The sequence below is a fragment of the Scyliorhinus torazame genome, chromosome 22 (genome assembly GCF_047496885.1).
Source record: "Scyliorhinus torazame isolate Kashiwa2021f chromosome 22, sScyTor2.1, whole genome shotgun sequence".
Lineage (NCBI taxonomy): Eukaryota > Metazoa > Chordata > Chondrichthyes > Carcharhiniformes > Scyliorhinidae > Scyliorhinus > Scyliorhinus torazame.
The window spans coordinates 83,030,194-83,174,372 of NC_092728.1; the positions used below are offsets into that span (position 1 = coordinate 83,030,194).

Here is a 144,179-nt window from a genome sequence, read left to right on the forward strand (position 1 = left end):
GTGTCCCTGAACAGTAATTGACTGCAGGGCGTTTCAACTGTGGACAGTATTTCACAGTTGTGTCTTCCTCAACATTAAAATACAGATGGGAGCAGGTGGGAGGTTTGAATTAAACACCATTCAGGAGCAGGAACTGCAAAAATAGTATCCCTTCATTAACTAAAGAGCATCAAGATCTACTGTCACAGTTACTATCAGCCAACTCAGTCCAATCGTGAGTAGAATTTGTGACCTAGTTCTTCTGCACAACAGTTTCTTTGTCCACTAAATCATCAGGAGAGAGAAAAAGAGATCAATGTTATATTACTGACACTTCAGTTACATTTCATCAACCCCCGAGGTACTAATCCAGAGGTTCATTACACATCAGTTACAGTTCAACTCCCAAGATGTCTAATGCTGAGGTTCCATTGATTTTTTGTAATTATACATCCTGAAGAGTGAAACATTTCACATAAATGAAAAATTATATTTCACCAAACAGAACTTTTAAATACAATAGCTACTTTAAGATTACTTATGCTGGTATTAACTGTCAATTAATTGTAAACATTTCAAGAAAGATCCTTTCAAAATAAATTCTACTTTGAAGTTTGTGGCTAAAGTTCCGATTGGGGAGGGTGAAACTATAAAAGGAGAATCGCATTTATATTAGAAATAAAATCATAAAAACTAGAAACACTTAGCTGATTAATCTGAAGTGATGAAGAATATACATTTCAAATGTTATAATTATCTGTTCTCTCAACTGCATGTTGTTCACATTTGTTTCTCCAGTTTCCTCATACTTTTTACATTAGATTGCATTCATCAAGATACACAAGGAACCAATGTCAAGCTCTATTAGGGTTTTTCCCCGTGTCTGCGTGTGTTTCACCCCACAACCCAAAGATATGCAGGTTAGGTGAATTGGCCAAGTTAAATTGCCCCTTAATTGGAAATAAAATAATTGGGTATACTCTAAATTTATAAAACAAAAAGCTCTAGAGTCCATCAAACACCAAATGAATGCCGCACATCTCTTAAAAGTACATTAAACACTGATATGACATTAATTCAGCTGTCCAACAATGCCCTAGAAGATCCAGGAGGCCATGTGGGGAGAGTCCGATGTATTGCCGTTGGCTTCCCTGATTGCCCGGAGACAGATTTAGTTGTGTTGGGACTCAGAGCCAGGCAGGGGTGAGTGAGTAACCTGGCAAAATTCCTGTGGTTGGAGATGGTCAAGTTCACTTTGCGGGGTCGGTAGAAAGGTTCACCCGGAGGTGGAAACCATTCCTTTATTTCTTCAAGGAATATTGAGGGGTCAACGGCGGAGGGAGGCAGAATAAGGGGGTAAAATTTGGGAAGGCAGGATGTGGTGTGTTGGTATCGGGAGAGATCAGGGATTTGTGGTTGGTGGTTTGGGTTGCTGTTTTAGTCTTCTGATATTTTGTGTATATATGTAAAACGCATTAAATAAACATTTTTAAAAATAAATTTTCAAATAAAGATTGGCAGTTAGCGGTCAGTCACCATTCTCCATGGCGATGCCTCTACTAATCAGAGACCAATTGACAACCAATCAGCACTCTTCTCATACATTATAAAAATGTTGTTTTCCATAGAAAAAAAAAATCCCTGACATTGGTATTCTTGAGATTGTCCTGTTGAGTGCAAGATGAAAAGCTTTGTCAAAATGGGTTTTTTTCAGCAATAATCAAGCTCTGAACAGCCAACCGACTAACTCTTGGGATGTATTCAAATCAAAGACAATACTAGCCATGGTTACTGACGGTTATTTTCCAGTAAGGAAAGTGCATAAATTACTCTTAAATACACTTTCCTCACTGCCCAAGTTCAATTTTTTTTTGCACACTTTGTTGGTACAATTAAATACGTTAAAATTATTCATACATTAGAAATGAAATGTACAGTTTACAATGGCTCACTCAATTCTCCATAAAACAAGTTCAGATTATTTTCTGGGAGAAAACACAGGAAGAGGAAGTGTTTCCATTTAAAAATTATACTTTTCAATACTGTAAAAGAGTTATATATTTAAACAAATGTAACTGTGATCAAATGAACAAGGATTTTAAAACAGTTAACTTTTGTGGAAATCAGTTATATAATTCTGATCATCTGCTGAGAATTATGATTCTTCAAAACTAACAAATTGTCAAAACTCTTTACACTTGCCACAGGAAATTATTGTTCAATACACCAAAATCCATACCTATGCAATTATAGCTGAGAATCAGCTAAAAGGTCATCCGCCACATTGGAGATGCGTAATAATGCTGTATAAATCGTCATAGCAGGAATCAAAATATCCAATCTTTGAGACCAGTATAGCATTGCCTTCAGATATTTTAATTCAATTGAAAATAATAGGAATACCTTTCTGAGCATTTATCATTCAAAAATCAGAAAAAATCTTGGCAATAACAATGCCAAAGTCACACTTGCAACATCAGCGCATGTGAAAAAATAGAGATGCCCTAACCCTGGATGAGAAAATGGAAAATGATTGTCTGAACCTAATTTCTGCAATGTAGCACAATGTTCAACATGGAAATCAAAGTCACTGCAAAGGGCAACGGGGTAGGGTGGGTGAAGTAAGTGGACAGAGTGGCAGCATAAGTAGGGTGGGCGGGGCGATGAGTAAAGTGGTGGGAGCTGGTCAGGTCATGTCAGGGAGGTCCATGTGAGTGATTGGTGTATCAGTTTATAGTTACCCAGGACTTAAACTAGGATTTTTCTGTCTAACATTACCTGGGTAACTTTCCAGGTAAGTAAGTTGAAACCATCTGAAGTCTTCAACTCTTAACTCAGTTGGAGGCTTTTTGGAGCATCCTGAGGAGCATGGGAATTGTCCAGCAGAAGTTCAAACTTCCTGGGCAATTTCCATGGAGACCTTGTATTGAAACATCTGAGGAGTCCCATAACACATTCTATGATCAACCATTTAAAAGATAGAGGAATACCCTCACTACTTGGCCATTACTACCGCATAATTGTCTCATTTGCTCAACTCTTCCAATTACACATACAGCAGTGACTGGAAACCATCTTTAGAAAGAAACACAATACATATTCACATCTGATGCACCCAAACAGGTTTCCTGAACTCCTCCCTATTCCAAAGTAGTCTCACCTTACCCATTCTATCTCAAAAAAACAGCTACAGCCATCCTTATGATTTCTCCCCACAGTGACAGTCTGACCACTGGGATCCATCACAAAAATACCAATCTAGCTTGTATTCATTGTTCACACACAGCAATCAGAGCAGGGAGCTTTGCTGAATTTCATTTAGGAGACGTGGTTTCCAGTAACAGGTGAATCAATAAACAAAGACGACAAATTTAAGACAACTTGCAAAGTACCATAAAGGAGAATGAGGGATTTTTTATTTTTTTTTTTAAATAAAAAGAGTTACGATAATTTGGAACACATGGCGTGAAAGGGTGGTGGAAGAAAATTTAATAGTATCTTTCAAATAGCAACTGGATATCTATCTGGACAAAGGGTTGGGGAGTAAGACAAATGAATGGCTCTTTCAAAGAGCTGTCCAAAGCATGATGGGCTATGTTTCTGCACCACAGGATTACATGACCTTATGTAGGAATATGTCATTGCTGAATATACACTTCAAGTACTTCAGAAAGTGTGTTCACTGTGTGGTAATAAAAAAAAGATTTGCATTTATACAGTGCCTTTTGTGACCACACAACATCCCAAGTTTTTTTTTTTACAGCCAATGAAGTACTTCTGCAGCCCTCGTTGTAAAGTAGAAAGCACATCAGCTAGTTTGTGCACAACATAACATAACGGAGCAGAAAAGAATTGCATTTATATATTGTCGTTCTTGACCTCCGCATCCCAAAGCACTTTGCAATCAATGAAGTACTTTTCAAATGATTGTCAAGGAAACACAGCAGCTAATGTCTGCAGAGCAAGGTCCCACAAACAGTAATGTGATAATAACCTCCAAGATGTAGACAGAGGGATAAATATTCACCAGTGATAACTCCTACCCTTCCATTAAATACTGCCATTGGTCGTTAGATGAATTGGACATTCTGAATTCTCCCTCAGTGTACCCGAACAGACGCCGTTGGCGACAGGGGATTTTCACAGTAACTTCAGTGTTAATGTAAGCCTACTTGTGACAATAATAAAGATTACTTTATAGTCACAAGTAGGGCTATAATGTATTTTACATACATTTGAAAGAGCAGACAGGACATTGGTTTAACATCTCATCTGAAAGGCTGCACCTCTCTATGTAATGCAATTGAGGGACGCTCAGTTAAGAATTGGAGTGTCAGTCTTGAGTTTTGTGCTCCAGTCCTCCTCTCAGGTACAGGCGGCAACTGTGCTCCACAACCTTGTGACTCAGAGACAACAGTACCATCAACGGACCCACTGCTGAACTCATCATCGAGTTCATGAGGAACTGCCAGCTGCTGCTTTTTTTTTTTTTAATGAAAGTCACTGAAAACTAGAAAATGAGAAACGACATTAATTCTCAGCAATCTCGCTGTTCTTCCTCAAGTTAAATATTGGAAATTTTATGACCATGGCGGGGGGTCATAAAGAAAAGCCTACATTCATTTCATCTGACATCACAGGTCTACATCTGATCTCTCACAACATACAATTAATTACTTTCATTGCTCCCAGCAGCAGAGTTGCTGAAGCAAAGACAAGATTTATGTACACAACAACTTGTATTTACAATACAAATTTAACACAGTAAAATAACCCAAGACGCTTCCAAGAGCTGTTCTGAAAATCAGATACTGTGCCACAGGAGATATTAGAACAGTTGACCAAATGCTTGGTCAGAGGTAGGCTTTAAAGGAGAATCTTTAAAATTTTTTTTAATGTGTACCCAATTCATTTTTTTCCAATTAAGGGGCAATTTAGCGTGTTCAATCCACCTAACCTGCACATCTTTGGGTTGTGGGGACGAAACTCACGCAAACACGGGGAGAATGTGCAAACTCCACACGGACAGCGACCCAGAGACTAGATCGAACCTGGGACCTCGGGACTGTGAGGCAGCAGGGCTAACCCACTGCGCCACCGTGCTGTCCTTTAAAAGGAGAATCATAAAAGGAACGTGAAGCAGAGACGCAGTGTGAGAATAATATGTCTAGCCCCTAAATCAAAAGTTCCTCCCGAGTTCGAGCCCCACTCCAGAGGCTTGCACAAATAACCCAGGCTAGGAGCCCCCGAGACAGTAAACCAGGGACCCATTTGCTTGTTCATGGGAGGCGCAAGAGATCCTTTGACACTAACCAAAGCAGCGCAGGGGTTTTCTCCTCATGTCCAGGTCAACATTTCAAACTCCAACCAATGTTAAATGTCATTCATCACCTCTGAGACTTTGCTGTGCAGAAATTGGCGACTGCGTTTCGCTGCATTACAGCAGGGATGCAAAAATTTAACTGGCTGCAAAGGGCTTTGGAACGGCGTGAGGTCGAGAAAGGAGACATATAAATTTGAGTAACCATCAGTCTACGGTGATCCTCAACGACCCGCAAACAGGCGACTGGGTGACCCCCCCCCCCCCCCCGAATCTCTCCGTCTTTTGCGGTCCATCAAGAAAACGAGGCGCCACGAGCAGCTCCAAAATTATGATCTGGTTCTTTTGTCATATGCGAACAATCTATCACGTTAGAATTATTGCAACTCTGACTATTTAAGGATAGCAGAAAATTGCTCGAGCCTACCCAAGAACGCCCCCCAAAACCACTCTTTGGGTATAGGTTGAACTTAGCGTAATAATTTGTTCCCTGCTTTCTTAGGACATGTAGAATTCCGCGCGCACACACACACAATGGGATGACTGGAAGGGAATAAGCGGCCGTTCTGCCGCAGACTGAAAGCTGCCCCTTTGCTGAGGTAGCTCACACGGCCAACATGTCCACCTGCTGTCAGCCGGCTCGGGCTCGCGCACACACACCCTCCCCCCCCCCGCATACATCAGTCAACCGCCATCGCCGGGCTTACCTTCTCCCTTTCCGCTGTCGATCCTCCGGGAGACACGGCCTAACTCGGAAGGGGGCGGCCGAGCCTTTTGAAAACAGTAAGCCTCTCGGGCCGACCGCCGTCACCCCTCCCGGGAACCTCACGCCGACCACCCCCCACCTCTTTTTTTGTGCCCTGGCCGCTCGGTCCCACACTCTTCCCGGGTTTTTTTCCCCCTCGCCCTGCCTCTTTTCCCCCGACCGCTACCGATCGCGGGGAACCGCCGCCCGTTTATTTCGTTTCGATCCTCACCGCCATCGGCGGCCGCCCGCACCTGAGAGGAGTAACTGTCATCCGCTCAAAGACAGCCCCCGCCCCGCCGCCTTTTACTACGCGCGGCTCACACTCGCTTCCAGGCGCCGCGCGCGGACTGGGCCCCGCCTCCTGGCGGCCCGCGAGCCCATTGGTTCGATCCCTCCGGCGGTCCCCGCCCACCCTCCCCTCTCATTGGGTCCGACCGACGTCCGTCGCGTGATGTCACAGAGGGTGGGCGGGGCGAGGGCCCAGCGGGTTTGGTTGGCCCGCAGTTTACGGCGAGGGTGCAGGGTGCTTGGGAACCCTCGGCCAATCAGCGGCGCGCCTGGCGGTGCAGCGCCATCGAGTGAGGGGCGATCGCTGATGCGTCGTTCACAAAACGTTACAATCAGCCCTTAATTTATTTATTGCTCTCAGTCTTTTTCGGCACGTAAAGCGTTGCAAAGATAAAGGGAAAAAAATGAGTCTTCCACCGAGGGCTTTGGAATTGCAGCGTGACGAACCCAGAGAGTAATTGTATCCATCATCATGGATGAATGAACAACTTCATTCTGCTCCCCTCCCCCCAGTCTACACCCAACCTGAAATTCCCTGCTCTCTCCAACACCACACTGGTAGCGTAAAAACAACTGGCACCTATCCAAGTTATCATTTTCCCAACTAAGAGAAAGAAAGGGAGACAAAATTCCGGTCACATTCACAAGGGTTTTTTTTTTAAAAGTCCTCCCATTTGTGTCAGCCATGGGCGAGTTGGTCGCACTCTCACCTCTGAATTCGGAGATTGTAGGTCCAAATCTCAGTCCAGAGGCTTGAGCACAACATCGAGGCTGACACTCCAGTTCCATTGCTGAGGGAGTCTTTTGGATCAGGCGCTGAAACTGAGACCCTGAGTCCTCTCAAGTAAAAGATTCAGCAGCACTGTTTCAAAGAGCCAGGGGTGTTATCCCGTTATCCTGGCCAATGTCAGTCAAGATGTGGAGATGCCGGCGTTGGACTGGAGTGAGCACAGTAAGAAGTCTGACAACACCAGGTTAAGGTCCAACAGATTTGTTTCGATGTCACTAGCTTTCGGAGCGCTGCTCCTTCCTCAGGTGAATGAAGAGATATGTTCCAGAAACATATATATAGACAGATTCAAAGATGCCAGACAATGCTTGGAATGCGAGCATTAGCAGGTGATTAAATCTTTACAGATCCAGAGATGGGGTAACCCCAGGTTAAAGAGGTGTGAATTGTGCCAAGCTAGGACAGTTGGTCGGATTTCGCAGGCCAGATGGTGGGGGACGAATGTAATGCGACATGAATCCCAGGTCCCGGTTGAGGCCTGGAAACAGGAAAGGATGTACCGAAGCGTGGTACATTGGTGAGACCATGCAGACGCTGCGACAACGAATGAACGGACATCGCGCGACAATCACCAGGCAGGAATGTTCCCTTCCAGTCAGGGAACACTTCAGCAGTCAAGGACATTCAGCCTCTGATCTCCGGGTAAACGTTCTCCAAGGCGGCCTTCAGGACGCACGACAACGCAGAAACCTATAGCCAAGTTCCGCACACGAGTGCGGCCTCAACCGGGACCTGGGATTCATGTCGCATTACATTCATCCCCCACCATCTGACCTGCAAAATCCTACCAACTGTCCTGGCTTGACACAATTCACACCTCTTTAACCTGCGGTTACCCCATCTCTGGATCTGTAAAGATTTAATCACCTGCTAATGCTCGCATTCCAAGCATTGTCTGGCATCTTTGAATCTGTCTATATATATGTTTCTGGAACATACCTCTTCATTCACCTGAGGAAGGAGCAGCGCTCCGAAAGCTAGTGACATCAAAACAAACCTGTTGGACTTTAACCTGGTGTAAGACTTCTTACAATACAGGATGAAGACGGGGAGCAGTTTGCCTGGCTGTTCTCATCAGATTTGTAATCATCCCCTCTACTGGGGTACCTAAAGGAGGGGGACATTTGGAAGATAAATCAAAACAAATGATAATAAAGAGTGCTTGGAGCCTGATCTGACAGTAAACTGTTCTTGATTTTAAAAACTCTTTGAATGGAATTCTAGATATATTCTGATTTTTTTTGTTTTTTATCATGTACAGCTGGAGGTGTCATCTTTTGGATGAGATGTTAAACTTGGGCCCTGTCAGCTGTCTCAGGTGGGCATAAAATATTCTACAGCACTGTTTTGAAGGGCAGCGTTATTATTCCTGATGTCCCGATCAATATTTATATAACATCTATAAAATATAGATTTTGTAATAATGACCACTTTCTTGCTTGTGGGAATTAGCTGTGTGCAAATTGGCTGCAGAATTTTCTATATTACAATAGAAACTACTCTTCAAAAGTACTACATTAGCTGTAAAGTACTCTGGGATATCGAACGGTTGCAAAAGCTATATAAATACAAATCTTTTTATTTCTTTACATATTAAATAGTGCATTAATTTCCTTTCTAATAAGGGATGGGGTACTTTGAACATTACACAGAATTATTCCGGCACAAAAGGAAGATATGTGGCCCATTGTGTCTGCACCATCTCTCCGATTGCAAAGCTCAGTTAGTTCCATTTCCTCACCTTCTCCCCATAATCCTGAACATTATTCCTTTTCAGATAACAGTCTAATTTCTTTTTGAATGCTTCAATTGGACCTGCCTCCACCACACACTCAGACAGTGCATTGCAGACCCCAACCATCTGCTGCATGAACAAGCTTTTATTCACTTCACTTTTGCTCCTTTTACCAATTTCTTTAAATGTGTGCCTGTTCATTCTTAATCCTTTCACGAATCAACTAAAACTAGTGGAATTGTGTATGTCTTTAAAATGGCCTTGCAACGCCATTATTCTAAACAATCTTTCAAACTAGGAATGTCAGTATCACATTTTCAATATGCATCATTTATTCTGAGGGTGATTCATATTGTGTTTTTGTGATTCTCTAAGAGACAATTTACCAATGATTCACTGCAGTTAAGGAGCACATATTACTCATGCTGATCAAATGAGATGTAACATTTTACACGGATTGACTGCACTAATGCCAATATCATAAGAAACAACAGACAGCACCGCAATGACAGCCCATAGTAGAAAAGTACAATTTCTCCTGCATACCTAGTGGAGGCAAAGAATAATTACATTTAGAGTGGAGATGTACTGTACATAAAATGGATGGATAATTAAAAAGTGAATCATTATGCTGCTTTGGACTTACATTCTTTTGTATGCATTAAAGTTCTAACTTGAGGTGGCAACTGTTCTATATAATTTTCTGAGGATGTTGATGTGATATTTTTCAGCCCAGAAGGCAGACAGACTCTTCCAGATCAGGTCTAAATATAATTTTTGGGACTTCCGGGTGCGGCGATGACCAGCTGAGTCGCACGTTTCGGCAGCTCCCTGTGAAACGGACTTTTGGGCTCTTGATAGGAGCCCCAACGGCAATTTTAACGGCTGAAAACACCGTGCGGTAAACCAGAAGGGTGTTCCCCCTGGACACGGATGGAAAAAGGAGAGGAAAGTGGCCGGATTGCAGCGGATCCTTTGGAACAACGGCAAGGAAGGCAAGCAGAAACCAAGATGGCGTTGGAAGGTGGCAGTTTCATATGGGGCCCTGAACAACAAGAGTTTTTGAAACGCTGCGTGGAGGAGATAAAAAAGGAAATGAAGAAAGAGTTGTTGGCCCCGATATTACAGGCGATTGAAGGGCTGAAAGAGGAACAAAAGACCCAGGAGCAGGAGCTTCGGGTCGTGAAGGCGAAAGCAGCAGAGAATGAAAACGACATACAGGGCCTGGTGGTGAAGTCGGAGATACAGGAGGCACACCAGAAACGATCTGTGGAGAGGTTGGAGGCACTGGAAAATAACGCGAGGAGGAACAACTTGAGGATTCTTGGCCTTCCTGAAGGTGTGGAGGGGGCGGACGTCGGGGTATATGTGAGCACGATGCTGCACTCGTTAATGGGAGTGGAGGCCCCGACGGGTCCGTTGGAGGTGCAGGGAGCATACCGAGTTATGGTGCGAGGACCGAGAGCAGGAGAAGCTCCCAGAGCCATAGTGGTGAGATTTCTCCGTTTTAAGGATAGAGAAATGGTCCTTAGATGGGCGAAGAAAACTCGGTGTAGTAAATGGGAGAACGCGGTGATCCGCGTCTATCAAGATTGGAGTGCGGAGGTGGCGAGAAGGAGGGCGAGCTTTAATCGGGCCAAAGCGGTACTTCACAAAAAAAAGATAAAGTTTGGAATGCTGCAACCGGCAAGACTGTGGGTTACATATCAAGGGAGGCACCACTACTTTGAGACGGCGGATGAAGCGTGGACTTTTGTTGTAGAAGAAAAATTGGAATGATTGGACTACGAAAATGAACGTTTGGACAAAGTGGTGGGACGAGTGGGGGGGGGGGGGGGGGGGCGAAGAGGGATTGTATGATTAATCCTGCGGTATGGTAACTTTTCTTTCTCCCACAGGTGGTGATGGGGGGAGGTGGGGAGGGAGAGGAGATGGGGCGTTGGCCATGGGAGGCGGGGCCGAGGGAGAGGCGCGGGCTTGGTTCCCGCGCTATGATAATTATGGCGGGAATAGAGAAGCAGGAAGGAGGGGGCGCCGCACGGGGCGAGCCGTGATCACGGGGGGAAGCCGAGGTCAGCCAGAGTTTGCTGACTTCTGGGAGCAACATGGGGGGAGTAATTACGCTAGCGGGGGGTCTAGCGGGGGGGGGGGAGGGGGGAATTACGGGGTTGCTGCTGCTGGGGAAAGGGGGGAGTGGGTGCGGGAAAGGATGGGCGGGGGGGCACCGTCTGGGAGAAATACAGCCGCGTGGGAACTGGGCGAGAAGCTGGAAAAAGATGATGGCTAACCGGCAAGCGGGGGGGGGTGGGAAGCCCCCCAACCCGGCTGATCACGTGGAACGTGAGGGGGCTTAACGGGCCGATAAAGAGGGCACGAGTACTCGCACACCTTAAGAAACTTAAAGCAGATGTGGTCATGTTACAGGAAACGCACCTGAAACTGATAGATCAGGTTAGGCTGCGCAAAGGATGGGTAGGGCAGGTGTTCCATTCGGGGCTGGATGCGAAAAACAGGGGGGTGGCTATATTAGTGGGGAAGCGGGTAATGTTCGAGGCAAAGACTATAGTGGCGGATAACGGGGGCAGATACGTGATGGTGAGTGGCAAATTACAGGGAGAGATGGTGGTGTTGGTAAACGTGTATGCCCCGAATTGGGACGATGCCAATTTTATGAGGCGAATGCTAGGACGCATTCCAGACCTAGAGACCGGAAAGCTGATAATGGGGGGAGACTTTAACACGGTGTTGGAACCAAGGCTGGATAGGTCGAAGTCCAGGACTGGTAGGAGGCCGGCAGCAGCCAAGGTGCTTAAGGATTTTATGGAGCAGATGGGAGGGGTGGACCCGTGGAGATTCAGTAGACCTAGGAGTAAGGAGTTCTCGTTTTTCTCCTATGTCCATAAAGTCTATTCACGCATAGACTTTTTTGTGTTGGGTAGGGCATTGATCCCGAGGGTGAGGGGAACGGAATATACGGCTATAGCCATTTCGGATCATGCCCCACACTGGGTAGACTTGGAGATAGGGGAGGAAACAAGAGGGCGTCCACCCTGGAGAATGGATATGGGACTAATGGCGGATGAGGGTGTGTGCTTAAGGGTGAGGGGATGCATTGAAAAGTACTTGGAACTTAATGACAATGGGGAGGTTCAGGTGGGAGTGGTCTGGGAGGCGTTGAAGGCGGTGGTTAGGGGGGAGCTGATATCAATAAGGACACATAAAGGGAAGCAGGAGAGTAAGGAACGGGAGCGGTTGTTGCAAGAACTTTTGAGGGTGGACAGACAGTATGCGGAAGCACCGGAGGAGGGACTGTATAGGGAAAGGCAAAGGCTGCATGTGGAATTTGACTTGCTGACCACAGGCACTGCAGAGGCACAATGGAGGAAGGCGCAGGGTGTACAGTATGAATATGGAGAGAAGGCGAGCAGATTGCTGGCACACCAATTGAGGAAAAGGGGAGCAGCGAGGGAAATAGGGGGGGTGAGAGACGAAGATGGAGAGACGGAGCGGGGAGCGGAGAGAGTGAATGAAGTGTTTAAGACATTTTATAAAAAATTGTATGAAGCTCAACCCCCGGATGGGAGGGAGAGAATGATGGAGTTTTTGGATCGGCTGGAAATTCCCAAGGTGGAAGAGCAGGAAAGAATGGGATTGGGAGCACAGATCGCGGTAGAAGAAGTGGTGAAAGGAATTAGGAACATGCAGACGGGAAAGGCCCCGGGACCGGACGGATTCCCAGTTGAATTTTACAGAAAATATTTGGACTTGCTCGCCCCGCTACTGACGAGGACCTTCAACGAGGCAAAGGAAAGGGGACAACTGCCCCCGACTATGTCAGAAGCAACGATATCGCTTCTTTTAAAGAAGGAAAAGGATCCGCTACAATGCGGGTCCTACAGACCAATCTCCCTCCTCAATGTAGATGCCAAGGTCTTGGCCAAGGTAATGGCAATGAGAATAGAGGAATGTGTCCCGGGGGTGGTTCATGAGGACCAAACTGGGTTTGTGAAGGGGAGACAGCTGAACACGAACATACGGAGGTTGTTAGGGGTAATGATGATGGCCCCACCAGAGGGTGAAACGGAGATAGTAGTGGCGATGGATGCCGAGAAAGCATTTGATAGAGTGGAGTGGGATTATCTGTGGGAGGTGTTGAGGAGATTTGGGTTCGGAGAGGGGTATGTTAGATGGGTGCAGCTGTTGTATAGGGCCCCAGTGGCGAGTGTGGTCACAAATGGACGGGGATCGGCATATTTTCGGCTCCATAGAGGGACAAGGCAGGGATGTCATCTGTCCCCATTACTGTTTGCACTGGCGATTGAGCCCCTGGCGATAGCGCTGAGAGGTTCCAAGGGATGGAGGGGAATACTTAGGGGAGGAGAACACCGGGTATCTTTATATGCGGATGATCTGCTACTATATGTGGCGGATCCAGCGGAGGGGATGCCAGAAATAATGCGGATACTTGGGGAGTTTGGGGATTTTTCAGGGTATAAATTGAACATGGGAAAGAGTGAGCTGTTTGTGGTGCATCCAGGGGAGCAGAGTAGAGAAATAGAAGACCTACCGTTGAGGAAGGTAACAAGAGACTTTCGTTACCTGGGGATCCAGATAGCTAAGAATTGGGGCACATTGCACAGGCTAAATTTGACGCGGTTGGTGGAACAGATGGAGGAAGATTTCAAGAGATGGGATATGGTAGCATTGTCAATGGCAGGGAGGGTGCTGGCAGTTAAGATGGTGGTCCTCCCGAGATTCCTTTTTGTGTTTCAGTGTCTCCCGGTGGTGATCACGAAGGCTTTTTTCAAAAGGATAGAAAAGAGTATCATGGGTTTTGTTTGGGCCGGGAAGACTCCGAGAGTGAGGAAGGGATTCTTACAGCGTAGTAGGGATAGGGGGGGGCTGGCACTACCGAGCCTAAGTGAGTATTATTGGGCCGCTAATATTTCAATGGTGAGTAAGTGGATGGGAGAGGAGGAAGGAGCGGCGTGGAAGAGATTAGAGAGGGCGTCCTGTAGGGGGACCAGCCTGCAGGCTATGGTGACAGCCCCATTGCCGTTCTCACCAAGGAACTATACCACGAGTCCGGTGGTGGTAGCTACACTGAAGATTTGGGGACAGTGGAGACGGCATAGGGGAAAGACCGGAGCACTGGGGGGGTCCCCGATAAGAAACAACCATAGGTTTGCCCCGGTGGGAATGGATGGGGGATATGGAATGTGGCAAAGAGCAGGTATAACGCAATTGAAAGATCTATTTGTGGATGGGAAGTTTGCGAGTCTGGGAGCGCTGACCGAGAAATATGGGTTGCCCCAAGGGAATACATGCAATTGAGGGCTTTTGCGAGGCAGCAGGTGAGGGAATTCCCGCAGCTCCCGACACAAGAGGTGCAGGACAGAGTCAACTCAAAGAAATGGGTGGGGGACGGTAAGGTGTCGGATATATATAGGGAAATGAGAGACGAAGGGGAGACTATGATGGACGAACTAAAAGGGAAATGGGAAGAAGAGCTAGGGGAGGAGATTGAGGAGGGGATGTGGGCAGATGCCCTAAACAGGGTAAACTCGTCGTCCTCGTGCGCCAGGCTAAGCCTGATTCAGTTTAAGGTATTACACAGGGCACATATGACTGGAACACGGCTCAGTAAATTTTTTGGGGTGGAGGATAGGTGTGCGAGGTGCTCGAGAAGCCCAGCGAATCATACCCATATGTTTTGGTCATGCCCGGCACTACAGGGGTTTTGGATGGGGGTGACAAAGGTGCTTTCGAAAGTAGTAGGAGTCCGGGTCGAACCAAGCTGGGGGTTGGCTATATTTGGGGTTGCACAAGAGCCGGGAGTGCAGGAGGCGAAAGAGGCCGATGTTTTGGCCTTTGCGTCCCTAGTAGCCCGGCGCAGAATATTGCTAATGTGGAAAGAAGCCAAGCCCCCGGGGGTGGAGACCTGGATAAATGATATGGCGGGGTTCATAAAGTTAGAGCGGATTAAGTTCGTCCTAAGGGGGTCGGCTCAAGGGTTTACTAGGCGGTGGCAACCGTTCGTCGAATATCTTGCGGAAAGATAGATAGGGGAGAACAAAGAAGGCAGCAGCAGCGGCCCAGGACTTGGGGGGGGGGGGGGGGTAGGGATGGGGGGGGATGGGGGGGGGGGTGTGTGGCCTGAGACAAGGCAGTTGCCAATTAGGGCTAGTTTTTATTTTTTGTTATTTAATATTTATTTATTTGTTGTTGTTTTTGTTTAAATTTAAAAAAGGTCATTATTATCTGTATTGTTACAATGTTGTGTAAAGGATGCACAATGTACTGTGTTGGTTGACCAAAAATTTTCAATAAAATATTATTTAAAAAAAAAAATAAATATAATTTTTGAATAGGCTCCTATCAACAGTGCAGGAATGGTACATTATGGACCCAAACCCTCTGCCTTCTCAATTGAGATCAGGAACTCACTGCAACATTTCAAGATGGAACGAGCAGAGTTATAAGCCAAATCACTCAATAGGAGCAGTAGAACATCAAAATAAAAAGCATGTTGCGGTAGTTAGCACTGCTACCTCACGGCACTGAGAACCCAAGTTTGATCCCAGGTCCGGGTCACTGTCCGTGTGGAATTTGCACATTCTCCCGTGTCTGCGTGAGTCTCACCCCAACCCGAAAACGTGCAGGGTAGGTGAATTGGCCACACTAAATTGTCCCTTAATTGGAACAAACTATGAGTACTCTAAATTTATTTTTTAAATTAAAAATAAATAAAAAGCATTTTGTAACCACAAACCCCAGAATGTACTCATTGGGTCTCATAGAAAGCATGATTGTGTACAACATTTTATTGACCTAATTTCGCTATTCATTCTTTTAAAAAAAATATCCAATTAAGGGGCAATTTCACGTGGCTAATCCACCTACCCTGAACATCTTTGGGTTGTCGGGGGGATGAGACCCATCCAGACACGGGGAGAATATGCAAACTCCTCACTATCAGTGACCCAGGGCCGGGATTGAACCTGGATCCTCGGCGCTGTGAGTCATAGAGTCATAGAATTTATAGTGCAGAAGGAGGCCATTCGGCCCATCGAGTCTGCACCAGCCTTGGAAAGAGCAGCCTATATATGCCCACACCTCCACCCTCTCCCCGTAACCTCTTGGATACTAAGGGGCAATTGAGCATGGCAAATCCACCTAACCTGCACACCTTTGGTCTGTAGAAGGAACCCGGAGGAAACCCACGCAGACATGGGGAGAAAGTGCAAACTCCACACAAACAGTCAACTGTGGTAGGAATTAGGACCCTGGAGTGGTGAGGCAGCAGGGATAACTACTGTGCCACCATGCCACCCTTGAGCAGCAGTGCTAACCACTGCACCACCGTGCTGCCAAGTCCCAAACCATTCTTAATGAAGAAATCTGAAGTTTTGTCCTCTTAATGGTTGTGCAAATTTTAAAACCTAACAAAATAAAGTCATGTCCTGCTTTGTTTGTGGAATAAACAAGATGGCTGCTCCTATGATACTTTCCTTTGGTTTTATTTAAGAGTATGAAATCAATTAATTGTTAAAAGAATTTGTTGTCTTGAATGTAGTTAGCACAATTATCACTTTGGAATCTAAATTATTTCTCTGTTAATTTTTGAATGATATAACAGCCATATGATATTATGTTATTGTGGGGGGGGGGGAAGAGGGGGGGGGAGAGGGAGGGGGGGGAGAGAGGGAAGAGGGGGGGGAAGAGGGGGGGGAGGAGGGGGGGAAGAGAGGGAAGAGGGGGAGGAGGGGGGGAGAGAGGGAAGAGGGGGAGGGGGGAGAGGAGGGGAGGAGGGGAGGGGGAGAGGGGGGGAGGGGAGGGGGAGAGGAGGGGAGGGGGAGAGGAGGGGAGGGGAGGGGGAGAGGAGGGGAGGGGAGGGGGAGAGGAGGGGAGGGGAGGGGGAGAGGAGGGGAGGGGAGGGGGAGAGGAGGGGAGGGGGAGAGGAGGGGAGGGGAGGGGGAGTGGGGGAGAGGAGGGGAGGGAGGGGGGAGAGGAGGGGAGGGAGGGGGGAGAGGAGGGGAGGGAGGGGGGGAAGAGGAGGGGAGGGAGGGGGGGGAAGAGGAGGGGAGGGGGGAAGAGGAGGGGAGAGGAGGGGAGGGAGGGGGGAAGAGGTGGGGAGGGAGGGGGAGGGGAGGAGGAGGAGGGGAGGAGGAGAGGAGGAGAGGAGGGGAGGAGGAGAGGAGGAGAGGAGGGGAGGAGGAGGGGGAGGGGAGGGGGGAGAGGAGGGGAGGGGGGAGAGGGAGAGGGAGGGGGGAGGGGAGGGGGGAGAGGGAGGGGGGATGGGGAGGGGAGGGGGGGGAGAGGAGGGGTGGAGAGGCAGGGGTAGAACGGGTGGAGGGGGAGAGGAGGACGGAGGGGGAGAGGAAGAGTGGAGAGGAGGGGTGGGAGGGAGGGGGGAGAGGAGCGAAGAGGGAGGAGGGGGCGGAGAGGGGGAGTGGGGAGTGGGGGGAGGGGGAGGGGGGAGAGGAGGGGAGGGGGGGAAGAGGAGGGGAGGGAGGGGGAGAGGAGGGGAGGGAGGGGGAGAGGTGGGGAGGGAGGGGGGAGGGGAAGACGGGGAGGGGGGAGGAGAGGAGGGGAGCGGGAGGGAGGGGGAGCGGGAGGGAGGAGGGGAGGGGGAGGGGGGAGAGGAGGGGAGGGGGAGAGGAGGGGGGAGAGGGGGGGGAGGGGGGGAGGAGGGGTGGAGAGGCAGGGGTAGAACGGGTGGAGGGGGGAGAGGAGGACGGAGGGGGAGAGGAAGAGTGGGAGAGGAGGGAGGGTGGAGAGGAGCGAAGAGGGGGAGGAGAGGAGCGAAGGGGGGAGGAGAGGGCGGAGAGGGCGGAGGAGAGGGCGGAGAGGGGGAGGAGAGGGTGGAGAGGGGGAGGAGAGGGCGGAGAGGGGGAGGAGAGGGCGGAGAGGGGGAGGAGAGGGCGGAGGGGGGAGGAGAGGGCGGAGGGGGGAGGAGAGGGCGGAGGGGGGGGAGGAGTGGGCGGAGGGGGGGGAGGAGTGGGCGGAGGGGGGAGGAGTGGGCGGAGGGGGGGGGTGGGGAGAGGAGGGGGAGGAGAAGAGGGAGGAACGAGAGGAGGGAGGAGGGGGAGGAGGGGGGTAGAGGAGGGGGGAAAGAGGAGGGGGGAGGAGGGTGGAGAGGCGAGGGGAGACGAGAGGAGGGAGGGACAGGAGGGGGGAGAAGCGGGGGGAGAGGAGGGAGGGAGGGGAAGGGAGTGAGAGAGGAAGGGGAGGGAGGGAGAAAAAAAATAAAAGAGGAAGCCAGGGAGGATCTTGAGGTGCACTTGACGTTGGTGGTGAATGTTCAAGTTGTGAAAATGAATATTCTGCCGAGGTTCTTGTTTATTTTTCAGGTTCTCACGATCTTTAGCCCAAAGGCCTTTTCGGAAATTGGACATGATCATTTCAGACTTTGTATGGGCGGGGAAGGTGTCGAGGGTTGGGAGGACCCTGCCTCAGAGGCAGCAGAGGTGGTTGGCGTTGCCGACCATGCTTCATTTTTATTGGGCGTATGAATATGGACAAGGTGTGGCATTGGTTGGAAGGAGAATGGGTGGAGTGGGTTAAGATGATGGTGGAGGAATTTTGTCAGGGGTTTAGTTTGAAGGCTATGGTGACGGCAGCGTTGCCAATGGCTCCGAGTATGTATTCAGGCAGCCCGGTGATGCAGTCCACAGTGAAGATATGGAATCAGTTGAGGAGGCATTTTAGGGTAGAAGGGATGTCCGTTAACGCTGCTGTGCGAGAATCATAGGATCATAGGTGTGAGCTGGGGGGGGGGGGGGGGGGGGGGGGTGTGGATAGTGTATACAGGAGGTGGAGGGAAGTGGGGCTGGTGAAGGTGAGAAATCTGTATTTGGAGGAAGGGCTCGCCAGTCTGGAGGAGCTAAGGAGCTGCCGAGGGGGAGTGAGTTCAGGTATTTTCAGGTTAAGGGCTTTGCACAAAAGGTCTGGAAGGCGTTCCCTAGCTTGCTGGGACCTTGCTGGAGTGACTGCTGCTTCCGGATGCGGAAGGGGAGGGAAGAATTGGGGATGTATACAAGTGGCTGGGGGAACAGGGAGGCGAGCGGGTTGTGAAGATCAAGGAGAAATGGGAAGCGGAATTGGGAGGAGAGATCAATTTGGGAGTACGGAGTGAGGCACTGCGTAGGGTAAACGGGACCTCCGTTGTATGAGCCTGATGCAGTCGGCATCGCCACTGGGGGTAGCGGCATGGTTTGGTGACCTGTACAACTTCTTGCAGTTGGAGAAGATAATATATGACTTAAGGAGCTCTGCAGAGGGGAGGGGTTTGAGAAAAGTTGGTGGATGTTTGTGACCGTGTTTAAGGAGCTGTTCGTCACCGGGGGGGGGGGGGGGGGGGGGGGGGGGAGGAGCGGCGGCGGTGAAAAAGGGACAAAAATTGCACAGACTGTATAGTTGATTGCTGGGAAGTTTGTTTCCTGTGGTGTTTAATTGCTGTAACCTGTTTTGATACAGGTTTGCAATCAAATATTTTTTTTTTTTTTTTTTTTTTAAAAAGTGGACCCGTGGTCAATCACGGCCTCGGTTCACTCTCTGGGTCTGCGTGGGTCTCACCTCTATGGGGAGATGCATATAGATTAGTGTATATAGTTATCTATACAACCACTGACTAGCAGGTGGTGATATAGATACACCGTGTGGTGCTAGAGCTACAGCAGTTAGTAGTAAGTCGTACTAGAGGACAGTCGCATTAGAAGTAGCTCCAGTAGAATGCACTTATTTGTTACTGTTTGTATTACAGTTCATTAGTTATCTTTCCATGTGCTCACTTTGTTAATAAACTACATTACTAGTCAAAGAAATAGATGTTCTCTGTGCATCTTTACCACAACACAACACCGAACATAACCCCCACACCCAAAGATGTGCAGGATAGAAGGCAGCACAGTGGCTAGCATTGCTGCCTCATGGCGCCGAGGTCCCAGGTTCGATCCCAGCTCTGGGTCACTGTCCGTGTGGAGTTTGCACATTCTCCCAGTGTTTGCGTGGGTTTCGCCCCCACAACCCAAAGATGTGCAGGTTAGGTAGATTGGCCACGCTAAATTGCCCCTTGATTGGAATATATGAATTGGCTACACTAAAGTTATATTTTAAAAATGATGTGCAGGGTAGGTAAATTGGCCACGTTAAATTGCCCCTTAATTGGATGGAATTGGGCACTTTAAATTTAAAAAGGAAAAAGAAAATTATGTTATTGTAATTTTAAAAATATATACATCAAAATGTTGTACCATTAAAAAAAAAATGTTCATATGATGCCACATGCTTGTATAATTCACTGAAAGGTAGACGGTAAGCTTCATTTGCCAAAAGGTCATACAAATTTTCAGTGTGACCATTGTGTTTGTCAACAATTTCATTTATCTGACATGAAAGGGGATTTTATACAAGGTAGATCAACTTGATGATCTATTGAATTCTGAAAAAAGACAAAGATATTGCAGGAGTTTGGGGAAAACATATTTTTAAACCTCCAAAATTATTTTGACGGAAGCGAATAGTGAAGCAAGTTTGCATGTTAATACATCTTTATTATACATATCAGAATGTTGCTCTGTTCTTTGAATATTTATTTTTAAATAGTTGCAATTTTTAAAAAAATTGACAAGTTGATCTCCCATGGTGTGGCACAGAGGGCAATTTTCAGGTCAAGGTTGTTAGGCAAGAGGATAATTGAACCAAGCAGGGAAGGAGAAGATGATAGATTAGGGAGGGTAGAGGTGAAAGGAAGGACAGATTTGGGAGTAAGGGGAAGAAAGGAGGTAAGAATGTGGAGGGAAAAATTGGTAGTATAAAATGGATAAGTAAGGAGGAAGGCAGGAAGAAGAGAGAAAAGGTGAAGATGAAAAGTTTGAGGCAAAGGCGTTAGGAGGGAGAGGAGGGGAGGGGCAGGAGGAAGAGTGGAACAAAGAGTAAGTAGTGGAGGGGATGAGATGGGTTGAGGAGAGAAGGAGATGAGAGGAGAGGGTGAGAGGTGAAGACGCAAAGGTACAAATGGAGGAATTTGTTTCAACAGGGATGAGGACTTTGGCTCCATCATTTCACTTACAAGGTGGCAGAGGAGTGGGAGCAGGAATGAGTTGTGCCTCAGGATGTATCTGGTCACCTGCTTGAGACTTGGGGTTGGGAGGTTCCTGTTCAATTTCCAGCAAAATTCCAAAATGTATAGTTTTAGGCTTTGACAAAGAGCTATGTCAAATTGCTTATTAGAATATCCATGCAGCATTTTCACAATATTTTAAAATCAGGAGTGGGGGTGGGGGGGTTCAAACTGGACTTTGAAACCCCAGAAAATGGTTTAAAAGGTGGGACTTTATTCCAAGATTTCAGTTCTAACGATCTATTTCCATGTTGATGCAATGACGACTGGCTTTGTGGGTTCATTGCGGGCACAACATTATCAAAAACTCAGTTGAAGGATCTGGAAACCACTCCAAAGATTCAGGACTATTTCTTCAGTTTTAAGTATTGGGCAAATCAAGTATTATATTCCTGTACCAGCCTCCCCGAACAGGCGGTGGAATGTGGCGACTAGGGGCTTGTCACAGTAACTTCATTGAAGCCTACTTGTGCCAATAAGCGATTTTCATTTCATTTTCATATTACTGGTTACTTGCCATAGCAACATAAGAAAACATTGAAAAATAAGAGCATTTGTGGTACAAAATGAGGCCATTTGGCCCATATCTTATTTGTAAATAATTTATTTTAGTCTAACTCAAACTGTTGACAGTATTATATTTGCCAACTCACAAGAGTGGACAGGAGAGCATTCTGACCAGCCCACGTGGTCGCTAGGTTGGCAAAAGATTAAATGCTAGTGATGTAGCAGACCATCCCATTCACGACATACATAAAGTTATCAGTTCAAAAGACACGCAAGTCTGTTAAAGGGAAGGCCATGCTTGACCAACCATATTGAATTATTTCAAGTAGCAAAAGGGGTAGATATTTTTATTTTTAATTAAGGGGTAATTTAGCGTGGCCAGTTCACCGACCCGGCACATCTTTTTGGGCGTGGGGATGAAACCCACTCAGACAAGGGGAGAATGTGCAAACTCCACAGTGACCCAGGGCCGGGATCGAACCCGGGTCCTTGGTGCTGTGAGGCAGCAGTGCCAACCACTGTGCCACAGTGCTGCCTTAAAAGGGGTAGATATGGGTAACTAATTGGACATAATATATTTGGATTTTGAAAAAATTCTTTATGGTATTGCATGATATATTCTGACCTTAGTCATGAGTTGGGGATAAATAGCAGAATGGCTAGCAAGCTAGCTACAAAAGAGAGACAGATCAAAGGCAGTTACTTGGATTGGCAAATGTAATTTATGGTGCTGGGATGATTTTGCCACTTATACATAAATGATTTGGACTTCAGGATCAGCACTACTATTTCAAAACTTGCAGATAACACCAAATTGGGGACCAAAGGTAATGCAGAAGAGGACTGAAACAAAATACAGAAGACATGATTAAGCTTGCACAATAGGACTGACATAGGCAAATGAACTTGTTGGGACAATGCTCACATGGAAAAAAACACTTGCCCAAAAGGCCTGTTTCTGTGTTGTAAATACTGAGAAACGGAAATAACTCCTGTTCATAACATATAGGCTCAGAGTTTGGGAGGAAGTCAAAACTGTAACAAAATCCTCACTATTGTGTTCAATAAAGTATCAACTATGGCTAAATTCCATTAAAATGCTTTTATTAGTAGGGATATGTGGCAAATGTCACAATAGTTATTAAATAACTACATACTTATTAAAACAAAGTTACAAATCGCTCTTAAATTGAGATCACAGGAACATTTTAAATGGAATACACTTTTGAAGAGAAAAGAAACAGGACTTTCTACTCCCAACCATGAGAATATTTGCTTATTAGTTTTTGCACAGCAAGTAAATTATGTTTATCTAGTCTCCATACCAGATCTCTATATCCTATTTGTAATTGAGAATCTTTGTTGAATAATACTGTAAATCCACATCTTGAATGCTTCCCACACAAGCCATGGCTAAAACATAAAGTTGTTTTATATTCTGGTATATTCAATGTGGGTGGAATTACACTGAGAAAACACAGCAGTTTCGGGTCCATTAATGACCGCAATCAATATAATTTTTCCACAGCATGTAACTGTGGTCTGAAGCAGACCAGACACATCACCTTTTTTTATTGAAACTGAAAATAATAATTGTGAGCAGTGGTAATTTATTAAGATTTAATTGATAGAAGGGGTCATACAGTACAAGACGACATTTTGATCACCACCACAAAAACTGCTAAGCAAGAGGAAAAAGTGAAATAATGGATCGTTAATGAGTGAGGTGGCAAGATTGAAGGATGGACTTCGAAGAAAACAGCATTGTGGCTGATTATGTGGGAGCAGAATAGCCAAGTGGTGTCTTGGCAAAGCACTGGGTGGTGCGTCCACACAGTACCGCTGGAGAATATTGCTGATAGGGTGTGAGGAAACAGTGGAAGAATTGAAAGCAAAAATAAGAATGTGAACCATGGTATTCTTAATGAGCTGTACTTTGTACTTTTTGGCCCAAACACCTTTTTAAAATTCAAGGTGAATGTAGGTGATGAAGATGTGGACTTGGATTTCAACAGAGGGAGAGATGTAGAAGTGTGTGCAGGCAATGTTATGCTTGTGAAAGGTGGTCACCCAAGTAAAGGAAAGACTGAATCTCAGGTAATGGTAGTTTGCCAAGACTCCACACCGAACCAAGATGTCAGCCAGGGATGTTAATGAAATGAAAATCGCTTATTGTCACAAGTAGGCTCCAAAGCCGTTGTTGGCTTGAGCCAAAAAAAATGCTTTTGGTCTAATGAACATTGAGCCAAAATAAATATTAGATTGTCTTACGTATTCATGCCAGCAGTGAAAGTGTAGCAGAAATCTTAGGTAAACAGAAGGGTCGATTTTTGGATCTAAACGTTGCTGTGGAAATTCATAGAACAGTTACAGCAGAGAAGCCATTCATTGGTGTGTCTGTGCCAATTCTGCAACTCCACCCTCCTGTTCTTTTTCCCCTATCAGATAATTATCCAATTTGTTTTGAAAACTACAAATGAAGCTGTCACTACCCTCAGGCAGTGCATTCCAGATCCTAACCGCAAGCTGTGCAGAATAGATTGTCCTCAAATCATTTGGTTCTTTCACCATTCACCTTCCATCACGGTTCTCTGGTTCTCCATCCTTGCACCAATGGGAACAGTTTTTCCCTATCCACGCAGTTGGACCTGCTCTCAACCTTCTTAAACGAGAACAACCCCAGCTTCTCCAATCTATTCACATAACTGTAATTTCAAGAAGGAATTAGATATAGTTCTTGGGGCTAAAGGAATCAAAGGGAAGACAAGATCAGTGTATTGAAAATGATAATGAGCCGTGACCGGAATGAATGGTGGAGCAGGCTCGAAGGGCCAAATGGCCTCCTCTTGCTTCTATTTTCTATGCAAGTCCCTCATCCCTGGAAACATTCTCATGAGTTTTTTCCATCGTCTCTCTAAAGCTTTCCTATTCTCCCAAAAGTGTGGTGTCCAGAACTTCCAATTGAGAATGAAGCAGCATTTCATACAAGTTCACCAAAACTTGCATGCTTTATATGCTATGTCTTTTACGTTATGCCTCTATTTCTGAAGTTTAGGATCCCCTTTCCATTATTAGCTGATATCTCAATCTGTCCTGCCATCTTCAACAATTTTTGCAAAAATACCCCTGGATCCCTCTGCACCCTTTTTAAATTGTGTTCTTTAATTTATATTGCTTTTCATTGTTCGTCCTATTAAAATGTATCACTTCAGACTTTTCTGCATTAACTTGCATCACATGTTCGTCTATTCCACAAATCTGACTGCGTCCTCTTCAAATCTATCAATGTCTCCCTCACAGCTCACAATACTTTGATTGTGTCACCTGCAAATTTTAAAAATATGCCCTACACAGCAAGCCTAGGTCTTCATCACAAATTGAGAAAAGCAGTGGTCCTAATACCAATCACAGGGGAACCCCAAACAAGTCCCAAAAACAACTGTTCACTACTGCTCTATTTCCTGGCACAGCTAACATAAATCACAGAGTCATAGAATTTACAGTGCAGAAGGAAGCGTTCGGCCCATCGAGTCTGCACCGGCCCTTGGAAAGAGCACCCTACTTAAGCCCACACCCTCCACCCTATCCCCGTAACCCAGTAACCTCAGCTAACATTTTTGGACACCAAGGGCAATTTAGCATGGCCAATCCACCTAACCTGCATATCTTTGGACTGTGGGAGGAAACCAGAGCACCCGGTGGAAACCCACGCAGAGGGGGAGAACGTGCAGACTTCGCACAGACAGTGACCAAGCCGAGAATCAAACCCTGGACCCAGGAGCTGCGAAGCAATATTCTAACCACTGTGCAACCGTGTCGCTTGTCACTTTTATTCCATAGTTGTACTTTGAAATGTGACATTTTATAAAACATTTTACCCTCATCAATCCTCTATTTACCTCTAACTGGATTGTGTTCAAAAAATTCAATTTGCCTTTAACACATCAGTGTTGGCTTTCCTTAATCTACAATTGATCCTTCTCTGACAGGTTGTATTAGAATAGAATTTAACTGATGGAGGTCAAAAGATGAAACGAGGGACACACCGCAGTTTATGTTAGTATGGGCACAAGAAAATGTTTGGAAGAGTTAAGGATTAACTCTGCAACTGCATGATCCCAGCAGGAAGCCTGTTCACAAAGGCAGTGTGGATCAGATATATATTGCATCAACGTTGCAGCACCAGTTCTCCAACATACTCTCTACAAGTGCAGTTCCCCACTGGGAGCAGAGCACAGAAATGTATTTAGATTCAATTTATACCAGTCACATTCATACCTTAAGAAATATACTTTAATTCTTTAGTCAGCAGTGGCCTCAGATATTTGTAGCAGACTGTACACTTTACAATCCATCATGATAAAACAAAAGTCACCTTCTGATAAGTAACTATATTGTGTTGTATCACCACAATACTTCAAGGTACGAATGCTTAGTTAAAATAAACTTAAGTGGATCAACAACTTGATTTGTAGACTGCAGTTCCTCAACCCTGTTGTAAATTGAAGACAACACAAAATTAGTAATTGTTTTAAAAATTTTGCTTGCAGGCATGTCAATGATTCACAATGTTACATAATCAAACTTTAATTTTTATAATAGAAAATTACAAATAGGCTCCAGTTATCCAGCAAATAAATGAAACTAAAACTGCTTTGTTAGTTAAACCATCATACCCAGGTCATGATTAGATTAACATGGCATTTATATTTTACCTTAATATCCATGGTTTTAGAACACGATAGTTCACCAAACTGTAAAACATTTGATTCAAACCTGGACACAAATGTCATAGTCATTTACTTGGGAAGACTTTCCCCAACCCAGTTTTCTCCCCTCCCACTTTAACATCTCAACCAGATGGCCATTCTTATTGGGTTAAAGCTAAACAGAAAGCACAGAGTTCAGTTTCTGTGGAAGTGATCATAGCTAAGCCTGCTCCTGCTTTCTCATCTGGAAGGTGCTTCAGTACTGCGCTAAGTATCAGCCTTGATTGTGTTCAGGACTCAGACTGGAGTTTGACCAGACCATCTGTGACTTAGAACAAGCTTTCAATAGCAGATTTCTAAGAATTAAAAAAAAATCAGAACAATTCAGCCCTTTGAAATACATGATATTAACTCCATCAATAGAAAATCCTAATTTTTCCAACAGTATTTCAAAATGCTTGGCCTTATTCGAAGAAAAATGTGTCAATTGGATTGGATGGCACAACAGTTGAATAACATGAGTACACTCACAATCAGGGCTGATAAATAATTAAGCTAGATTTTGAAGACAGCAGCAGACCTCGAAGGTGGCTGCCCACAAAGAATCTCTCCATCATGGATTTCACCTCTCCCCACCTTAATTTAAATCTGGTGCCAAGTCAAGGGGATCTCCATTGCTTCTTGGAAGTGATGTCATTAAGCAAGGTAAGTCGCCAATCACATTTAGCAAATTTTGCACAGCAAACCAGGAAGTAAAATGATTACCTTATTAATAGTGAGGAAGATAAAGATTGGGGCTTGGTACAGGATTATGGTAGAAACTGAAATATTTAGACTCCAAACAAACTTCAGATCTGGAATCTGACAAATACAAAGCTTGTTTTTCAGGGCTAGGGAGATATGAACTTAGTGCATTATAAAAATCAGTTATAGTTAGGTGCAAGTTTTCTCAAGGATTTTTACAGCGAGACTGTTAACATGAAACGGAGGCAGTTTTCTCGGTTGAGCGACTTTTAAAAAATCAATTGTGGGGGGGTCTACAGGAATGCACTTTATGGGGAAATATAGAATCACAGGGAGCAACTTATTCTGGATGTCTTTGTTTAACCATGCATGGACTCCAGACGTTTCCATCAGTTTCAGAGAAGTAATGGTGTGGAATGCAGAGTTTTACCATTACTGCAGCCTAATCTAGGACAATAGCTACTTTGGACAAGATACTGGGTGACATTCCGCATGTATGGAGCCACATTCCAAGAAAAGCAAATGTATTCACGAGGGGGGGGGGGGGAAGCAAAGGTTTTCAACATGTGTTTGAACAACAAGACGAAGGTTTCTAACGCCAGACAAATGAGACTGGTTAATTACTCCAACAGTTTGAAAAGTTTGTCAGTTTTGAAGCTTCAAAATATTCAAATACTAAAAGCAAATACAATATCAAAGAGTCTTAATATAAAATGTTCTATACATTAGAAACGGTGTTAAATATCCTGCACCATTAAATGCTTAGCTTGCACAATAGTCTAATTATATACAAGACCGTATGTTTCAATATATACATAGCTAATGCACACTACTGTAATAATGAACCATCTCCCAGCAAATTTAAATATCACTGATTTAAATCAGAAATGGCAGTAAACATTTGTGTTAATAATAAAGCAGTTTATTTCCAATATTTAACCTATGAGAGTTGTATTGTAGTCACCATATTACTATATTAAAATACAATGAAATTTGAAAACTGATCAATACAATTATTTTAATGTACAAATTTTTAATTACTGGAGCACATAAATCAGTTTCTCAATATCTGCTAGCATTAAAAACAAAGAAAAAGGCAGCCCTTTAGACCACTTTATTCAATTTAGCATTTAAAATATTTGATAGAATGGTTGAAATTCTACATCTTGAATCTTGTCTACGCAAGACAATGTATGTTTACAGTCCATTGTGTACACTGTATTTTAAGATTTTTTTTTTACCGAGAACAAAATATATTTTAAAGGAAATAGGGCGTTGTTGTTCTTGGTGGAATTACACGCTCTGAATCTGGAACTGCACGAAATAACTTTGGCTCCCTTGAGTTTACGTTGTTGAAGACCATGATTGACGCAATATTTCCACAACGGTAGCAATAGTTAGGAGCAGACCATACAGTCACCAACTTCTCATCAAACATGAATTTATATCCTTCGTGAACTAACTGATGTGCTCGGCAGATTAGTTTCAGGTTGTTGATGTGAACGAACTATAAAACAAAAAGAAATTTTTTTTATTTTTTTTTAAATGAAGAAAGGAAATGCCTATGGCTGAATAACAAAGTTGAGGAACATAGCGCCACTTAGTGTTCCATTACTGAATTAAGCAAAGGTTGATGTACTGTTCCATGAGGAGTGTGCAGTGTTGTCACCATATTCATGGTGCATATTGCACCAACTCATGTTGGAGAGAAAAAAATAAAGTCAGAAGCTTGTCCAAAAAAAAAAAAGTTGTTAATATACAATGATCATCAGGACTCATATCCAGCTTGCACTGAGTCATACTCTCTCAGCCAGGACAATAATAAAGATCAGTGCCATTTATTTCTGGGGTACTAATTTGCGGGTGGGGGGGGGGGGGAGCAGAGGAAGGAAAGTAAAAATCATCATTGTCCAGTGTCCTCCCAAAAAGCTCTCTTTACAGAGACACATCTATATCTATTAACACTTGACACTTGTCATACAACTCAACATACTTTCTCCAGGCAATGGTCATGTCTCCTAATTTCATACAAAACCAAGTCACAAAATCATTTTATGGAAAAGTAGAAAAGTTAGTCTAAATGTGTATCAAATCTTGGCACTGGCTCATCATGAGGAGTGGTTGAGAACTCTGGGTCAGTACTTGAAGTACTGTGTATAATTCTGGTCGCCATATGATAAAAAGGATTTGAGACACTGGAGAGGGTGCGGGAAAGATGATGCACATACGTATCAGCAAACATTTGACAGACTGGGTCTCTACTGAAAAAGGCTGACAGGTGACCTAATAGAAGTCTTGAAAATTATGCAAGGTTTTGATAAAGCGGATAGAGAGAATATCGCCACTTCTGAGAAGAAGCACAATGAGAGGCCGTCAAAATAGGTTTGTGTTCTGCAGGGGTCAGTGTTAGGACCACAGTATACATAGAACATACAGTGCATGAGGCCATTCAGCCCATCGAGTCTGCACCGACACACTTAAGCCCTCACTTCTACCCTATCCCCGTAACCCAATAACCCCTCCTAACATTTTTGGTCTCTATGGGCAATTTATCATGGCCAATCCACCTAACCTGCATGTCTTTGGACTGTGGGAAGAAACCGGAGCACCCGGAGGAAACCCACGCAGAAACAGGGAGAACATGCAAACTCCGCACAGAGTGACCCAGCGGGGAATCAAACCTGGGACGCTGGCGCTGTGAAGCCACAGTGCTAGCCACTTGTGCTACCGTGCTGCCCAAATTATAACAATCTGAAAGAAGGAACCGAGGGCATTGTTACTAATGTTACAGATGATACAAGATATGTAGAGGGACAAGTAGTGATGAGGAGCGGGAAGGCTGCAGAAGGACCAGGGCAGGCTAGGAGAGTGGGCAAAGAAGTGGCAGATGGAATACAAGGTGGAAAAGCGTGAGGAGGACCAGGCAGGCTAGGAGTGGTCAAAGAAGTGGCAGATGGAATACAAGGTGGAAAAGCGTGAGGTTTGGTAGGAAGAATAGAGGCATAGACTATTTTCTAAATGGGGCACGGCTTCGGGAAGCTGAAGCTAAAGAGATTTTGGAGTCCTAGTTCAGGATTCTATTAAGGTTAACATGCAGGTTCAGTTCGCAGGAAGGCAAATGCAATGTCAGCATTCATTTCGTGAGGGCTAGAATACATGAGCTGGGATGTACTGCTGAGACTGTACACGGTTTCGGTCAGATCCCATTTGCAATATTGAGAGTAGTTTTGGGCCTTTTATCTAAGAAAGGATGTGCTGGCTTTGGAGGGGGTCCAGAGGAGGTTCACAAGAATGGTCCCGGGAATGAAGGGCTCATCATATGAGGAGTGGTTGAGGACTCTGGGTCAGTATTCGATGGAGTTTAGAAGGATGAGGGGGGAATCTAATTGAAACTTACAGAACACTGAGGGGCCTAGATAGAGTGGACGTGGAGAGGATATTTCCACTAGCAAAAGAAAATAGAGCCCAAGGGCACAGCCTCAGACTGAAGGGACGATCCTTTAAAACAGAGGTGAGGAGGAAGTTCTTCATCCAAGGGGCGGTGAATCTGTGGAACTCATTGCCACAGAAGGCTCCAGTAGAATGCACTTATTTGTTACTGTTTGTATTACAGTTCATTAGTTATCTTTCCATGTGCTCACTTTGTTAATAAACTACATTACTAGTCAAAGAAATAGATGTTCTCTGTGCATCTTTACCACAACACAACACCGAACATAACCCCCACACCCAAAGATGTGCAGGATAGAAGGCAGCACAGTGGCTAGCATTGCTGCCTCATGGCGCCGAGGTCCCAGGTTCGATCCCAGCTCTGGGTCACTGTCCGTGTGGAGTTTGCACATTCTCCCAGTGTTTGCGTGGGTTTCGCCCCCACAACCCAAAGATGTGCAGGTTAGGTAGATTGGCCACGCTAAATTGCCCCTTGATTGGAATATATGAATTGGCTACACTAAAGTTATATTTTAAAAATGATGTGCAGGGTAGGTAAATTGGCCACGTTAAATTGCCCCTTAATTGGATGGAATTGGGCACTTTAAATTTAAAAAGGAAAAAGAAAATTATGTTATTGTAATTTTAAAAATATATACATCAAAATGTTGTACCATTAAAAAAAAAATGTTCATATGATGCCACATGCTTGTATAATTCACTGAAAGGTAGACGGTAAGCTTCATTTGCCAAAAGGTCATACAAATTTTCAGTGTGACCATTGTGTTTGTCAACAATTTCATTTATCTGACATGAAAGGGGATTTTATACAAGGTAGATCAACTTGATGATCTATTGAATTCTGAAAAAAGACAAAGATATTGCAGGAGTTTGGGGAAAACATATTTTTAAACCTCCAAAATTATTTTGACGGAAGCGAATAGTGAAGCAAGTTTGCATGTTAATACATCTTTATTATACATATCAGAATGTTGCTCTGTTCTTTGAATATTTATTTTTAAATAGTTGCAATTTTTAAAAAAATTGACAAGTTGATCTCCCATGGTGTGGCACAGAGGGCAATTTTCAGGTCAAGGTTGTTAGGCAAGAGGATAATTGAACCAAGCAGGGAAGGAGAAGATGATAGATTAGGGAGGGTAGAGGTGAAAGGAAGGACAGATTTGGGAGTAAGGGGAAGAAAGGAGGTAAGAATGTGGAGGGAAAAATTGGTAGTATAAAATGGATAAGTAAGGAGGAAGGCAGGAAGAAGAGAGAAAAGGTGAAGATGAAAAGTTTGAGGCAAAGGCGTTAGGAGGGAGAGGAGGGGAGGGGCAGGAGGAAGAGTGGAACAAAGAGTAAGTAGTGGAGGGGATGAGATGGGTTGAGGAGAGAAGGAGATGAGAGGAGAGGGTGAGAGGTGAAGACGCAAAGGTACAAATGGAGGAATTTGTTTCAACAGGGATGAGGACTTTGGCTCCATCATTTCACTTACAAGGTGGCAGAGGAGTGGGAGCAGGAATGAGTTGTGCCTCAGGATGTATCTGGTCACCTGCTTGAGACTTGGGGTTGGGAGGTTCCTGTTCAATTTCCAGCAAAATTCCAAAATGTATAGTTTTAGGCTTTGACAAAGAGCTATGTCAAATTGCTTATTAGAATATCCATGCAGCATTTTCACAATATTTTAAAATCAGGAGTGGGGGTGGGGGGGTTCAAACTGGACTTTGAAACCCCAGAAAATGGTTTAAAAGGTGGGACTTTATTCCAAGATTTCAGTTCTAACGATCTATTTCCATGTTGATGCAATGACGACTGGCTTTGTGGGTTCATTGCGGGCACAACATTATCAAAAACTCAGTTGAAGGATCTGGAAACCACTCCAAAGATTCAGGACTATTTCTTCAGTTTTAAGTATTGGGCAAATCAAGTATTATATTCCTGTACCAGCCTCCCCGAACAGGCGGTGGAATGTGGCGACTAGGGGCTTGTCACAGTAACTTCATTGAAGCCTACTTGTGCCAATAAGCGATTTTCATTTCATTTTCATATTACTGGTTACTTGCCATAGCAACATAAGAAAACATTGAAAAATAAGAGCATTTGTGGTACAAAATGAGGCCATTTGGCCCATATCTTATTTGTAAATAATTTATTTTAGTCTAACTCAAACTGTTGACAGTATTATATTTGCCAACTCACAAGAGTGGACAGGAGAGCATTCTGACCAGCCCACGTGGTCGCTAGGTTGGCAAAAGATTAAATGCTAGTGATGTAGCAGACCATCCCATTCACGACATACATAAAGTTATCAGTTCAAAAGACACGCAAGTCTGTTAAAGGGAAGGCCATGCTTGACCAACCATATTGAATTATTTCAAGTAGCAAAAGGGGTAGATATTTTTATTTTTAATTAAGGGGTAATTTAGCGTGGCCAGTTCACCGACCCGGCACATCTTTTTGGGCGTGGGGATGAAACCCACTCAGACAAGGGGAGAATGTGCAAACTCCACAGTGACCCAGGGCCGGGATCGAACCCGGGTCCTTGGTGCTGTGAGGCAGCAGTGCCAACCACTGTGCCACAGTGCTGCCTTAAAAGGGGTAGATATGGGTAACTAATTGGACATAATATATTTGGATTTTGAAAAAATTCTTTATGGTATTGCATGATATATTCTGACCTTAGTCATGAGTTGGGGATAAATAGCAGAATGGCTAGCAAGCTAGCTACAAAAGAGAGACAGATCAAAGGCAGTTACTTGGATTGGCAAATGTAATTTATGGTGCTGGGATGATTTTGCCACTTATACATAAATGATTTGGACTTCAGGATCAGCACTACTATTTCAAAACTTGCAGATAACACCAAATTGGGGACCAAAGGTAATGCAGAAGAGGACTGAAACAAAATACAGAAGACATGATTAAGCTTGCACAATAGGACTGACATAGGCAAATGAACTTGTTGGGACAATGCTCACATGGAAAAAAACACTTGCCCAAAAGGCCTGTTTCTGTGTTGTAAATACTGAGAAACGGAAATAACTCCTGTTCATAACATATAGGCTCAGAGTTTGGGAGGAAGTCAAAACTGTAACAAAATCCTCACTATTGTGTTCAATAAAGTATCAACTATGGCTAAATTCCATTAAAATGCTTTTATTAGTAGGGATATGTGGCAAATGTCACAATAGTTATTAAATAACTACATACTTATTAAAACAAAGTTACAAATCGCTCTTAAATTGAGATCACAGGAACATTTTAAATGGAATACACTTTTGAAGAGAAAAGAAACAGGACTTTCTACTCCCAACCATGAGAATATTTGCTTATTAGTTTTTGCACAGCAAGTAAATTATGTTTATCTAGTCTCCATACCAGATCTCTATATCCTATTTGTAATTGAGAATCTTTGTTGAATAATACTGTAAATCCACATCTTGAATGCTTCCCACACAAGCCATGGCTAAAACATAAAGTTGTTTTATATTCTGGTATATTCAATGTGGGTGGAATTACACTGAGAAAACACAGCAGTTTCGGGTCCATTAATGACCGCAATCAATATAATTTTTCCACAGCATGTAACTGTGGTCTGAAGCAGACCAGACACATCACCTTTTTTTATTGAAACTGAAAATAATAATTGTGAGCAGTGGTAATTTATTAAGATTTAATTGATAGAAGGGGTCATACAGTACAAGACGACATTTTGATCACCACCACAAAAACTGCTAAGCAAGAGGAAAAAGTGAAATAATGGATCGTTAATGAGTGAGGTGGCAAGATTGAAGGATGGACTTCGAAGAAAACAGCATTGTGGCTGATTATGTGGGAGCAGAATAGCCAAGTGGTGTCTTGGCAAAGCACTGGGTGGTGCGTCCACACAGTACCGCTGGAGAATATTGCTGATAGGGTGTGAGGAAACAGTGGAAGAATTGAAAGCAAAAATAAGAATGTGAACCATGGTATTCTTAATGAGCTGTACTTTGTACTTTTTGGCCCAAACACCTTTTTAAAATTCAAGGTGAATGTAGGTGATGAAGATGTGGACTTGGATTTCAACAGAGGGAGAGATGTAGAAGTGTGTGCAGGCAATGTTATGCTTGTGAAAGGTGGTCACCCAAGTAAAGGAAAGACTGAATCTCAGGTAATGGTAGTTTGCCAAGACTCCACACCGAACCAAGATGTCAGCCAGGGATGTTAATGAAATGAAAATCGCTTATTGTCACAAGTAGGCTCCAAAGCCGTTGTTGGCTTGAGCCAAAAAAAATGCTTTTGGTCTAATGAACATTGAGCCAAAATAAATATTAGATTGTCTTACGTATTCATGCCAGCAGTGAAAGTGTAGCAGAAATCTTAGGTAAACAGAAGGGTCGATTTTTGGATCTAAACGTTGCTGTGGAAATTCATAGAACAGTTACAGCAGAGAAGCCATTCATTGGTGTGTCTGTGCCAATTCTGCAACTCCACCCTCCTGTTCTTTTTCCCCTATCAGATAATTATCCAATTTGTTTTGAAAACTACAAATGAAGCTGTCACTACCCTCAGGCAGTGCATTCCAGATCCTAACCGCAAGCTGTGCAGAATAGATTGTCCTCAAATCATTTGGTTCTTTCACCATTCACCTTCCATCACGGTTCTCTGGTTCTCCATCCTTGCACCAATGGGAACAGTTTTTCCCTATCCACGCAGTTGGACCTGCTCTCAACCTTCTTAAACGAGAACAACCCCAGCTTCTCCAATCTATTCACATAACTGTAATTTCAAGAAGGAATTAGATATAGTTCTTGGGGCTAAAGGAATCAAAGGGAAGACAAGATCAGTGTATTGAAAATGATAATGAGCCGTGACCGGAATGAATGGTGGAGCAGGCTCGAAGGGCCAAATGGCCTCCTCTTGCTTCTATTTTCTATGCAAGTCCCTCATCCCTGGAAACATTCTCATGAGTTTTTTCCATCGTCTCTCTAAAGCTTTCCTATTCTCCCAAAAGTGTGGTGTCCAGAACTTCCAATTGAGAATGAAGCAGCATTTCATACAAGTTCACCAAAACTTGCATGCTTTATATGCTATGTCTTTTACGTTATGCCTCTATTTCTGAAGTTTAGGATCCCCTTTCCATTATTAGCTGATATCTCAATCTGTCCTGCCATCTTCAACAATTTTTGCAAAAATACCCCTGGATCCCTCTGCACCCTTTTTAAATTGTGTTCTTTAATTTATATTGCTTTTCATTGTTCGTCCTATTAAAATGTATCACTTCAGACTTTTCTGCATTAACTTGCATCACATGTTCGTCTATTCCACAAATCTGACTGCGTCCTCTTCAAATCTATCAATGTCTCCCTCACAGCTCACAATACTTTGATTGTGTCACCTGCAAATTTTAAAAATATGCCCTACACAGCAAGCCTAGGTCTTCATCACAAATTGAGAAAAGCAGTGGTCCTAATACCAATCACAGGGGAACCCCAAACAAGTCCCAAAAACAACTGTTCACTACTGCTCTATTTCCTGGCACAGCTAACATAAATCACAGAGTCATAGAATTTACAGTGCAGAAGGAAGCGTTCGGCCCATCGAGTCTGCACCGGCCCTTGGAAAGAGCACCCTACTTAAGCCCACACCCTCCACCCTATCCCCGTAACCCAGTAACCTCAGCTAACATTTTTGGACACCAAGGGCAATTTAGCATGGCCAATCCACCTAACCTGCATATCTTTGGACTGTGGGAGGAAACCAGAGCACCCGGTGGAAACCCACGCAGAGGGGGAGAACGTGCAGACTTCGCACAGACAGTGACCAAGCCGAGAATCAAACCCTGGACCCAGGAGCTGCGAAGCAATATTCTAACCACTGTGCAACCGTGTCGCTTGTCACTTTTATTCCATAGTTGTACTTTGAAATGTGACATTTTATAAAACATTTTACCCTCATCAATCCTCTATTTACCTCTAACTGGATTGTGTTCAAAAAATTCAATTTGCCTTTAACACATCAGTGTTGGCTTTCCTTAATCTACAATTGATCCTTCTCTGACAGGTTGTATTAGAATAGAATTTAACTGATGGAGGTCAAAAGATGAAACGAGGGACACACCGCAGTTTATGTTAGTATGGGCACAAGAAAATGTTTGGAAGAGTTAAGGATTAACTCTGCAACTGCATGATCCCAGCAGGAAGCCTGTTCACAAAGGCAGTGTGGATCAGATATATATTGCATCAACGTTGCAGCACCAGTTCTCCAACATACTCTCTACAAGTGCAGTTCCCCACTGGGAGCAGAGCACAGAAATGTATTTAGATTCAATTTATACCAGTCACATTCATACCTTAAGAAATATACTTTAATTCTTTAGTCAGCAGTGGCCTCAGATATTTGTAGCAGACTGTACACTTTACAATCCATCATGATAAAACAAAAGTCACCTTCTGATAAGTAACTATATTGTGTTGTATCACCACAATACTTCAAGGTACGAATGCTTAGTTAAAATAAACTTAAGTGGATCAACAACTTGATTTGTAGACTGCAGTTCCTCAACCCTGTTGTAAATTGAAGACAACACAAAATTAGTAATTGTTTTAAAAATTTTGCTTGCAGGCATGTCAATGATTCACAATGTTACATAATCAAACTTTAATTTTTATAATAGAAAATTACAAATAGGCTCCAGTTATCCAGCAAATAAATGAAACTAAAACTGCTTTGTTAGTTAAACCATCATACCCAGGTCATGATTAGATTAACATGGCATTTATATTTTACCTTAATATCCATGGTTTTAGAACACGATAGTTCACCAAACTGTAAAACATTTGATTCAAACCTGGACACAAATGTCATAGTCATTTACTTGGGAAGACTTTCCCCAACCCAGTTTTCTCCCCTCCCACTTTAACATCTCAACCAGATGGCCATTCTTATTGGGTTAAAGCTAAACAGAAAGCACAGAGTTCAGTTTCTGTGGAAGTGATCATAGCTAAGCCTGCTCCTGCTTTCTCATCTGGAAGGTGCTTCAGTACTGCGCTAAGTATCAGCCTTGATTGTGTTCAGGACTCAGACTGGAGTTTGACCAGACCATCTGTGACTTAGAACAAGCTTTCAATAGCAGATTTCTAAGAATTAAAAAAAAATCAGAACAATTCAGCCCTTTGAAATACATGATATTAACTCCATCAATAGAAAATCCTAATTTTTCCAACAGTATTTCAAAATGCTTGGCCTTATTCGAAGAAAAATGTGTCAATTGGATTGGATGGCACAACAGTTGAATAACATGAGTACACTCACAATCAGGGCTGATAAATAATTAAGCTAGATTTTGAAGACAGCAGCAGACCTCGAAGGTGGCTGCCCACAAAGAATCTCTCCATCATGGATTTCACCTCTCCCCACCTTAATTTAAATCTGGTGCCAAGTCAAGGGGATCTCCATTGCTTCTTGGAAGTGATGTCATTAAGCAAGGTAAGTCGCCAATCACATTTAGCAAATTTTGCACAGCAAACCAGGAAGTAAAATGATTACCTTATTAATAGTGAGGAAGATAAAGATTGGGGCTTGGTACAGGATTATGGTAGAAACTGAAATATTTAGACTCCAAACAAACTTCAGATCTGGAATCTGACAAATACAAAGCTTGTTTTTCAGGGCTAGGGAGATATGAACTTAGTGCATTATAAAAATCAGTTATAGTTAGGTGCAAGTTTTCTCAAGGATTTTTACAGCGAGACTGTTAACATGAAACGGAGGCAGTTTTCTCGGTTGAGCGACTTTTAAAAAATCAATTGTGGGGGGGTCTACAGGAATGCACTTTATGGGGAAATATAGAATCACAGGGAGCAACTTATTCTGGATGTCTTTGTTTAACCATGCATGGACTCCAGACGTTTCCATCAGTTTCAGAGAAGTAATGGTGTGGAATGCAGAGTTTTACCATTACTGCAGCCTAATCTAGGACAATAGCTACTTTGGACAAGATACTGGGTGACATTCCGCATGTATGGAGCCACATTCCAAGAAAAGCAAATGTATTCACGAGGGGGGGGGGGGGAAGCAAAGGTTTTCAACATGTGTTTGAACAACAAGACGAAGGTTTCTAACGCCAGACAAATGAGACTGGTTAATTACTCCAACAGTTTGAAAAGTTTGTCAGTTTTGAAGCTTCAAAATATTCAAATACTAAAAGCAAATACAATATCAAAGAGTCTTAATATAAAATGTTCTATACATTAGAAACGGTGTTAAATATCCTGCACCATTAAATGCTTAGCTTGCACAATAGTCTAATTATATACAAGACCGTATGTTTCAATATATACATAGCTAATGCACACTACTGTAATAATGAACCATCTCCCAGCAAATTTAAATATCACTGATTTAAATCAGAAATGGCAGTAAACATTTGTGTTAATAATAAAGCAGTTTATTTCCAATATTTAACCTATGAGAGTTGTATTGTAGTCACCATATTACTATATTAAAATACAATGAAATTTGAAAACTGATCAATACAATTATTTTAATGTACAAATTTTTAATTACTGGAGCACATAAATCAGTTTCTCAATATCTGCTAGCATTAAAAACAAAGAAAAAGGCAGCCCTTTAGACCACTTTATTCAATTTAGCATTTAAAATATTTGATAGAATGGTTGAAATTCTACATCTTGAATCTTGTCTACGCAAGACAATGTATGTTTACAGTCCATTGTGTACACTGTATTTTAAGATTTTTTTTTTACCGAGAACAAAATATATTTTAAAGGAAATAGGGCGTTGTTGTTCTTGGTGGAATTACACGCTCTGAATCTGGAACTGCACGAAATAACTTTGGCTCCCTTGAGTTTACGTTGTTGAAGACCATGATTGACGCAATATTTCCACAACGGTAGCAATAGTTAGGAGCAGACCATACAGTCACCAACTTCTCATCAAACATGAATTTATATCCTTCGTGAACTAACTGATGTGCTCGGCAGATTAGTTTCAGGTTGTTGATGTGAACGAACTATAAAACAAAAAGAAATTTTTTTTATTTTTTTTTAAATGAAGAAAGGAAATGCCTATGGCTGAATAACAAAGTTGAGGAACATAGCGCCACTTAGTGTTCCATTACTGAATTAAGCAAAGGTTGATGTACTGTTCCATGAGGAGTGTGCAGTGTTGTCACCATATTCATGGTGCATATTGCACCAACTCATGTTGGAGAGAAAAAAATAAAGTCAGAAGCTTGTCCAAAAAAAAAAAAGTTGTTAATATACAATGATCATCAGGACTCATATCCAGCTTGCACTGAGTCATACTCTCTCAGCCAGGACAATAATAAAGATCAGTGCCATTTATTTCTGGGGTACTAATTTGCGGGTGGGGGGGGGGGGGAGCAGAGGAAGGAAAGTAAAAATCATCATTGTCCAGTGTCCTCCCAAAAAGCTCTCTTTACAGAGACACATCTATATCTATTAACACTTGACACTTGTCATACAACTCAACATACTTTCTCCAGGCAATGGTCATGTCTCCTAATTTCATACAAAACCAAGTCACAAAATCATTTTATGGAAAAGTAGAAAAGTTAGTCTAAATGTGTATCAAATCTTGGCACTGGCTCATCATGAGGAGTGGTTGAGAACTCTGGGTCAGTACTTGAAGTACTGTGTATAATTCTGGTCGCCATATGATAAAAAGGATTTGAGACACTGGAGAGGGTGCGGGAAAGATGATGCACATACGTATCAGCAAACATTTGACAGACTGGGTCTCTACTGAAAAAGGCTGACAGGTGACCTAATAGAAGTCTTGAAAATTATGCAAGGTTTTGATAAAGCGGATAGAGAGAATATCGCCACTTCTGAGAAGAAGCACAATGAGAGGCCGTCAAAATAGGTTTGTGTTCTGCAGGGGTCAGTGTTAGGACCACAGTATACATAGAACATACAGTGCATGAGGCCATTCAGCCCATCGAGTCTGCACCGACACACTTAAGCCCTCACTTCTACCCTATCCCCGTAACCCAATAACCCCTCCTAACATTTTTGGTCTCTATGGGCAATTTATCATGGCCAATCCACCTAACCTGCATGTCTTTGGACTGTGGGAAGAAACCGGAGCACCCGGAGGAAACCCACGCAGAAACAGGGAGAACATGCAAACTCCGCACAGAGTGACCCAGCGGGGAATCAAACCTGGGACGCTGGCGCTGTGAAGCCACAGTGCTAGCCACTTGTGCTACCGTGCTGCCCAAATTATAACAATCTGAAAGAAGGAACCGAGGGCATTGTTACTAATGTTACAGATGATACAAGATATGTAGAGGGACAAGTAGTGATGAGGAGCGGGAAGGCTGCAGAAGGACCAGGGCAGGCTAGGAGAGTGGGCAAAGAAGTGGCAGATGGAATACAAGGTGGAAAAGCGTGAGGAGGACCAGGCAGGCTAGGAGTGGTCAAAGAAGTGGCAGATGGAATACAAGGTGGAAAAGCGTGAGGTTTGGTAGGAAGAATAGAGGCATAGACTATTTTCTAAATGGGGCACGGCTTCGGGAAGCTGAAGCTAAAGAGATTTTGGAGTCCTAGTTCAGGATTCTATTAAGGTTAACATGCAGGTTCAGTTCGCAGGAAGGCAAATGCAATGTCAGCATTCATTTCGTGAGGGCTAGAATACATGAGCTGGGATGTACTGCTGAGACTGTACACGGTTTCGGTCAGATCCCATTTGCAATATTGAGAGTAGTTTTGGGCCTTTTATCTAAGAAAGGATGTGCTGGCTTTGGAGGGGGTCCAGAGGAGGTTCACAAGAATGGTCCCGGGAATGAAGGGCTCATCATATGAGGAGTGGTTGAGGACTCTGGGTCAGTATTCGATGGAGTTTAGAAGGATGAGGGGGGAATCTAATTGAAACTTACAGAACACTGAGGGGCCTAGATAGAGTGGACGTGGAGAGGATATTTCCACTAGCAAAAGAAAATAGAGCCCAAGGGCACAGCCTCAGACTGAAGGGACGATCCTTTAAAACAGAGGTGAGGAGGAAGTTCTTCATCCAAGGGGCGGTGAATCTGTGGAACTCATTGCCACAGAAGGCTGTGGAGGCCAAGTTACCGAGTGTCCTTAAGACAGAGATAAATAGGCTCTTGATTAATTTGGGCATCAGGAGTTACGGGGAGAAGGCAAGAGAATGGGGGATGAGAAACACATCAGCCATGATTGAATGGCAGAGCAGACACAATGGGCCAAATGGCCTAATTCAGTTCCACATTTTATGGTCACCAAGAAGTCTAATAGTTCAACAGATACTTGTTTACCCAAAGAATGTTGAAAATGTGAAACTTGCTATCACAGTGAGTGATTGAAGCAAATATCACAGGTGCATTTAAGGGGAAGCTAGACAAGCATGCGAGGGAAAAGTAAATAGGTTACGATGCTAAATTTAGTTGAGGAAAGATGGGAAGAGGCTCAGGTGGAGCATATATGCCAGCATAGGCTGGTTTGGATGAATGGCCTGGTTCTGAGCCAAATATACTCTGTGAAGGTAGAAAGGGAGAAAGCAAAATGTAGAAAACAGTTTAACTATGAAACAATGATTTAACCAGAATATCCTAGTTTTCAAAAATACTGTCATGCTTCATAAACATTTAAAAAATATTTAGGGAATTTTTAGCATGGAATGGTGAAATGGAGAAATTTGGGAGTCCAATAACTCCAAGGTCTATTAAGCATAACTCCCCAACTGTGGAATTATCCGAGTCAATCTGCGATATACACTTACTATGGATTTAAAATCTTTATAAAAACTAAACGTAGCATCCCAATTATAGCCTAATCAATTATTTTCTTCTACAAATTTTCAAACAATGGCCCAAATTGTGGTAATGATGCTATGTAGAAGTCAATGCTCAGTCATTAAACTGCAAAACTGACAGCAGCCATCGGTATCCACGTGTTGTGAAATGCGGAAATCCAGGGACAACTGTCAATAATTCCCTGTTCTTCCACAGCCTTTTCTGTTGACATCCTTGCAGATGGAAAACAATTAGAAATCACCGACTTGATGAGAACTTGCATTTTCTGCACCATTAGATTGTCTGTTAAAACCCTTGGAAAGTCACCCATTGAGTCAGGTCTAACTATTTTGTTTTAATGACATTATAAATCATAATTATTGCTGAATTAACATCTCGAACTGTGAAAACTATTACTTTGTGGCTCCCAAATTTCTCCATTCCATGCTAAAAATTCCCTAAATGTTTTTTAAATGTATATGATATGAAACATGACAGTGAACACTAGCTTCTTTTTTAAAAGTGGCTTTCATTCCTACCCCCAAAATACGAAAGTTCTGTGAAAGTCTGTAGTTGACTGCTTACCTCATTTGTCACCTTTGCTCCAAAAAGCCAGCCTGCTCCTCGAGGACTGATGGCCCAAGTATCTACATCCTCAGGATCTGACCATACCAGATCACAGAAGGCTCCTTTGTGTGGGATCTCCTGGTTACGCTCAATGGTTCGGATTTGATCGAGAGTTTTGATATCAGGAGAAAGTCCACCATGTACACACAGGATCTGTTCATCTATCAACTGATATAGAAAAATATAAATTAATTGCCCTTGTAATTAATTGCCCTATAAAATAGCAAGCACAAATTAATGCTAACGTGTATTAACTATAAAACTCTACAAACTGAAAGACAAAGAAACCCAAGAAATCCAAAACTAGTCCTACTGAACCACATTCTCCCCAGAATCCCACATCTTGCTCTGCTTCAAATATTTAAATCAAATATTCCCTTCAAGAAAGGTGCAGTAGCCAGTAACTGAGACAAAGCATTTGAAGATCTAACAACCCTTGAAGAAATTTCTGACAACCTGCCTCCTTGCTCCTAAATATTAAAAATTGATAACCGCTCACTGATTTCATAACTGAGGGAAACAGCCTTTTGTCACTCACTCAATCAATACCGGTTACAGATTTAATAACAACTTCTTTTTTTAAAAAAAACAAATTTAGAGTACCCAATTCATTGTTTTCAATTAAGGGGCAATTTATCGTGGCCAATCCACCTAGACTGCACATCTTTGGGTTATGGGGGCGAAACCCACGCAAACATGGGGAGAATGTGCAAACTCCACACAGACAGTGACCCAGAGCGGGGATCGAACCTGGGACCACGGCACCGTTCGGCAGCAGTGCTACCACTGCGCCATTGTGCTGCCCTATAACTTACCTTCTTAACCTACTAACTTTTTCTGCTTAAGTGAAAAATTCCAATAACTCCCCAACTGTGGAATCATCCTCGTCAATCTGCACTTACTATGGATATAAAAGCTAGTCTATAAAAACTATACGTGGCATCCCAATTACAGCCTAACCAATTATTTTCTTCTATAAATTTTCAAACAAATGCTCAAATTGTGGTAATGATGCTTGTGTAGAAGTCAATGCTCAGTCATCAAACTGCAAAACTGACAGCAACCATCGGTATCCACGTGTTGTGAAATGCAGAAATCCAGGGGCAACTGTCAATAATTCCCTGTTCTTCCACAACCTTTTCTGTTGACATCCTTGCAGATGAAAAACAATTAGAAATCACCGACTTGATGTGAACTTGCATCTTCTGCACCATTAGACTGACTGTTAAAACCCTTGGAAAAAGTCACACCTGGAGTCAGGTCTAACTTTTTTTTTTTTAAATGACATTATAAATCCTAATTATTGCTGAATTAACATCTCGAACTGTGAAAACTATTACTTTTGTGGACTCCCAAATTTCTCCATTCCATGCTAAAAATTCCTGAAATATTTTTTAAATGTTTATGATATTTCAGTTTCTACCTTAACCTCATGTGCACGTCTCAAATCTTTATTTTGCTTTCAGCAAAGTAAATGATAAAACCTGCTAGCTGCTGCTTGGTTTGAGAAATGTGGGAATTCTTCAATGATTAGCTTCTTTGTATGTTTGATGGTAGCAGTTGATGGACACCAGGGACCTCAAAGAAATTAATGTAGGGAAACGATGAAATCCACATCACCAAGATCACCATCTTCAAGGATAGTTTTCTTCAAGGTCACAGTGAGCACCAACACTTGGCCGCTGACAGGAATATTTGGGCCAAAGTATTTTCCTCCTGAACTGGTTTTATCTACCTGCATTTTCAGAAATTCAGAAAAACAATTCCCTCGTTTTTCCACATCATTCAGTGTCTTTACATTGTGTGTATAATCTCATTCTTGGTTTCCTTCTTAAAATACACAAAGGACATAATCTCCACTTTGTGCCGCAAAGTCACAGCCTGCTGGAAATACAGCAGCTTAAAGCACACTTACCTAATCTGAAAAACTTGGTTTTAATCTCCCCTGGCTGGAGCTGCTCGGAGTCTGCAGCAAAAAAGAGTTTCTGTAGTTCACAGCGCAACACAACTCCAGTGAACTCAGGGAGGCCATGCCTCCTTTTATACTGGGCTGGTAGGTTGGTTTAAAGGGCGTAGTAATACTGACAGGCAAGGAAGAGCAGTTTAGAATGCAGCAAAGAAGGGCCCAGGGACTGATTAAGAAAAGGAAAATAAAGTACGAGGGTATGTTTGCAGTGAAGATAAAAATTGACTGTAAAAGTTTTAATAGGTATGTGAAGAGTAAACGATTGGTGACAATAGGTCCCTTACAGTCAGAAACAGGGGAATTTATAATGGAGGAACAAAGAAATGGCTGACCAACTAAATACATATTTTGGTTACTTCTTCACAAAGGAGGACACAAATAACATACAAGAAATGTTCGGGAACACAGGGTTTAGTGAGAGGGAGGAACTGAAGGAAATCAGTATTAGTAGTGAAAGAGTGTTGGGGTAATAGATGGGATTGAAGGCTGATAAATCCCCAGGGCCCGATGATTTACATCCCAGATTACTTAAGTGGCTCTAGAAATAGTGGATGTATTGGTAGTCATCTTCCAGGATTCTATAGACTCTGGAACATTTCCTACAGATTGGAGGGCAACTAATATAACCCCACTATTTAAAAAGAGAGGCAGAGAGAAAAAAAAAGGGAATTATAGACCAGTCATCCTGATGTCGGTGTGGGAAAAATTCTAGAGTCCATAATTAAACATTATATACCAGAACACTTGGAAAACAGTGGCAGAATCGAATAGATTCAGCATAGATTTCCGAAATGGAAATAGTGCTTGACAAATCTACTGGAATTCTTTGAGAATGTAACTGGTAGAGTTGATGAGGGGGAGCCAGTGGACGTGGTTTATTTAGACTTTCAGAACCCTATCCCTGTAACCCAGTAACCCCACCTCAACAAAGGGCAATTTAGTATGGCCAATGCACCTAACCTGCACATCTTTGGATTGTGGGAGGAAACCAGAGCACAAGGAGGAAACCCATGCTGACATGGGGAGAAAGTAAGTGCAAACTCCACACAGACAGTGACCCAAGCCAGGAGTCGAACCTGGGACCCTAGAGCTGTGAAGCAACTGTTCTAACCACTGTGCTACCGTTGGCCTTCGTAGCGAGAGGATTAAAGTACAGGAGCAGGGATATCTTGCTGCAATCATACAGTGCCTTTGTGATGACCTGGAATAGTGTGCGCAGTTTTGGACTCCTTCTGAGGAAGGATGCTCTTGCTATCGAGGGAGCGCAGAGAAAGTGTGCCAAACGATTCCTGGGATAGCGGGACTGACGTACGAGGAGAGGTTGAGTTGGTTAGGATTATATTTGCTGCAGTTCAGAAAAATGATGGGTGGGAAGGCCTGACAGAAACCTATAAAATTTTCAGAGGACTAGACAGGGCACATGCAGGAAGGATGTTTCCGATGATGTGGGTGTCCAGAGCAGGGGTCATAGTCTAGGGATATAGGGTAAATGTTTTTGGACTGAGATGAGACGACATTTCTTCACCCAGAGTGGCAAACCTGTGGAATGTGTTACCACAGGAACCCCAGTTGAGACCAAAATATTGTACGTCTTCAAGGAGGATTTAGATATAGCTCTTGGGGCTAAAGGGATCAAAGAATATGGAGGTAAATCAGAAAAAGATTACGGAGTTTGATGAGCAGCAATGTTAGATTGAATGGTGGAGCAGGCTCGAAGGGTCCTATTTTCTATGTTTTTCTTCTTCCCAGATTTCATAATAACAAATTTTAGCTCCATCAGCTTCAAACTATGAGGGTGTTTTTTGCTGTAAAACATGCATTGAAGTTAATGGTGCTAATTATACATTAGTGTATAAATTGTATTCACATTTATTAATACCATGCCTTGGAAATATAACATTGCACAGAACAGACAGTTCATTGACAAGACAATGCTTTTAATTACAGACCGGCAAATTGATCCATTGCTTTACAACAGCATTCCATTTTACATTCCAAGTGATGACTTCATTCCCTTCTTAAATAGCCAAGCTGACCCCCAATACAGTAAATTCAGAATCTTTATTCTAGTTTCATGTTGTCCAATCCATTTGCCAAAAATGGCGAATTAGAAATTCACGTGGATTTCTAATTAAATAAAAGAGATGGGCCCGATTAGCTTAGTTGGCACGATGACTAGCATGTGGTTCAGAGCAATGGCAATAGCACAGGTTCAATTCTGGCTCTAGTTGAGGTAGACTTGCAACATGTATCCTCGCCATGCCCTCGAGGGTGGAAAGCAATGGCAATCTATTACCGATTTTAAATAAGCTGCCAAAAACCGGCTCAGGGTGAAGCACCAGCAGACAATGAATCAGGAAGAGCATACATGAATGTTCGAATGAATTAATAAAGACACCATTTTTCAGAAAATTCTCAGTATACATTTGAATTGCATGAACAAGAATTTGGTGCATTTTCGATAGTAAAATAGCAAGACAAAAGCTAGTGTGCAAATGTATTGTTACTTCCTTGGTTATAGAATCATGGTTTGCCGAAGTAAATTTACATATTTCAAGTATATTTATCTGTAGGGAAGATATCAGTGCATATGGCTGAAAGAGTCACGTGCCACACCAGTTGATAAACATAGCTGAGAGACCTTGTCCGCGATCATTAATTGTCCCAGTTTTGCATAATCTGATTTTGCAATTAAGGCATATATTCCAAATTGCACACCTGCAATTCCAACTCTAGCTTAACCTGTATTCTTCCCATTCCTGTTGTTCTGCCATTTGTGGAAGAATTATTTTATTATGCACACTGAAATTCTCCTCAAAAACTCCTTTACTTTGCTACAACTCTCCTCGCTGTCAAAAGCCCAGAGGATTAACAGTTTCAGCTGCCATACGAACTTCTGCCTGTTCCTCTCCTTCTCTCGCAACCCAAGTGTCTTCGTATGCTGTGCTGCATGAAAAATATTATGCAGTGGCAACTCAGAAAAGCATAGATGCATGGTACTTTGTCCACACGTTCATGTATCATGCATGTAAATTTTGAAATATTATTTTGTTTGCATGGTCTGTCAACGCTGTACATGCTCAGTTCATAGATTTTACAGTACAGGAGGCCATTCGGACCACCGAGTCTGCACCGGCCCCTGGAAGATTTTACAGTGCAGAAGGAGGCCATTCGGCCCACCAAGTCTGCACCGGCCCCTGGAAAGAGCACTTAATCCCACGCCGCCACCCTATCCCCGTAACCCAGCAAACCCATCCAACCTCTTGGATACCAAGGGGCAATTTATCACGGCCCATCTACCTAACCTGCACATCTTTGGACTGTGGGGGGAAACCGGAGCACCCGGAGGAAACCCAGGCAAACGAGGGGAGAAAGTGCAAATTCCACAGTCACCCAAGGCCAGAATTGAACCCGGATACCTGGAGCTGTGGAGCAGTGCTAACCACTGTGCCACCATGCCGCCCCACAACAGTTTTACTGTTTTATTCTGCCATCATGGCTAGCAACGGAATATGCAGCAGCCAGGAGCAGAGATGTTTGTCAAAGAATTATTAACAACAGTTATTACAAAAACGTCACCTTCTCAGAGACGGCGAGACAGAGGTGGGGATCGGAATGGGGGGGGGGGGGGGGTATGGATGAAAGGCTTTCAGATCCAACTAGAATAAGACTGGAGCTATGTGGAAAGGAGGTTTCCTACTGTGGGCGAGTCCAGAACAAAGGGGCACTGTATTAAAATTAGGGATTGTCCTTATAGGGCAGAGATGAGAATTGTTTTGAGGATTGAGGCAATTTGGAACGTTGTGCCTCAAGACGATAGTGGAGGGGAGTCACCGAATACATTTAAAGCAAGGAAACCAAAGGGGTGGATGGTAACGTAGAACTCGAAACACAAACAGAACAGCCATGATCTTATTGAATGGCAGAGCAGACTACAGGGGTTGAATAGCATACTTCTGGTCCTATTTTGTCTGTTATATGTACATATGTTCACGTGTCTCCTGCAAATGACATTTTCTGCACACGCACAGATAAGTGCGCACATGCAGACGGGTAGCAGTGGCCATCTATCACTGGCAGGAGACATTATATTATTTCCATGGCTGGGTTATGCGAGGTAAATTAAGGTGGAACAAACATTGGCCCAACTACAATTAGCCAAGACCGATTGTAATGGCACATCTCATCCATCTTGGCAGGATCTAAAATGAACTAAGAGATAAAAATATAACAATTGAAGCACAATTTGCAAATCAATTTGGTTGTATTACGGTTTTAGACTGTTAGAAAGTCTATGTTTGCCTATTCTTTCTTTATAGAAAATGCTTATTTTCTTCGTCATACAAGATTGGTCAACCTACCAAGTAAATTTCTCAAACGTATGATATGTTACACCCTTGGAACAAATCATGGAGCAGAAATTAGCATTTCTTTATTTCTAGTTTTGATGACAAATTTACGTTTTGGTGCTCTTCTGTAACCAAATTCTTCAGTTCTGGAATTGAACAAAAGTCCACATGATCTGAAAAATGACGACTTAGCAATGGATCTTCTTGTGAAATGTCTTTAATTAATATCATGTCAACTTGGCCTTAAAGTATTTTTTCGGACCAAAGAATTAAAACTACTGTGGACTTGAATTATGATCAATTTTTGCACATCTACATGTCATTTTAAAAACTGAATCCGATAATGTGATCAAAATATACTGCTTCACTTGTGTCCTTTGGTCTCCAATATCTCAATAAATATTGCAATTACCAGATGATATTGTTCAACGTACATGCACAATCAACATCTGCTCTGATCATTCACCCTTGAAAATACTTTCATGTTAATAATGCCCAGTGAGAAGAGATTTTGTTGAATCTACAGTAGCCAGCTGGTATTCTCTGTTCATTGAAGGGGTCTCTAAGTTTCATTCAAAAGCTATCTTCGCCTGAACACAGGGTATTTATATTGTCCCTCGAAACAAGAGTTAATCCAATCTACACGGAACATTTTATGACCAGATCATCAAAATAGCCGAGGTTACTCTTGCCAAACCATGAGTTCAATTCAGTTTCTCGACTGGAGGGCAGTACCGTGGCTCAGTGGTTAACATTTCTGCATCACAGCACCGAGGTCCCAAATTCGATCCCGGCTCTGGGTCACTGTCCATATGGAGTTTGCACATTCTTCCCGTGTTTGTGTGGATTTTGTCCTCACAACCCAAAGATGTGCAGGGCAGGTGGATTGGCCACGCTAAATTGCCCCTTAATTGGAAAAATTTAATTGGGTACCCTAAATGGTTTTTTTTTTAAAGAAAAAAAAAGTTTCACGACTGTGAGGCACCCAAATATTAACAATCCTTTGGTATAAGGGGCGCTAATTGCCCAACATTCAATTTCGGTAGAATACATCCCAAGAGCCGACATTGTGGCACAGTGGTTAGCACTGCTACCTACGACGCAGAGGACCTGGGTTCAATCCTGGCCCTGAGTCACTGTCTGTGTGGAGTTTGCACATTCACCCAGTGTCTGCGTGGGTTTCACCTTCACAACCCAGCATGGTAGCACAGCGGTTAGCACAATTGCTTCGCAGTTCCAGGGTCCCAGGTTCGATTCCTGGCTTGGTCACAGTCTGTGCGGAGTCTGCATGTTCTCCCAGAGTCTGCGTGGGTTTCCTCCGGGAGCTCCGGTTTCCTCCCACAGTCCAAAGATGTGGTTAGGTGGATTGGCCATGATAAATTGCCCTTAGTGTCCAAAAAGGTTAGGAGAGGTTATTGGGTTATGTGGCTAGGGTGGAGGCATGGGCTTAAGTAGGGTGCTCTTTCCAAGTGTTGGTGCAGACTCGATGGGAAAAATGGCCTCTTTCTGCACTGTACATTCTATGATCTATGAACCCAAAGATAGGTGAATTGGTCACGCTAAATTGCCCCTTAAATTGGAAAAAAATAATTGGGTACTCTAAATTTAAAAAGGAAAAAAATACATCAAGTACTTGACAGAATTTTCAACATATACCTATTTACTTACAGCTGCTACGGTGAGCATGTCGAAGACTTTGGTACAGTACCGCCAAGCATTAGCATTCCCATACTTCGTTTGGCACTCATCTGTCAAAACAAATTATGTTTAGTTTTTCTGAATATTCAAAGTACTGGAATTTGACAAAAATGTTGATCAGAAATTCTGTTTTCTCTGCCCCAGCAGACAAGCTAGTTTTTACAAAGTCTTAAGGCCAATTCAAATTTGCTAATTACCATAGAACCCGTAGACTTGTGTGATTTGTCTGCTTTCATGATTTCCTCTGAGAAGTGTGATGCGATCAGGCCATTTTGCCTTCAATGCAAGGAGGTAGGTGAAAGTTTCAAGACTATAATACCCTCTGTCCACAAAGTCACCCTGTTAAAGTGATAAATTACATTAGAATGATGGGCAATTTTTTAAAACATGAAAGTAAATAGGAGACAAAATCATAAATATATTTATGCTTGCATAACATGAGAAGCATAACATGGGACTGAAAAATAACAATAGAATATTCCTGCAGTCATTCTCTACTATACACAATATTGGCAAGCAGCTATTTTGTGTATCTACATAATCTTGAAACAATACACAAATCTAAACTTTAAATAATAAACTTAGTACAATATATAGTTCTAATATTCAATTTTATGGTTCAGATGCACATCTAACAGCCTTTTATTTTCATATTCTTGTTTTGCAAAATACTTTGGTTCAGTTTGAGACCCAAATGCAATATCACCTGGCAAGACTTGGTAGTCACTTTTCAAACTTTCCAACTGAACTGTTTTTAATGAAACAAAATGGTCTTTAAAATTCAAAGATCTTTGGTGCAAGGTTTTAAACAATTACCTACCATAAAAATATAATTTGTGTCAGGAACCGGACCTCCAGTCCTAAACAGCTCACCCAAGTCATAGAACTGTAAAGGAATTTGAAATCTGTCAGGATGAACATTTTGCACATTACAAACATGAAATCTAATGCAAAAAAAAAATCAACAGTTGTGCAGGAAACATGAGATTCGAGTAGCCTCATCACTTCAACCTACATATCCTGTCCTGCACCCAAATTATGAATTGTAACATAAATGTTTGTTGTTTGTTTTTCACAGATACATAGAAGATAGGTGCAGCAGGAGGCCTTTTGGCCCTTTGAGCCTGCTCCGCCATTCATCACGATCATGGCTGATCATCCAACTCAATAGCCTAATCCTGCTTTCTCCCCATAGCCTTTGATCCCATTCTCCCCAAGTGCTATATCTAGCCACCTCTTGAATATATTCAAAGTTTCAGCATCAACTACTTCCTGTGGTAATGAATTCCACAGGCTCACCACTGTGTGAAGAAACATCTCCTCATGATGCACTCTGTAGAATTTCTATAAAAATCAGTCTACAAAGTACCAGAACCTTTAAATGTGGAGAGTAAGATCTACAGCAGTAACCTCAATGGCTGCAAAGAATTTTTTTTCAAAATACTAGTATAAACAGCATTAAGCCATATCATTTCTGTGATGTGGAATACAAGGATGTCATTTAGATTAATTGCTTTGTTTGATTGGTTAAGTCCTGGACTTTGGTATCCACGCTCAAATGTATCCAAGACTGATGGGATGAGGGGGTGAAAATTTGAAGCAAAGCACTAAATTCTCCTCAAATCAACAACCCCTTTTAGAGTCTACAGGTTGGTCATAGGGGAAACAAGTCACATTGATGGTCTGGATGAGCGCTTCTGGAATACACAGTACCTAAAAATAGAAAATGTTCCATTCCCAAACACCAATACCTCCACCTTAATGAACACAAAATATCACGGAACGGATCACATAATTCACCATGATCAAGAAAAAAACAGAACCCAACTTAAAAATTTACACTAATTTGCACCAACGATTAGACACCAATGTGATATAAATAATCCCTTTGCAGTTTTAAAGTAAGCAACTAATGCAACTTAGGCTGCAGTTCGAGGAGGAGATTCTATAAAGCTTCTTCAAAAGGATAGTTTAAGCGGCTATACATTTTGGAAATCAGTAATGGTTCGCCTGGAGTAGCTGCCCTTCAAAGTAGAAAAGATTAAATTTCAAATCAATGGAAAATAAACTCACCTGTCCATGTATGTCCCCACAGACAGTAACTGGCGTAGACACTGGCTGAACATTAGACTCTTCCAAAAGCAAGTCACAAACGTAGTCACACAGTCGCTAAAATATAAAAACATTTTGATCAATAAAATGAAAACCACCAAATTTCTAACAAAGTCCAATTACACAAACTCCTGAAAACAAGTCTTTCAATATATTATGGGCTAAACGGACACTGCAAACATTTTGCTGGATTCATTCATGAAGTTAACTCCTAAAGTTCATCTCCACCAAGGGGTAGGTCTCCTTGTAGATAAAAGTTACAAAAGCCAGAACATGAAGCACAACTCTCAACACCGATTTGGCAACAAGTTACCATCTCTTTCTTAAATTTTAAACAGCATTTCTTAACTAAGCACAGGATCGACAACAGGGCAGATTCATGAACTGTCGTCGCATGTTTCCCCCAACCAACTGTACAAGGAATCACTAAAGTTCATTTAGAAAATGAGGTGATATTTTAAAACATTGTTTTTCAGTGTGGGTCGTGGCCCGCGGGTGTCCCGATCAAGAGAGAAGTGCCCAGCGACTGCTATTGGCTTTTACATTGGGAACGGCGACAGGTTGCCATTCTCAATGAAAGTAAATTAGGTTATGTAGAGTCTTCCGGCCAGAAGCGGCAGAGAGCAGGTCATGCGCTGCACGTACACTTGGCATCAAGCATCCTCTATGCAAGCGCTTTTGGCACCAAATCATGGAGCAGTGATGCTTCCATTTTCCAGCTGCTGGAAAGAGGACTGTGAGGATAGACCATTTTCCTAAAAGTAAGAGACGGCCAGAGACTCAAATAGGCAGTGTACCTACTGGACAGGGTCACATATCGGAATCTGATGGAGAGAACTGCTCAGTAGAGTCCAGGGCAGAACAGAGCAATGCTAGTGCTAGCTCTGTACAGAGATCCAAGCCCTCTGGTTAACAGCCTACAAAGGGAAAACTGAAATCAGGAACAAAGCAGTGTAAAAATGATTTCTTGAGGTATGGTTCTGTCAATTGTGCCAATGCGAATAAGGATGCAAATCCCATTTGTGTTATCTATAGGGAAGTACTTACAAATGAAAGAGGTTTCAAATTTTGAAGGAGAAATGGTGGGTGAAAAATTATTTTTGAGGTTGAGGCCCCAGAGTCAGTTATTGATTTCCAGCTGACTCCAAATGAAAAGACTAGATTGCTGTGGATGACCTGCGATACCACATTAAAAATATGCCAAAAGCCATGAGGCTGTCAGCATTCTGCAGTGTCTTCGCTCAAAAGTATCCAGTGCTGAGCAAAACAAGCATGTTGTTTCTCTTGCCCTTCATGACGATCTACATTGCAAGGTTGGATCTTCCGATTTCATAAAGATGAAGATGGCATAAAGGAACTGGCTGAAGTCTGCACCTGATATGCGCATTGTCCTCTCCTCCTTTAAACCTGATTCAAATAAAATAACGAGGGCCAAGTAGGCTCCCCTAAAGGTATGTGAACATGGAGTATGCCGGGTAGGTCGGCCAGCGTGGATGCTTGGCTAGTTGGCAAAAGTGGGTCCCGGGGAGAAAAAAAAAGCTTGAAAACTACTGTTTTTATGTATTTGTATTTTCTCACTTTCCGCAATCCTCCCCTGGTACCACAGATATGGCATTAACGGTGACTTGCAGGGACTCTTCTAGTTTCGGCATCCACAAGACATCACCAACAACCATCACATTGTAGCAATCAAAAGTACAGAATGCGTTATAAACACAAGTAAAACAGGATAGAAATTATTATTATTATTTTTTTTTTAATGAAAAACTTGCCCAAATGTCATTGTCTTAACAGAACACTTAAGATAGAGAAGCCTTCAAAAAGATATTCATGGGACTTCCGGTTGTCGCTATGCCTTGGCAGGTCACACAGTCGGCAGCTCCCGCCGATAACGGACTTTTGGGCCCTTTTAAGGAGCTCCAGCGGAATTTGGACGACGATTCCCGGTGTGGGAAGGCAACAGTGAGGGTCCCCCAGCACTGTATGGGGTGGACCAGGAGCGGAGCGGTCAAAAAAGTGGCTTTAGAGGAGAGAGGAGAACGGGTGCGAAAAAACAAGATGGCGGCAGGTGTTGATCAGGCAGCGTGGGCCCAGTGGTCTCGGGAGCAGCAGGAGTTTTCGAGAAGCTGCTTTGCGGACTTGAAGGCGGAGATGTTGGCCCCTATGAAGGCATCGATCAAAAGGTTGGTGGAGACCCAGAAGATGCAGGGGACGGCGATTAAGGAGGTGCAGCAGAAGGCCTCTGAGAACGAGGATGAGATTCTGGGCCTGGCAGTCAGAGTGGAAGTGCACGAGGCGCTGCACAAAAAATGGCAGGAGAAGCTGGAGGACCTGGAGAATAAGTCGAGGCAGAACCTGCGGATTCTGGGTCTCCCTGAAGGCGTGGAGGGGTTGGATGCTTGGGCGTATGTGGCCTCGATGCTGAGTACACTGATGGGCGCCGGGGCCTTCCCGAGGCCCCTGGAGCTGGATGGGGTGCACAGAGTCCTGGCCAGGAGGCCAAGGGCGAACGAGCCGCCGAGGGCTATGGGGGCAAGGTTCCACCGCTTCACCGACAGGGAGAGTGTCCTGCGATGTGCGAAGAAGGAGCAGAGCATCAGGTGGGAGGACATTGAGATTCAGATTTACCAGGACTAGAGTGCAGAGCTGGCCAAGAAGCGGGCAGGATTCAATCGGGCCTAGGCGGTCCTCCGCGGGAAGGGGGTGAAGTTCGGGCTGTTACAGCCGGCGAGGCTGTGGGTCACATACCAGGACCGACACCACTATTTTGATATGCCGAATGAGGCGTGGACTTTCATCAAAAATGAGAAGTTGGACTCGAATTAATAGTTTGCAGTATGTTATGAGGGTTCATAGATCATAGAATTTACAACGCAGAAGGAGGCCATTCGGCCCATCAGGTCGGCACCGGCTCTTGGAAAGAGCACCCTACCCAAGGTCAACACCTCCACCCTATCCCCATAACCCAGTAACCCCACCCAACACTAAGGGCAATTTTGGACACTAAGGGCAATTTATCATGGCCAATCCACCTAACCTGCACATCTTTGGACTGTGGGAGGAAACCGGAGCACCCGGAGGAAACCCACGCACACACGGGGAGGATGTGCAGACTCCACACAGACAGTGACCCAAGCCGGAATCGAACCTGGGACCCTGGAGCTGTGAAGCAATTGTGCTATCCACAATGCTACTGTGCTGCAGTATGTTATGAGGGATGTGGGTGAGGGAGATGGGGCGATGTTTGGGTGGGACTTTTCCCCGCATTTCCTTGGGACTGGGTGGGCCCGTGACCTGGGGCGAGGTCGCAATTGGGAGGAGCTGAGTCATAGGGGGTGGGGTCGGCCCAGGCAGGGAGCGCGGCTTTTTCCCGCGAAATGGTGGGGGCGGTACCCGAAACGGGGGGGGGGGGTTACTGTGTTCGACGTCCGTATTGGTTTATATGGGGTGTGTGGGGGGGGGGGCTCTCTTTACCCCACTTGGGGGGGGGGGCTGGAGATTTGGATGGGGAATCCAAAGGGGATTAGAGGCAGAGACGGGAGCGGCCGGGGTCAGCATGAGTCAGCTGGCTTACGGGAGTGCAATGGGGGGGGGGGGGGGGGGGGGGGTTAAGCAGTTGCATGGTCGGGCGGTTTGTGTGGGGGGGGGGGGGGAAACTGGCTTTCTGCTGTGCTGATTGAGGGGGAAATCGATGGTAAGATGGAGAGTCGGGGCGGGAAGCCTCCGCCTGGGGACTGGAGGGTGCGGGAGGCGCAGGCATGTGGCTGGCCTAAAAAGGGAAATGGATAGTTGGCGCGGGGGAGGGGGGGGAAAAGAGAGATCCGGCTGATCACGGGGACCGAGAGAGGCCTGAATGGGCCGGTCAAGAGGGCCTGGGTGTTCTCGCACTTAAAGGGGCTGAAGGCAGACGTAGCCATGCTACAGGAAACACACCTGAAGATTGTGGATCAAACCAGGCTGAGGAAGGGATGGGTGGGGCAGGTTTTTCACTCGGGGCTGGATGCGAAGAACAGGGGATTACAATCTTGGTGAATAGGCGGGTGACATTTGAGGCGGTGGGTATTGTGGCAGACAAGGGGGGGGCGTTATGTTATGGTAAGTGGCAGGCTGCAGGGGGCCCGGGTGGTGCTTGTGAATGTGTATGCACCGAACTGGGACGATGCGGGGTTCATGAAGCGGATGCGGAGTCGGATTCCGGATCTGGAGTCATGTAGTTTGGTAATGGGGCGGGGGGGGGGGGGGGGGGGGGGGGGGGGGGGGGGGGGGGGGGGGGACTTCAATACGGTCCTGGACCCGACTCTGGACCGGTCTAGGTCGAGGTCGGGTTAGTAGCCGGCAGTGGCCAAGGTCCTATGGGGGGGGGGATCATGGACCAGATTTGGGGGGGGGGGGGTGGATCCGAGGAGATTTGCCGGGCCAAGGGAGTTTTCTTTCTTCAATTTTTTCGTGCTCAGCAGGTCGCTAATCTCGAGGGTGGAGGGGGCGGAGTATTCGGCCATTACGATCTCGGACCATGCCCCGCACTGGGTGGAGCTGGGGAAGGAGAGAGGCCAACGCCCGCGGTGGCGAATAGACGGGGGACTACTGGCGGACGAGGAGGTCTGTGGGCGGGTCCGGAGGTGCATCCAAAGATATGTGGAGGCCAATGGTAATGGGGAGGTGGCGGTGTGTGGGGTCTGGGAGGCGCTGAAGGCAGTGGTCAGGGGGAGTTAATCTCAATCAGGCCCACAGGGAAAAGGATGGAGAGGGAGAGATTGGTGGGGGAGATACTGAGGGGAGATAGGAGGTATGCGGAATCACCCGAGGGGCTGCTGAAGGAGCGCCGGAGCCTCCAAATAGAGTTTGAGTTGCTAACCACGGGAAGGCTGAGGCCCAGTTGAGGAAGGTGCAGGGAGCAGTGTATGAGTATGGGGAGAAGGCAAGTCAGATGCTGTCGCATCAGCTGCGGAAGAGGGAGGCGGCTAGGGAGATTGGGGGAATTAGAGATAGGGGGGGAACACGGTGCGGAGTCCAGCTAAAATAAACAAGGTTTTTAAGGACTTCTATGGTAAACTGTATGAGTCAGAACCCCCAGAGGGTGGGATGGGGATGAGGCAGTTCCTGGACCAACTGACGTTCCCAAAGGTGGAGGAAGGGCAGATAGAGGGACTGGGTGCCCCGATTGGGATGGAGGAGCTAGTTAAGGGGTTGGGAAGTATGCAGGCGGGCAAGGCCCCGGGGCTGGATTGGTTCCCCATAGTGTTCTATAGGAAATTCTCGGGTGTTGGGCCCGCTACTGTTGAGAACTTTTAACGAGGCTAAGGAAAAGGGTATCCTTCCCCCGACGATGTCGCAGGCTCTGATCTCGCTTATCCTCAAGCGAGATGAGGACCCGTTGCAATGCGGCTCCTATAGGCCGATTTCACTCCTGAATGTGGATGCCAATCTGTTGGCCAAGATCTTGGCCACTAGGATTGAGGATTGTGTCCCGGGAGTGATTCATGAGGATCAGACGGGGTTTGTGAAGGGCAGGCAGCTGAATACGAATGCGCGGAGGCTCCTGAATGTGATCATGATGCCCTCCGGGTGGGGACACACACACACAGAAGTGGTAGGAGCAATGGACGCGGAGAAGGCCTTCGATCGGGTGGAGTGGGAGTACCTCTGGGATGGGTTAGGCAGATTTGGATTTGGGGAGGAATTCATAGGGTGGGTCAAATTGTTGTACCAGGCCCCGGTAGCGAGTGTGTCGACGAACCGGCTGCAGTCAGGGTACTTTAGGTTATATCGTGGAACGTGGCAGGGGTGCCCTTTGTCCCCCCTGCTGTTTGCCTTGGGGGTCTTGCACAAGCTCAACTTAGCGCGGCTGGTGGGTCAAATGGAGGAGGACTTTAGGAGGTGGAATATGTTGCCACTCTCCCTGGCAGGCAGGGTGCAGTCCGTAAAGATGACGGTCCTCCCTAGGTTCTTGTTCGTGTTCCAGTGCCTGCCCATTCTCATCCCCAAGTCCTTTTTCAAGCGGGTAAATAGGAGTATCACGGGATTTGTGTGGGCAAATAAGACCCCGCGCGTTAAGAGACTGTTTTTGAAGCGCAGTCGGGGGGAGGCGCTGCCGAACCTGTGTCGCTATTACTGGGCAGCGAATGTGTCGATGATTCGGAAATGGGGAATGGAGGGAGGGGGGGCGGCGTGGAAACGGTTGGAGGCGGCATCCTGTATAGATACTAGCTTGGAGGTACTGTTGACAGCACCGTTGCCGCTTCCGCCGACGCGGTATACCACGAGCCCAGTGGTGGCGGCGACACTGAGGATTTGGGGGCAGTGGAGATGGCATTTGGGGGGGGGGGGGGGGGGGCCTCAGTTTGGACCCCGATACGGAACAACCACAGGTTTGTTCCAGGTAGGATAGACGGTGGGTTACTAGACTGGCACAGGGCGGGAATCAGAAGGATGGGGGATTTGTTTATCGATGGGACTTCTGCCAGTCTGAGGGCGCTATGGGAGAAATTCGGGCTACCCTGGGAATACCTTTAGGTACATGCAGGTTCAGGCATTTGTGGAAAAAACAGGGGGGGGGGGGGGAGAATTTCCGCTGCTGTCTGCCCGGAGGATAGACAGGGTGGTCTCGGGGGGGGGGGGGGGGGGGGGGTGAGGGATGGCAAAGTATCAGACATATACCAGGAGCTGCAGGAGGCGGAGGAGGCCTTGGTGGAAGAACTGAAGGGCAAGTGGGAGGAGCTGGATGTGGGCTTGTGGGCTGACGCCCTGGGCAGGGTCAATTCCTCCTCATCTCGCGCCAGGCTTAGCCTGATTCAGTTTAAAGTGGTGCACCGAGCACATATGACAAGGGCGAGAATGTGTAGGTTTTTTGTGGTAGAGGACAGGTGCGTGAGGTGTTCAGGGAGCCCAGCAAACCATGCCCATATGTTCTGGACATGCCCGGCACTTACGGAGTTTTGCAATGGCTTTGCAAAGGCTACGTCCAAAGTCTTGGACACTCTGGTGAAACCGAGCTGGGGGATAACGATATTTGGGGTATCGGACGATCCGGGAGTGCAGGAGTTGAAAGAGGCCGGAGTTATGGCCTTTGCCTCCTTGGTAGCCCGGAGAAGGCTCTTGTTAATGTGGAGGGACGCAAAACCCCCAAGCGTGGAGGTTTGGATCAATGACATGGCGGGGTTTCTCAGGTTGGAGAAGATAAAGTTTACCTTGCGAGGGTCTGTGCTGGGGTTCTCCAGGCGGGTGGCAACCGTTCCTTGACTTTCTCGCGGAGCATTAGGTGGAGGTCAGCAGCAGCAGCAACCCGGGGGGGGGGGGGGGGGGGGGGATTTCATTTCATTTTATTTGTAAGGGGCGGATGCCCTACTTTGCTTTGTTTTTGTTTAATAAATTCTTAGTTGGTTAGGGGGTTAAGTTGTTTTGTTGGCCCAGTGTTTTGCCTTCTTTGCATTATATTTTCTTTTTTTTTTTAATATATTTATTCAATTTTCAACAAAACACTCCAAACAGAGAAAAAAAAAGTACAACACAAGCAAAAAGTATACATGAGATTTCCAACAAAATACAATAACCCCCATTTAACAAATAAACACGCCAGTAAGGAAAACGCCCCACTCTAACCTAAACAAAACAGAAAAACCAGACGCCCACCCCCCCCCCCCCCGGGTTGCTGCTGCTGTTGACCTCCAACTAATGTTCTGAGAGAAAGTTTAGGAACGGTTGCCACTGCCTGGAGAACCCTGCACAGACCCTCGCAAGGCAAACTTTATCCTTTCCAGCTTGATGAACCCTGCCATATCCATATTAGTAGGATCCTCCACCGGGCTACCAGGGACGCAAAGGCCAGAACACCGGCCTCTTTCGGCTCCTGCACTCCAGACTCATCCAATACCCCAAATAATGCTATCCCCCAGCTTGGCTTGACCCGGATGTTCACCACTTTGGACATAGCCCTCGCAAAGCCCCTCCAGAACCCCTCCAGCGCCGGGCACATCCAGAGCATATGGGCGTGATTTGCTGGGCTACCCGAGCACCTCACACACCTGTCCTCCACCCCAAGAAACCGACTCATCCTCGCCCCGGTCATATGCGCCCTATGTACAACTTTGAACTGTATTAGGCTGAGCCTGGCGCAAGAGGAGGAAGAATTCAGGGCATCAGCCCACAGATCTTCATCCAGCTCCTCCTCCCACTTACCCATTAACTCCTCCTCCCACTTACCCATTAACTCTTCCACCGGGGCCTCCTCCGCTTCCTACAGTTTCTGATAGATTGCCGAGACCTTGCCTTCTCCAACCCATACACCCCAAATCACCCTGTCCTGAATTCTTCGTGCTGGGAGCAGCGGAAATTCCCTCACCTGCCGTCTCACAAACGCCCTCATTTGCATGTACCTAAAAGCATTCCCGAGAGCTATCCCAAATTTCTCCTCTAGCGCCCCTAGGCTCGCAAAAGTCCCATCGATGAATAGGTCCCCCATTCTTTTAATCCCTGCCCGATGCCAGCTCAGAAACCCCCCATCCATCCTACCCGGAACGAACCTGTGGTTTTCTCGTATCGGGGACCAGACCGAGGCCCCCACCTCACCCCTATGTCGCCTCCACTGCCCCCAGATCTTCAGAGTCGCCACCACCACCGGACTCGTGGTGTACCTTGTCGGCGGAAGCGGCAATGGTGCATTCTCCAGCGCCCCCAGACTTGTACCCACAAAAACGCCACCTCTAGCCTCTTCCACGCCGCCCCCTCTCCCTCCATTACCCACTTACGGATCATCACCACATTAGCTGCCCAGTAATAGCCACAAGGTTCGGCAGCGCCAGCCCCCCCTGCCACGCTCCAAAAACACCCTCTTCACCCTCGGGGTCTTATTCGCCCATACGAATCCCATAATACTCCTGCTTACCCGTTTTAAAAAAGCCTTGAGGATTAGAATGGGCAGGCACTGGAACACAAATAGGAACCTCGGGAGGACCGTCATCTTAACCAACTGCACCCTACCCGCCAGGGAGAGTGGCAGCATATCCCATCTCTTGAAATCCTCCTCCATCTGTTCCACCAACCGTGTCAAATTGAGCTTGTGCAGGGGCCCACAGCTCCTAGCTACCTGGATCCCCAGGTATCGGAAGCTCCTCTCCACCCTCTTCAGCAGTAGCTTGTCTATCCCCCTTCCCTGGTCCCCCGCCTGCACCACAAAGAGCTCACTCTTCCCCACGTTGAGCTTATAGCCCGAGAAGTCTCCAAACTCCCTAAGGATCCGCATAACCTCCGCCATCCCCTCCACTGGGTCTGCAACATATATCAACAGGTCATCAGCATATAACGACACCCGATGTTCCTCCCCCCACCGGACCAATCCCCTCCAGTTCCTAGACTCCCTCAGTGCCATGGCCAGGGGCTCAATTGCCAGTGCAAACAATAAGGGGGATAAGGGACACCCCTGCCTTGTCCCGCGCTACAACCTAAAGTACTCCGACCTCCGTTGGTTCGTAGCCACACTCGCCACTGGGGCCCTATATAACAGCCTGACCCATCCTATGAACACTTCCCCGAATCCAAAACTCCCAAGCACTTCCCAGAGATACTCCCACTCCACCCGATCAAAGGCCTTCTCCGCATCCATAGCCGCCACTACCTCCGCTTCCCCCTCCACCGAGAGCATCATGATCATATTTAAGAGCCTCCGCACATTCGTGTTTGCCTGCCCCTCACAAACCCCGCCTGGCCCTCATGGACCACCCACGGGGCACAGTCCTCAATCCTCATGGCCAGAACCTTCGCCAACAATTTAGTGTCCATATTGAGGAGCGAAATCGGCCTATTCGATCAACATTGCAATGGATCCTTGTCCCGCTTCAAAATCAGAGCCCGGGACATTGTTGGGGTCCCCTCCTCCCTCACCTAATTAAAAGTTCTCACCAGCAGCAGGCCCAACAGGTCCACATACTTTCTGTAAAATTCAACCGGGAACCCGTCTGGTCCCAGGGCCTTCCCCGCCTGCATGCGCCACAATCCTTTAACCAGCTCCTCCAGCCCAATCGGCGCCCCAAACCCAGCCACCTGCTCCTCCTCCACCCTCGGGAACCTCAGATGGTCTGAGAATCGCCGCATCCCCCCCCCCCCCCTTCCGGGGGGCTCTGACCTATACAGATCCCCATAGAAGTCCCTAAATACCTTGTTTAAACTCACCGCACTCCACAGTATTCCCTCCTCTATCTCTAATTCCCTCACTGACGCCCTCTTACGAAGCTGATGTGCCAGCATCCGGCTCACCTTCTCCCCATACTCACACACCGCCCCCTGCATTTTCCTCCACTATACCTCTGCTTTTCCCATGGTCAATAGATCAAATTCCATTTGGAGGTTTCGTCGCTCCCTAAGCAGCCCCTCCTCTGGGGCCTCTGCATAGCTCCTGTCCACCCCTAATATCTCCCCCACCAATCTCTCCCTCCTCTCTCTCTTCTCCCTGTGGGCCCTAATGGAAATTAGCTCTCCCCTAACCACTGCCTTCAGAGCCTCCCAGACTACCCCCACCTGCACCTCCCCATTGTCTTTGGCCTCCATGCATCTTTGAATACACTCCCAGATCCGCCCGCACACCTCATCTGCCAACAATCCCACATAGGAGGTGCCACAACGGGCGCTGGTCCCTCTCCTCCCCCAACTCCAGCTCCACCCAATGCAGGGCGTGGGTCCGAGATGGCCGAATATTCCGTTCCCTCCGCTTTCGGGATTAGTGCCCTACTCATTATCAAGAAATCTATCTGGGAATAGGCTTTATGGACGTGGGAGAAAAAAAAAAAGAATTCTCTGGCCACTGGCCTGGCAAACCTCCACGGATCCACTCCCCCCATCTGGTCCATAAACCCCGAGCACCTTGGCCGTAGCCAGCCTCTTACCCGTCCTGGAACGGTCCAGTGTTGGGTCCAGCACAGTGTTGAAGCCCCCCCCCATTATCAAGCACCCTGCCTCCAGATCCGGGATCCGACCCAACATACGTTTCATAAATCCTGCATCATCCCAATTCGGGGCATATACGTTCACCAGTACCACCCCGAATTGGGATGATGCAGGATTTATGAAACGTCCAGCCATTTTGCTCCCCCCGTAAGTCAGATGACACCTGCTGACCCCGGTCACTCCCACGATTCCAACGACCCCCCCAGTGTGGGAATCTCCCCGCCTCCCTCTGCCAATCAATGTGCGCTCTCCTCCAGCACCAGCCACCCGCCCCCCCCCCCCCCCCCCCAAGCGTGGGAAAAAGCCCGCGCTTTCCAGCCGAGCCGGCCACACCCCCTATGGCACAGCTCCTTTTTGTACAACCTTGCTCAGCTCCCCAACCCCGGGCTTCCAACCAGCTTCATCAGCAGGGACCTGCCCCTACAGTACCGGCGCCCACACTCTCACACAGCCCCCACATCATATCCACTCACCCCTTCCCATTTCCCCTCTTCCAAACCCGAAACCAGAAGAACACTCCCCAAAATACAGTAAACCCCCCCCAACAAACCCTCTGTTTGAGTCCAGCTTTTCAGTCTGAATAAAGGTCCACGCCTCATCTGGTGTCTCAAAATAGTGGCGACGGTCCTGAAACGTGACCCACAACCGCGCTGGCTGCAGCATTCCAAACTTCACCCCCTTCCTATGCAGAACCGCCTTGGCCCGATTAAAACCAGCTCTCTTCTTGGCCACCTCCGCACTCCAGTCCTGGTAGATAAGGATCTCCGTATTCTCCCACCTGCTGCTCCGTTCTTTCTTCGGCCATCTCAAGACGCACTCTCTGTCCATGAAGCGGTGGAACCTCACGACTACAGCCCTTGGCGGTTCATTGGCTTTCGGCCTCCTTGCCAGGACGCGATGAGCCACATCCAGCTCCAGGGGCCTCGGGAAAGCTCCCGCGCCCATCAGCGTGTTGAGCATTGTAACTACATATGCCCCAGCGTCAGACCCCTCCACTCCTTCAGGGAGACCCAGAATTCTCCAGGTCCTCAAACTTCTCCTGCCACTTCTTGTGTAGCGCCTCGTGCGCCTCCACCTTCACCGCCAGGCCCAAAATCTCATCCTCGCTCCCAGAGGCCTTCTGCTGCACCTCTCGAATCACCGCCCCTTGGGCATTCTGGGTCTCCACCAGCTTTTCGGTCAATGCCTTCATTGGCGCTAGCATTTCTGCTCGCAGCTCCGCAAAGCAGTTTTTAAGGAACTCTTGCTGCTCCCGCGACCACTGCGCCCACGCTGCTTGATCTCCACCTGCCGCCATCTTGCTTTTCCTCCCCCGCTCTTTGCTGCTCCAAAACCACTTTTTTTGATCACTCCACTCCTGGTCCACTCCATACAGTGCTGGGGGAACCTTACTATCACCTTCCCACACTGGGAACCGTCGTACAAGTGCCACTGGGGCTCCTCCAAAGGGCCCAAAAGTCCGTTCTTGGCGGGAGCCGCCGAACGTGCGACCTACCTAGGCATAGCCGCAACCAGAAGTCCGCAATATATTTTCTATTGCAGTGTTTTGTAAAAAATCATGGAAAAATCTTGAATAAAAACATGCCAAAAAAAAATATTCATTTTACGTGCAAGCCTTTCAAGTCCTCATTCCTCAGGTTTGACGCACTCTGAACAATTTTGTTTCCACCGATTTCTATTCTCCGTTGCCCTCACTGTCGGTCCCAAAAAGAGGCCAGTCGAAGTTGTGAAATTATCCATCCATGCTATCTTGGGTCTTCCTTGTACACACTTTCCGGGTGATTTTCATTGGAATCAACATTTCAATGATTCAATAATTGCCTTATAATTAATCTTCCTGCCCCCCCCCCCCCCCCCCACTAAAATAAAATCTTTAGTTTTCTAACATCAATAATTTCACACAAAATGGACTAAATGATAATTTGACCTTTTTTGACTGAAAAAGGGGAAAAGCAACAAATCCAAGAATGAGCCAGAAACACTTAAAAATGGCAAGTGGGCGTGAAAGCTCCATATGTCATGAGGCAAGGCATCACTCAACATGCCATTCGGCAACATAGAACAGAAGGATCCCAAATTATATTCCTCATCTGTTTTAAACTGCAGAGTTCAGCTGGGAGGCAACAAACTCACTGCAATTTGTTTTCAGTGCCAAGCTAAGTAGTGAGTAAAGGTTGGCACTTTCAGGTTTGTAATCACTATTCTGTATTGAACCCCTGCTGGAAATCATTCACTGTAGTGCCTTGTGAAGAGGCATCTGGTGTAGTTACATTGACACTACTTAAAACACTTTACAAGGCTGCTGACACTTGCTGAATCCATCCTCAACAATGTCACCACTTTCAAGGCAAGGCAAGAAAAAGTAAACAATGAAAAAATATGTTTTTAATGTACGGTTTGTGACAAATAAGCGTTCAATGTATTCATTGAACTTATGAACTCAATGGCTACTATGATCAGACCATTGCTTGCTATATATCGTGCAAATCCAAGAATGGGCTTAAGCCCACCACTTTCGGTCCTGAAAAGTGCCCTGTGTACTACCTCAGATGGCCCTGGAAAGGCAAGGTGTCTTAAATATTTGAGGAACAGGTGAAGCTTGCTGTTTCATTCTGATATGCAGTCCCAACACAAGTTACATTGAATTTACTATCATTCTAACTTCTGAATTTCCTTTTTTTTTTTTATAAACTTTATCAGAGTTACAAAGCCAGAGCTCATAGTGAAGACAGGGGCAAACCCCTAATCCAGCTCCTTGCCTGCTCCAAAAACCAATTCAGATTGAATCCGATTTATGGTCCTCACAGGTGAGACATACCAGATCCAGGCATTACACCTGACCTCACACTCATCTTAGCCAAAAGACCGAGAAGCAATAGCTTCTGTATTCTCAAAGCATTCTAGTTATTCCTAGTCTAAAAATACCCGACATATAAAAGGGTACCAAAAAGCAGATGGCGGGGAACAGAAAGGAAAATAGCAAGAAGAAATGCTTAAATAAACAAATACAGGAAACCAAGATGCAAAATAGTAAACATAAAGCATAGAATAAAAAGAGCACCTGCTTTCAATTGTTGAAACCTTCATTTGATTAGTTTCAGTGACAACAAAAAATACTTTGGCACAGCAACGTAACAGCTACCAGAACTTTAAGGTGAACACTTCACATTTTCAATTTACCTGTATTCTTTGGTGTTAAAGCAGAACTGAATGCAAAGAGTAACTAGCGAGAAATTAAATATTTAAGACAGCCAGCATTAGTTTTCTTTTACAAAAAGTATCATACCAGAGAGATAGCCGAAATGTGTAAAGTTGCCTTGTCCTCACAAGCAGTTGGACAAAATGCAAAAATAAATAAATAGTACCAATTAATTTACAGAGAATTTACAGTGCAGAAGGAGGCCATTCGGCCCATCGGGTCTGCACCGGCTCTTGGAAAGAGCACCCCACCCAAGGTCAACGCCTCCACCCTATCCCCATAACCCAGTAACCCCACCCAACACTAAGGGCAATTTTGGACACCACGGGCAATTTATCATGGCCAATCCACCTAACCTGCACATCTTTGGACTGTGGGAGGAAACCGGAGCACCCGGAGGAAACCCACGCACACACGGGGAGGATGTGCAGACTCCGCACAGACAGACAGTGACCCAAGCCGGAATCGAACCTGGGACCCTGGAGCTGTGAAGCAATTCTGCTATCCACAATGCTACCGTGCTGCACAATCTTTTCCAATTAAGGGGCAATTTAGCATGGCCAATCCACCTACCCTGTACATTTTTCAGGTTGTGGAGGCGAAGTCCACACAAACGGAAGAGCAAAATTATTAGGGCTGGTTTAGCACAGTGGGCTAAATAGCTGGCTTGTAATGCAGAACACCGCTAGCAGCGCAGGTTCAATTCCCGTACTGGCCTCCCCGAACAGGCGCCGGAATGTGGCGACTAGGGGCTGTTCACAGTAACTTCATTGAAACCCACTTGTGACAATAAACGATTATATGCTGATGTCCTGCTATACTCATCAGATCCTACAACGTCCATATTTTTTCTGAAAGAATATTAAAAGGTTTGGCTATTACTGGGGTTACAAAGTTAATATTGATAAAACTGAAGCAATGGAATTAAGTGGACAGATCCACAACCATATTCAGGTACAAAGTGCCTTTAAATAGCCCAGTCAGAGCATTACATGTGTCCGTATTCTTGTCCCACCATCAATTGATAGAATATATGGAGCAAATTATGCTAGTCTCATTAGCTATATCAGGAATAACCTGGTTGGTGGCTGACGCTGTCCCTCTCTCTCTTAGGGCTGATTGAAGTGATCAGGATGAATGTCCTCCCCAGATTGTTGTAACTATTGCAAATTCCAAAATGTACATTCAATATGCTGGAATGTCTTAGTTCCAGTTTAATATGGCACAGAAAACGACACAGAGTGAGATTTAAGACATTACAGCTTACTAATTTGTAAGGAGGTTCAGCACTCCCAAATTTTAAGTTCCATTTTGGGCAGCTCAACTAAAACCTATGATAGTTTGGTTAGCAGAGTAGAAACACGATGACTGAACCTGGACAAACTTGCATGCCAACTTCCATTATCAGCACTGCCATTTATGGGTAACAGCATAAAAGACTGCAGAATGAGTGAATGGACGATTTGACTATCAATATTTGGAAAGAAATTAAGAAATAATTTGATTTACCCAATCTTGGTTCTGACCGCTAGAGAGTCTATAAAACATTTCTTAGCCATAAGAAATGGTCTCGCCTTCCTTTACCAGTTATTTTAGCAGGACACTCTAAAAATAACTTGAGCAGATCAGAGGAGAATTTGGTCTTCCAAATACGGATTTTAAAAAAAATATATATATACCTACAGATAAGACATTTTCTTTTAAAATAAAGACGGAAACAAAGTAACAAGTCCATCTCCAATAAAGCCATACTTTGTAAATATCCAACGAGTGGTCACTGGGGGAAAAGTAATATCTTGTTGAAATCAGACATTGCTCTGCATGGTGCCTAGCAATTCCTTATACATTCAAAGGAAATGAGGTTGAACTGCATCAGGTGATACCAGTGGAAAACTTGAATTAAATTTGTTCTGAAGAGCATCTGGTTACTAACTCAAAATATCCTAGAGAATATAAATGGAAGCTCATTACTAGGTACTTCAACAAAACCACCCATTACTGTAAAAACTGGTTCCGCTCCAAGTGGTTGCTGGAGAGACTGCAGGGAACCAATTGGTCATTACTTACTTTGGGGGAGGCGGTGGCATAGTAGTTTTGTCACTGGACTGGTGATCCAGAGACCCAGGGTAATACTCTGGGGACCCAGGTTCGAATCCTGCCACAGCAGATGTTGGAAATTGAATCCAATAAATACCTGGAAATAAAAGTCTAATGGTGACCATAAAACCGTTGTCGATTGTATTAAGAAACACATGCTGGTTCAATAATGTCATTTAGGGAAGGAAATCTGCGGTCCTCACCTGGTCTGGACTACATGCAACTCCAGGTCCACAGCAATGTGGTTGACTCTTAAATGCTCTCTGAAATAGCCTAGCAAGCCACTCAGTTGTATCAAACTGCGATGAAGTCAATAAACAGGAAAGAAACCAAACGGACCATTCCGCATCAACCTAGGCAGTGAACGACAACAGCAAACCCAGCACAGTCGACCCTGCAAGGTCCTACTTATTAACATATGGGGGGCACAAGTGCCAAAATTGATTAGTCTCACAACTAGTCAAGCAACAGCCTGACAGTCATACTGAAAGAATCATAGCTTACAGATAACATCCATACTCCAGTACCACAATCCCTGGGTATGGCGGCACAGTGGTACACAGTCGTGAGAGTGTTGCCCTGGGAGTCCTCAAATAGACTCCGGGCCTCATGAAGGCTCATAGCTTCAGGCCAAACATGGGCAAGGAAACCTCCGGCTTATTACCATACATTGTCCACCCTCAGCTAATGAATCAGTACTCCTCCATGTTGAATATCACTTGGAGGAAGCACTGAAAGTGGTAAGGGCACAGAATGTACTCTGGTGGGGGTGTCAATGTCCATCACCGAGAGTGGCTTGGTAGCCACCTGTCCGAGCTGGCTGAATCCTAAAGGATATAACGGCTAGGCTTCATCTGTGACAGGTGTTGAGCGCCCCAACAAGAGGGAGAAACATACTAGGCCTCGTCCTCACCTACCTGCCTGCCACAGATGCAGCTGTCCATGACAGTATCGGTTGGAGTGACCACCGCATAGTCTTTGTGAAGACGAAGTCCCATCTTCACATTGGTGATACTGTTCATTGTGCTAAATAGGATAGATCTAGCAACTCACGATGGGCATCCATGAGGCACTGTGGGCCATCGGCAGCTGCAGAAGTGTACTCAGCCACAATGTGTAAGCTCATGGTCTGGCATTACCCAGTCTACCAATACCATGAGGGGATCAACCCTGGTTCAATGAAGAGTGCAGAAGGGCATACCAGGAGCAGCACCAGGCATACCAAAAAAATGAAGTGTCAACCTGGTGAAGCTGCTTGCATGCCAAGCAACATGAGCAAAAAGTGATAGACAGAGCTCAGCGATTCCCACAACCGACAGAACAGATTTAAGCTCTGCAGTCCTGAATGATGGTGGACAATTAAACAACTCACTGGAGGCTCCACAAATATCCCCATCCTCAACAATGGAGGAGTCCAGCACATCCGTGCAAATGACAAGGCTGAAGCCTTCACAACAATCTTCGGTCAGAATCACAGATGCCAGTCTTCAGCCAATTTGATTCACCCACATGATATCAAGGAATGGCTGAAGGCCATAGGCCCTGACAATATTTCAGCAATAGTACGAGAAAATTACTGCACCCCTAGACAGCTGTTCCAGTACAACTTCAACACTGGCATCTACCCGGCAATGTGGAAATTTGCCCGGTTATGTCCTGTACACAAAAAGCAGGACAAATTCAATCCATGTATGGCAGTAAGGAGCCCTAGTCAATGGGAATCAGAGGATAAACTCTTCACTTGTCGGAGTCATACCTAGCACAAAGGAAGATGGTTGTGGTGGTTGGAAGTCAGTCAACCCAGTCCCAGGACATCACTGCAGGAGTTCCTCAGGGTTCAAACCATCTTCAGATGCTTCAACAATGACCTTCCTTCCAACACAAGGTCAAATGTGTGGTTGTTCGCTGATGATTGCACAATTTTCAGCACCATTTGCGGCTCCTCAGACACTGAAGCCGTTCATGTGCAAATGGAGCAAGATCTGGGCTGGGCTAGCAAGTGGCAAGTAACATGCGTGCCACACAAGTGCCATGAAATGACCATCTCCATTAAGAGAGAATCAAACAATCACCTCTTGACATTCAATGGCATTACCATTGCTGAATCCTCCACAATCAACATCGTTCAATTGTACCCTTAATGGGGGTTACCATTAACTAGAAACTAATCTCGACCAGCCATATAAATACTGTGGTTACAAGAGCAGGTCAGAGGCTAGGAATCCTGCGGCGAGTAATTCACCTCCTGATTCCCCAAAGTATACAATCTATAAGGCACAAGTCAGGAATGTGATGAGTGCAGCACCAACAACACTCAATAAACCTGACACCATCCAAGACAAAGCAGCCCACTTGATTGGCACCCCTTCCATAAAAATTCACTCCCTCCACCACCAAAGCACAGTAGCAATGTATACCACCTACAAGATGCAGTGCAGGACTTCAACAAGGCTCCTTAGGCAGCACTTTGCAAACCCACGATCACTAACATCTAGAAGGGCAGCAGATACATGGAAACACCACCACCTGGATGTTCCCCTCCAAGTCACTTATCACCCCGACTTGGAAATATATCACTGTTCCTTCACTGTCACTGGGTCAAATTTCTGCTACTCCCTCCCGAATAGCACAGTAGGTGTACCTACACTGTATGGACTGCAGTGGTTCAAGAAGGCAGCTCACCACCACCTTCTGAAGGGCAATTAGGGATGGACAACAAATGACGGCCTAGCTAGCAAAGCACACATCCTGTAAAAAAAAGTTTTTAATTTCTTACACACATTCTGGTTATACCCAAAGTTGAGGGAGTGTTGGGATGAGCTATTCAAAACATTGAATGAGATATTCTACATGACATCCCACAGACCCCATAACTATTAATAGCACATTTCCAGAAGGGACGAAAGGAAGAAAGCATAACAATTTTTTACAAATATTACTTTAGCTGCCATTAAGGGTATCAATTGGCTGAAACCCAGATGCCCAACCTATTAAAGTTGGTTATTCATAGTCAGAGAGCTATTTGAAAGGGAAAGACTCACACATGCATTGTGCTTACAAAGCGCAAAATTCTTTCAAAGGAGGATCCCAGTAATAGGAAGATTGTTCACATGAACTAAAACACAGAGTACTCGGCAACCCACCACCACACATTATATACATTTTATTTTCCCCTTTTTAAAAGAGAATGTGCTTTCCCATATGTTTCCTATGGTAATTTTTCACTGGTACTCTATGCAAGGAAGCAACTTTTGTAGGAACCAGTTACAATTATCAAATTCTTGTTTATCTGCTCTAACACAAGGTTAGGTGGGGTTACAGGGATAGGTTGGAAGTGTGGGCTCAAGTGGGGTGCTCTTTCCAAAGGCCGGTGCAGACTCGATGGGTCGAATGGTGTCCTCCTGCACTGTAGATTCTATGAACAGTTGTCTGTGCATGTAACTTGAATATCTAAATTAGAGGTGCCTTTGTAATATTGTTTATTTTATATTTCTGTTAACAGCTCTGATGATTAATGCGATGTACAATTCTAACTCTTTTACCATGTTAATCTTTTGTTTCTGTATGCGGTGAGAAAATAAAAATAAAAACTTCAACAACAAAACAATTTAAAAACAGTGGCTGGTTACGAATTAGAAATCACTGTCTGACAGGATGCTGGAAGCAGATTCAGCAATAACTTCCAAAGGGAACAGGATAAATATATGGGGGAAAAAAAGCTATATGGGGAAAGTGATCATGTTGGGGTAATTGGATTGCGGTTCGAAAATGTTTGCACAAACACAATAGGTCAAATGGCTTCCTTCTGTGCTCTGCTATTCTAGAATTGTATGATTCACTACAAGCAGCCAAGTGGGAATGCAGAAGTGACTAATTGCATTTCTGAATGATAAATGAAACTCTAATAAATGGCATCAACAGCTATTTGATCACGATAGTACTCATTGTACAACAGATGTAGTTCAATTTTTTGTGCATTTGCTTGGATAAGGCAAGGGAAAAAACAAATTGTGTACAAGTGTTTTTTGATTATTGACTGCCTCATCTACTTTGTTACTGAAGGTGATTATTTAAGTACAACACCCACCAAGCACATATACATATGTGGTGCTAGGGTTAATAAGATGCTGTGGTGCTAGGGTTAATAAGATGCTTTTTACTAGTGGTGGTTAAACGATGCTGCTGTAACCACATTCATGGCTAATCAGCAGCTTCCACTGAACAACACTGGGTTACATGCTAAGAAATATCCATTAGAGTCATCATCTGGATAAGACCGCCAATGCATCCCATAGGTGTTATTCATCTCCAGTTCTTGACTCTGGAATATTTCAAGCTCCCTTCAAAAGAAGACTGAAGGCAAGATGCTAGTTAAGTGCGAAAATGTGTATTATAGACTAATGTAGACTGCAGCAAATTAAGGCGGCGTACGGTGTGTTAGCTTTTATTGGTAGAGGGATTGAGTTTCGGAGCCACGAGGTCATGTTGCAGCTGTACAAAATTCTGGTGCGGCCGCATTTGGAGTATTGCGTGCAATTCTGGTCGCCGCATTATAGGAAGGATGTGGAAGCATTGGAAAGGGTGCAGAGGAGATTTACCAGAATGTTGCCTGGTATGGAGGGAAGATCTTATGAGGGAAGGCTGAGGGACTTGAGGCTGTTTTTGTTAGAGAGAAGAAGGCTAAGAGGTGAATCAATTGAGGCATACAAGATGATCAGAAGATTAGATAGGGTGGACAGTGAGAGCCTTTTTCCTTGGATAATGATGTCTAGCACGAGGGGACATAGCTTCAAATTGAGGGGAGATAGACATAGGACAGATGTCAGAGGTAGGTTCTTTACTCAAGAGAGTAGTAAGGGCGTGGAATGCCCTGCCTGCAACAGTAGTGGACTCGCCAATACTAAGGGCATTCAAATGGTCATTGGATAGACATATGGACGATAAGGGAATAGTGTAGGGCTGCACTGCATCTTGTAGGTGGTATACATAAGGGCTTTAGAATGGTTTCACAGGTCGGCGCAACATCGAGGGCCGAAGGGCCTGTACTGCACTGTAATGTTCTATGTTCTAATTCAAAATTTTCTGAATTGGCCTCTAAATTTTCAGAAGATTGCATGGTAGGGCTGTTGATTTTGTCTCACCTTGCACTAGAAGTGGAAAGGCTTGAACATGCCTTTAAATTTAAATGTACCCATACTAAAACCATTGTCTTTGTCAGATTACATTCCTGTGAAGCATCTTGTTTTACAACATTAAAGGTGCAAGATAAATGCAAATTGTACAGGTAATTCTTTGTATTGATTTGTGAAAAAAAATGCTAAGTAATATTTAGAATCATAGAATGGTTACAGCACAAGAGGCAATTTGGCCACTTGCGTTCATGCCAGCTCAGTGCAAGAACATATCAGCTATTCCCATTATCCCTCTCTTCCCCATAGCCACGCATTTTTTTTCTTTCTGTGTCCATCCAATTATTCCCTTTTGAAAGACATGACTGAATCTGCCTCTGGTGCACAATGCAGTGCACAGATCCTAACTAGTCACTGCGTAAAAATGTTTTTCCTCATGTAGCCTTTGGTTCTTTTGCCATTCACCTTGTAGCAATGTCCAATCCACCAAAGAAAAAAGTTTGTCCCTCTTGAAACGGTGTTGACTCCTCATGATTCTGCACATCTTTATCAAGTTTCCTCACAACTTATTTTCCTCTGATGAGGACAACCCCAGCTTCTCCAATCTATCCACATATATGAAGTCCCTTATTCCTGGAACAATCCTCCCAAGTTTTTTTCTGCACCCTCTCCAAAGCCTTCACAATCTTCCTAAAGTGTGGTGCCCAGAATTGGAAACAATATCCCTGTTGAGGTTGAACCAGTGTTTCATAAAGGTTTAACATAACTTCCTGTTTTTTCTACACTTATCCCTCTATTCATTAACCCCAGTATCCAGTACGCCTTGTTCACCACTTTCTCAACCTGCCTTGCCACATAGTTTATGCACATATTCCCCCAAACCCCGTGTTCCCACATCCACTTTAGAATTGTACCCTTAATTTTATATTGTCTGTTCTTGTTCTTCCTATCAAGATGTATCACTTCACACCTCTGCATTTAAATTTCATTAGACAGGAGTCCACCCATTCCACCTATTGGTCTGTCCTCCTGAAGTCCATAACTCCCCTCTGCACAGTTCACAACTCGTCTAATTTTTGTGTCATCTGCAAATTTTGAAATTGTGCCATTTACACACTCGCCAATGACTGCTTCCCCTATTTTGAAGAATAACTTGGTTCCACAGGCACACTAAATTCTCATTGGCTCCTCAGCTCGGGTGTGTAACCCCCCACTCACAATTGACAGCCTCCCCATTGGTTCAGCTCAGTGACAAAGTTGAGATTCCCTTAGCAAAGCCTTGGGGAAAGGAGTCGAAAGAAAGAGAGCACCAGACATTTGCAGCGCGTTCCTACCAGTAAGTATAGTGAGAAAACAACTGCACCCGTCAGTTATAAGCACTGCATGGGAAAAAAGGAGCAGAAGTGGTTCACAACAATGTTGCCCTTCAGATCAGATTGCTGTGCATTTGACATCTTTTTAGAATCACAACAGTTTGGAGATCCTTTCATCTTTGGTATTTCTATGTTTCCCAGAAGCAAGAGGCACATTAACTTACATACTGGGTTATTTAACACATACTACAAAAGCAATGGCCCTGGCACCAACCTTTGAGGGATCCAGCTATATAAGATCCTCCAGTCCAAGAAACAACCATTCACCAATACAGTTTTGTGTCAGTCAGCCGACTTTGTATCCATGATGCCACTGTCCCTTTTGTTCCTTGGGCTTCAAAATTGCTGGAAAGCCTATTATATGATACTTTATCAAAACCCTTTTGGAAGTCCAGTTACCCAACAACCCCATTAGCCTCATCAAGCCTCTCTATTACCTTATCAAAAAAAAAAAAATCAATCCAGTTCCTCCAGTGCCATCTAGGTTTCTAAGGGGGATTGAACGATTATGACCAGTGCCTCAGCAATTTCCACTTCTACTTCTCTCTGTATCCGCAGGTGCATCCCATCCAGTTCTGGTGAATTATCAGCTTTATGTAAAGCCAGTTTTTAGACAAGAGGAGCATCAGCTGAAGGGAAGCCATTCGGTCCACCGAGGCTGCTCTGCCATTTAGTGAGATGACTCTCTGATATGCTAATTCGCAACTCCACTTTCCTACCTTATCCCATAATTCTTGATTCCATTACTGATTAAAGATTTGTCTATCTTAGTCTTAACACACTTAATAATCAAGCGTCTAAAGCCCTCTTACAGTGAAGAATTCCACAGGTTCATGACCCTCAGAAGAAATACCTCCTTATCTCCATCTTAAATGGGTGACCCCCTTTCTCAGGTTATGCCCTCTGGTCTAGGCTTTCCCACAAGAAATGATCCCTCAAATCTACTCTGTCAAACCCCCTGAGAATCCAATGTCTCAATAAGGTTGCCCCTCAATCTTCTGAACACCATTGCATACAGGCTCAACCTACTCATAAGAAAATCCCTCCATAACCAGGATGACGGTGGCACAGAGGTTAGCACTGCTGCCTTACAGCTCCAGGGACCCAGATTTAATTCCGGCCTCAGGCAACTGTCTGCATGGAGTTTGCACTTTCTCCCCATGTCTGTGTGCATTTCCTCCGGGTGCTCTGGTTTCCTCCCACAGACCAAAGATGTGCAGGTTAGGTGAATTGGCCATGCTAAATTGCCCCTTAGCGTCCAAAAGGTTAAGGGATAGGGTGGAGGCATGGGCTTAAGTAGGGTGCTCTTTCCAAGGCCGGTGCAAATTCAATGGGCTGAATGGCCTCCCTCTGCACTGTAAATTCTGTAATTCTATCAACCTAGTCAACCTTCTCTGGGTTGCCTCCAATGCCAGTACATCTTTCCTCAGATTAGGGGACCAAACAGTTAATCGTATTTCATGTGCAGTCTAACTAGTGCCTTGTATAGTTTTAACAAGATTCCCTATTTTTATACTCCATTGCATTTGAAATACAAGCCAACATTCCATAGGCCTTCATTTTCATCTGATCTTGTTTTTCGTGATTTATGCATGAGGACCTCCAAATCTCTATGTGCGGCAGCTTTCTGAGGTCTTTCTCCATTTAAACAACATTCAGCTCCTTTATTCTTCCGACCAAAAAGTGCATAACTTCACATTTCCCTCCAGTATATTTCATCTGTCAAGTTTTTCCCACTAATCTAACCTGTCCATATTCTTCCAGACTCGGTCATCCTCACCACCTGCCTTCCCAACTAATTATGCGTCATCCGCAAACTTGGCAATAGTACATGCACTTCCCCCGTTCAAGTCATTAATATATATTGTAAATAATTATGGTTCCAGCACAGATCCCTGTGGCACTCCACTAGTTATGTGCTGCAATCATGAAAAGGCTACTCTTGCCCCAACTCTGTCTATTATTTAGCCAATGCTCAATCCACAATAATATACTACCCCCAACACCATTTAACCAATGCTCTACCTATGCTAATATACTACCCCCAACACCAAGCAGCCCTTTTTGCAGTGTTATCAAAAGCTTTTTGGAAATAACTATGATTTTTTGAGCCGAACTAGTGTCTCGACTATCTGCTTGACTTAAACAATATAACCAATACATATTCGAGTTTTTAAAAACTGCAGAATAGTTGTGTATTTTTGAAGTCAAACTTTCCACAACTCAACTTTGAAAGCTTTCCAGCCCATAACAAGCAACATTAACAATACAGCCTCTCTTTTATATAGTGCAGTAAATCTATCTCGCTCGAATTAAAACGAAATGTTAGTAGCTTGGACGTGGATTGGAATTAATTGTCGGATTAAACGGTCCCAAATTCTCAACTAAACGAACCACCCGACAACTGCGTACCTTCCACCTCTGCGAAGCGATCTATTCCTTCCGCGACCAATGAGCAACGCAGAAAGTTAACTGTGTCGTTGATTAAGCTAACCACGGAATTTAAACTTGACTTTGTAAATATCCCACTTTGGGCGGACAAGTTACACTTGTCATATGTGGCGGGTCCCTCCTCCGGGTGCGATAGGACCAGCACTTGTGGTGTTGTTATTTTGGTGGCATAAGTGTCACTATAGCGCAGCCGAAAATAGGCCCGGTGGTTCCACTTCTCCCTCATTACCTGTCTCAAAACTCAAGTATCACAGTGCTCAAGATACAAGACGTAAGGCCCCACATTTATAAACATACAGCCTAATCCTGGAGTCCTGACAGTTCCCGTTGTGTCGCGATAAATGTACCCGCCGACCAAGGCGTCAGACAGATTTAGCAAAGCAAACAGAAGGAATTAGGTTGAGAAGAATGAGGAAACGGTGACGATGTTACCTTCAGGTCATTTTCCGGGAGGTATTTACACTGCCGAGCTATCTCCACATACTTATCCAGGTCCAAAGGCGCCATTTTGGGACACGGACTGAGCGGGCCCGGGGCCAATGACGCGTTTCCGGTCCTAAAGTGCCGGCCGCCGGCTGAGGGAAACCGGCTTCAACCCTTCACCTGGTCCTCGACAATCCCGGATCCCGCGCCGCCGGCCGCTGCGCCGCTTCTGGAGATTAACCCGGTTCCACAGCTCACGCCGAACGCTCATTGGCCCCGACTGCTCGGAGTTTAACCACGCCCCCGCCAAGTGCCGCCCTCTCCATTGGGTGGCTCAGTGGGAAAGTTGAAAGTTCAAGGGCCGCCGGTCCCCTTAGCAACGCCAAGGGGAAGGAGTCAGGGGAGAGCGCGAGCGCCTTGCTTTGGCGGCGCAGCCCTACCGGCGTGAGTAGAGCAGGGGGAAAAGGCGTTACGTCCGTCAGTCATTGAGATGTTGGAGATAAATAAGCAGTGGGTGGGAAAAGGGAGCTGAAAATACACGCGTTGCATCAGTGTCTGCGGGGATTTCCTCCGACGGCTCCGGTTTCCTCCCACAGTCCAAAGATGTGAAGATTAGGTGGATTGGCTATGATCAATTACCCCTTAGTGTCCATAAAGTTAGGTGGAGTATCAGGGATAAGGTGGGGACTTGGGCGTAGGTAAATTGCTCTTTCAAAGGATTGGTGCAGACTCTATGGACCGAATGGCCTCCTTCTGCACTGTAGGGATTCTACATCTTTCCAGAGTCCCAACGGTTTTGAGATCCTTTTCGTCTTTGGTGTATTTGTCTGTGTTTCTGAATAGCAAGGGATGCCCATTGAATTTCCAGATGTTTGGGAAGGGCTTGCGTTTGTTCCAGTATTACAAGGATATTTCATGTAAATCTGGGGAACATGTGGATGTTGCGGCTGGTGTGAAAGCTTATTCCAAGGGGGCGCAACTAGCATCTAACATTTAACCCGCTAACAGGAGGTAAATGGATCATGACAACGTAAATACGAATGGCTTAAGGACAGAAAGCAGAGTAGCGATGAATGTTTAATTATCATACTGGGACTGTAGTGAAATATAAAGTGGTTCCCCACAAGGATCGATGTTATATGTTTTGTATATCTCATTAAGGTTTTTGTACATTGTATTTCTAAACTTGATCCCAAGGATTGGTACGAAACCTTGAGTGACTGCCTAATAATGCAGTTTCAAAACTATTCAGCGGGTAGTTCACTATAAGTAGCACATACCTCGATCTTGGTGCCTGTGTCAGATTTCTTTTAAATTGTAAATTATTTTAAGAACACATTGAGGTGCAATACGCTATGCAACAAATTGAAGTATTTATGTTAATGTAATTTAACGATTAAATTATGATTTAATTTGTTTTTATACATTTAACACATAATATGTAAGTTTAATTGTTCGATATCTGACACTTTCAGATTTCTCAAAAGGTTATGGAAATGCTATCTGCCTTGGAGCCAGGGGAAAGTCCTCAAAAAGCAACATGGTAGGATCTCAAAATATATATTAATTTAAATTGACTACCAATGGGTATTGTAACTGTAAAATGGTGCAGTAAAACAGAAATAGCATGTCCCCACGTTATTTTTTCTTCAGCTGTTGAAACTATATATGAATAATATATTTTTAACGGATGATATATAATTGTGTTCAGTATTGGTTGCCATGTCATTTTTAAAAAAGGACTAGCGAGGCTACAAAACAATGACAGCAGGATCATAGCAAGGAAAGGCTGGGTCTCTTTTCTCTTGAAAAGATAAGGTTCAGGGTCTTGTAAAATTATGAAGATTTTGATCGATAAAGTGTTTCCAATTGTGGGTGAGAGACCATAAATACAAGATAAATCACCAAGAACTCAAATAGGGATTTCAGAAGCCACAACTTTACCTGGAAAGTGATGAGAATGTGGAACTCGCTACCACAGATAATAAAGTGAATAATATAGATGCAATAAATGGGAAGCTAGATAAGCATATGAGAGAGAAAGGAATAGAGTGACTTGAGTTGTCTGAGGGAAGAAATTTGAGTGAAGCCTAAATGCTGCATGGATTGATTGGGCAGAATAGCTTACTTCTGTTCAGTATTTTCTATGTAATGATTATGACATTGAAGAGGATTGATGACTGAGTGAAAGCACCTGCAGAGTGGTTTGTCATGTTGCACATAATTCTTCCTTCCTAGATCAGTATATTGAAGTAAAGATGCATTGCATGGGCTTCTATTCTAACCCATTATTTTAAGACTTCAATTATATTCCTTGCTATATCAATTGTTCCTCAATCCTTTAGTTGACAGGCTTCTGAACACAGGCTTGGTGCTATTCGCTTTTGATTTATCTCATCTTCAACCCTACCCTCCTCAACCGTGGTAATATTTTGTGCTAGTACTTCTACCTAGATTTTTAAATAATAAACTTCGTAATGCTTTTCACACAATATTATATATCTTGGAATATAGAACCTTTTCCTGAATTGCCACCTTGCCGTGGTGGAGAGGCTTGAGCATTCTGTTGATCCCATGAGCAATGCCGTCGGGACGCGTATCAGACTCGCCAGTGCTGCAGACGGAAGGGAAGGCGGATGTCCTCGCCTTTGCCTCATTAATAGCCCGGAGACGGGTTCTGCTTGGGCGGAGGTCTCCTACTCTGCCAGTGCCTTTGCATGGTTGGGTGACCTTATGTCATTTGAAGAAGATCAAGTACACCATCAGGGGGTCAGTAGCAGTAAGATGGCAGCCATTCATTTCCTTTTTTAAAGGGCTAGTCACTCAGTTGTTAAGGGGTTTAGTTTAACGTTGGGGGGGTTAAGTTAATTTGTGCTTTTGATTGTCGTATTCTTTGTCATTGTAACTTAAATTAATTGTTTTATATTATTTTGTTTATGATGAAACATTTTCAATAAACATATTTTTTTTTAAAGCAATGCCATCGGGAGTTTTAAACTCCTGGCAGGGTCACCCATGATGATACGGTCAGAGGGGAGGAACCAGACAAAGCAGATCCAAAACAAGTCCTCAATGGTGGATCAGGCAGTAGTTACTCGTACGGTATCAACGGCTGCGATGGCAGATGAAGTCTGCAGCAATAAGGAGATCTCCAGTCATTGCGACTGACCTCCCCTCTTAGGACTAAGTGTCTGCTGATGTGCAACAGCATACCTACGTTAAAAGATGCAGTGCACCAGGCGTCTACCTAGAGGAAACCAACGCACCCACCACACAGACAAGCTCTGCAGCTATCGGCGAGAGGTGACGGGGACAAGATCATGGGATCTGAATGTCCCTAGCTTCAGATCAGCACATAGGCATTGGAGTTTGATTCAGTCATCTCGGTGTTGGAATAGGAAAAGGAGAGCGTTTCAGCAGCTTTCTTCACGACAGAGCAGCCTTCTTCAGGATTCACTCTGCTAACCCCACATGGGACTAGAAAAGGGGCCCTAAAAATATCGAAGTTAAACTCAATGTACGAACTCATGGATAATGAACAAAACAATTGACCATAACAGAGAACTGCCTTTGTTGTCTGTGAACTCAGCCACTTGTCGCTGCCCTGCAAGAGACCCGAAGAGCAGGCCATGGACAGCTGAGGAAAGATGGCGGTGGTTACACCACCTTCTGGAGAGCAAAACCCGAGGATCGATCCAGAATGCATGGAATTGGATTCACCATCAAGAATAAACTTGTGTTGGGGCAGCACGGTGGCGCAGTGGTTAGCATTGCTGCCTCACGGCGCTGAGGTCCCAGGTTCGATCCCGGCTCTGGGTCACTGTCTGTGTGGAGTTTGCACATTCTCCCCGTGTTTGCGTGGGTTTTGTCCCCACACCCCAAAGATGTGCAAGGTAGGTAGATTGACCACGCTAAATTACCCCTTAATTGGAAAAAAAATGAATTGGATACTCTAAATTTAGGGGGGGAAAAAGAATAAACTTGTGGACCAACTCTTGGAGCTCCAATCGGCATCAATGAGTGTCTCATGATCATCCGTTTACCATTCCGTTTACAACTTGCTGAGAACCAGCAAGCAACAGTTGTGAGTGCCTATCCTCCAACATTTGCCAATGATGGTCCAAAAAAGGCTTCTACACCACTCTGGACACCATGGCCGGGATTCTGCCCTACCCAGTGGGGCGGGGGGTCCCGGCGGGATGGAGTGGCGTGAACTACTCCGGCGTCAGGCCACCTCAAAGGTGCGGAGAAGGGGCCAAGCACTCACCGTGAGGGGCTAGGCCCGCGCCGGAGTGGTTTCCGCTCCACCAGCTGGCGTGGAAGGCCTTTGGCGCCACGCCAGCCGGGGCCGAAAGGACTTCGCCGGCCGGCGGAAGTCCGCGCATGCGCGGAAGCGGCAGCGGCTGCTGACGTCATCCCCGCGCATGCACGGGGGGGGGGGGGGGGTCTCTTACGCATCGGCCATGGTGAAGGCTGTGGCCGAGGCAGAGGGAAAAGAGTGCCCCCACGGCATAGGCCCGCCCGTGGATCGGTGTGCCCCGATCGCGGGCCAGGCCAGCGTGGGGGCATCCCCCGGGGCCAGATCGCCCCCCCCCCCCCCAGGACCCCTGAACCCGCCCGCGCCGCCTAGTCCCGTCAGTAAGAGAGGTGGTTTGATTCTCGCCGGCAGTGCAGGCATTCCAGCAACGGGACTTCGGCCCATCGCGGCCGGAGAATCGCAGGGGGGGGCCCGCCGACCGGCGCCGCGCGATTTCCGCCCCCCGCCGAATATCCGGTGCCGGAGAATTCGGCAACCGGCGGGTGCGGGATACACGCCAGCTCCCGGTGATTCTCCGACCCTGCCACCAAGGTAATATATGGACCCAACACCCTAGGCCTCAAACCGGCATGGAATAAGGATAATACCCTCTTGAGAGACAGAGGAAACATTGGCCTTTCAATGGAGCAAACTCTTCAAAGAATTCCTAAGCCATGATACAATTATAGATGAGGATGTTTTTGAGGAAAACCCCAACTCCCCATCTATGATGATCTTAGACTCCCACCAAGCATGGACAAAGTTGAAACCACCAGGAAACACGCGAAGAATGGAAAAACTGCAGGAGTGGGCCGGTTTCCGGTGGAGCTTTATAGACTTGGAGGGGAAGTCATCACCCGTCATCTCCATCAGCTGTTCCTGAAAATCTGGAACAGAGAAAAAAATCCTGCTGACCTCCGGGATGGGGTCATTGCCGCCAACATCAAGAAAGGAGATAAAGCGGACTGGGAACTACCGAGGAATCTCCCTCCTCTCCATCGCTGGGAAGATCATCGTCTGAATCCTCACTCGCCACCTTCACCCGGTCTCTGAAAAAATCCTTCTGGAAAGCCAGAGCATCTAATGACCGAACCGTTGAACAACGGACATGATTTTCGCTGCTCGACAACTTCAAGAGAATGCCAGGATCAACACCAACCACTCCACATGGCATTCATTGATCTGACCACAGCTTTTGACTCAGTTAGTCAGGAAGTGCTATGGAAGACCCTATCAAAGGCTGGCTGTCCAGAAAAATTCATCAACATCCTCAGACTTCTCCACAACAAGATGTCGGCGACAGAAATAAGACCGACACTTTTTGCGGCCCAGACTGGAGTTAAGCAGGGATGTGTCATCGCCCTCGCCCCCTTTGGGCGGCATGGTAGCTCAGTGGTTAGCACTGTTGCTTCACAGCGCCAAGGTCCCAGGTTCGATTCTCGCCTGGCAGACTGTGCAGAGTCTGCACGTTCTCCCCGTGTTTGTGTGGGTTTCCTCCGGGCGCTCCAGTTTCCTCCCTCCGTATACCCAAACAGGCGCCAGAGCGTGGCGAGTGGGGGATTTTCACAGTAACTTCATTGCAGTGTTAATGTAAGCCTACTTGTGACAAAGTTTATTATTATTCTCCATTTTCATTGCCACCATCTCTCACCTTGTCGAGAACAAGATTCCGAGTCTCCCTTTTGGTCCGTTCCTCAGTGTCAGGGATGACTTGCTTCCACTCGGGGAAGGTTAGTCCGATCGTGGATCCGCAGACTCTGCCACAGGTTTGACGGATGGTGTTTAATGGCATAGGTGGGTAGGACTCTAGATCCTGCGCTTTCTTTCTGGTGTTTGCGCTTGGCCTCCACGTGCTCCACCCTACGACACTCGAGGTGATTGATGCCTTCGTGGATGCTTTTTTTTCTCAGTTTGTGCGTTCTAAGGCAAGCGATTTTCATATGTCAATAGAGATGTCGCATTTATTTAGGGAAACTTTCAGAGTGTTCTTGCAGCGTTTCCTCTGCCCTCCTAGAGATCGCTTGCCATTGCAGAGCTCGAAGTAAAGCACTTGATTTGTGAGTCTTGTGTCGGACATGCGGGCTCTGTGGCCCGCGCACCGCAGTTGGTCAAGCGTGACCAGTGCCTCGATACTGGGGATATTGGTCTGGTAAAGGACGCTCACGTTGGTACGCCTATCCTGCCAGGGGTTTTCCAAGATTTTGCACAGGCTGCATTGGTGATGTCTCTACAAGGATTTGAGGTGTCTACTATACATTGTCCATGTTTCTGATGCATACAGTAGGGCAGGGACCACGGTTGCTCTGTAGACCATGAGCTAGGTTTAAGGTCTCGGTCTTCGAATACTCTGTTCCTCAGGCATCCAAAGACAACACTGGCGCATTGGAGTCACTGGATTTTGTCAACAATGTCTGAGAGGAGGCTGCTGAAATATGAGAAATGATCCACATTATCCAAAGGCTCTTCATGGATCTTGATGGTTGTTGGGCAGTGTGGAGTGGACATCGTCTACAGGATGGACGCAAAACGTCTCAATCTTAGCTGGTTTAAATCCAAGAAGAAAACAACACTGACATCGCTCAAGGGACTTCAGTATTCAGATGACATCGCCTTCTCCACTCTCTCAGAAGAGAATCTCCAAACCATGCTTGACACCTTTGCCGAACCACACCGAAGAATCAGTTTCCACTCAGGAAGACTCAAGTCCTTTGCCAATCTGCCTCAGGGCAAGTTTCATTCTCTCTCTCCATCAAGATCAACGGAGGAACCCTAGCAAACATGAAACACTTCCCATACCTGGGGAGTCACCTTTCATCTAAGGCTGCCATCGATGCAAAGATCCAACATCTTCTTTGATCTGTGAGTGCCTTCTTCGGGCGCCTAAGGACAAGAGTCTTTGACGACCATGACATCCGTGCTGACACCAAGATCCCAGTGTACAAGGCAGTCATCCTCGCATACAACTCAGAAACTTGGACTACATTCAGACGCCAGCTCAAGGCCATGGAGAGGTACCATCAATGCTGTGTGATGAATGGAGGATTTTAGAAGTATTGGATTCTAAATATTGGGGCTTTTTAAGGGTTAAAAGCCTAAGGGTTATAGTGTGTTTGACTGCAATGGTCATATTTTTAAAAAGGATTTTATTTGCAGGGTCTGCAGGCTTTTAGGAGCCAGTAGGTGAAATTGACCAGAGAAATGTGTTTTTCAGTCTGGCCTAATGCACTGTGGTTTGACTGGAGTACGTCCCTGGGGAGTTAATGTGCTTTTAGGCTGGAAAGTTCATTTGTTTTTAAGCTTGGGGAGATGATATCATTGCTGGGTGGAGCTAGGGATTCTGAGAGAGATTTTGAAAAAGCTTTGGGGAAGAGTTGAAGTCTGATCTAGCGACCCTTGTTTTCACCACAAAGGCAGTTTTCTCTCATAATAATGTAGTTATAAAAAGAGTAATAATATTTAAAGCATAGCAGTCTTGTCTGAGGACAAGGAAGCTGAAGCATGCCAGGTGAACCAGCTTTTTGAAGACATCTATCCAGAGTCTGCAGGGGTTCTAACAGGAGTTCAAATCTGTTCTGTGAAGCAAGAGCAACTCTGTCATGCTGATTTCAAGATGGATTGAGAGCTGTATATTTCTTGTTGTTTAACGGGGAATGAAGTTGTAGTGTTTAATGGGGTAATTGTAAGCTGTTCTCTCCGGGTGTGATGTTAAAGAGTTTAATATTGTATTCATAATAATAACGTTTTTATTTAAAAATATCAGATTCCTATTTCTTCATGCAATCACCCCTAGAGTCAATCATTCTTTCTGCACAGTCTTACAAATAAACTATAATATCAGGATTTTGGTCCAGTGTCCTAGCCACTGTTTGGGTCTGGTCTGGAATCGTAATAACTGTTTGGGACAGATTTGCCGCATCAGCTGGGAGGACAAGTTTACTAACATCAGCATCACCAAGGAGCTAAGAGCACCAGCATTGAGGCCATGAACATCTGAAACCAACGCTGCTGGGCTGGCCATATGCTCAGCATGTCAGAGTCCTGACTGCCAAAGCAAATCTCCTTTACCCAGCTCAAGGAAGGCTCTGAAACAAGAGGAAGACAAAAGAAACCCTTCAAAGACATCCTTGAAGGCTTACCTCAAGAAATGACATGTAGACACCAATGCCTGGGAGACCCTTGCTCAGAAGGGACCTACTTGGAGGAACCTCCTGATTGAAGGAACACAATTCTTCCGGGACACCCGACAGCAAGAGGAGGTCCGGAAAAGGAGCCTGAGAAAGGAATGATAATGATCACAAGTCCAAGGACCGATCCCACCTCCTGGAGACAACTGCCAAGTGTGCAGTAGAAGATGTGACTCTAAGATTGGGCTCATCAACTATGCAAGGCCCCACTGAACCCATGACCAGTAACACGGAGTTTCTTAAGTGGCCAATCATACTCGTTAGCGAGTGATCGTCAAAGAGAAGATTATATATGTATTTTAAAGAAAGCAAGATTTTTTAATTGTACGTTAACAGTGAGTATTGCTGGCATTATGCGAGCATTATATGTTGCCTATCTGCCAGTGAGCATTATGTGTTGCCCGTCCCGAATTGCCTTGGAGAAAGTGGTGATGGACCACCTTCTTAAAACACTGCAGGCCATTTCTCAGATTTGGTACAACTGAGAAGCTTGCTAAACCATTAAATAGAGCAATTGAGAGTTAACCGCATTGCTATGTGTATAGAGACACGCACATCGGCCAGACCTGGCAAGGATGGCAAATTTCACTTCCTCAAGGACATTCGTGAACTGGATGGGTTTTTGAGACAGTCCAGTAGTTTTATGGTCAGCATTACTGTTAAGAAAGGTATGGATGTTAGGGAACATGGGGAAATAAAAAGTCATGTCTTGAGGAATGTACATATTACAGAGAAGGAGGTGCAGGAAGTCCTAAATGCCCGGGACCTGATGAAATGTATCCCAGGACATTGTGGAAGGAAATTGCGGGTCCCCTAGCAGAGATATTTGAATTGTCGACAGCCACGGGTGAGTTTCCTGACGATTGGAGGGTAGCAAATGTTGTGCCTTTGTTTAAGAAGGACCGCAAGGAAAAGCCTGGGAACTACAGACCGGTGAGCCTAACGTCTTTGGTGGGTAAGTTGTTAGAAGGTATTCTGAGAGACAGGATCTATAGGCATTTAAAAAGGCAAGGACTGATTAGGGACATTCAGCATGGCTTTGTGAGTGGAAAATCATGTCTCACGAATTTGATTGAGTTTTTTGAAGAGGTAACCAAGAAGGTAGATGAGGGCAGTGCAGGCGATGTTATCTACATGGACTTTAGCAAGGCCTTTGACAAGGTAGCGCATGGTAGTTTGTTGCATAAGGTTAAATCTCACAGGATCTAGGGTGGGATGTAGAAGGTTGTGACCAGCGGTGTGCCTCAGGGATCAGTGCTGGGTCCACTGTTATTTGTTTCTTATATTAATGATTTGGATGAGAATTTAGGAGGCATGGTTAGTAAATTTGCAGATGACACCAAGATTGGTGGCATAGTGGACGGTGAAGAACGTTATCTCAGATTGCAACGGGATCTTGATCAATTGGGCCAGTGGGCCGATGAATGGCAGATGGAGTTTAATTTTAGATAAATGTGTGGTGATGCATTTTGGTAGATCAAATTGGGGCTGGACTTTCCAGGAATACTGGTTCATAGTTCCTTGAAAGTGGACAGGTGGGAAGGGTGGTGAAGAAAGCATTTGGCATTGGTCAGAACATTGAATACAGGAGTTGGGACATCTTGGTGAAGTTGTACAAGACATTAGTAAGGCCACTTGGAATACTGTGAGACACACAGGAAGAATGTGCAAACTCCACAAGGACCGTGACCCAGGGCCGGGATTGAACCTGGGTCCTCGGCACTGTGAGGCAGCAGTGCAAAACACTGTGCCACCGTGCCGCCCTGAGAGACATTTTTGAAAAAAGTTGAAGTAACTTATTTTTGTTGCTGGAGGCTGACATTTTTAAGATAATAGCATATTTATGTGAAACATATAGTTTGTTAGGAAGAAAATTTTAAATTGTATTGATACAAAATCATTAACCCCATGCTGTGAATATTATTATGAAGCAATGGTTTTGAACTGGGATTAGATTGCAGCCAGCTACAGGGAAAAGTAGGAAGTGCATACTATTCACAAGAGATTGTATTTTGTCATAAATTAAATTCTAAGAGGTTCTGCAGAATTCAATGTACATGGATTAGAAGGTAGTTTCCACCTCTCCCTCCTCATTAGCCATTTTCTGTGCCAGTTTTCCTCTTTTTTTCCCCTATTGCGTTGCACCTCGCAAGGCTACAGTTCCATGAGTGCCAATCACTCCATAGTACCTCACCCAAGCACCTATGTGTTAGTCATACGTGAGTCTTCATTTTTTTTAAAAACATGTTTTTATTGGTTTTAACAACTTTGTTACATATTTCAGTTTGTACTGATTAGTTTGCAAGTTTCATAGCCACACATAGTGTTTGGGAAGGCAACTTTGGAAAGACTGACGTTACATGACAAATATAGACTAAATACTTCAGTCTTCATAATGAGTGTTAACGAGCTCTTCCCCCATAAGCTACTATAGCCCAAAACATTTTTTTTCCACTTCTGAAATTGACCCACAGGCCCAATTCTACAGGCTTTGGTGGATGTAAACAAGTGGGAGAACATCAATTTTTAGGTTTTCATATAATCATTTCACAGGGACTCTCTTAATTAGATGTCATTCGCTATGCCAGAAATTTTGTTTTATTCAATAATTTTTCAGACTTATGGATGGCAATGACTCCCTGGTAACCATCTAATTGGCCTAGGCATTGTTTTATGCACTGTTGAGAAATTGGGGGGGGGGGGGGGGGACCATAAACCGTTCCCTAGATCAAAACTACTAACGTTTATTTAGAGCTATAGATTTGAATTGAAATATTCAGTACAACGTGTTCAGATACTACAAAGTATAAAATGTAAATATAACAAGATATTACCATAATGATGTTCATAAACATCTTTAGGTATAGATGCTTCTGAATGATATTCCTTCGTTTTTTGTTTTGCATACTAATTTGGACTTTAGGGACAAAACTTTTAGAATTCCAGTGATCAGGTACCAATGTTTGGAGAAAACTGAAATACTTTTAAATACAAAACACTAAGTCCTGCGCAGTACCTTTTTAGCTAATATCCACACCAAAGATTGGATCGGACTTTTATGTCTAAGATTTGTATATATGATGCCCAAAATATCCCACGTATTGTAAATAAAAAGCTTTTTTTTTTCTTTTTTTAATAAGAGTACCCAATTCATTTTACTTTCCAATTAGGGGGCAATTTAGCGTGGCCAATCCACCTACCCTGCACATCTTTGGGTTGTGGGGGTGAGACCCACGCAGACACTGGGAGAATCTGCAAATTCCACACGGACAGTAACCCGGAGCTGGGATGCTAACCACTGTGCCACCGTGCCGCCCCAGTAATTAAAAAGATATTGATAATCAAGTCAAGTACGGACACAGGAAAACGCAATTAAACAAAATGAACAGTAACACTTCTACTTTGCAGAGGCATTAAATAATATTAGGCTACAAAGAAATATTATCTAAAACAACTTTATTTATTAAAATGAATACCAACATAAGATTAAATACTGATGTCAACATTAAAATAATTTTCATCTTTAATATACATAATTTAAAGAATATCATGAGCCCAATAGTAATTTAACTGTTTCACAAAACTATGTTTGCCATAGTTAGGTTTGGTTCAGTAACAATGATACAAAGTATCATGAAACAGGGGTAGTCTTACAGAGTTCAGGTATTGTAGATAGATTTTGTAACAAGGGGTATGTTCGATATAAACTGTGTTTTGTAATTCATACATCTTAATTGAGAATAAAGTAGTCCAGTTTGTGTGCATTTGTCTTTTCTTTACTTTAATAAATAGTTTTTAATAATTGTTACACGGAGACTAGGCTATTTATTCTCACTGGGGTTTTGCTTGTCTCCTCACACTCAAACAAAATTTTTTAAAAATACACCTCCGCGAACTGGTGTTCCAAGTTGGGATACCTTCACAGATAACATTAGCATGTTTTCTGACGCCAGAAACAATAATTGCTGAATTTTAATTAGTTTTCCAAAAATAAGAATTACATTTATTATACTTTTTTTCCTTTGCCTCAATGACCATAAGGAGATGTGCTTTCTCTTAGCAGTTCTCTTCCAAGATTACAAATGGTGATTTGGTCACAAGTTGTAGCAAATCTGTCTGATCTTCACTTTTGGAAAACTTTTGCTTGAGTTGGTAGGAATGCATAAAGTGAGGATGCCATAAAAATGCAATAATAATCGCTTAATGTCACAAGTAGGCTTCAAAGAAGTTACTGTGAAAAGCCCCTAGTCGCCACATTCCGGCTCCTGTTCGGGGAGGCTGGTACGGGAATTGAACCCGCACTGTTGGCATTGTTCTGCATTACAAGCCAGCTGTTTAGCCCACTGTGCTCAATGGTTAACTCATCAGTGTTATCCTCACATGCAGATAGCTTTTCCTATCCTAGAATGTGGGCCTTGAGGCACTGTTTTTAACCACTTGGTTTGTTTGAAATCCAGTTATGAGATGGTTAGCAACATTATAAAAGTAATATATGAAAACAGAGTGCTGACAAAGCTCAGCAGGTCTGACCGCATCCGTGGATAGTGAAAAGTGTCAAGTTCATGCGACTCTTCTTCAAGAGTTAAAGAGAAGGAGAAATGTAATAGGTTTTACTTTTTAAAATAAATTTAGAGTAGCCAATCATTTTCTTTCCTAATTAAGGGGCAATTTAGCGTAGCCAATCCACCTAACCTGCACATCTTTGGGTTGTGGGGGTGAGACTCACGCAGGCACGGGAGAATGTGCGCACTCCACACGGACAATGACCCAGGGCTGGGATTGAACCCGGGTCCTCAGCACCATAGGGTGCAGTTTGAGATTTCCACTGGAGCTGCCATTCTTTGCTGGTCAGCAACATGTTGCACCACAGTGCTGCCTGTAATAGATTTTATATTCTTTCAATTTGGTCTACTGCATTTGTTGCTCCCATTGTGGCCTTCTTTCTATTGGGGAGACTAAACGCAGACTCGGTGATCACTTTGTGGAACACCTTCACTCAGTCCGCCAGTATGACTCCAACCTCCTTGTTCCTTGCTATTTCAACTCAACATGTCTGTCTTTGGCGTGCTACAATGTTCAAGTGAAGCTCAACGCAAGCTGGAGGATCCACATCTTTCCTTATGATTAGGCACTTTGGCACTTTACAGCCTTCTGGACTTAAAGATTGAGTTTGACAACTTCAGACCACAAACTCTCTCCTCCCTCTTGACCCATTTTTATAATCCCATTTTTTTGTCCTAACTGCCACATCCTGGCCATGTGTCACTTGTTTTTAAGTTTTGCTTTCACAGAGTACGTTCCTTGTTCTGCTATTAACACATTCTACTATCTAACCATTATTTATTTATTAAAATAAATTTAGAGTACACAATTCATTTTTTCCAATTAAGGGACAATTTAGCGTGGCTAATCTCTACACATCTTTGGGTTGTGGGGGCGAAACCCACACAGGCATGGGGAGACTGAGCAAACTCCACACGGACAGTGACCCAGAGCCGGGATAGAACCTGGGACCTCAGCGCCGTGAGGCAGCAGTGCTAACCACTGCGCCATCGTACTGCCCTTACTGTCTAACCATTATGCCACTATCAACACCTTCTTCTGTCTCATAACACTCCATTGGTCTTGTGCCCATGACACCGTTGTTAAACCTCTCCTGAGCTCCCTATCCTTGATCTTCTATTTTTTCCACCTGCTCCGCCCACTCTTAAACAGTATAAAATCCATCACATTTTTCCCTCTCTGTAGTTCAGAAGAGCCATACAAACTCAAAATATTAACTTTGTTTCTCGCTCCATAGATACTGTCAAACCTGCTGAGTTTTTCCTGCATTTTCTGTTTTTACTTAAGATTTCCAACATCTGCAGTTTTTGACTTTTATTTTAGCAATAAAAGCTATATACAACGATCCAAATATATACAGATATGAATGGAGAACTAGGAAGGATTCATACATCCATCCAGGAATGTTCATTTCCCTTTGTGACAATCTAACAGCGTCCATGTTCTCCTTATCAACAGGTTTTCATCAAGAAGTTAACAACTGTCAATCTACCCCAGATATGGGAAACTAGTTACATTTTTCCATTTACATAAGCACAGCCATTAATAATTTAAATTTAAGATTAAAGTACTGCTGTTGATCACTAAAGCAGCAACCAATTAATTAAAAAATATATATTTTTATTCTCCTTTTTCACATTTTAGCATATTTACAACAACAAATAATTAACAATTACAACAAATACAATGGCAATCCCCTCATCCCACCCACCCTCAAACAGCTCCCAACATTTCGAATATAAAACACCAATGAGAAAGAATCATTATGCAATCATACATTCCAAGCCCCCCCCCCCCACCACCCCCCCCAAGCAGAAATCTAAAAGCTGATTATTTGCTGGTGCAACATGTTGCTGACCAGCAAAGAATGGCATCTCCAGTGGAAAGACATGATTTCAGGAATCCTCCACTACACCTAGGAAAAGAGTGTTGGCACAGTGGCTTCAAACATATTTCTCCACCACTTCAAAAATACCTGACCTGCTTTCCTATTCTGCTGCCTGGTAAAGATACAAATCAGTTTTATTTGTAGAGCCAAAACTTTCAGTTCTGGTTTCTCTCTTTGACAATGCTGCTTCTCACTCTGTGAACATAAGGGCAAACAGGTTGGAGAATAGCACAGTGGGCTTGTAATGCAGAACAATGCCAGCAACGTGGGTTCAATTCCCGTATCGGCCTCTTCGAACAGGTGCCGGAATGTGGCGACTAGGGGCTTTTCACAGTGACTTCATTGAAGCCTACTTGTGACAATAAGCGATTATTATTATATTAATATCCTAGTGAGTCAGCCATTCACAAGCCAGGATCTGAGAGATCCATAGAGAGAGTTTCCTTAACTGCATACTGTAATTATTTTCTGGACTTTTTAATGTCCTCTTTGCCTTGGAGGATTTTGCATGTGTTCACAGTACACTTGGAACTTTCTGTGACTGTCATATACAGGAGGACACCAAGTGTATCTTTGAAAGAAATGAAATCATAATTTCATTTTATTATTGAACATTTTTGTTTGAATGGGATATATCTATTCATGGTACCCGTTTTATGGTATTGGGTAACCCAGTGCTATGGTATTAAACCATTTTGAAGTATTCCTAACCTCAATGCTGTGGAATACCTAAAGAGGGGAGCAAGTACAACAACAGAAATCTTGTGAGGGAAAAAATATTGTGCAGTAAGTTTCACAATAAATGTTGATTGTTATATTATATAAAGAATCTAACCAAGAACTGGAGGTTGATAATGATGTTCCTTATAGTGAACTGTCCAGAGGAGCTTAAAGACTAATGCCTATCTTTCACTGAGAGTGAATTTTAATGTCTGAGCTAAGTAGACCGGTTTGAATTTGTTCATTTCGCTCTCCCCAACCCCATTTACAGGTATGCTCTTGTACCAAGAGGGGAGAATCCAGATGTCCGAGTTGGTCATACTCTCACATACATTCCAGATACTTCTGAGAAAGGGAAGGTCATTATAGTTGGAGGAGCAAACCCAAATGGAAGTTTTTCTGATGCCCACATCTTAAATCTGGGTAACAATAGTTTTTTTGTTTGTTTGTCTGCAACTGTTGAAATTGAAGTTTTCAATGTACTAATTTATATTAATATGAAATTCCAGAATTAACATTGCTGAAGTTTTGTTGTTTTCCCTCTCCTCTACACAAAACCTAGATTTGCTACTGTATTTTTGTAGTGTGCCCAGTCAGGCTTTTGAATAAAAAAAACAAAGTGATCTTGGAAGTAACTGGAGAATAATTTTGGTTAAGAAAGCAACATGTTGACAACACCAACTCCCATCCGCTCAGGGTCATGATTGCTCACATTGTGAGTTCAGTCTCTGTTCTGTCTTTGCATTGTTCTTAACCCTAGAAAGTTACAGAATAAAAATATTCGGGTCTATGTTCATAGATCTTTGAAAGTTGCCACTCAAGTGGACAGAGCTGTGAAGAAGGCCTATGGTGGGCTTGTGTTCATTATTAGAGGGATTGAATTTAAGAGCCGTGAGGTGATGATGCTGCTGTACAAAACCTTGGTAAGGCCACATTTGGAGTACTGTGTGCAGTTCTGGTCGCCTCATTTTAGGAAGGATGTGGAAGCCTTGGAAAAGGTGGAAAGGAGATTTACCAGGATGTTGCCTGGAATGGAGAGTAGGTCTTACGAGGAAAGGTTGAGGGTGCTAGGCCTTTTCTCATTAGAACGGAGAAGGATGAGGGGAGACTTGATACAGGTTTATAAGATGATCAGGGGAATAGATAGAGTAGACAGTCAGAGATTTTTCCCTGGGTAGAACAAACCATTACAAGGGGGCATACATTTAAGGTGAATGGTGGAAGATATAGGGGGGATGTCAGATGTAGGTTATTTACCCAAAGAGTAGTGGGGGCATGGAATGCACTGCCTGTAGAAGTAGTTGAGTCGGAAACATTAGGGACCTTCAAGCGGCTATTGGATAAGTAAATGGATTATGGTAGAATGATGGGGTGCAGATTAATTTGTTCTTAATCTAGGACAAAAGTTCGGCACAATATCGTGGGCCGAAGGGCCTGTTCTGTGCTGTATTTTCTATGTTCTTTATTGTCACAAGTAGGCTTACATTAACACTGCAATGAAGTTACTGCGAAAACCCCTAGTCGCCACATTCCGGCACCTGTTCGGGTACACAGAGGGAGAATTCAGAATTCTCAGCTGGTATGGGAATTGAACCTACGCTGCTGGCCTTGTTCTGCATCACAACCAGCTGTCTAGCCCACTGAGCTAAACCAGCCCCCTAGCTGATTGAGTCCAAGCCTTACCACTCTTTGGATTTCTGTAGGTTGCTGCAATGGACTCTTGATGTCGAGTGGTTCTGTTGGATTTAAATGCCATAGATTATCATAGAATTTACAGTGCAGAAGGAGGCCATTCGGCCCATCGAGCCTGCACCGGCTCTTGGAAAGAGCACCCTACCCAAGGTCAACACCTCCACCCTATCCCCATAACCCAGTAACCCCACCCAACACTAAGGTCAATTTTGGACACTAAGGGCAATTTATCATGGCCAATCCACCTAACCTGCACATCTTTGGAATGTGGGAGGAAACCGGAGCACCCGGAGGAAACCCACGCACACACTGGGAGGATGTGCAGACTCCGCACAGACAGTGACCCAAGCCGGGGTCAATGCTGCTTTGTAACTTCACAACCAGTGACTCCAAAGTGAGATGCAATTTTAGCTTTCTTTGAGTGAGACTATTGTTTTTTTGAGACACAACATTGAATGACACAACCATGAGGTTTTTAAATATGTTACAATGTTGATCCAGACGGCTTGGGCCAAACACTAGATATGGTGAATATTGTGATTGGCTACTATCAATTGTGAGTTAAGCATCTGTGCACAAAACAAATATAAATTATGCAATAATGTGTAATATGTGATATGTCTAAACTATTTTAAACAAGAACATGCCATTAGTCTTAGCATTCAAACACACACTAAACAGGTGAGTTCTTCAAAGTTCAATTAAAGTTGCTTGATGGCGTCTCCAAGATGCTAGATTGCCTCTGCAATGCCAGAAGGTGCTCATCCATTTCTCCAATATCAAATGTTTGCAACCCTACATTATCAACTAGTATATGTGCAATGGTCTCCCATTCCTTCTCACCTATTTCCCTACTTCTGTGACTTTCTTTGTTTAAACACCACTTTGCAGAGTCACCTTTTGCAATGTTTGTTTTTTTGCAGTAGTGTTTTAGTGGCAGGGATCCAGTAATGTAATATGCTAATGATTGCTATGATATCAGGGCATGCCTGATGCAATTCTAATCGAGCAGTCCATTCATTTGGTTATTTGTACTGTTGTTAAGACACATCCGTTGTACAATATTTCTTTTTTGAGACTATCTCTCTTTATTGCTTTGTATCCTTGGCTGTGCATTCACTAATTTTGTTCCTCATAAATAGACAAACATGAGTGGGATATACCAGAGTGGAAGGGGTTACTGCCACGATATGAGCACTCCAGCTTTGTTCCAGTGGGCAGACCTGGCGACCTTTGGCTATTTGGTGGTGCAGATGAATCTGCAAACAGGAACTGTGTCCAAGTTTTGAACTTTGGTAAAGTTATATTTGATACATTGATTCTACAGCCATTCATCAGCTACAAACAACTAAACCTTTAGGACTTTTCCTAATCACTCTGGTATAATGTCAATGTCATATGATTTACACACATTGAGCAAGACTGCTGATACTTACAAATCATACATTCTCTCAAAATTCCTAATTATTAAAAAGTATTTATTTACTTGGAAAAGTATAATTGTGTAACATACCTTTAATCTTTGCTTAGCAGTATTTTATATTGTTAAAAATAAATCTGATTCCTCTGTAAATTGCATTTTTCATGTATAATTCATCGTCATATGTATGCTGCTAATGCAATAAATAAACTTCTGTCATTTTTGAACAGAAGAAAAAAAAGCCCAAAAGGCCTTGGTTCAAAGAAAAATAAACCTGTAATTAAAAAAACGTTGCAAGTTCAAAGCAGGTCAATCAATATCTGCTGATGGTGAGTTTAATAATAATCTTTATTAGTGTCACAAGTAGGCTTACATTAACACTGAAATTAAGTTAATGTGAAAATCCCCTAGTCACCACAGTCTGGCGCCTGTTCGGGCACACAGAGGGATAACTCAAAATGTCCAATTCACCTAACAAGCACGTCTTTCAAGACTTGTGGGAGGAAACCGGAGCACCCGGAGGAAACCCACGCAGACACTGGGAGAACTTGCAGACTCCGCACAGTGACTCAATCAGGCAATCGAACGCTGGTCCCTGGTGCTGTGAAGCAGCAGTGCTAACCACTATGCTACCATGCCGCCCTATGTATTCATCATTTTCTCTATGTAAATAGCGCAGCAATATGTGGCATGAAGAGATACTCTCGGAGTTGTGAATAGTCAGATTTGTACTGACTTGCCACTTACCATGCAAGAAGGTAGCTCACCATCAACAATCTGTGCATTTCATGCAAATGCTGCTTTTGCACTGTTAAAACAAATTAAACTTGGGGCAGCACGGTGGTGCAGTGGTTAGCACTGCTGCCTATGGCGCTGAGGACCCTGGTTCAAATCCCGGCCCCGGGTCACTGTCCGTGTGGAGTTTGCACATTCTCCCCGTATCTGCGTGGGTTTCACCCCACAACCCAAAGATGTGCAGGCTAGGTGGATTGGCCATGCTAAATTGCCCCTTAATTGGAAATAAATAATTGGATACACTAAGATTTAAAAAAAACAAATTTAACTTGGCGTGGAAAGTTATGGCCAGTAATGTGCAGATTGCAGAACTCTGAGATTCAGAGAGATCTAGGTGTTTTGGTACACAAAAGGCCCCTTAACCTCTCTGTTTCAAAAAAGCAACAATGGAAACTATGGAATTTCATTCTTCAGGGACGTAAATTGTTCCTGGAGGTTTTAAAAATTTACAATGTTTACATTCTTTTTGTTTCTTTTCTCATCAAATCCAATCTTTTGCTCTCTTTGTATCCAATTTGACTTTAATTCACCGAGGTACCTTGTCCGCTGCTTTCTGACTCACCATACCTCATTGGTTAAGAAAATAAGATGGTGGGCCTGTTGCCCACTCAGGTCCCAGATGTCAATTGACCTCACGGCTTATAGTTCCAGCATTTTGGAGTGCAAATTACTTTCAAGCTGACGAGCGAGGAGAAAAATCTATCGCGTGGGGCATACTGCAAGATGCCCTGCTCCAGAAATCTTTGGGCCATTGTCTTGTATATAACTCTTCATCAAATTCTAACAGAGGAGTTGAGTTATTTTTCCAATATATGCCATGTATTCTGAAGATCTGTTACTTGCACTCATTTTAATTAAAGCTTCAATACACAGGCTACAAATACGAGCTCAAAATGATCATTACTTACCAGCCATAATAGCTCTAATCTGTGTGTGCTGTCTAAACCAGAAACTGGAGTGTGGAGAAGCCCAGCAGTAAATGGCACTCCACCAACACCCCGAACATGTCATGGCTCTGCTGCAGCTATTGGAGATTGCCTCTATGTTTTTGGCGGTGGGGACAAGGGAGCAGAACCTGTACAAGATACACAACTTCATGTGTTTGATAAAGGTACAAATAAACAGTTTATGAAATAAAAGCTTTGAAGTAATCCTGAATTTAAGGAGGTTTAATTTATATACCCAAGTCATAGGGAATGAAGAAAATTGAGCCTGGAGGTAGTGAGGGTTTGGTGTCAGTAGAGGCAAGGTACAGGTTTTGGCCCAGTGCAGTCGATGTTATGGTCAAGATATAGGGTCAACTCAGTTTAACAAGCCATCCAGTGTAAGAGAACTTGGATTTGTCATTTGCTGGATACCTCAAAACCCTTAATTGGTAACGAATTACCTTTTAGATGTGAGTTTGGTAGCATCGGAACCAATTTGTGTGCATGGTTTCATAAACAACAAATGTTCACTTAACCATAGAACCACAGAACAGTGCAGGAGGCCATTCGGCCCATTGAGTCTGCACCGGCCCTTGGAAGGAGCACTGGTTGGCACCTCTGACAATCAAGCACCCCTCATTCGTCGCTTGAGCGTCTGATCATATTATATGCTCAAATACTGGGTTTGTACTTCAATCTATAACCTTTTGACTTGAGAGGCAAGAATACGGCAAATGAACCAAGGAGATGGCAGTGAATGTCTCCCAGGACTTTGTGTATTTTCCCTGATTAAAGGTGATTATCCAGTGTGTATTTTCCCTGATTAAAAGATTACCCAAACTATAGATACTCTGTTACTCCCTTGCCAGAGGTTGGTAAGTAACTTACTTCCAGAAATATATTGCTGCCACTTGATAGCTTTTGGGCCATTTTGCAAAAGTTACTTAACTATCCTTGACGCTGCAATCATGTGCATTTGTTCACTTCTGAGGGGCAAATAATACGGTTAAATTGTTATCAATATTTAGCAATTAATTTTTTCGCCACGTGAAAATGCTAATGCAAATGCATCTACGTTTTAGCCACACTCAGCTGGTCACAGCAGTCAACAGAAGGAAAACCACCAGCCTCAAGACATGGCCATGTGATGGTTGCTGTTGGTAGCAAATTATTCATCCACGGTGGATTAGCGGGGAAGTTTTTTTTTAATGATATGTATTTCATTGATACAGGTAAGTCGTGTACATAACAATGCCTGTAGCAATCCTTGTTATTTGAAGTGTTTTGGAAACTTTGCAGTCTTGGTTTAAGGAAATCTGCACAAGTTGTGGCCAGCTATTGAACAATACGGCCTCAACCGGGACCTGGGATTCATGTCGCATTACATTCATCTCCCACCGTCTGGCCTGCAGAATCCGACCAACTGTCCTGGCTTGACCCAATTCACACCTCTTTAACCTGGGGTTACCCCATCTCTGGATCTGTAAAGATTTAATCACCTGCTAATGCTCGCATTCCAAGCATTGTCTGGCATCTTTGAATCTGTCTATATATGTTTCTGGAACATATCTCTTCATTCACCTGAGGAAGGAGCAGCGCTCCGAAAGCTAGTGACATCAAAACAAACCTGTTGGACTTTAACCTGGTGTAAGACTTCTTACAATACAGGATGAAGACGGGGAGCAGTTTGCCTGGCTGTTCTCATCAGATTTGTAATCATCCCCTGTACTGGGGTACCTAAAGGAGGGGGACATTTGGAAGATAAATCAAAACAAATGATATTAAAGAGTGCTTGGAGCCTGATCTGACAGTAAACTGTTCTTGATTTTAAACTCTTTGAATGGAATTCTAGATATATTCTGATTTTTTTTGTTTTTTATCATGTACAGCTGCAGTTAACATGAAATGGAAAAAAGTAAAAATTAAGGGTGACATCCCAGGAGGCTGTGCAGCTCACTCTGCATTTTCCCATGGAAAGTACATCTTCATCTTTGGTGGTATGGATGCCACCGGAGCATTGAATACCATGTACAAGTATCATATTGGTAGGTGCTTTCAATTCCTTCTGCACCCCAAGGGTCTGTGATGGGGTTGTTCATTTGAAAATCTATCCAGCAACAGGCCAGTCCCAATAATTTTACTTATTTAAAATGAGCCCAATTTTAATTGATATGGTGGCTTCTTCTTGGAAAATTATGCAAATTATCCTGTTAAATAATCTGCATGAGGATCTCTCCCATGTACTGGATTTCCAAAATGTCAGTGTAAGAGATGCAAAATATTTTTTGTTACCCGTAATCCAGAAATGTTAAAATGGGGGAACCAAATTGACTTATTGGCTTTCTATTAACTTAATTTCTATTTAATTTTAAAATGTAAATAGTTTTGGTTCTACTGGCAATTTTTTCTACCTTTCCCTGGCCTATTGGTACATTCTGTCAACAACTGCCACACTTAGATTCCTCTGCTCACATGCAATTCACAGCAGGTGCTGGACAACCTGTTTCCAGGCAGCTGTCCATATTGGTTTATGACTATTTGTTATATTAAATAATTATTAAGAATGTTCAGCCTTGGGGTGGCATGTGGCATAGCGGTTAGCACCGGGACTGAATCCCAGCCCTGGGTCACTGTCCATGTGGAGTTTGCACATTCTCCGTGTCTGCGTGGGTTTCACCCCCACAACCCAAAAGATGTGCAGGATGGGTGGATTGGCCACACTAAATTGCCCCTTAATTGGGTACTCTAAATTTATTTTTAAAAATAGAATGTTCAGCTTGTGTGTGTTTAAAATATGCCTTACTATAACTGCTGCTTTTATTGCAGCTGTGCAAGTGGGCAGTCTATCCCAGGCAAAAAGGAAATTATTCAAGGGGAGAGTTTAATAGTATTGTTAGAAAACCCAGTTTAGAAGTTTGACTTTAAATGATATGTTTTCACTTCCAGAAACAAATTGCTGGACACGGTTAGAATTTGATTCCTCTCTGCCACCAGGACGGCTGGATCATGCCATGTGTGTTATACCCTGGAAAATAAGAGAATATGAATCTTCATCTCCTGCATCAAGCAATGGTCTATCTGCTAAGGGGAACACACACAAGGAATCTAAAAAGCAAAGTGGGAATGATGGAAATTTTACTCAACAGAATTGTTCAGTAGTTCAAAATCAAACAAAGAACATTGTGAATCTGTGTTTGATATTTGGTGGCATGGACACTCAAGGGGAAGTTTATAATGACTGTTTTGTCACACTAATCGATGGCTATTGACTGCATTAGCTACATTCTCCCCAGCAACCCTGTGGATATTATTTAATATAAGTTGGTGAATCATGTTGCCAAATCAAAACCGTGGATGCTGCAAATGCTTGGGTCTGATTGCATCGGTGGCATTCTCCCCACGGTAGCTACCTAGCATTTGTTTTTAGGTTGTTAATTCACTTTTTAAAAAGATTGAACTCTGATCATAGAATCTACTATAATACCATTTGTATTTGGCAGTTCTTTTTGAAAAAGCTGCACTTCGATTTCCACAACTCTCAACCTCCACCATCCTTACTGAGCCAGCGATAGTAACGCCTGTGCCATGGATTCTCAGCATAGGTTAAAAGGTTAAAGCAACAAACATTTATTTTCTGCCTTTATACTTTCAATCGCATTGAAAAATTAACACAAGATTTGGCATTCCTGCATGTTTTTACAACATGGAGAAACTTTATGTAATCAAATGCAAGTGTTGTCCTTCGATTTGCAGGTGTACCTTATACCAGATCAGCTTTAAACATTTTAAACTGATTGTAGCACTACCCTCCAATTTTGTTTCTTAGCCTTTGGGCTAAGATCAAGGCCAAGATAGTACAATGCCTTTGTGTTAGCTTGGATCTTGTATGTCTCAGAATTAGCTTCGAATTGTTTTTTTGACCAAGCAATGAGATGATTAAGGATTTGCCCTACCCACTTTTCCTTGGGTTTGTAACTTTAAAATATTTTTTAGAAAATCTTATAGTCAGATTCTAATGTAAAGAACAGTTGTGAAAGCTGAAGATGTTGTGCATATAAACGTTGTAAGAGTCATACATTAAAAAGGAATTTTATTGAAATTGCGATGGTATTTTGATACAAAGTTTTAGAGAAATAAAGAAATGAATGTAGAAGTTACATCAAGAATTCACATGCCTTAATGTTGGCTCATGTTTACTATTGTTGGTGTTGATACCAAATAATAATGTCATGCTGTACCAAACTCCCTGGTAAAAATTGGTGTTGGGCAATCAAGCCAAAGTATAAAGCAATACAGAATGCTGGTGTCTGGCCATCTGTGATAACCAAAAACTAATTTGGCATAGTTTGCAAGATGAAATAACTGTAGAAATAGAACACTTACCTCAATTTGTTCTAAACACTTGGGTTGTGTGCATCATACAAGACAAAGGGGGCTCAAATTCAAATAATTTAGAAGTTCATAGTCAATGTAGAAACCTAACCAAATAATAAAATTTATTCACCTTTGATGTACTAGTCCTCATTACTGATGGTGGTTATTTATTTAATTGGACAGTTGTAGTAAATGCCAAATCAGGTTCTAATTAACAAGTTAATCAGCAATATTAAATGGCATAAAACCATCATGATTGCCACTGATACAAGATAGACATGGCACAGTATGCAATCCTTTGTTCCCATTTGCTGCCTATACCATCTATAGGTCAGAGCACTTGGATTCTATCTGTACCTTGTATTGTTAAGTGTATTAGTCAACAATAGCAATGACCAATTTCATAACTTGAAAAGCAGGACACATATCCAGACTCCAATGTTAACTCAGTTTCTCTATCCTTCCACCAATGCTGCTGAGTTTTAGCTTTCCAATACCTTGCTTTTATTTTAGAAAATTTTAAGTAGTCACAGCAGTTAGTCAAGTTTTGATCCTTAAGACGGAAATGTTTGTATCAAACATAACATTTATTGGTCAATACAGTAGAAACATTTCTCTACACTTACAAAGACCAAACAAGGGATTTCAAATAAATAGAAAAAAAAGGTGTACTTGGAGAACATGGTATTCATACCCTTGACAACTCAATCTCCAAATCAAGTTCTCCCTCTGGATAGTTCATGCTGAAACTGCAATGGAAAGTACTGAGCCTTTTAGAATGTTCAGTCCACTCAGGTGAGAATTGTGCACATACATTCAAGAATGAAGTCCTTATCATTCAGATAATTCTTTCCCAAACAGTCCACTATTTACAAAATTAACATTTTAAAGGGTCCTTTGATTACAATTCATCCTTTTCAGTCTCTTCCTCTTCTGGAGGGGATCCACCTGCACTTCCATACAGCTTACTAACAATTGGCTGAACAATCTCTTCAAGTTCCTTCTTCTTAGCTTTGAAGTCTTCTATTTCTGAATCTTGGTGCCCTTCAAGCCATTCAATTTTTTCCTCCACAGCTTTCTCTATAGTTTCCTTGTCCTCTGTTGACAGCTTGCCACCAAGTTTCTCTTTATCACCAATCTGGTTCTTCAGAGAATAAGCATAACTTTCAAGGTCATTTCTGGCATCGATACGTTCTTTAAGTTTTAGATCCTCTTCAGCAAATTTCTCTGCATCATTCACCATCCTGTCAATTTCTTCTGGGGTCAGGCGGTTCTGGTCATTTGTAATGGTGATCTTATTTTTATTCCCAGTGCCTTTGTCTTCAGCTGTAACACGCAGGATTCCATTTACATCTATTTCAAATGTTACTTCAATCTGTGGAACACCACGAGGTGCTGGAGGAATACCAGTTAGGTCAAAGGTACCAAGAAGATGGTTATCTTTGGTCATTGGACGCTCACCTACAAAAGCAAGAACAATGTAAGCCTTATGCTGCATTGCTGAGATGGCATGTTTAGATGCAGTTTTGAAAAGTAAACTATTAAGTTTCATACATTGAACCACACTACTGTGGTAAAGTCCACCACAGCCTAAATTATAAGAATCCACAAAGATTATGGAACTCTGAAGTTGCAACTCTGAAGCATGACAAAACATAGCAAGCAGAAAAGTTAGAATTTCTAGCCAGCAAGCCTCTAGTTCAGCACCATTCCTTTGAATTAATATAAAGGCAGCAGTTCCTTTGTAGTAGAATTGTCAGAAGCAACATGCAATAAAATTAACTGGCAGAGATAAAACAAGTTGCGACGTACCTTCATACACCTTGATGGTCACAGTAGGTTGATTGTCAGAAGCAGTTGAGAATATCTGAGACTTCTTGGTTGGGACCACAGTGTTACGTGGGATTAGCTTGGTCATGACACCACCAACAGTTTCAATTCCAAGAGTCAGAGGGCAAACATCCAAGAGAACAAGATCACCTAATTTTAGGTTAAAGTAGAAAGCAGAGTTAAGAAACAAAACGTCAGAATACGAGAAGTCAAGTAGTCACAAATTGACCTTTACCACATTATACAATCCCAGGCACTTACCAGCATCTTCCTCTCCTGATAGGACACCAGCCTGTACTGCTGCACCATATGCTACAGCCTCATCAGGATTGATTCCACGAGACGGCTCCTTGCCATTGAAGAACTCCTTCACCAGTTGCTGAATTTTAGGAATACGAGTGGAGCCACCCACAAGGACAATTTCATCAATTTCTGTTTTTTTTAGATCTGCGTCCTCCATCACCTTCTGTACAGGTTTCATGGTTGATCGGAAGAGATCCTGTTGGCACGAAAGCACAGAATATTTAGAACACCCAACTGTCATAAATGCACTTTGCATCCAACTGTAAGCTTTTCTCTAATGGAATAAAATGTAATTAAGGATGACCAAATTACTGATTGTACAGTTAACAGTCCAGATTCTCCAACTCAAGACAAATTTTTTTTTTTTTTTTCCAATGGACAGAAGTGGATTTGGATATGGACTGCCCAAGTCCTGTATCATAATAGCAGTGGTTAGCAAAGTTGCTTCACAGCAGAGTCTGAACAGTGTGTGCGTTTCCTCCAGGTGCTCCGGTTTCCTCCCACAGAACAAAGATGTGCAGTTAGGTAGATTGGCAATGATAAATTGCCCTTGGTGTCCAAAAAGGTTAAATGGGGTTACTGGGATAGGGTGGAGGCATGGGCTTAAGTGGGGTGCTCTTTCCAAGGGCTGGTGCAGACTCGATGGCCAAGTGGCCTCCTGCACTAAGTTCTACAATAAGCCAGTGTTGTCTTATGCACAATACAAGGCAATACTACCCTTGCCTTAATAATAGAAACCCTGAAATTAATTTTGTAGATGTTTTTATTACTACAATTTTGGAAGTGTTACAACTGCCCAAGGAGCAAAAGTAAAAAGATTGTCCAACTCTAGAATTGGAACTAAACTAGAGCATCACTCACCATATTCAGTTCTTCAAACTTCGCACGTGTTAAAGTCTCAGAGAAATCCTCACCCTCAAAGAAAGATTCAATTTCAATTCTCGCCTGATGTTGGGCAGACAACCCACGTTTGGCTTTTTCAACTTCACGGCGAAGTTTCTGCATGGCTCGGTTATCCTTACGAACATCTTTTCCCGTTTTCTTTTTGTACAACTTCATGAAGTGCTCCATCAAACGCTGGTCAAAATCTTCACCACCTAATTAACAAACTCTTATTTAACTTATGAATTTCTGATGAGTACAAGAAAGATGTAAATGTAACTATGTATGGTCTTACCCAGGTGAGTGTCTCCATTTGTAGCAACTACTTCAAAGACACCATTGTCAATAGTAAGCAGTGACACATCAAAAGTGCCACCACCAAGGTCAAACACCAGAATGTTCTTTTCACCCTCACGCTTGTCCAATCCATAGGCAATTGCAGCAGCAGTTCTGAAGAGACCGGGAAAACAATTCAAGTCTTTTCACTGCATATTTCAAGAAAATCACTCATCAGTACATAAACTTGCTTTAAATATGGAAAAAAACTTGTAGGCCTTTTAAAGTTTACTATCGCAAATAATGCCAGTGAAAATACTCACGGCTCATTGATGATTCTCATGACATTCAAGCCAGCAATTGTACCAGCATCTTTTGTAGCTTGACGCTGAGCATCATTGAAGTAAGCTGGCACCGTCACTACAGCATGGGTAACCTACAGAAGATCATATTAATTTTTTTTAAGAAATAACACTTAGTAATATGTCTCAACTTCGATTTATACATGCCAGAAGTGCTTTATCCTTCCAGAGAGAGAAAAGACTTGGGAGGAACTTAACTGGTCATTATGAAAAGGCAACTCCCAAATGAAAAAGGGTTAATTACTACAAGTGACATTACAACATAAAGGCTATTCACTCAAACAGGAAGCCCGTTAACAGTCTGATGGAAGAATGCAAGGTTAGGGCCCATCAAACTTTGGAAGTAGCTTCTATACTTGCAGCATTTACTACTTCAGAATACAAAATTAAATATACTATGTAGGAAACAAGGATCCACCTAAACAGTTATGATTTGCTTCAGGGTCCAACTAATGGTAGAGTTCAGTGCAAAATAACATGCATGTCTACTTGAGATTCAAAATTGAGATTATCAACTGCAAATACCTTCTTGCCAAGGTATGCCTCAGCAGTTTCTTTCATCTTGGTCAACACCATAGCTGAAATCTCTTCAGGAGCAAAAGTCTTGACTTCACCAGAAACATCAACTTGGACATGGGGCTTGTTCTTCTTTTCAATTACCTAAATTTAAAAATGCCATATTAGACAAGAAAAGAGCTTGCATTTGTACAGCACCATACTCATCTTTGGAATTCAAAGCCAATTAATGTTTTTGAAGTGTAGCAGCTAAATTTCACAGCATGTGACTTGATCTATTTTCATATTGATTACCACCACTGGAACTGGTCTGCTCAAAAAAAAACTTCTCATACTTGCACTCTAGAAACAGAGGCAGACAAGGAGCTATTTATTAGCCTACGCATTCAGAGCGTAAAATATGAACAGAAATGTACTGGAAATACTAGTGACAGGCAGAATTGGTGTGTTCAGTCAATAATTGTGCTGACAAAATATAAAGCAGAAACACTGCACAGTTGCTGCTTGCCAGCTAAGCATTTAGTTCCAATTTCAGATTTTCAGCATCTGCAGTGCATTTTCATGTCTTGAATACAACCGGTTCTGCTCCAAGAGCGCTACCAAGTCATGAATTAGAGCTTTTGATCAAGAGATAGTATTACCTTAAATGGTAGGTATTTGACATCTTGCTGCACTGCTGGGTCATTCCAGGTTCGTCCAATAAAACGCTTGGCATCAAAAACAGTATTCTCTGGGTTAGAGGTCAGCTGGTTCTTCGCAGCATCACCAATCAGGCGTTCTCCATCAAATGTGAAGGCAACATATGATGGAGTGATTCTGTTTCCCTGGTCATTAGCAATAATTTCCACACGTCCATTTTTGTAGACCCCAACACTAGAAAGAGAAGAGAGCCCATATTATTGCCATTTAAAAACAACAATTGATTTTCACAGTCAACCAGAGAAATCACAAACTTACCAGGAGTAAGTAGTACCAAGATCAATTCCAACCACGGTACCAACACTTTCTCTTTTATCATCTTCATCAGCAAGGACACTGCTGACAAGCAGTAGAAGCAAACACCCTCTCATGGCGAGTCACTTTGGTGTATTGTACGATAGCGATTGGTATCTCCTAAAGAGGATAAACAATACCATTAAACTTTCACATTAGATTTACAGCTTAACATTGGCATATTCGACGCTCTTCACAAACATTTGGCACATTTCATACTCTGCACAATCATTTCAGTACACATTATGTATTTCCAATCCCAGTGCAGAGTCCACAGCCAGCAGGAAAGTAAGAGTCCCAAGCGCATAAACGCGAACAAAAGACAAATCGCGCTACAAACTCACCAACTGAACCGGTGCCCCGGAAGCCATTTTATATCAGCCCACACAAACGCCCCCCCCCTCCCTTCCCAACCCAACGGCCGAATGTAGACACTAACATCAACTATGGGTGTGGGGGGGGGGGGGGGGGGGTGAATTAGCTCAGAAATCAATCCTTTTACTTAATTACAATAAGATCCATCCCACGCTATTTCTCACAGACACAACGAGTAGCACTCATGGTGGGGAAGTCGGCATTGCCATGCGGCCCAAACCTCCTGGACCCCAAACCTTCATTTTCTCGCCATTCATTCTGCAGGGCCGCTCACAATCCCTCCCGCTCTCCCCTCCCCTCCCCCCCCGGGCAGTCTGGGTCTACCAATGCCCACACCACAGATCACCTTACCCGCTGCTGCTTCCACGCCGCCGCGGCTCCTGAAGAACCTCTCTTATTGTCAGCCTCACAAATCTGATCCGGGCGCTGCGCCCGCCGCTGCCTTTATATAGAATCCTGACTTCCCCGTCGTGGAGCGCTGCGATTGGTCGGCGGCCCTTGCGTTGGAGGCCGCTGATTGGGCATAGCGGCCATGCTGGCCACTCCGGAGGGTGACACGTACGGGCTTCGGGGGGACGCGTCAGAGGGGAGCCGAGAGCCCGCCCCCTGCGCGAGTCGTGAACCCTCGCGCTCCAATGGGGAGCGGAACTGCCTATGATCCGTCGTCCCATTGCGCCGTCCGGCTGTCAATCAGCGACCCCGTTTCCCCCCCCCTCTCTCCTACGCCCGGGCGACCAACGGCTCATTGCGTGCGTCTTGCGTCATTGCAACTCTGCCGCCCCTGGCGGTTTCTGGAATCTCTCCTTCGCGATAAAGGTGGTCGCCGCTTGTTTGTGTTGAGCCGGGCGGTTCGCGCTGCTGAGTGAGCGGTCGAAAGTGGGTTTTTTTTGAAAAATAGAAACCCGGAGTCAATATCTTGCTACTCCGGTAGTGTTCGCGTTGAACGCGGTGTCGGCCCCGTGTCCCAGTGAGCTTCTGCCGCTGCAGCTCACTCCTCACGGCTGCCGCCTTTCGTTCTGAGAATGTCAGTGACCGATTCCCAATCATTAGCCTTTTCTACCCTTTATGTCATCCAAAGTATTCAAACCGGAATACTGAAACCAAAGTCGGGTTTAAACTAGCCCAGCAGAATACATTGGGGCAGCAGGGTAGCACAATTGTGGATAGCACAATTGCTTCACAGCTCCAGGGTCCCAGGTTTGATTCCGGCTTGGGTCACTGTCTGTGCGGAGTCTGCACATCCTCCCCGTGTGTGCGTGGGTTTCCTCCGGGTGCTCCGGTTTCCTCCCACAGTCCAAAGATGTGCAGGTTAGGTGGATTGGCCGTGATAAAATGCCCTTAGTGTCCAAAATTGCCCTTACTGTTGGGTGGGGTTACTGGGTTCTGGGGATAGGGTGGAGGTGTTGACCTTGGGGAGGGTGCTCTTTCCAAGAGCCGGTGCAGACTCGATGGGCCGAATGGCCTCCTTCTGCACTGTAAATTCAATGATAATTCCTGGCTTGGGTCACTGTGTGGAGTCTGCATGTTCTCCCTGTGTCTGTGTGGATTTCCTCCGGGCGCTCCGGTTTCGTCCCAGAGTACAAAGATGTGCAGGTTAGGTGGATTGGCCATGATAAATTGCCCTTAGTGTCCAAAAGGGTTAGGTGGGGTTACGGGGAAAGGGTGGAGGCTGTGGTAAACCACTATTGTATTGTATACATACCTGGGCTTGTCCCTGCTGGCTCCGCCTGTGGCTCCTCCCCTCGGTCTCATGTATAAAGGTGGCTGGTCTCCACCTCTGATTCAGTTCGGGACCAGAGGCCAGGAGGCTTTCTGTTTAGTGTATTAAAGCCTCAGTTATGTTCACCGCTCGTTGTGTGTTCATTGATGGCATATCAATTTAATACACTGGACATCTAATATGAATTCATCACTCAAGCCTGATCGCCTGGAGCTGGACCCACAGGCAGCCGACGCCACTGCAACTTTCGAGCACCGGCTAAGCTGCTTCGAAGCGTACCTCGGATCCTTCACCGAAGACTTCACCGACCTCCAAAATAAGCAGATCCTCCACGCCCCCTCATATACGGAGGCGATAATGCTGCTGAAGGGACACTATGTTAACTCTGTGAATGAGGTGTACGCTGGGCACCTTCTTGCCACGAGACGACAACGCCCTGGGGAGTCACTAGCAGAATTCCTGCGTGCCTTGCGGGTCCTCTGCCGGAGCTGTGACTGCCAGGTGGTATCGGCTACCGAACACGCGGAGCTGTTGATCAGGGACGCTTATGTCGCAGGCATGAAATCGAGCTACATCCGCCAGCGATTGCTAGAAGGGGATACTCTCGGCCTCCCAGAGACAGTGCAGTTCTCAAACTCGCTGCAGGTGGCCTACCAGAACATGGAGGCCTACATCTCCGACCGCGCGGCACCCTCGTGGGCGCCGCCATCATCCGACCCGGGTGCGGCGCAAGCCTGTGCCGCGCAGCAGCCTGCCAACGCCGGAAGCCCCAAGTGCTACTTTTGCGGCCAGGGTAATCATCCCCGAGAACGTTGCCCTGCACAGAACGCGACTTGCAACGGGTGTGGGAGAAAGGGCCACTTTACGAAAGCCTGCCAGGCCTGATCTCTGCCTAAAGCTTCGTAGGCCCAGCAGCGCTGCCTGTCAGGGCCGCCCCCAGCTGCCGCGCCACCCGCCATGTGCGACCCGTGGGTGCCGCCATCTTTGATTTTGGCCGCCACGTGCGACCCATGGGAGCCACCATCTTTAACGCCATTTTGTACTTCACCCGCCACGCGTGACCCACGAGGGCTGCCATCTCCAATGCCAGCCGCCATCTTGGGACCACTCCGCAGCCTCCCGGGAGCCCTGCTCACCCGATCGTACGCTGGCCGCCGCTACCTCCGACCAGCCTACCCATCATCTTCCGAAGATCACCTCCATCACGCTCGACCAGTCTCGGCCTCATCGCCACAAAATCGACGATGACCGTCCGGATCAACGGGCACGAGACGGCCTGCCTTTTCAACTCCTGGAGCACAGACAGCTTCATACACACAGACACGTAAGGCGCTGCTTCCTCCCAATCTTACCCGCGACCCAGAAAATCTCCCTGGCTTCCGGATCACATGCAGTAGAAATCCGAGGGTACTGTGTCGCGACCCTTACTGTACAAGGCGTAGAGTACACTAACTTCAAACTCTACGTCATTCCCCATCTCTACGCTGCCCTATTACTGGGGCTCGACTTACAGTGCCATCTCCAAAGCCTTACTTTAAAGTTCGGCGGACCCCTGCCCCCCCTCACCGTCTGTAGCCTCGCAACCCTAAAGTTCGCCCCACCCTCGCTCTTTGCTAACTTCACCCCGGACTGTAATCCCGTCGCTACAAGGAGCAGGCGACACAGTGCCCAGGATAGAACCTTTATCAGGCCGGAGGTCCAGCGACTCCTACGAGAGGGGATCATTGAGGCTAGTAACAGCCCCTGGAGAGCCCAAGTGCTGGTCGTCAAGACTGGGGAGAAGCACCGGACGATCATTGACTACAGTCAGACCATCAACTGGTACAAGCAGCTCGATGCGTACCCCCTCCCCCACATATCTGACACAGTCAATCAGATTGCACAGTATTGAGTCTTCTCCACAGTTGACTTGAAGTCCACGTGCTACCAGCTCCCTTTCCGTCCGGAGAACCGCCAATACACTGCCTTCGAGGCAGATAGCCGCCTCTACCACTTCCTCAGGGTTCCCTTCGACATCACCAATGGGGTCTCGGTCTTCCAACGGGAAATGGACCGAATGGTTGACCAGTACGGCCTGCGGGCCACCTTCACGTGACTTAGATAATGTCACCATCTCCGGCCATGACCAGCAGGACCATGACGAAAACCTCCGGCACTTCCTCCACACCGCCAAACACCTGAACCTCACTTACAATAGGGAAAAATGCGTTTTCCGCACAACCCGCCTCGCCATCCTTGGCTACGTTGTAGAAAACGGAGTCCTAGGGCCTGACCCCGACCGCAAGCGCCCCCTCCTGGAACTCCCCCTCCCCCACTGCCCCAAGGCCCTGAAGAGATGCCTAGGGTTCTTCTCCTACTATGCCCAGTGGGTCCCCAATAATGCGGACAAGGCCCGTCCGCTTATTAAATCCACCGTTTTTCCCCTGACAGCTGAGGCCTGCCTGGCCTTCAACCGCATCAAGGCAGATATTGTCAAAGCTTCGATGCACGCTGTGGACGAGTCCATTCCGTTCCAGGTAGAGAGCGTTTGCGCTGGCCGCTACCCTCAACCAGGCGGGCAAGCCCATGGCTTTCTTTTCCCGTACCCTCCATGCCTCCGAAATTCAACACTCCTCCGTCAAAAAGGAAGCCCAAGCCATTGTAGAAGCTGTGCGACATATGGAAGCATTATCAGGCCGGCAGGCGATTCACTCTCCTGACTGACCAACGGTCGGTTGCCTTCATGTTCAATAATACACAGCGGCGCAAGATCAAGAATGACAAGATTCTGAGGTGGAGGATCGAGCTCTCCACCTACAACTACGATATCTTGTATCGACCTGGGAAGCTCAATGAGCCCCCAGATGCCCTATCCCTCAGTACATGTGCCAGCGCACAAGTTGACCGACTCCGGGCCCTCCACAATGACCTCTGTCACCCGGGGGTCACCCGTTTTTTTCACTTTATAAAGGCTCGCAACCTTCCTTACTCCATCGAGGAGGTCAGGACCGTGACCAGGGACTGCCAGGTCTGCGCGGAGTGCAAACTGCAGTCTATCGGCCCCTTTGAGCGCCTCAGCGTCGATTTCAAAGGGCCCCTCCCCTCCACGGATCGTAACGTGTACTTCCTCAACATTGTTGACGAGTACTCAAGATTCCCCTTTGCCATCCCATGCCCTGACATGACCTCTGCCACCATCATCAAGGCCCTGCACAGTCTTTTCACCTTGTTCGGGTTCCCCACCAACATCCATAGTGAACGGGTTCCTCCTTCATGAGCGACGAGTTGCGCCAGTTCCTGCTCAGCAAGGGCATCGCCTCCAGCAGGACGACCAGCTACAACCTCCAGGGCAACGGACAGGTGGAGAGGGAGAACGCGACGGTCGGGAAGGCCATCCTCCTGGCCCTACGGTCTAGAAGTCTCCAGTCTCCCGCTGGCAGGAGGTCGTCTCCGATATGCTCCACTCCATCTGGTAGATCCTGTGTACTGCCACCAACGAGACACCTCACGAGCGTATGTTTGCCTTCCCCAGGAAGTCCACCTCCGGGGTCTCGCTCCCGTCCTGGCTGACAGTCCCAGGGCCTGTCCTCCTCTCGAAGCATGCAAGGAGCCAGAAATCAGATCCCCTCGTCGAGAAGGTCCTGCTTCTTCATGCCAATCCACAATATGCCTACGTGGCACATCAGGACGGGTGACAGGACGCAGTCTCCCTTCGGGATTTGGCACCTGCAGGTTCCCCAGCGACCATCACCACCACCCCGACCCTACACCATCTTCCCCCACCTCTACCCATCTACCTCAAGAACTGGCACCTGCAGGCCCACCGGCGACCATCACCACCACCCCTGCACATACACCGCCCCCCCTCCACCGACTCAACAACTGGGTGAAGAAGAGGACAACACGCTCCCAGACGCGCAGGTCTCGACACCGGTGCCCACACCACAGCCGGGATCTTTAAGCCCACTTCACCCCCGCTGGACTCTTTTTTTCACGGGTGAATGTGGTAAACCACTGTATTGTATTGTTACATGCCTGGTGACATATTGTTCAGGTGGGTCCTGAATTAACTGGATGGTTTGCACCTCAATAGGTCGAGGACCAGTATGGTAATTGCAGTTTTTGCTCGCGCTGTTGCAAAGGGCTTAAAGTAGCTTGATGGGAGGATGGAAAACTGAATGTAGATTCAGAAGGGAGAGGAGCTGAGCTGGAAATGGAAGGCAAAAAATGAATAAGCAAGTATGGCAGGCAGAGGAAACAATTGCCTGAATATAGACAAAGGAGTTTGGCAGTTTTTGAAATTATACAAGGACTCCAGCGAATAAGGCATTTGTGTGAGATAAGAGGTAGACACCTGGAAGTATACTATTGGACAAAGTCTTAACAGCCAAAGCGAGACAGGCTCAGGTGTGGACAGAGTGGTTAAAGCTCCAGAAGGTGACATAATGTCAGGAACCCAAAATGAACCGATCCACCTGGGTTTAAAGTGGACAAGTTCAAAACCCCCATGGTTGGGTAAGTGATTAAAATATTCAAAGGGACAATTATCTCAAGATTTAACTCAGCATTCTGGCTTTAATACCAATGCATGGGTTTCCCAAACTGTATGGAACGCGTTAGTGTCAATCAGGCAAGAGCACATTGTGGATTGCTGTTTTAGTGAAACTGACAGGCTAGGAAGCTATCAAATAATGAAACTGAAGAACTGCAGCAATGGCTAGATGAGAGGCTGCTGCTCACACACTTAGGGGCTGGTTTAGCACAGGGCTAAATCGCTGGCTTTGAAAGCAGGCCAGCCGCACGGTTCAATTCCCGTATCAGGCTCCGGAATGTGGCGACTAGGGGCTTTTAACAGTAACTTCATTTGAAGCCTACTTGTGACAAGCAATTTTCATTTCTTGAGAAAGTGTTTTCTAACTTCTTGGAAGTCTGTTCACCGCTCTTGGACTTCACTCATCATAGATCTGCATTTCCCTGCTGTCAGCCTTCATTGCAGTACAAGAGCAACATATGCAGCTCCACCTTGCATCTCTGATGAAGAACAACAGGAGCTGCATCAGCAACACCTACATCACCAGGAGCTGCACCAGATGCTTTCCTGGCTTCATGCTGCTCCACAGGACGAGGAAATGAATGCAGATCCAACTCGAAGCAGGCAAGACCCCAACACAGGGTGTACATGCAGCTTCCTGGAAGAAGATCTCCCTCCCAGTGGACCAGGTGGGCACACATTACTAGGTGGCTGTCACTGGAGCCCTCTACCCACCACCCAACTTCCTCCCACCACCCTCCCACCTGTTGTAACTTTAGACTAACAGTGCAAAAGAAATAGATTGCAGATGCATGTGGGTTGAAAGCAACAGTAACACGTTTATTAAATCGGTTGTCTCAGTACAAAGGTGTTACTAGACTAAGGGCAAAAGCCCGGAAAGTAACCAATGATGTTATGCATGTCACGTGACATTGTACACAACTGCAATAACCCAAATCTATAACATCCCTCCCTCTTTACTTCTAAGACCGAACAAAATTAAAAATATATATATATATTTTATTGAAGTTTTTCATTCACAATTTTTTCCCCTTACACATCAAACAAAAGGAAAAGTTAACAGTACAAGTAACATAACTACAACCTAATAATGAGTGACTAACTAACATGGTGAACTAACCAAATAACATAAAATGAAACTTTCCCCCCCCCGCCCCCCTCCCTTCCCCCCCCCCCCCTCCCCCCTGGGTTGCTGCTGCTGGTCATCTATCTTCCCTCTAACGTTCCGCTAGGTAGTTGAGGAACAGTTGCCACCGTCTGGTGAACCCTTGAGCCGATCCTCTCAGCGCAAACTTAATCTGCTCCAGTTTTATGAACCCCGCCATATTGTTTATCCAGGCCTCCAGTCCAGGGGGTTTCGCTTCCTTCCACATGAGTAAAATCCTACGCCGGGCTACTAGGGACGCAAAGGCCACGACATCGGCCTCTTTCGCCTCCTGCACTCCCGGCTCATCCGCAACTCCAAATAAAGCTAACCCCCAGCCTGGTTTGACCCGGACCTTCACCACCTTCGAGGTCACTCCCCTCCAATACCCCTCCAGTGCCGGGCACAACCAAAACATATGCGTGTGGTTTGCCGGGCTTCCGCCACACCTCCCACACTTGTCCTCCACGCCGAAGAACCTGCTCAACCTTGCTCCCGTTATGTGTGCTCTATGCAGCACCTTAAATTGAATCAGGCTAAGCCTGGCACACGAGGAAGAGGAATTTACCCTGCTTAGGGCATCAGCCCACAAACCCTCCTCTATATCCTCCCCGAGCTCTTCTTCCCATTTTCCTTTCAGTTCGCCCACCAGCTCCTTCCCCTCTTCTCTCATCTCTCGGTATATCTCTGACACCTTGCCCTCCCCGACCCACACCCCCGAAAGCATTCTATCCTGGATCCCCTGTGTCGGGAGCAATGGAAATTCCCTCACCTGTTGTCTTGTGAACGCCCTCACCTGCATATACCAAAAGAAATTTCCCCGGGGCAGCTTATACTTTTCCTCCAGCGCTCCCAAGCTCGCAAATGTCCCGTCTATAAAGACATCTCCCACCCTCCTAATTCCCAACTGGTACCAGCTCTGGAATCCTCCATCCATCCTCCCTGGGGCAAACCTATGGTTGTTCCTAAGTGGGGACCCCACCAAGGCTCCCAGCACACCTCTCTGTCGCCTCCATTGCCCCCAGATATTTAATGTTGCCGCCACCACTGGGTTTGTGGTAAATCTTTTTGGTGAGAACGGTAGTGGCGCCATCACCAGCGCCTCTAGACTCGTCCCTTTACAGGACTTCCTCTCTAATCTTTTCCACGCCGCTCCCTCTCCCTCTATCATCCATTTACAGATCATCGCCACATTGGCGGCCCAGTAGTAGTCGCCCAAATTTGGCAGCGCCAGTCCCCCTCTGTCTCTACTACGTTGTAAGAACCCCCTCCTTACCCTCGGAACTTTCCTGCCCACACGAAGCTCGTGATGCTCCTGTCTATTTTTTTAAAGAAGGCCTTAGTGATCAGTATAGGGAGACATTGGAACACAAATAGGAACCTCGGGAGGACCATCATCTTAATTGCCTGCACTCTGCCCGCCAGTGACAGTGGCTGCATGTCCCACCTCTTGAAGTCCTCTTCCATTTGTTCCACCAGTCGTGTCAGATTAAGTCTGTGCAAGGTTCCCCAGCTCCTGGCTATCTGAATGCCCAGGTATCGAAAGTTTCTTTCCACTCTCCTTAAAGGCAGGCCATCTATCCCTCTACTCTGGTCCCCAGGGTGTATCACAAAAAGTTCACTCTTTCCCATGTTAAGCCTATATCCCGAGAAATCTCCGAACTCCCTCAATATCTGCATGACCTCTGTCATCCCCCCCCACTGGGTCCGTCACATACAGCAGTAGGTCATCCGCGTAGAGTGACACTCGGTGTTCCTCTCCCCCTCTAATCACCCCTCTCCATTTTCTGGAGTCTCTCAGCGCCATGGCCAGTGGTTCAATTGCCAGCGCGAACAGTAATGGAGATAGCGGGCATCCCTGTCTTGTTCCCCTGTATAGTCGGAAATACTCCGATCTTTGCCGACCCGTGACCACACTTACCGTTGGGGCCCCATAGAGGAGTTTGACCCAGCTAACAAACCCGTCCCCGAACCTCCTCAGCACCTCCCATAGATGCTCCCACTCCACCCTATCAAATGCCTTCTCTGCATCCATTGCCGCCACTATCTCTGCCTCCCCCTCTGCTGGGGGCATCATTATCACCTCTAATAGCCGTCGCACGTTGACATTTAGTTGTCTCCCCTTTACGAATCCTGTCTGGTCTTCGTGCACCACCCCCGGGACACAGTCCTCTATCCTCGTTGCCAGCACCTTTGCTAGCAATTTGGCGTCCACATTTAGTAGTGAAATAGGCCTATAGGACCCGCACTGCAGCGGATCTTTATCCCGCGTCAAAATTAACGATATCGTCGCCTCCGACATTGTCGGGGGTAGAGTCCCCCCTTCCCTGGCCTCGTTAAAAGTCCTCACCAACAGCGGGGCCAGCAAGTCCACATATTTTCTATAAAATTCCACCGGGAACCCATCTGGTCCCGGGGCCTTCCCTGCCTGCATGTTCCCCAGCCCCTTGGTAACCTCGTCCACCCCAATTGGTGCCCCCAGGCCTTCCACCTCCTGCTCCTCCACCCTCGGGAACCTTAATTGGTCCAAAAACTGCCGCATCTCCTCTTTTCCCTCCGGGGGTTGGGACCTATAAAGTCTTTCGTAAAAGGTCTTAAACACCTCGTTTATCTTCCCTGCTCTCCGCACCGTAGCTCCCTTTTCATCTCTAATTCCCCCTATCTCCCTCGCCGCTGTCCTCTTTCGCAGCTGATGGGCCAACAGGCGACTAGCCTTTTCCCCATATTCATATCTCATCCCCTGTGCCTTCCTCCACTGCACCTCCGCCCTCCCTAGTGGTCAGAAGGTCGAACTCCGTCTGGAGTCATCGTCTCTCCCTGTATAGTCCCTCCTCCGGGGCCTCCGCATATTCTTTATCCACCCTTAAAATCTCCCCCAGTAATCTTTCCCTTTCCTTGGCCTCTGTTTTCCCTTTGTGGGCCCTGATGGAGATCAGCTCTCCTCTGACCACCGCCTTTCGTGCTTCCCATACTACTCCCACTCGGACCTCCCCGTCGTCATTGGCCTCCAGGTATCTGTCGATACATCCCCGCACCCTTCCACAGACTCCCTCATCCGCCAACAATCCCACATCTAATCGCCAGAGTGTGCGCTGCTCCCTCTCCTCTCCTAGTTCCAGGTCCACCCAATGTGGGGCATGATCTGAGACAGCTATGGCTGAATACTCAGTTTCTTCCACCCTCGAGATCAACGACCTTCCCAAAACAAAAAAATCTATCCGGGAGTACACCTTGTGAACATGGGAGAAGAAGGAGAACTCCTTGGTCTTCGGTCTAACAAATCGCCATGGATCCACTCCCCCCATTTGGTCCATAAACCCCTTAAGCACCTTGGCCGCTGCCGGCCTTCTTCCGGTCCTAGATCTAGATCTATCTAACCCTGGGTCCAGCACGGTGTTGAAGTCTCCCCCCATTATCAAGTTTCCTACCTCCAGGTCCGGGATACGTCCCAGCATCCGCTTCATGAATCCCGCATCATCCCAATTCGGGCCATATACGTTAACCAACACGACCTCCGTTCCCTCCAGTCTGCCACTCACCATCACATATCTGCCTCCACTATCTGCTACAATGCTCCTAGCTTCGAATGATACCCGTTTCCCCACCAGTATGGCCACCCCTCTATTCTTTGCATCCAGCCCTGAATGGAACACCTGTCCCACCCATCCTTTCCTTAACCTAACTTGGTCCGCCACCTTCAGGTGCGTCTCCTGGAGCATAGCCACGTCTGCCCTCAGTCCTTTCAAGTGCGCGAACACTCGGGCCCTTTTAATCGGTCCATTTAGGCCTCTCACGTTCCACATGATCAGCCGCACTGGGGGGCTACCTGCCCCCTTCCCGTGTTGACTAGCCATCACCCTCTCTAGGCCAGTCCCACGTCCCGGTTCCGCGCTCCCACCCATTCCCCAGGTGGCGCATTCCAGCCCCGACCACCCTTTCTTTAACCAGTTCCTCTTTGATTTCTGCAGCAGCAACTCAGTTATCTCGCCCCCCCCCCCCCCCCCCCCCCCCGCTAGATCCCCATCTAACGTGATTGCTCCCCCCATATTACTTCCGAAAGTCAGCTGACTTCAACTGACCCCGGCTTCTCCCGCTCACTCCTTGACCCCCCCGTGTGGGGAACTCCCATCTACCTTGCGCCTATCTTCCCGCCATCACCTTTCTGGAGCGGGAACAAGGACAGTAGGCCCCATATTCTCTGTAGTTGTCCCGCCCATTGTGGCGCAGCTCCCTCTACCGCCCCACTCCCATTCCTCATCCCCCGCCTATGTCTCTTCTTTCCCCCCACCGGCGCCCACATTTCTTAGTGTCCCCCCCCTTCCCAATTTACATCCCTATATACATCGACAGTGTCATTTCCCCTCGAAGATCAGTCCCTCAGTTCCGATCCAGTTTCTCGTCTTTAATAAAGGTCCATGCTTCTTCCGCCGTTTCGAAGTAGTGATGTCTCTCCTGGTATGTGACCCATAGTCGTGCCGGCTGCAGCATCCCGAACTTCACCTTCTTCTTGTGTAGCACCTCCTTGGCTCGATCAAAACTCGCCCTCCTTCTCGCCACCTCCGCACTCCAATCCTGGTACACCCGTACCACCGCATTCCCCCATCTACTACTCCGTACCTTTTTGGCCCATCTCAGAACCACTTCTCTATCATTGAAGCGATGAAATCGCACGATTGTCGCCCTAGGTGGTTCTCCCGCCTTTGGTCTCCTCGCAGGGACCCGATGAGCCCCTTCCACTTCCAAGGGGCCTCAGCTCCCATCAGCGAGCTTAGCATCGTGCTCACGTAAGCCCCGCAGTCCGCTCCTTCCACTCCCTCGGGGAGACCCAGGATCCGAAGGTTCTTCCTTCGTGCTCTATTTTCTAGGGCCTCAATCCTTTCAATGCACTTTTTGTGGAGCGCCTCGTGCGTCTGTGTTTTGACCGCCAGGCCCAGGATCTCGTCTTCATTATCCGTCACCTTCTGCTCCACCCCGCGGAGCTCCGTCTCCTGGGTCTTTTGTGCCTCCTTAAGCCCCTCAATTGCCTGTAGCATCGGGGTCAGCATCTCCTTAAGTAGCTCCACACACCGTCTTAAAAATTTGTCTTGATCGGGCCCCCATGTCGCCTGGGCTTTCTCCGCCGCCATCTTGCTTCTTTTTTCCTCCTGTCCCTATCCTCGAGGATTCTTCGCGATGTAGCCACCGCCGCCGATATTTTTCTCTTGCGTTGGGGGGGGGGGACTCCCTGTTAACTCACCCCACACCGGGTTTCGTCCTGAAAAAATTCCCCGTTGGGGCTCTTAAAAGAGCCCGAAGGTCCGTTTGAGCTGGAGCCGCCGAAACGTGTGGCTTAGCTGGGCATCGCCGCAACCGGAAGTCCAAGACCGAACAAAATTAATAACTAGTATTTTAACATGTCATTTACATATATCACACAAGTGCAGGCATCAAATTATTACATTGTAACAACATGGTCAGTAAGATAGATGATCAGGTGGGTGTTTATTTCTCGCTGGTTGCCTGCACACTTCCAGGATTTTGTTATTCTTGACCTCTCTACCCTGGAAGATATTACAGTCTCTTTCCGAGGGAAGACTAGTGGTAGCAGGTATTTCTGGTGCAACCTCTGCTTCTGTAGATGGACTAGAAGGGTCACAAGGGATGGAGACCATTACCTCTTGAGGTAGGTCAGGTACTGGCACACCAACGCGCATTGACAATAATTTATCCACATGGCCTCTCCACACAAGTTTGTCATTTGGACAAAGGAGGATATTGGACCTGTCTGGGCCAATATCGTCACAGGGACCCACTTCTCATTAGTGATCTATCTGCACACTAACACTTGTAGCCCTTGTTAAAACAAGCAATTTCTTGAATGACTTTCTCATCTCAAGGTCTGTTGGTTTTGCTGTACTATCTCAGATGTCTCCTCTGGCAAGAGTAAATCACTGGTAGTCCTCAGCTTCCTTTCATCAAAGCTGGGGAACCTTGTGTAGCTGCCTGTGTCGTATTCCAGGATGTTGCTAAAAACTTGTTCACAAGGCGATGAAGTGAACCTTAGTCCTTGGAAGCTTTCAGTGCATGCTTCAAGGACTGGAAAAACCTTCGGCTAAACGCAATAAAATGGTTGGGTGGTAAGGTGCTGACTATGTGTTGAACTCCACACATATTTAAGTCGCCTTCAAATTCTTGGGCTATATACTGTGGCCCATTTTCACTCACAATCTGCTCCAGTTTTCTGAATCTCCCAAAGACCTCAAGTTTCTCAATGGTTTGTGGTTGATTTCATTACGACCACTTCAGGCCACTTTGAGTGTGTGTCTACAAAGACCATGAACATGTGCCATTCAAGTGGATCAGCAAATAAATGTGCAGACATTGCCACAACATTTTAGGCCACTCCCATGGATGCAAAGGGGACAACGGGGGTGCGTTTGTTGCCCATGCACACGAGGGGCACAGTCCTTTTGCTTGTATCTGGGCATCAATTAGTGGCCACCAAAAGTAACTTTGTGCTAGTTCTGGTGATATTTTCATACACCAAATATAAGACTCAGTGCCTCCTTCGCCAAATGAGCATAGTTAGATTCTGCACTTGTTAAGAGTATGAGATGCAGAAGCTATTGGTCTTAATTCCCCTGAAGGTAGTATATGCGACACCACCACTCCTGCACCATACAGCAAAGCATCTCGGGCAAGTTGTAATGGTAACTTTGAGTTGAAATGTACCAACAATTCTGACTTCTTCGTTGCTGCCTTTGCTGATTGATATGATTTTTTCCATAATTCAAAAATATAGCAGTGTTTTTGAAGACATACTGGCTTTCATGAAGGGAGTACAAGTGTCCCAGAAGATTAAGGAAGGGCAGCACAGTGGTGCAGTGCTTAGCATTGTTGTCTCACGGCACTGAGGACTCAGGTTCGATCCCAGCTCTGGGTCACTGTCCATGTGGAGTTTGCACATTCTCCCCGTGTCTGCATGGGTTTCACCCCCACAACCCAGGAATGTGCAGGGTAGGTGGATTGGCCACACTAAATTGCCGCTTAATTGGAAAAACAAAAGTTGGGTACTTTAATTCAAACAAAGAAGAGTAAGGAAAATAGTCAGCTGGAATGTCTTAATGCCAGAGCCGTACCCTGTGCTCTAAGTCCAACTACTGAGTCTTGTAGAAACAGGAGTATTAGAACCCATCACTACCAGTGACTGGGCAATCCTGATTGTACCTGTCATGAAGCAGGATGGCACAATTCATATCCATGGAGATTTGTATGAAGCAGGACAGTACTATTTGTATCCATGGAGATTTTAAGATCTTACTATTGTTGCTCTTTTCAGCCTTAGTTTTACTACCTCTGATTATGTCACCTTTGCTCACGAGTCGCCAGGTATCTTTCTGATACCGCCACGTGGTTCAAGCTCGAGTTATGATTAATAAGTCAGCACACCGCTTAGTAAGATTGAAATCAACGGTCATTTATTTCTACAACAATTAATGCTTACACAATAATCCTACTATCTATCTCGAAACCTACCACTACTGGCCAATACTTAACTTTAGGAAGGGCCCACCAGGTCAGGGAAACGAATGGCTTATCGAATCGGATCTGGCCCGCGGGATTCAAAAGGCTGATACGGGTCGATGGCTAGGAGTCTTTATCGGGTAGCGATTGCTGGAGTCAAACTGACAGTTTCTGGTCAATGTTCTTGCGAAGGTCGCGAGCAGGAGAAGAAGGGAGAGAGAGAGAGATCTGAACTTGGCCCCTCACTTTATAGGGCCCAGGGGCTTCCCGCTCTCGGGGCGGCCCTTGACCCTGAGTCCCAAGTGACTGGACTTGTTCCCAATCACTGGGTTCGATATGCTCCAATAATGGGGCGATTCCTCGATCGGGGGGTGGTCGTTGACCTGTCTTTGTTTCGGCCACTGCAGGCGCCGACAGGTCTGGCCCGGCATTCAATTGCTAATATGTTGCAATTGTTCCCGGGGATAGCCGATTAAACTACAGATGTCTGGGTTGATGTGCTGCTAATAGTCTTGAGTATCGATCTGGGCCAACTTCCCCAGAGCCGAATACGCTGTTCTGTCTGCAGCTGTCCGTTTGTGTCCTGTTGGCTGCTTTTCCCATCAGCCTTTTCGGTTAGCCATTTTAAATCGGGTTTTGGCTAAATTAATAGGGAATCAGCCATTTTAGGTGGCTCCAGACCCTCCTTGTGATACTAACGCGAAGCGTGAAAGATCACATAAATTTTGTCCTTTCCGTTCCCTGACTGGGGGGGACACCTCCTACATGGCCACTATTCTGACCCTAGCTATGCACAAAAATTTACCTAAATAATTCTTGAGGGCTCTATGTCAGGCAGGGGCATGTATCTAAAAAAATAAAAAATTGGAACCTCTAATTTTACCTAAATACACTCATCAAGCATTGCATCATCCTATCTCTCTAAAACATACAACAACAATCATAACATTCCATATATTCTTTCCTGGCTTGGCAGTCAAGCTCAGGATCATACATTTTTTTCTTGTTACAGGTAGTTTTGTACATCTTTTATTTACAGGAAAATGCAAGTGCTTGTTCTTTATTTTTGTATTATAGGTCGCGGGGGTCGGGGGTCTGGTCATACCTGAACATAGGGGATTGGATCCGATATACCGGGGTTCGAGCGCGGTACGCTCTCCTTCTCCATTTGCGGAGGCGCATAGTCTGTACTGCACAGCAGTGTATTGCCAACGCTAATAGTGCTTCAATAACGTACGACAGGGAGTACCAAGTTATGAACTTGGCACACCAGGATAATGCAGCGTGGCTGGTGACTGGGCCCTCGGTACTGCGGGGCAGTGAAACATTAACGGCAGGGGGTTTGAAGTAATGGGGTCCGTGTTCCCGCGCAACCAAATGTCCAAATAAAAGATGTTGAGCACAATGAAAGAAGTCCTCATGGATGTCCTCCTTCTTTTTCTTTCTTTGTGTTCTCTGTTTTCTCCGGTCCTGGAGCTTCTGGAGTTCTGTAAAACAAGCATAGTATCTGTAACTACCTTGGTATAATATCCGGTATGTTAGTGTGTCTGTCCTGCGGGGCCAATTATTCCCTTATAATTGGTCACTCTGTGTGACTCCCTCATTTTTTTTTTCCAAAACAAATGTTAGGACACGGCACACTTCCGAATGTTGGACCAGTGCTGATTTATCATCCAAATGTTCTAGGATGTAAATAGCATTTGGCAGCAACCCAAAGGTTGCCTAAATAAATAAAACTGTTTTTGAAAGGAAAAGGTCGAATGAGGTGCATATGGGCCGCGACGGGTAAGATTTGGATGGAGTCCCCGGGTAGGACGGCTACCAATACCGTATCTCCCCTACCCGAGCGTTTTTGACCAACGGGGGGGTCCCCAGGCAGGGCGGGTCTCATGCCGCTTCTCCACTGCCTGAGCAACCGACAAGAACGGGCAAAAATGTAGTCATCATGGTGGGGTTGCTGCTGTGATTCTCCCGTCAAATCAGATCGGGCATCTGGCACTTGGACCAGTACCAGCCGAAAAGCTAGTTCCTCTGAACAAGCGTTGGGTGCTGTGCTTCTACCATCGAATCAGAACGGGCATCTGGTGGCTGAACAGGTATCAGCTAAAGTGTCTGCAGACAAGCTAGTTCCGCTGAACAAGCGTCTGGTCTGTTGACCAGGTATCTGCAGATAAGTTGGTACCACTGAACAGGCGTCTGGCCGCGGTGGGGGTTTTGGAAAGAGCTAAAAAGTTTCAGGTGAATGGGTGTGTGACAGTGAGACCCATTCTCCTGTTGGGCGAACAACATTTAAACAAACCGACAAACAACGCAAAACATTCTGCAGGTTCCATCAGGAAGGACAACATTTTTCAACAAGTGTCTCCTTTAAATCATCACATGGACACCTCAGTTCTCTGTTGCGAACAGGGTCGCAAAGGGGTTGGCGGATTGGGGGTCTGACTCGGGGTCGTCCCCTTCCCCCGGGTGCCAAATTCTGGAGTGAATTAATGTTGAGAGGGCTGCGTGGTATGAGTTGGGGTTGCTCTCGTCGTTGCGGACGAGTCTGTAGGAGTTGTCGCGGTGCCAATGGCGTTCGTCAAGTTGTGTGGGGATAAAGTCGGGGTTGTCCGTGTGGTTCGGTGGTCGGTGGTGTGGTTTGTTTAAGAAAGTGATGAGGAAGGGGTCACTGGAGTCGAACTCGGAGTCGCTGGGTGTGGGACCAGGATAATAGGGAGGCGTGCTGTGGCTGTCGTCGGAGTCACAGTCGCTGTCTCTGCTGCTGCAGTCTGTGGGCGTTCCGGGGCAGAGTGTAAAGTTTGTGGGTGGAGTCAGGGGCGAGACCGTGTCTGGGCTGGACGTGGAGGGGGTTGGTGAGGTCACGTTGGCTGTGGGCGGGGTTTGGTCTGCTGCGTCAAGCATGACGTGGTGGGCGTGGTTTGACTGTGCTCCATAAGCCTTTAGCTGGTTTCTGTGAAACCACGCAGTCTTACCATTTTGGTATTTGATTTTGTATACCGATGGGCTTACTTTATCCGTAATGGAGTACGGACCCGAGTATTTCGGAGACAGAAATGTGCTGGGGTTATACACAGACAACATCACTTGTTGTCCTATATTATACTCCGTTGCATGTACTGCCTTATCAAAACAGGCCTTGCTCTGTTTCTTTTTAATGCCCAATTTAACAGCAGCTGCTAACAGAGCCGTTTTAACATTTACAAGTAATTGTTCAACGGCTTTCTCATTGGTGAGGGCCGTAACTTCAGGGCTGGTCAGGTCTAAACCCAACAAGTACTCTGTCCCTTTCATGGGGCGTCCGGTCATGAGGGTGTGTGGGGTGAAACCTGTGGAGGTGGAAACAGCGTTACGCAAAAACATCAGCGCAAAGGGGAGGACCGAATCCCAAGTAGTGGTGTTCTGCTGGACCATTTTTCTAAGGGTGGTTTTTAGGGTCCGATTCATGCGCTCCACTATACCACTCGATTGAGGGTGGTACGCAATGTGAAATTTTTGGGTTATGCCAAATATCGTGAGGACGTTCTGCATGACCCGTCCCGTAAAGTGAGAACCTTGGTCCGATGCAATACTGCGGGGGAGTCCCCATCTTGTATAAATGTGGTGGGTTAGGATTTTGGCTGTGGTTTTCGAGGTGTTGGTGCGGGCTGGAAATGCTTCCACACACTTTGTAAAAGTGTCTATGACCACCAGAACATATTTATAGCCATTCCTGCAAGGGGGCAATGGACCTAACAAATCGATCTGGAGGTTAGTCCAGGGGCCGTTAACGGATCGGGTGTGGCTGAGATGTGCCTTTTTGGCATATCTATCTGGGTTGTTCTGAGCGCAGATGAGGCAATTCTCAATGTGATGGGATACATCCTCTTTGAGATTAGGCCACCAACAAAGCTGTTTGAGGTGGGCTACGGTGGGTTTGATTCCCTGGTGTCCATGACCATCATGGAATAAACAGATTATTTGGTTCCTATCCTGCTCAGGAACTACATAACGGGTGTCCTTTAGCACCACACCGTCATGTGTGGTTATTGTATTTCTGTACCTCTCGTATGAGGCTGGAAACTTCCCTTTCACGATTTTAGTGAGAGCGCTATCCTGCTTCTGGGCCTCTACTAGATCTTCGATCCTAGTCTGCGCTACCTGAACTGCACTCACTGGCGCACTCACTGGGGTGCTCTCGGGGGGGCTTCCAAAAGTATCCATGCCTGGATCCTGCCTTAGCCAGTGCATCGGCTTTTACATTTCCAGGGGGGGGAGGAACGATGGTGACTGTGGACTTTTATAATGCCAAAGGTGCGGTTCTTGGCTTTTTCCAAAATATGGCGGAGTAATGGGGCTGAGGGGAGGGGTTTCCCATCCGCGGAAAGAAATCCTCTTGTTTCCCAGAGGGGTAGAAATTTGGTGAGGCTGTTGCACACGTATAGACTGTCTGAATATATGTCTGTTGGGCTGGGGAAGGAACCTAGGTGCTCTACAATGTAAGTGATGGCCGCAAGCTCTGCTGCCTGCGTGCCTAAGTGCCCGGGTAATTTTTATGCGATATCCTCGAGGGCGCGTCCCTGCGCGTCCTCCACATAAATCCCACAACCTGTTATGCGTTGCCCATCCAGGACCGTGGAAGATCCATCCACATAGATCCTAATGGGGTCACACGTGTCCGGGTGAGGGGGCTTTGAGATGGAGTGTTTTCTGGGGGGTGTTTTCGCTATAAAGGGGCCTGTATTATGGTGGGGCGAGATGATTTCACACTCATGGGGGGTTCCGGGGTATTGTAGATTGTCCGCTAAGTATGTGTGTGTTTTGGTCCGTTTGACTGTGATGTCCCGTCCTTGTAAGAGAAGGGTCCACCTAGCAGCGCGGATTTGGCTGACGGTACCGTCTTTAAGTCGTCGTCTAGTAAAAGTTGGGTGGGGGTGTGCTCGGTCAAAACGGTGATGGGGTTCAGTCCGGTAATGTATGAGAAGTACTGGACTGCCCAGAAAACTGCGAGCAGGTGTCTCTCACAGGCTGAGAATCCCTGCTCCACAGCATCTAAAATTCGAGAGGCATAAGCCACGGGTCTTAGCTGGTCATGCCGTTCCTGCAGGAGCACGGCTGAAAGGGTGCGGTCTGTGGTCGCTACCTCTATTGCGTAAGGGGAAAGTGGGTCGGGAACTTGTAGTGCGGGGGCGGCTATGAGCGCCTGTTTTAATGATTCCACAGCATCTGTATGCTGCGGAAGCCACTCCCTTTCTTTAAGAGCTCTGAGAGGGGCGCTGCCTTGCTGGCGAAACCGTCAATGTGGTTTCGGCAGTAGCCAACCAGTCCAAAAAACGACCGGAGGGCTGAAACGTTTTGGGGAAGGGGCAATTCAGCGATCGAGTCAATTCTTTTGTGCTCGATCTCGCGTTTGCCGTGTGTGATGATAGTACCCAAATATACCACTTTCTCTTCCAATATCTGGGCCTTTTTGGGGTTGACTTTACAGCCAATGGAATGTAGTAATTCCAGGAGTTCGGACAGAAGCTCAATGTGCTCTTCCTCTGTGTCTGCCTGCAGTAGTAGATCGTCTACATACTGTACCAGACATTCGGGGCGAGAAAATTTTGCTAGTCCATTTGCCAGCTGTCGGTGGAAAATGGAGGGGGAGTTTGGAAGCCTTGTGGCAGGCATGTCCACGTGTACTGCTGCGCTCTGAAAGTGAAGGCAAATTTATACTGGCACGCCTTTGCCAATGGAATGGATCCAAACCCATTACTGACGTCCAAAACCGTGAAATATCGGGCATGGAGTCCCTGTTTGAGCATGGTCTGGGGACTTGTTGCAACGGTGGGGGCTGCTACGGGGGTGACTTTATTGAGTTCCCGATAATCTATGGTCAAACGCCATGATCTGTCGGGCTTCCTTACTGGCCAAATCAGGGCAGTGTTAGTTGAGGCTACCGATCTTAGGACGCCCTGCTCTAATAAACTTTCTATAACCTTGAGGATTTCTCCCTCTGCTTCTAGGGGGAATCCGTACTGCTTTTAGGGTCTAGGGTCCGGTCCTGTTATTTGTACGGAACCGGTCATCCGTCCACAGTCGTGTTTGTGGGTCGCGAATGATGCCCTGTTTTTTTTTTTGCAGGACTGACCTAACCTGTCGGTCCGTGCTGAGTGTGGTGGGGTTGAACCAAAACTCGCCCACTGCGCTAATTTTGTTCAGATAGTCCCCTATGGTGAGCGTTGCGGGGGCTCTAGCGGACTTCGCCATCTTCCAGACACACCGGTTGACTGGATCGAAAGAGAGGTGATGAGAATTCATGAAGTCGATCCCCAAAATGTGCTCTGCTGTTGGGGGCAGGTCGACTAACACTACGGGGTGTTTTGTATTAATGGTTCCGATTTGGATGGGTACAGGGGTTGTGATATGTCCCTGCTGTGAGTGGCCTGTGAAGCCGCTGAGGGTGATAGTGGCTGTGGTGGGCCACGTGTCCTTACCAAGGGTGGAGGAATTTAAGGTTGTGCGGGACCCTCCTGTGTCCCAGAGAAGCTCTATCGGCTGTCCCCTAACCTTTGCGGCGACTACGGGTCGTCCTGACCTATCCCAAAGGGTATCGCAGACCCAGCTGGGGGAGCCTGTACACCGTCAGTCCGTTCCGGTCAAGTCTGTCTGATCGGACTGGACGCTAACGCTATGTATGGGTTCTGGGTTTTTTCTTATTGATAGTGCCTGTCTGTTGGGCTCTCTGTGGCTTTTTAGGACCATTGCATTCTTTGGCAAAATGTCCCAACTGTCCGCAATTGTAGCATTCTTGCGGTTTTGCTGGGGGGCTGCTCTTTCCCTCGTTTACCCAGGCGGGGTTGTGAAGAGTGGTTCTTACTGCCTGCACTTCTGCGGCGGCTTGTTTTTCCTCGGGGGTTCTAGCTGCGGGTTTACTGTGAGCCGCTTGTTCCCAAACGCGGGACAATCTTTTGACCACCCACTTCTCATTATGAGCCTCCTCCGAGGGGTCATAATTACTACGGGCATTCTGTCCTGCTTCCGTGGCATGGGAGATAAGGGTGCGGGTCCATTTGGCCATATTGTCTGCGGACAAATGGGCACGGTCTACATTTCCGAAAATGGCTTCAAAGTGAATCCACAAGCGTCCTGCGAACGCTGTGGGGTGTTCAGACTTTTTCTGTCTGCACTTATTTAGACCGTCTATGGGGTCGCCCCAGTTATACCCGATCGCATCCAGGATCGCGGTATGCATTTCTGCAAGGGTGCCTCCTCCTACATTCTGTGGGTCGGGTAGGGCTGCTGCGACCGATGGGTCCAAGCTGAGGACCGTGAGCTTTTCCTGCTCTTTCTCATCCAGGCCGTACAAGGTCGCCTAGTGTTTGACGGTGGCAAAGAAATAGTGTGGGTCTGAAGCGGGGAGGAACGGTGTGATTTTAGCACACGCGTCCCGTAATTGGGTCACTGTGAGGGGGGTGGAATATAAGACTTCCGCCTCGTCTGCTGTGGCGGTGCGGTGGGTTGTTACAGGGTTCATGGGAGCCTGTATTACCTGCTGTGTGGGGGGTGGGGGTGCTCTCCTCCTTTGGGGCTTTCCCTGCGCACATGTTCCCTGAACATATCTCTGCGCTGTCTCTTGCAGTTCTTCCCAATCAGGGCCGTCTTCCTGTTCTAAACTTTCCCCAAAGGTGTCTTGGAATCCCTTTTGGACAGAAAGCATTGATTGCAGGTCTGCAATTTGCTTTCGGCACTTCGCATGGTCTAAGGTACTCTGCCTTTGTTCCGTGGTTGCAGCGTGGAGCGCTCTCAAGGCTGCCTTGAGATCACTACATTGCTTCTGTAGCGTCTCCACCTGCTTCTCTGTCTCTTAACCAGGACGGCACGCTGCGTGTCCTGATAAGCCTTCTCATACTGGGATTGAAAACTGCTTAAATGCGCCAGACAAGACTGGTGACCCCGTTTGGCGTCAGCCACCTCTTCGTCCTTGGCTTCTAACTGCCTTTTCAATTCCAGGTTCTCTTTTTCCATCTCGCATACATCGATTTTACTCATACGATGTATGCCTTCTATTTCATTTCGGAGCGTCCTGACGACCTCCTCTGTGCCTCGCAATTGTGCCATGCAGGACACGATTGCCATCGGCTTGCGCGCTTTCGCTAAGCTTTTCTTATGAACTTCACTCATGTTCTCCCACCAAGTATGCCCTATACTTCCAGGACCTGAGTCGCCATTATTACAGAAACCGCTCCACACGGGCCATCCTTTGCCCTGCAGAAATTTGCGAATTTCCACTTCCCAAATGGGACACTGTCCCACTTTAATGCTGCTGATCGGTGCGACCGCAAATTCTTCAGGGTTCATGAGGCGTTGCATTGCCTGCATGGCCATCTCTCTTATCTGCTCGCTATGTTCAAATTTGGAACAGGGGCTAAGGTGGTGTCGTAGATGCGGGTACGGCTTGCGCTAATTTCCAAAAATACCGACTTCCGACAGTTTTGACGCAACAAAAATCTATCAGTTTTACCTTATAGCCCTGTTAGTTACGCATGCATACACACACTTCCGAATTATGTCTTATTAATCAGAACCGCTTGAACACTTGTGGTTTTTTTTTTTTTTTGTTTCCGATTGGGTTCTATTCAAGTTTCTGGGGTTCTCCCGGAGTGGTTTTCCACTTCTATGTTGGGTCCCGGCGGAGTCGCCAATTATGTTGCTCTTTTTAGCCTTAGTTTTATTACCTCTGATTATGTCACCTTTGCTCACGAGTCGCCAGGTATCTTTCTGATACCGTCACGTGGTTCAAGCTCGAGTTATGATTAATAAGTCAGCACACCGCTTAGTAAGATTGAAATCAACGGTCATTTATTATATACAACAATTAATGCTTACACAATAATCCTACTATCTATCTCAAAACCTACCACTACTGGCCAATACTTAACTTTAGGAAGGGCCCACCAGGTCAGGAAAACGAATGGCTTATCGAATCGGATCTGGCCCGCGGGATTCAAAAGGCTGATACGGGTCGATGGCTAGGAGTCTTTATCGGGTAGCGATCGCTGGAGTCAAACTTACAGTTTCCGGTCGATGTTCTTGCGAAGGTCGCGAGCAGGAGAAGAAGGGAGAGAGAGAGAGAGATCTGAACTTGGCCCCTCACTTTATAGGGCCCGGGGGCTTCCCGCCTCTCGGGGTGGCCCTTGACCCTGAGTCCCAAGTGACTGGACTTGTTCCCAATCACTGGGTTCGATATACTCCAATAATGGGGCGATTCCTCGATCGGGGGTGGTCGTTGACCTGTCTTTGTTTCGGCCACTGCAGGCGCCGACAGGTCTGGCCCGGCCTTCAATTGCTACTATGTTGCAATTGTTCCCGGGGATAGCCAATTAAACTGCAGATGTCTGGGTTGATGTGCTGCTGATAGTCTTGAGTATCGATCTGGGCCAACTTCCCCAGAGCCGAATACGCTATTCTGTCTGCAGCTGTCCGTTTGTGTCCTGTTGGCTGCTTTTCCCATCAGCCTTTTCGGTTAGCCATTTTAAATTGGATTTTGGCCAAATTAATAGGGAATCAGCCATTTTAGGTAGCTACACTATCCATTACATGTTCTAGATATTAAAGAACAAAGAAAATTACAGCACAGGAATAGGCTCTTTGGCCCTCCAAGCCTGCACCGTCTATACTGCCCGTCTGAACTAATATCCCCTATCCTTCAGGGGACCATATCCCTCTATTCCCATCCTATTCATGTATTTGCCAAGACACCCCTTAAAAGTCACTATCGTTTCTGCTTCCATCGAAAAACTCAATCAAGTTAGTGAGACACGACCTCCCCTTCACAAAACCATGTTGCCTCTCGCTAATACGTTCACTTATTTCCAAGTGGGAGTAAATCCTGTATCGAAGAATCCTCTCCAACAATTTCCCTAGCCCTGACGTAAGGCTCACTGGCCTGTAATTACCTGGATTATCCTTGCTACCCTTCTTAAACAAAGGAACAACATTGGCTATTTTCCAATCCTCTGGAACCTCCCTTGTAGCCAGTGAGGATTGAAAGATTTCTGTCAAGGCCCCAGAAACTTTCTCCCTTGCCTCTCTATCCCATCAGGCCCTGGAGACTTGTCTACCTTAATGTTTTACAAGACCCTCAATGCCTCCTTTTTGATCTCAATATGACCCAAACTATCTACACACACCCTTCCCCAGATTCATCATCCACCAAGCCCTTCTCTTTGGTGAATACTGGCAGAAAGTACTCATTTAATACCTCACCCATTTCCTCTGGCTCCACACATAGATTTCCTCCCCTGTCCTTGAGTGGAGCAAACCTCTCCCTGGCTCCCCTCTTGCTCTTTGTATATGTATAAAAATTGTATGGATGTCTGAAATAAATCACATTTGTCTTTCCTGACATGAAGCCCATGCATCTGAAGGCATTTCAGTGTGGCTTTTAAGTGTAGTAAATATTTTTGTTCCTTGGTGCCGGTTATCAATATTTCATCGAGGTAACATTGTACACCCTGTAAGTCACTAAGGATCTGGTCCATTGATTGTTAAAATAAAGCCGTGCTGACGTTATTCCAAAAGACAATCCCTTGTAGTAGATTAGGCCTTTGTGAGTGATAATGGTGAGCGGGTGTTGAGATTTAGCTGCCACATTAACTTACAGGTAGCCCTGCGATAGACTAATCTTGCTGATCCTCAGTCCTCCTGCTAGGCCTGCAGCCAAATCTAATCAATGGCATCGGTATTGATCCGTGCATAGAACTGAATTGATTATTGTCTTAAAATCTCCGCGGATACGAGTTGTACCATCTTGCTTCATGACAGGTACAATCGGGGTTGCCCAGTCACTAGTAGTGACAGGTTCTAAGACTCCTGTTTTCACAAGTTCCAATAGTTCAGATTCAACTTTTGGACGTATACTTAGTTCTGCCACAATTTTTACATTGCTGGAGCAAGGATAGCTAATCAGCCTGTGAATGGGCCATTCTTGCACAGCGAAGACACGCCTGTTGCTGGGTAGACTTCTTCGAGGCAGCAATGAATTAATGGATCCTTGTGCTTGCGACGCTCCTCAGCTCTGAGCTTCATTAAAACAGCAATATGTTATGCAGTCTTCAAACTTTGATTTTGTTCCGTTAATAAGTTCCTCTGAATGATCGAATTTTTCAAACAACATACCAAACAACCTTTAATCTGTCACTGAATGAATTGCCAAATTTGCAAAACTCTGCAAGTCGCTTGAGAGTTGCAACAAACTGCACAGTATTGTCCCCTTCTAACCGATTCCTTTGATGAAATCGAAGTTTCTCCGCAATAATTAACGGCTTTGGTGCATAATGGTCTTCTCATATCTTAACCATTTCTTGATACATCTTAACCATGGAATTCTTGGGCTGAACCAAGTCTCATAACAAATTGCAAGTTTTGCTTCCAATTGTACTTAGGAATGCAGGGACCTTAATATCTTCCAACATCTGATTGGAATCTTTCGGAGCATGATTTCCAGTTCTCTGAGTCTTCATCAAATGAGCCCATTGCGCCTAAAATTCCTAGCATTTTTTGTGGCATTGGAATGTGAAGTAAACAGCAAAGAGGGAGACCGAAGAGTTCATAAAGATATTTATTCAGCATAACAGCAGTATTTACACAGGACTGGATTCATAGCTCAGGGTCCTCACTCCTTTCTGTCAGCTGCTACAACAGCTGACCTGTTATACTTGCGCTGGTTAACTCACAGCCCAATCAGCTCTAAGAATCAATAATCCCCAGCTGGATGAGTTCCATTGCAGAGTTATAACAGAATGCTCTCCCAACTTCCTTTAAATTAATGGTGTAGATCAGTAAAGTTGAATTACCAATTTGTAACAGCTTTGACTCGCATTGCCTGTAGATAATATTACATATTCAGCAGTGTGACCTCCCACCAGAAGGTGGTGTCAGACATCAGTCAGGTGACATCCAGCTACCAGTAGAAGGTTGTAAGGCGTACACGAGGTCAGTCACACATAAGGGTAGTTCCAGGAGAGTCTAATGTAACTCAATGATAACTTGGTCTGTATAAGATTCTGATCATTATCTTACTACGTATACATTAATAAATCATCGTTCTGGCTAAGTCACAAGCTATTCTGTAGAATCATTGCAAGACACGATCGTGGAACACAACTGTGAGAATCTTTTGTTCTCTGCCCCGCTCTACCTCCGTGTCTTACTGTATTGCACTTGGCGAAATCTGCAGCCTGAACGTCCCAGAGTGCAGGTTTAAGATCGGTAGGGGCCAATGACATCACGCATGTCACGTGATTCGGTTCTTAAAGACACATTACACACAACTACAGTAACCCACATATATAACACTGCTCCCCCCCCCCCTCCATCTCCGCTGGTTCTGTGCCTCTCGCTGGAATTCTGCTCAGGGGGAAAGAAGAGAATTATGAGCATGAGTAATGGATTGTAGAGAGACGGGAAGGGTAATATTTGTGGAGGGTGATTATGAGTCATGGGTTTGAGATGGCACAAAGGTGAGGGTGTCGGTGATGGGTGTTAATTTGAGGATGTGACGAGGTGCTTAGAGAGAGGAATGAATGGAGCGGTAAAGTGTGTGGGTGTCAGGAATGTTGTGCAACAGAATGCTGGGAAGGTCAGATTGCGAGTGTTAGTACCTGAAAGTATTATGTGACTCACCTTTCCTGCCTACCTGAAGTCCTGGAACCTCTTGGGACATTGTCTCCATGTGCAAAGATCGTGGTTCACTTACATGGCGACTTCCAGCATCTAGAAGCACTAGTTTAACTTTGGTGGCAGGAAAGCTTTTAGAAATAATAATTCAGATCAAAATAACAGTCATTTGGATAACTTCCAGCCATGCACAAACATTAATAATACAGATTGGAAAGTATTACAGATTTGAGAAAGAAGGGAATAGAAAAAGGGGAACTACAGAACTGTTAGCCTGACATCAGTGGTAGGGAAAATGCTACAATCTATTATCAAGGATGTGATAACTGAGCACTTAAAAAACTGGGTGAGGTCAAACGGTTTATGAAAGAGAACTAATGTTTGACAATGTAATGAGCAGAATAGATGAGGGGGAACCAGTTGATGTGATATACTTGGATTTTCAGAAGGCTTTCGATAAGGTCCCATACAAAAGGATGGTAAACAAAATTAGAACATATGGGTTTGAGATAATACACATGCCTGAATTGTTTTCTGTCCATTAAGCAATTCTCAGACATTAGAAATAAATGGGTTATTCTGAGGTTTGCTGACTGTGACTAGTGGGGTACCCCAAGGATCAGTGCTTGGGCCCCTGCTATTCACAATCTATATAAATTATTTGAATGTAGGGGCCAAATGTAATGTTTCCAAATTTGCCAATTATACGAAAAATGTGGGTATATGATTTGTGAGGAAGATGCAGAGAGGCTTCAAGGATTTTTTAGACAGGCTAAGTGAGTGGGCAATAAAATGGCAGATAGAATATAATGTGGAAAATGTGAAATTGTTCACTTTGTTTGGAAAAACAGAAAAGGAGAGTATTTCTTAAATGGTGAGAGATTGAGGTGTTGATATCCAAAGGGACCTTTCTGTCCTTATTCAATAATAATATTTATTAGTGTCACAAGTTGGCTTACATTAACACTGCAATGAAGTTACTGCGAAAATTCCCTAGTTGCCACACTCCGGCACCTGTTTGGGTACAATGAGGGAGAATTCCGAATGTCAAATTAACCAACAAGCACGTCTTTCAGGACTTATGGGAGGAAACCGGAACACCCGGAGGAAACCCACGAGGGGAGAACGTGAAGACTGCACAGACAGTAACCCAAGACGAGAATCGAACCTGGGTCCCTGGTGCTGTAACGCAACAGTGTTAACCACTGTGCTACTGTGCCACCCCAACGTTCAAGTGCAGCAATCAATTAAGAATGCAAATGGCATGTTGATCTTTATTGCAAGAGGATTTAAGAACAGAGTAAGGATGTTTTAATGCAATTATATAAAGTATTGTGTCCAGTTTGGGTCTCCTTATCTAAGGAAGAATATACTTACCATAGAGTGAGTGCAATAATGTTCACCAGACTGATCCCTGGGATAGCGGGCTTTTCTAAACAGAAGAGATTGAAGAGTCTGTGCCTGTATTCTCTAGAATTTAGAATAATGAGAGATGATCTCTTTGAAGCATACAAAATTCTTACAAGGCTCGACAGGGTAGATATAAAAAGGATGTTTCCCCTGGCTTTGGGGGTGACTAGATCCAGGGGACACTCAGAATAAGAAGGTAGGCCATTTAGGAACAAAGAACAAAGAAAAGTACATCACAGCAACAGGCCCTTTGGCCCTCCAAGCCTGTGCCAACCATGCCACCCATCTAAACTAAAATCTTCTACACTTCCTGGGTCCGTATCCCTCTATTCCCATCCTGTTCATGTATTTGTCAAGATTAGATGTCACTATTGTCCCTGCTTCCACCACCTCCTCCGGCAGCGAGTTCCAGGCACCCACTACCCTCTGTGTAAAAAACTTGCCTCGTACATTGTGGTGAATGTATAATTACTGATAATTCACCAGTGCACTGTGTTATGTTATTAACCCTGTGGGCTCTACCTATGGGCCATTGTGTGGCTTCACCCACAGGGATATGTTGTGGCATGTACGGGTTCCGCCCATGGCTCCACCCCCTTTACAGGAAGTATAAGAGCTGCTGACCTGCGGGGCCGCCTTCAGTGTTGTACCGGTCACAGGCAGGCTCAGTTCTAAGCTGATTAAAGGCACGGTTTACTTCTCCATGTGGCTTTGAGTGAATTGATGGTCGCATCAATTTAATCAGCTTAAAATACTACTATGGAATACTGTCAAACCTGACAGACTGGAACACGATCCACTGGCCACGGAGGCAAAATAAATTTTTTCACATTGGCTTTGATGCTTCAAAACCTATCTCGTTGCGTCGTCTACGCCATCTGTCACTGACGAACAGAAGCAGAGCCTCCTCCACGCACAGGTGAGCCATTGCATTTCTGTCCAGCTCGACGAATCCGCTTCCTATACAGAGGCCCTCGCACTATGTGCGACCTGTGAACGAAGTATACGCGTGACACGTCTTCACCACTCGCTGCCAGTGCCCCGGGGAGTCGCTAGATGATTACCTACGCGACCTCAAAGCCCTCGCGCGCAACTGTACCTACCAGGCCGTTACGGCCACTCAGCACATGGAACTCGCCGTCCGAGACGTTTACGTGGCGGGGGTCCGATCGAACTATGTGAGACAGCGCCTGCTCGAAAAAGGGGCCCAGGACCTCGACGACACGGTAAAACTGGCTACCTCTTTGGAGGCCGTTTTTCAGAGCCTTACTGCGTTCCCGGCCGATCACGCGACCCCCTCGTGGGCCCCCGACCCGAGACTATCCCAGGCCTGTGCGGCGTGGCCGCCCGCCCATCATGGAGGGCTACCCTGCTACTTTTGCAGCCAGTCCCAACACCCCCGACTGCACTGCCCGGCCCGCAACGCGAACTGCAGCAGCTGCAGGCGAAAAGGACACTTCACCAAGGTCTGCCTGGCCAGGTCTAAGAACTCGAACTCACAGACCCGATCCACAGGCCCGCAGACCCCGCAAGGTGGCAGCATGTCTGCCGCCTCCGCCTCCGCATAACATGTGCGACTCATGGGGGCCGCCACCTTGGCCATCCTCCCCCATGCAGCCTGCCACGTGCGATCCATGGGGGCCGCCATCTGCTACGCCGCTCGACCCGTACGGACAGCATCGCGGGGCCGCCCCACACATCCGATCACGCCGCCGGCTACCCACACCTCAGTGCGGTCACCCTGGATCAGTCGCGACCTAAGCACCTCCGGAGCTCCATGATGGCTATCCGGGTTAACGGGTACGAGACACCTTGCCTTTTCGACTCCAGGAGCACAGAGAGCTTCATTCACCTGGACATGGTAAGACGCTGCTCGCTCCCAATATTCCCGACGCAACAAACCGTATCCCTCGCCTCTGGGTCGCACTCGGTGCAAATCCAAGTGTGCACTACTGCAACCCTAGCGATACAGGGCGCTGAGTATGCTAATTTTCAACTATATGTGCTCCCAGACCTCTGCGCTCTCCTTTTGGGACTTGACTTCCAGTGCAACCTCAGGAGCCTAACTCTTAAGTTCGCGGGGGCCCCTGCCCCCGCTCACCATATGCAGCCTCGCAACCCTAAAAATAGACCCCCCCCACCCCCCCACTTCGCAAACCTCGCTGCCGATTGCAAGCCAGTAGCCCCAGAAGCAGGCAGTATAGCATGCAGGACAGAACGTTCATTAGGTCCGAGGTCCAGCGTCTCTTGCAGGAGGGGGTCATAGAGGCCAGCAATAGCCCCTGGAGAGCTCAGGTGGTGGTCGTCAAGACCGGGGAAAAGTTCCGGATGTTGGTTGTTTACAGCCAGACCATTAACCGGTTTACGCAGCTCGATGCGTACCCCCTTCCCCGGATTGCAGACATGGTAAATCAGATTGCGCACTACCGCGTGTTCTCCACGGTGGATCTGAAGTCTACATACCACCAGCTCCCAATCCGCCCGGAGGACCGCCACTACACACCGTTTGAGGCAGACGGCCGCCTTTTCCATTTCCTACGGGTCCCCTTTGGACGAATGGGGTTTCGGTGTTCCAACGAGCGATGGACCGAATGGTGGATCAGTACGAGCCACCTCCATCGATTTCTCCAAACCGCCCAAAAACTCAACCTCACCTACAACAAGGAGAAATGCGTTTTCCGCACAACCAGGCTAGCCATCCTCGGCTACGTCATGGAAAACAGGGTCCTGGGGCCCGACCCTGACCGTATGCGCCCCCTCCGACAACTCCCTCTCCCTCACTGTCCCAAGGGCCTGAAGAGGTGCCTTGGATTTTTCTCCTATTACGCCCAGTGGGTCCCCCAGTATGCGGACAAAGCCCGCCCACTATTTAAAGCCACACTCTTTCCACTGGCAGCCGAGGCCCGCCAGGCCTTCAACTGCATCAAGGCGGACATCACCAAAGCTACGATGCGCGCGGTGGATGAGTCCGTTCCCTTCCAGGTGGAGAGCGACGCCTCAGAGGTCGCTCTCGCCGCCACCCTCAACCAAGCAGGCAGACCGGTAGCGTTTTTTTCACGCACCCTCACCACCTCCGAAATTCGATACTCCTCGGTCGAAAAAGAAGCCCAAGCCATCGTGGAAGCCATGCGGCACTGGAGGCACTACCTCGCTGGTAGGAGGTTTACCCTCGTCACCGACCAACGATCGGTTGCCTTCATGTTTGACATTACGCAGCGGGGCAAGATCAATAATGATAAGATCTTGAGGTGGAGAATCGAACTTTCCACCTATAACTACGATAAAGTACATCGTCCTGGGAAGCTCAACGAGCCCTCAGATACCCTGTCCTGTGGCACATGCGCCAGCGCGCAAGATGACCGACTACGGGCTATCCACGATGACCTCTGCCACACGTGGGTCACCCGGCTCGCCCATTACATCAAGGCCCGCAACCTGCCCTACTCCACCGAGGCGGTCAGAGCTATAACCAGAGACTGCCAAACCTGTGCGGAGTGTAAACCGCACTTCTATCGACCACAAAAGGCCCACCTGGTAAAGGCATCCCGGCCCTTTGAACGCCTCAGTATCGATTTCAAAGGGCCCCTCCCCTCCAATAACCGCAACACGTACGTCCTTAACATCATAGATGAGTTCTCCCGCTTCCCGTTTGCCATCCCCTGCCCTGATATGACCACCCCCACTGTCATTAAAGCCCGGCATAGTGTCTTCACCCTGTTTGGTTTCCCCAGTTATGTCCACAGCAACAGGGGCTCGTCGTTCATGAGCGACGAACTGCGTCAGTACCTGCTCAGTAAGGGCATCGCCTCGAGCAGGACTACCAGTTATAACCCCAAGGGAAATGGGCAGGTGGAGAGGGAGAACACGACGGTCTGGAAGACCGTCTACTGACCGTGCGGTCCAGGAATCTCCCAGTTTTTCACTGGCAGGAGGTCCTCCCCGATGCGCTCCACTCTATTAGGTCCCTCCTTTGCACGGCCACAAACCAGACTCCTCATGACCGTTTGTTTGTTTTCCCGAGGGGAGCTACCTCAGGGGCCTCGCTTCCGCCCTGGCTGATGACACCGGGTCCAGTTCTCCTCCGAAAACATGTTCGGAGCCATAAAACCGACCCCCTGGTAGAGAGAGTCCAGCTCCTGCACTCCAACCCACACTATGCGTACGTCGAACACCCCAATGGCCGGCAAGATACCGTCTCCCTCCGGGACCTGGCGCCCGCAGGCTCCAACACCACTCCCACTACTGCATCCCCCACACTATGTCCCGTCCAATCTCCCATGTTCAGCGCCCCCACCCCTATACGCATCATACATCCCCTCTAAACCTTGCCCCTCGCACCTTAAACCTATGCCCCCTAGTAATTGACCCCTCTACCCAGGGAAAAAGCCTCTGACTATCCACTCTGTCTATGCCCCTCATAATTTTGTAGACCTCTATCACGTCGCCCCTCAACCTCCGTCGTTCCAGTGAGAACAAACCGAGTTTATTCAACCGCTCCTCATAGCTAATGCCCTCCATACCAAGCATCATCCTGGTAAATCTCTTCTGCACCCTCTCTAAAGCCTCTACATCCTTCTGGTAGTGTGGCGACCAGAATTGAACACTAAACTCCAAGTGTGGCCTAACTAAGGTTCTATACAGCTGCAGAGATTAAGGGAAATGTATTCACTCAGAGGGCAGTGAGGATTTCGAATTCTCTACCCCAGAGGTCTGTGGAAGCTCAGTCATTTAAAAAAAAAAAATTTATAGTACCCAATTCATTTTTTCCAATTAAGGGGCAATTTACCGTGGCCAAATCACCTACCCTGCACATCTTTGGGTTGTGGGGGCGAAATCCATGCAAACACGGGAGAATGTGCAAACTCCAAAAGGACAGTGACCCAGAGCAGGGTTCGAGCCTGTGACCGTGGCACCGTGAGGCAGCTGTGCTAACTACTGCGCCACCGTGCTCATGCCCCTGGATGCTTAGTCATCGAGTACATTCAAGACAGAGATGATAGATTTAATAATAGGATATAGAGATAGTTCAGGAAAAATGAGATTGAGGTAAAAGATCAGTCATGATCTAGTTGAATGGCAGAGCAGGCTCGAGGGGCAGAATGGCCTATTCCTGCTCCTCTTTCCCATGTTCTTTTGTTCTCATCTAACACATTATTTTTCAAGTTTGAAACATTCCTTCTTATCTAATGAAACCATTTTGTAATGAGGAGGGATTGATTAATGACCTCATAGTTAAGGATCCACTCGGGAGTAGTGACCATAATACGATAGAATTCAAGATTCAGTTTGGGGGCGAGTAAGTGGAGTCCCACACTAGTGTTCCAGAATTATACAAAGACAATTACATGGGCTTGAGGACAGATTTGGCCTGTGTAGACTGGGCAGGAAGGCTAAAACGTAGGACAGCTGATGAGCAGTGGCAGTTTTTAAGGAGATACTCAATTCCTCACAACTAAAATATATCCCAGTGAGGAAGAAAGATGGGTAAAAAAAACCATTCATGGCTAAACAAGGTCAAGGACATTATTAATACAAAAACTAAATTATATCATATCGCAAAGGCCAGTGGCAGGCTAGAAGATTGGGAAATTTTCAAACAGGGATACTAAAAAAATAATTTTAAAAAACTATGGTAAATTACAAAAAAAACTAGCACAGAGTATCAAAAAGAATAACAAAAGCTTCTACAGGTATATAAAAGGGAAGAGAATCACTAAGGTGAATGTTGGCCCCTTGGAAGATGAAACTGGTGAGTTAATAGTGGGGAACACAAAAAGGGCAAAGATGCTAAATCAATACTTTGCCTCAGTTTTCACGGTGGAAGACACGAGTACCATTCCTATAGGAATGGGCAATTCAGTGGTAATATTAAGCTTGGAACTTGGAACAATCAGCATTAATAGGGAAACAGTACTTAACAAACTTGGGATTGAGGGGAGACAAGTTCCCAGGGCCTACATCCTAGGGTGTTAAAGGAAGTGGCAACAGAGATAGTGGATCCATTGGTTATGATATTCCAAAATTTCGTGGACACGGGTAAGGTTCCAGTGGATTGGAAAAATGCTAATGTAACGCTCTTATTCAAAAAGGGAGGCAGAATGTGGGAAATTACAGACCAGTTAGTTTAACATCTGTTGTTGGAATATTGTTAGAATCAATTATCAAGGACATAATATCAGGACATTTGGATGAGTCAGCATGGTCTTATGAAGGGCAAATCACATTTGACTAATTTGCTTGAGTTCTTCGAAGATGTAACAAGCAAAACGGATAATGGAGATCCTGTAGATGTAGTATATCTGTGCTTCTGGAAGGCATTTGATAAGGTGTT

The 144,179-nt window shown here is 45.6% G+C and overlaps 4 protein-coding genes across 8 annotated transcripts in view; 1 reads left to right on the plus strand and 3 right to left on the minus strand.

Moving 5' to 3' along the window:
* Window positions 1-6,381, minus strand: part of scai (suppressor of cancer cell invasion) — a 246,501-nt gene extending 240,120 nt beyond the window's left edge. Inside the window, exon 1 of one of the 3 annotated variants that reach the window (XM_072488455.1) lies at window positions 6,007-6,381. The gene's annotated coding sequence lies outside the window, so the exon portion shown is untranslated. The remainder of the gene's footprint in view (window positions 1-6,006) is intronic. The other 2 variants (XM_072488456.1, XM_072488458.1) reach the window with 2 other exon arrangements.
* A 30,604-nt stretch (window positions 6,382-36,985) lies between these two features.
* On the minus strand, window positions 36,986-78,755 carry ppp6c (protein phosphatase 6, catalytic subunit). Its single transcript, XM_072488464.1, has 7 exons — window positions 78,515-78,755; window positions 52,860-52,955; window positions 51,607-51,672; window positions 50,984-51,125; window positions 50,757-50,836; window positions 42,732-42,941; window positions 36,986-39,383 (listed from the first exon to the last, which is right to left on the minus strand). Exons 1-7 carry the CDS (start codon window positions 78,587-78,589, stop codon window positions 39,135-39,137), a joined length of 918 nt encoding a protein of 305 aa, XP_072344565.1. The 5' UTR covers window positions 78,590-78,755; the 3' UTR covers window positions 36,986-39,134.
* Window positions 78,756-78,835: 80 nt separating this feature from the next.
* Window positions 78,836-103,696, plus strand: rabepk (Rab9 effector protein with kelch motifs). Of its 3 annotated transcripts, none has more exons than XM_072488461.1 (8): window positions 78,836-78,949; window positions 79,981-80,048; window positions 94,429-94,580; window positions 96,992-97,144; window positions 99,014-99,175; window positions 100,073-100,222; window positions 100,880-101,035; window positions 101,937-103,696. In XM_072488461.1, the coding sequence occupies exons 2-8, from the start codon at window positions 79,996-79,998 to the stop codon at window positions 102,257-102,259; spliced, it is 1,149 nt and encodes a 382-aa protein (XP_072344562.1). In that variant the 5' UTR covers window positions 78,836-78,949; window positions 79,981-79,995; the 3' UTR covers window positions 102,260-103,696. The 3 variants fall into 3 exon arrangements, with proteins under 3 accessions (XP_072344562.1, XP_072344564.1, XP_072344563.1); XM_072488462.1 differs by lacking the exon at window positions 78,836-78,949 and adding an exon at window positions 79,028-79,516; XM_072488463.1 differs by lacking the exon at window positions 96,992-97,144.
* A 234-nt stretch (window positions 103,697-103,930) lies between these two features.
* Window positions 103,931-109,406, minus strand: hspa5 (heat shock protein 5). Its single transcript, XM_072488459.1, has 10 exons — window positions 109,253-109,406; window positions 108,491-108,646; window positions 108,175-108,406; window positions 107,543-107,677; window positions 106,979-107,091; window positions 106,675-106,829; window positions 106,359-106,594; window positions 105,456-105,693; window positions 105,177-105,344; window positions 103,931-104,825 (listed from the first exon to the last, which is right to left on the minus strand). The coding sequence occupies exons 2-10, from the start codon at window positions 108,601-108,603 to the stop codon at window positions 104,266-104,268; spliced, it is 1,950 nt and encodes a 649-aa protein (XP_072344560.1). The 5' UTR covers window positions 108,604-108,646; window positions 109,253-109,406; the 3' UTR covers window positions 103,931-104,265.
* Window positions 109,407-144,179: the final 34,773 nt, after the last annotated feature.

What these genes read in the sequence shown, in the direction of transcription:
- hspa5 (XM_072488459.1), bottom strand. Translation starts at nt 108,603, where the DNA reads ATGAGAGGGTGTTTGCTTCTACTGCTTGTCAGCAGTGTCCTTGCTGAT. An exon ending in AAATGGAGACACTCACCTGG is followed by an intron (nt 106,595 to 106,674) that starts GTAAGACCATAC and finishes TTTGTTAATTAG; the next exon opens with GTGGTGAAGATTTTGACCAG. An exon ending in GACCATCAAGGTGTATGAAG is followed by an intron (nt 104,826 to 105,176) that starts GTACGTCGCAAC and finishes TTGCTTTTGTAG; the next exon opens with GTGAGCGTCCAATGACCAAA.
- rabepk (XM_072488461.1), top strand. Translation starts at nt 79,996, where the DNA reads ATGGAAATGCTATCTGCCTTGGAGCCAGGGGAAAGTCCTCAAAAAGCA. An exon ending in TGTCCAAGTTTTGAACTTTG is followed by an intron (nt 97,145 to 99,013) that starts GTAAAGTTATAT and finishes TGTCTAAACCAG; the next exon opens with AAACTGGAGTGTGGAGAAGC. An exon ending in ACTTCATGTGTTTGATAAAG is followed by an intron (nt 99,176 to 100,072) that starts GTACAAATAAAC and finishes TCTACGTTTTAG; the next exon opens with CCACACTCAGCTGGTCACAG.
- ppp6c (XM_072488464.1), bottom strand. Translation starts at nt 78,589, where the DNA reads ATGGCGCCTTTGGACCTGGATAAGTATGTGGAGATAGCTCGGCAGTGT. An exon ending in ACAAGTCTACGGGTTCTATG is followed by an intron (nt 50,837 to 50,983) that starts GTAATTAGCAAA and finishes TTGTTTTGACAG; the next exon opens with ATGAGTGCCAAACGAAGTAT. An exon ending in ACATGCTCACCGTAGCAGCT is followed by an intron (nt 42,942 to 50,756) that starts GTAAGTAAATAG and finishes TTTCTATATCAG; the next exon opens with TTGATAGATGAACAGATCCT.